General features: G+C 45.4%; 1 protein-coding gene across 1 annotated transcript; it reads left to right on the forward strand.

Moving 5' to 3' along the window:
* Positions 1-7,202: 7,202 nt before the first annotated feature.
* On the forward strand, positions 7,203-73,053 carry kif26aa (kinesin family member 26Aa; the record flags this gene model as incomplete). The annotated part of the gene is made up of 15 exons (XM_080527412.1): positions 7,203-7,304; positions 8,592-8,740; positions 42,993-43,179; positions 53,018-53,227; positions 54,956-55,049; positions 56,211-56,473; positions 59,595-59,778; positions 61,212-61,371; positions 62,394-62,556; positions 63,015-63,469; positions 63,785-66,225; positions 66,888-67,084; positions 69,838-69,858; positions 70,518-70,668; positions 72,869-73,053. 15 exons carry the CDS (start codon positions 7,203-7,205, stop codon positions 73,051-73,053), a joined length of 4,962 nt encoding a protein of 1,653 aa, XP_080383538.1.
* Between the last annotated feature and the right edge of the window lie 71,126 nt (positions 73,054-144,179).

Raw genomic sequence — 144,179 nt, forward strand, 5'->3', positions numbered from 1 at the left:
GGGAGTAGAGTTTCGGTGATCGCCTGGGTTGGCTTTCATAATGTCTCTCCTCTTGTACTTGGCTGAAGTTTCTTTCGTATTGGTCTCTAGTAGATTCCAGGTGGCCCTTGCTCATGTGACTGTAGTCTTTGGAGACAACTGTTGGACCTTGGCTTTTGTGCTCAACCTTCCCTGATTTGTTGGCTTGGAACTCTTTCAGAAGATGACACAGCTTGTCCTTCAGGAAGTTGGCCTCTTCCACATTCTCAATTTGTATGTTGTTCAACACATCCAAAACATTGCCTGTGTCTGGAGTCTGTGTCCGTGTCATCTCAGCTCTGGAGCTTGTCCCCTGGTAGACACCCTGTGGCTTGGCAAAGGTTTCCTGCCGTGGTCTATTAGAGTCATCAACACGTATTATTTTAACCACATCCATCTCCTGGTCTGTGGCATCAGAGAACCGGCTCTTCCCTTGTAAGTTCCTTCGCCTTTTCTTGCCGTGTTTGAACGGACTTTTACGGATGCGTGGTTTCGTGTCTTCGGCTACGGGGTCGTCCAACAACACCACAACTCCGCTGCTCTCCGTTGGCTCCGCCTCTAGCTCCGGCTCTGGCTCCTCCTCCTTCACCTTCAGTTGGGTGTAGGCCATGGCCACAGGTGCAGGCAGAGCTAGCTCCAACTCAGCGGTCAGCGGAGTATCGTCCGGCTCTGGCACCGCCGGCGTCTTCCTCCTTTGAGCTGACCTCTTCCTCACCGACAAGCTAGTAGATCTTTTCCTCCTCGGTTTAGACAAAGGGCTGGTAGATCTTCTCCTGCTGGGTTTCGAGACAGGGCTGGTAGATCTTCTCCTGTTAGGTTTGGAGACAGGGCTGGTAGATGTTCTCTTCACGCCCTGGACTTCGATACGCACTGTCTTTGCTTTAAGGAGGTCTATGGCGTAGACGTCCTCCTTTGACCGTACGTAGAGCTTCTCATTCTTGTAGGGCGCAACGTCTAGCGTCCACTGCTTCTGGACGTTGTCTAGTAGCGCCGCATTCATGGAGTCCACACTGGTGGGAAGGCAGTTGATGGTCTGCACTTCTTCGGTTCGGACATGGAGGGATGACGTAGCTCTCCCGTCTCTATCTCTCCACTCGGTAGCGCCTTGGAGGGCCCACCCAAGCGCAGTCTTAACAGCCATCGGGCAGCCTCGTGGTCCTCTCAGCGGAGGACGGAGCGACACGATCAGTGCAGCGTTGTCCGAGCCGATGAGAAGGGTTGGCTCCGCTCCTTCTATCGGATGTAGGTCTACTCGCCGTAGGTGGGAATATCTTGCGCGTAATCTCTCCAGGGGGTAGTCGTAGCGGGAGAGCGCTAGCTGGTCTGCGGTGAAGACATTCTGAAGCCGATATCTGTCCGACGGCCGCCCCGCCGGGGAGATAGAGAAGTTGATTCTCGCCCCGGTGACCTCTTTAAGGTCGCGACGTATCGTGCGCAGAGTCAGCTTCTCCTCAGTCCCTTGGAGCCCCAACTGGCGCACTGCCTCCTGGAGAAGGATGGTCCGTTCCGACCCGTCGTCTAGAACGGCGTACGTGTCGTACACAGCGTTGTTGTGGTGAAGTCGGACCTTCACCACCTTCAGTAGGACCTTGGAGCCGCTGCTCTGGGTTGGGTCTAGATAGTAGACAGGTGTTTCCTCTTCCAGTGCGCTACCGGACCTAGGGCTTCTGGTGCCCTCCGTGGACCTGGCGAGGGAGACCTCGTGTAGGATGTTGAGGTGGACCTCCTCACAGCGGTTGCACTTTCTCCTCAAGGTGCAGTTCTTAGCCAGATGGTCGCGCCCACAGTTCCAGCACCTCTTGTTCTCCTCGAGCCACCTCTGCTTGGCCTCGGTACTCAGGTTGTCGAAGTCACTGCACTCATTGAACCAGTGCTCGCTGGTGCAGTACGGACATGGCGGTGGACCTCTCCGTCCCTTTTGAGGGGGTTGAGAGGAATCCTTTCCCTCAGGTCGGGCTTTCCTCTCTCTCCGAGGCTCCTCCTCCGTGTGCAGCACTCCTACTGGGCGTCCTCTGTTCGAGCTCGGCCTGTCCCAGCGGTCTCCCTTCTCCCTCTCCTTCTTCGGCTCAGCGTAACCCATGGCGTCTACGTTGGTGTCATGCACTTCCTCCAGTAGGAACTCCGCGAAGGCAGCCATGCTCAGACCCAACTTCCCGGGGTTACGAACGCGCTGCTGTCGCCGGAACCTCTCCTGCCGGAAGCGTGGGATCTTGCGGAGCAGCCGCTCTACGTTGGAGGTGCTGTTGATCTCGCTGGCGCCAGCTGGGCCCTGCGTCTTCAGCATTCCAACCAAGGTGTGCACGCGGAGCGCGAAGTCATCCAGCGCCCGTTCATCCTTGATGGGGGCCTGCTGTTCGAGGGCTTGCAGTTCAGCAAGGGCGTGGTTCCAGGGACGACCGTAGCGGGCATCCAAGTCGGCGAGCGCTCTGGTGTAAGGTGTCGGTGCGGAGGCATGGGCCAGAACCATGTTGTGGGCTCTGGGGTTCCTCACATGCTGAAGGAGAATCGCATATTTGTAGGACTCTGAGCAGGAGTCGTCCAAGAGCGTGTCTAGGCAGATGCGTAGTTCCACATACTGGCTCCTGTCCTCGTCCTTGAAGAAGGGGAACTTGGGTCCCTCCACCTGGGGAAACATCCTATAGTGGGTGATCGGGGCTGGAGTGACTGTCTGGGTGTCCGGCCTGCATGCCCTTTGGTTCACTGGAGGACCTAGGGGTGTGCTACGCTCTTGGGGAATGGCTCCCCTCCCGGGCAGCGACGCTGGCTCCCTCTGGGCCGCGTAGCGGTCGGGTCCCTGGTCCTCTTCCTTCAAGGTGGTCAGCTGGGCCTGTAGTTGGACAGTCATGGCGGGGGTCATGGAGCCATCGGCGGGGGGTTCAGGAGATGGCACTCGAGAGGGCCGTGCGGATGATGCTCTGGAGCTACGGGCCGACGGAGCTCTGCTGATGCACACGTCGCGCATGGTCTGCATCACTTCCTCCATCTTCTCCGCGTGCAGTTGCTCTCTCTCCATCTGGAGGCGGTCGCGTTCTAGCGCCTCCTGGCGCTGCCTCTCCGCCGCGCGTTCCGCCCCCTCCATCTGGAGGCGTTCACGTTCTAGCGCCTCCTGGCGCTGCCTCCCCGCCGCGCGTTCCGCCCCCTCCATCTGGAGGCGTTCACGTTCTAGCGCCTCCTGGCGCTGCCTCTCCGCCGCGCGTTCCGCCCCCTCCATCTGGAGGCGCTCGCGCTCGAACTGGATGCGTTCCCTCTCTAACGCCTCCTGGCGCTGTCTCTCCGCCGCACGTTCCGCTCCTTCCATCTGGAGGCGTTCACGCTCGAACTGGAGGCGTTCCCGCTCTAACGCCATCTCGGCCTGTTGGCGCATACATTCTGACAGCGCGGCACTACTCCCTCTGGAGTGCATGCTATCCGCCCCAGAGGCAGAACTGCCCACGGAAACCCTGGACCGGGAGGAAGCCACTGAACGGCAGGAGCTAGGTCTCGAGCGCGCCGTACTGGGAGGCAGATCGTTAAGGCTGAGGCCCTCCCTCTTCCGCCCGCAGGCGCTGTCAGACCGGGCCTCTCCTTCCTGCTCTTCCGTTTCTACGGCAAAACCCTGCTGTTCTGCCATCTCATCCTCAGGCTGGTGCTCTTTGATGGCTGTCTCGGTGCTAGCCACCCGCGCGCCGGCGGACACATCGGCCTCTCCGACCACCGTATCCCGTGGAGTGCGCTCCTCACTACCACTCAGTGAGCTTTCGAGCTCAAGCTCATACTCTTGTAACCTCTGAGGCAACCGCGGGACTCTCTGTGGTCGTGGCTCTGGCTCAGGGGGCGGAGAAGGGGGGGTAACTGTCTTGTCTGGTTGGCTGCGCTCAGCCATGCTATCACTACACAACCTATCCGGCTCGAAGGACCAATTGTAACCAGGGAGTAGCTAAAGGACTGTAGAATTTAGGAAGGGCTGGTTATCTAACTAACTCGGAGCTAAATCGGCAGTGTAGGAGGATACAGGCAGGGGGCGCCAGCAACCCTTCAGACTAGCATTACTAGCATTAGCATTCGCATTAGCATTAGCATTAGCATTAGAATTAGCATTAGCATTAGCATTAGCTAACAGACAACTAAACACACAGTAATGTAGCAAAGATGAACAAACACATTTATTTAGACAAATGATATATACATCCCCGTATGTACTCCCTCCCAGCCGGCCACACACACACTCAATCACTCACTCACACGCAGGGCCTGGCCTGAAAAGGCTTAGAGTCCCGGACTGAAAGGAGCGCGTTGAGGCCTGGTTGGAGCTCGCATGTGCTTCGAGGAAGGCAGCAGACAAAGGGGGGGGGGTGACGTAGCAACTCGAAGGGAAAGGGGCTTCTTCGTAGTCCACGACGAGGTGTGAATGGCTCAGGTCAGGTGGTCCACGGTCGGTCGCAATCCACCTCGTGAAGGCGACGGCTCTGTCCAGCTTGGGTCTCGCTTGGTCCAACGTTAGCAGCCGGCGGCTGGCAAGGCTGGCTAACGGGGACACAGCTAAACTGGGCTAGCGCTGCCAACTCAACGAACTCCGAACTCCCGCGGTGCTGCGGGTAGCCCGTGATTCACTACTAACAGTCAATGCCAAAGGCAGGTCTCCTCCGACACTCAGAGTCTCCCGTCCTCCTTGTGGACTGTTGAGAGATGTTGAATTGCTGCTGTAAGGTTTGCCCTCGGTCACAGTGGTAAACTCAATAATCACTCTTCAGGTCTTCAGCTTCAGCACGGTGTGCGTTTTACTGACTCCGCCATCTTAGATCGACTTCTCGTTTCTCCTTCTCATGTCACTCTCGTTACTCTCATCACTCTGACGCACAGACCACTTCCGTCGCTATATATATACCAACCGAACATACATCCGGTCACGTACGCCAATCATACATCCGGTCACGTACGCCACTCAAAACCACGCCCACTAAACTGGCGCTTACACAATACTAAACAAATCTAAGACAGAACTTATACAATTACAATAACAATACATACACCTTCATGAAAACGTACATGAACAGTATGGAAAATAATAAAGGAAATAACAGGGGCAAAATAGGGCTGATTCGGGGAAACTAACTGGCTCTAAATTGTGGGCCTTCATAACAGTTGGGGTGTCTTGGCTGTCAGTAGGGCAGCTTTGTGTTTACTTCCTTCCTCTCTCTGTGTGGCGGAGAGGCAGTGGTGGGGCGGACGGAACACGTCTGTGTAATCTTGTTAGCTGGCACGTGCTGCCGCTGTCAAAGAGCCGAATAATGGACTCCCTGCCACCGCAGGCATGCTTTGCTCCTGCCACAGTCGATGCCACTGTAATCCACCGTGACGAGTGGTTGCCAGGGCGAAAAGGCCCGTTATTGTGACAAACTGGAGGAATAAATGGAGGGACAGGAAAAATGAAAATTAACAGAAAAAAGGAAGAGAAAGAGAAAAATGTCACATTACATTTACTTTTTTTTTTTTTTTACATTTTTGGCATTTAGCAGACGCCTTATTCCAAAGCGACTTACAATCAGTACATTTGACTAAGCAAGTGAGTCATCAATCCACCAGTCGTAGCAGGAAGAGCAATCCAGCTCAGGCCCGGGGCCATTGATAGAAGGAAAAACCTTCTTCTATCACCTTCTTCTAAACCTAGGTTGTTGTGTTTTCTTTTTTATTATTATTATTGTTTATATATATACTGGAGAAACAGTACATGGGGGTCAATAGAAGTTTTTAGGGGACACAGTAGAGGGGAAAAGTAGGTGTCTTCAGGAGACGCAGTGCTGGGGGGCAGTAGATGTCTCTGGAGGAGCAGTTACGGTGTAACCAAAACAGGCTCTGACAGAACCCTGATGGCACATCAAAGATGGTTATTGTTTGTACAAAAGAACAAGGCCGCATAGAGACTGATGAGAGAAGAACCTTCATTTCAGACACACTATCAGATAATTGGCACATACTGTATGTGAAATCAAAGGAAATCAAACCATTTCTCTGATGTTTGTCCAAAAGTCAGTCAGTCAATCTGATATTGCGCTGAATTCATTTTAAAAACTCAATTGATTGTTATTGTTGACTCATTGTTCACAGATGATTGGTATGAGTTGTAGATCAGAATCAATCTATTTTTTTCTTTTCGCCATATTGTGGCACTCAGGCATAATGGGGACTGTCGGTCTCAGTAATCAAGCCGAAGCTAATGGCCAAAGCTAATTGGCTAATAGCCTCGTCATCCAGCTGAGACCAGAGCACCAACCATCTTTCTGCTGTGGTAAATGGAGCGACAAGCAGTTCCCATGTTTCACCGGTATTTTCCTGCTGTGTAATGGCCTGCACAGTTTGTTTTCCCCTGGGCTTTTGGACGATGCCAAGGACTTTCTCTTGGCGACTGGTACAGCAGCTGTGCCCACACACCTGAGGCTCCAACAGGCTCTGTTTGTGGTGTGTGTGTGTGTGTGTGTGTGTGTGTGTGTGTGTGTGTGTGTCAGTGGAGGCTGGTTCATTGAGGAAGATGAGGTTGGTTCTCCCTTGAATTTTGTTGAAATAAAATCTAATTATGATATTTTTATCAATTCATATTTTCATGATCAACTTCTGAGGATGGTTCTCAAACCAAATATGGCAACCTCGCATCCTGACCATACAATCAAAACATAGGCTAGCTAGTTCACTGAGTCATTGTGCATGTAGGTCTTTCTGGCACAATATTCTGGAGAGAAAGAGAGATATATTGAGAGAGAGTTAATTTCTTCAAAAATTAAGGAGAAAGCGAGCGAGCGAGAGAGCTAGCTATTTTTGTCATATTATTTTGTTGTATTTTTTTGCCAGATAATTTAGCCTGCCTCACAGAGGATGGTTTTGATGTGCTTGTTCAACTGCTTGCGGTTTCCGTGATTGTGATTGATGTGTGTAGCAGATTCAGGCACAGAGGGAGGTCGATACAGAGGTTTGGGGTTTGGGCACTGCCCGTTTATTCACCAGTCCCCGACACGGGACAAATAATAATGGTGACAATAATAATAATAATGATGATAATGGTGCAGTGCTCCGGGGATCACTGATCCCACACTGCTCTGCGTTTGGGGTGTCTCTGCTTGTCGCTTTTCAGCCGACCGTCTGCCCGCCTCTCACTCGCCAGTCACTGCCCCTAGGGAACAAACACACACAGGTTAAAAAGACCATCAGGGATGATGAGTCTGATTGAGGACACCTGCGTCAATCAGCTCCACCATCCCCACTCCACCACAGTCTGGCTCCACCTGCAGGCCAGAATGCGCCATGCTCCCCACAATGTGATTTTTATTGGTCTTATGTAATATTAAAATATTTTGAGATACTGGATTTTTTATTTTCATGAGCTGTAAGCCATAATCATCAACATTAAAACAAAAAAGGCTTGAAATATTTCACTTTATGTGTAATGAATCTAGAATATATAAAAGTTTCACTTTTTGAATTAAATTATGGAAAATAATGAACTTTTCCACAATATTCTTTTTTTTTTTAGATGCACCTGTATGTAAAGCACTTTGAATTGCCCCTGTTGTATGAAATGTGCTATACAAATAAACTTGCCTTGGAAATGGTTTAAATCAGGTTATTTTAACGAGGAACAAGCAATGGAACCAACGATGGCTAAGCAATGGAATCTCCGCTCATAGCGTTATCAGGTATTCTCTCACAGCGCAGAGAAGTGGGGACATTCTCTCTTAGCACAATCTGACATGAATAAGCGTGAGTCAGCAGATAATGCAACTTATTGATTACATGCGACATAGGAGTGTAAGGATTTTGGGTTTCAGTGGGATTGAGACTAGAAAAGTAACCTACAGTTATTAGGGAGATAGGAAGTACATTTCGCAAGGGGATGCTGCCTAAAATGTTCGCGAAGGATGGCTGCCTAAAATGCTGTGCCCCCCCCTTGTACCCAGAGAAAATCAACTGGTAAACAAGCAATTTTGGTGACTTGGTGACAAACCTGCTCTACAATCTAGCCTTTGTAGAGATGGAGCAATGTGAACTGTGTGTGTGGATGATCAGATCAGCTGCTAGATCAAAGCAAGAGTGTACAAGGTGGTTGAATGTGTCACTGTCACCTTAATGACTCCAATCTATCTCACCTCCTGTGCACCTGCGGTATAAACATTTTTCCTATTAATGTGTAGGCTAGGTTGTAGCAACCTCATGATAGGTATAGGATGGGCAAATTCTAGTATGAATGAATGTAGCCATCAAAAGTGCTGTAATAGCAGGCCATACTCATTAAAAAGAAAAAATGGTCTTCCCTAATCTTGAACAGGTGTGTGTGAGAATTTCTGTGTGTGTGTGTGTGTGTGTGTGTGTGTGTGTGTGTGTGTGTGTGTGTGTGTGAGTGTGTGTGTGAGTGTGTGTGTGTGTGTGTGTATATGCGTGCGACAGAGACAGCATCTGCTGAAACTATATCCAGAGTTAAATCAAACGCACTTGGCGTTAATCTTATCTAGATTTTTTTGTGATTGTGATTTTTTGCAATTACTAGTGCAGTATGTGTTGCATAAAACAATGATAGAGAATAACTGATTCTCTCTCTCTCAATACAGACTCAGGTCCTGGCTGCTGAGGCAGAGAGGGACTACATCGCCATGGGTGGCCCCAACTATGATTACCTCCCCAGCCCTACGCCCACATCCCACACCATTTCCACCCAAACAAGCCACACCCCCTCTGCTGCAGCCTCCTTCTTCATAAAGTAAGTCCAGCTACAATGACACATGCCTTTTATCATTTATCACCAATATCATACACTCAACTAAACGCTTGCAAATTAAACCATAGAAAAAGATGAAAGAAAATGAGGAATATCAGCCACAAATTGCTTTTTGGTTTTATATGGTAAATGGTAAATGGACTGCACTTATATAGCGCCTTTTTTGCTGCTCCAAAGCGCTTTACATGGCCTCTCATTCACCCATTCACACACACATTCACACACCAATGGCGGCAAGCTGCCATGCAAGGCGCTGGCCCGCTCACTGGGAGAATTTTTTTTGGGGTTCCGTGTCTTGCCCAAGGACACTTCGACATGTGGCCAGCCAGGGCTCGAACCGCTGATCTTCCAACCTTGTGATCATTAGACGGCGACTCTACCACGGCCACAGCCACCCCTACATTGCACAACAGGTTACATTATGACCCACCCGTGACAGTAGTTTGGAGCAGACCTGGGTTTCAAATGCTTATCTGTGCTTGATAGTGTTTTCCTGGAGACATTGATCCAATGGAATAGTCCCAACAGTGCTAATCCCTCCCATGTGGCACTCCAGGCAGGCTTAAGCAAAGTATTTCAAATACTATTTGACCTAGGTCTGGCTTGGAGTCCTCCTCTGGGATATTTCTCATCTTTCCGTGTTTTTTCTCTGGATGTGAGTTTAGATTTCCTCTCAAATTCCAGGGCCTGACTGATGCAAATTAGTTGGCCATGTTCCTATTCAGTCCTTCATGATACTGTTGTGTCAAAGTCATTGAGCCTCTCCCGGGCCTCTAGAACACTTGATTGCCCTTGGCACTCCTGTGACCACAGCATGGCTCTCCCTCTCTACTGCTGTGTTGCAGAGAGGTGAGAGGATGCTAGGATGCTAGCTAGCTCACAGTGATGGCTTCAGGTTCATATAGAAGATATAGCCTAGTTGCCAGTTAGAATGTCTGTCGTTTTCAAATGAACAATACATTGAAGCACAATAAAACACAACTAAGAGAATTTTGCTGTCAAAGATTAGATAGAAAAATAAGTGGTTATTTCTTTCTTTAGGCTGTCTAATTACCTTCTCTCTGACAGGTTACCTTTCCTAATTTGAGTGTTTTTTAGGGGTTGTTTATAGTGCATCCTTGAAGAGATTATGAAAAGGAGGGTAGAGAAAGTGAAGACATTAGTGTTCCCGCAGGGGAACCAAGGAAGAGTGATATCCATATATCCTACCTCTAATTCTACTTACATTTTCTCCCAGCGCCATGAAAGAATATAATATAAATATAATAATAATCGGGAATCTAGTATGAGAACATGCCTCAAATGCCAGTTTTCATATTCAGCCATATAAAATGGTGAGCTACTATTTTTATCAGACATATTGACACACGTGTCATAGTAGACAGTCTTTGTTTATGAGATTATGGAGATTATGTTCTCTAGTTTGTGTCTGACAATGCCCCCATTGTCTCTCCAGGCTCAAAATTCCATATGTGTGTATGCTTGAAGTAATATTCACTTTCCTGACAACAAATAATGGTTTGAGTTAGACAATAAATTTCACTCCATGTCTGGCAATGAGTATACAATGCCAGGGCCAAAAACCAAATGTGACACAGTCTGATCAGGACTGTCGGGATCCCATGCAATGATCTGACTTTTCTTTCGAATTTAATAAAATGACACATCGCTACTCAACTAACACAGCTTGTTTTGTGAGCCTGCTAACAATGTAAAGTAGTGTTATAGTTAACTCGGTCGCAGTGGGGATTACTCACCAAATCCATTTTGTTGCAGTATTTTGGCCTGACTAGCGAGTTTGTGTTGTGATTCGTATTTCCGTATATTTTCGTAATTCCGTGTATCAAAAGAAAAGTCTGAACATTTTGCTTGGACCAAATGATCAGACTGTGTTAGAAAAACATGAATGAGGTTATTGATCCATATCTCTTGAAAGCCGAAGCTCGTTCAAAGTACCACAGGGTACCAACTTCGCCTGTTGGAGAAGATAAAGCAGACGATGCATCGCCCAGGCAAAGACCAAATCAATCTACATCTACACCGTTACAGCAGGTGGCTGGGTTATGTCTGGTAGGATCCATTTCAGCAAACAGGCGAGGCATTCTCCACCGAAAGGTCAACAACAAACATGGAATAAAAGGGGAAAGAGGATAAGGCCAGAGCTCATCTGACAGATGTTATAATAACACCGGACCTAGAACCACCTGGAGAACAACCACAGAACATGAGATGAAGGCAGAAGGGCTGTCATGGCAACAACTGGATCGAAGAGCACAAGACCGGAGAGGATGGAGGGGTTTCATTGATGGCCTATGTGTCCCTAGTGAATTTAAAGGCCTAAGTGAAAAGTCCCCACAATGAACAGGGTTATATGGGAGATGGAAATCCATAAATCCAGCAGGATATACTAAAATGGACAATGGGTAGGATAATACTGAGATATGAGGATTATTCATAGAGATGTATATTCATAGACATGAGAAATATTCTGAACAATGTCATGATCCTGCATACTGTAAATGGTCCAAATGATACAGGGAGGAAAGCACTTCCCACAGACACCGCTCTCTAAGTGCGTCGTACTTAAAACATCACAACCTCAAACTACAGTGGAAAATTGAGCAGATAAGAGGCTTGACATAAATCATGTCAGCGTCTGAAAAAGCATAAAACAAGTGACAGAAACAACAGTGTCATAATGCAACAAAGCTGCCTTCACAGAACATTTCTAGAGAGTGCTTTCCATCACACCAGTGCTCTTGAATTCATTTTCGAAAAACAGGAAATGCCACGGAAAAGCCCTTCTAAAATCAGCAGGCACGGGAGAGCCTTTAGTATAAGACCTGCACTCACATCAAAGTCATCCCAGCCAGCTCTATCTAAAGGAAGAGAAAAGGAACCACTCTCCTTTTATCTGTAAATATTTGAAGGCTAGATTACCATTACTCCATCATAAAAATAAAAAAAAAGATAGCTCCCAGCAGATTGTCTTTTTGCACAGCCAAGCAGTTTGTGCCTGAGCCACACCAGGGCAAAAGCCTTGGAATGAACCCCCCTTGCGAGAGATAGATCATAGTAGATCATACAGAACAGATAGATTATACACCTGTCTGACACACTGATTTATTGTGGATACAGTATTTGATATGGTGTGCGTAGATCAGGGTGTCAGAGATATAGAGCTGGCATACATTAGATGACAATTTATCACAGATCACAGTTTAGTAGAGCTGGGGAGTTCTATACGGATTATGTATAGGCCTAAATTACGACTGTCGAACAATGGAAGCCTGGAGACTGTACATTTAGAGGATTTTACGTTTATTGTGATTGCGACTGACTATACAGTTTCCCGGACATAGATTAAGCCTGTAGTTAACATTTTCAACAGAAAAATATATCCATTGAAGATGCATTGTAGTCTAGGATTAGTCTTAATCTGTGTCTGGAAAATTTCTCCTAATGTCCATTAGATCTGCACTAATCATGAAGTCATGTCGGCGTTGCTCATAAATGGACAAATGGTGGGTCAGAGACCCACTGACTAGCTGAAACCACCCAATGGCATTATCAGATATATTTAGCATTTATCCCAAGTAGAATAGCAGAAACCTACATGTGGGTGAGGTGGAGTTGGCATGGTGTCACACCAAAAATCTTTGGAGCAGAAGTCAGCATTACATGCTGTTACCTCATACCCAGAGAGCTAACATGACCCTATAGGTGCCCTTCACAGTGCCAGTCGACAGGGACAGCATGAGGCCCCCCTCCCCCCCTGTCATGATAGTTTGCTACACTGCCAGATCCAAGCAGGCGTGAGGGAGGACAACTGTCACAACAGAGGCCGGGTCCTCTGTCGTTCAACTGAAGCATCTCCCAGGGAAACAGAAGGGGTGAAGAGTGAAGTGATTTGTCGTATGCCACTTGAGCAAAGGGCTGCTGGAGTCCCAAACGATGACAGCTTTAGACAGGCTTCAATGGTTTCAGTGGACTGTAAGAGACAAATAACACAGTGGCAAGTTACAGTGATATAGATCACCATGCCTCAGTAGCTCATGCTACTCATTTCATAGCCTAGCCTTAACACTAGAACCGCTGTGCGTTTTTACCTACTAAAAGAGCCGCCTCTTTAGAATGGGAATCTGCTAATTACAAACAATGACCACTAGTTGGCCGCTTGTAAATTACCCTGCTTCCTACACAGAAAAACTGCAAAATAGCTTTATATTAGCTTATCCTGATGTGATTTTGAAAATGTAAGGATACTGGGTGGTAGAACACACATATCTAGGAAAAGTCATGAAAGGAGGGTCCTGAAATTTGATCGAGTGCAAAGATATAACTTTTTCTTTTACTCACAGGGGTCAAATGACCCCTCATGGCCACCATACATTCTTACTAGAGTTGGTATCATTAGTCTTCCTCTTTGTTCACTAAAACTGAAGAAATCGCCATCTACCACATTGCCATTGATTTAGCACATCGACGTCGATTTAGCGCAAGTTACCACCCGTCAAACAAAAACTCTGCTTGCAACCCCCCCTCACGCCCGTCGACAAAACGTGGGCTGGGCTAAGCCCCGGATGTTTCAAGATCCTAACAACGCCTCTGATTTCCATTAATCGCATAATGTCCTTGGAGAATCCCAAATGTCCTTTCCTCTCTCCTTTCTGTCTAACTTTTGTTTCCCAAAATACAACCCTGCTGCCATGGCAACTTGCTTGGGAGGTTCATTCCTATGTGTTTTGGTCAGCTGGACTCCAAGGCCACGGGGGTGACTTTGAAACAAGCAATGTTGGCTTTGTCCATATTATTATAGTTTACAATGCAGTAGATGGCTAGAGGTAGACGATCTGTGTGTCTGCCTCTCTCATTTGCATAATGGCAATGCTTTGTTTTTAGATAATTACGGAATTACTGTGTACTCCACAGTATCCCATTTAGTTAATTTTTTTTCAGCAAGAGGAAATGTTTAAAATGAGCTCTCAAGCTGTTTTCGCGCCACTGGAGGTCAATTATTCTTGATGTTCAACACCTGCACTAAAGTGGAGGATGTGTAAGCTCATTGGACATGTCTGAACTAAGACCTGATTGGTTTACACACTCTATTAACTGTAGGAAGTTTTTCAGAGGTTACTTTTTGAATACCTTATTTAACTTACTAATGACAAAATAACCCAAAATAGCAACAATTGTATGTATGTATGTATGTGTGTGTGTGTGTGTGTGTGTGTATTTATATGGAGGACTGGTAACCACTGTATACACTACTATAAAACATATATTATAATAATCTCTGCATATAGGCTTGGTATGGACTGGAATCCTATAGCACTGTGCATCTTGACTAACGAGTCATAGTTGATTTTGTGCTGAAGCTGAAAAGGTCAATAATTAAATAGGAAATATCTTGATTGATACAAAAATCACCCAATTTGATTCCAATAGGTTTCTGCGAGTAAACAGCCCTTACTGGGGTACTGGGGGTAAGGCATCATTTATTTTCCCAGTGTCAATGTAGGCCTACAACTCTCACACCGAGTTCCTTCCCTCTGGTAATAGGTCATTGGGATGCAAGAGGGCCAGTGGTGTGTTAGTCATATGCAGTGGCTGGGCCTGACAGGGAGGTGAGCATCTGTTTGTTGACTGATTCTATTATGGAGAGCCCAGTGGTCAATGTACTTAATGTATGCAGAGACACAGTGCAATTAGGCCTGCCCAGTGCTACGGTGTTGCCCCAGCCCCTGCTGTGTTCCTATGGCAAAGACACACACACACACACACACACACACACACACACACACACACACACACACACACACACACACAAACACACACACACACAATACACATACACACACACTCACACACACACACACACACACACACACACACACACACACACACACACACACAGACAGACAGCTGGTGATCCATTTGCTCATCTCACACCTTATCTTATATGTCCAATATCCTAACAATCACCAATTACACTATACCTACCTACATGACGTGACACACTGCTGTTCTTCATCCCCTATGGAACTGCACGCGTGAACATAATGAGGGTGAGACCAGCGTTTCCTCCTTTCTGCTAGACACAACTTTAGGGTGTGTTCTCACTAGATGACTAGAGTCTAGTGACTAGAACATTTGCTTCACTTGGAATCGGAGTTTAGGATAAAATATAAAATTCGCTTTGCTCTGCGTCGCTTGGAGCTGTGAGAATGCGCATTCGAAGTCACTCCCGGAGCAAACAACCGACGGATGCTCTGCTTGAAAAGGGTGGTTTCGCTCTGGTTAGAAACGACGCATCGAGGCTGTCCATAGGAAAACAGCAGCGCATGCGTGTTGATCTGGATAAGAGCGGGACGAACTGGCAATTTTCAATTTTTCGGACCAATCAAGTACCACGTCTGTTACTTTGTTTACATAAAGGGCTGTGAGAATGCAAATCAGAGAAATAATTTATGCAACAATGTTGCAATCTCATCCACTTGCTCCGGCTCATGATTCAGACTTTCATGTGAGAACATGACCTTAGTCTCCTCCAGGACCTCTCCTTCGAAACACCTAGCCTGCGTATGGTAGTGATGGGGGAAACGAAGCTTTCGACGCAATTGACACGTTCGACACAATTGTGTCGGAAAAAGTGTCGATCTATCGATGCAGTCGATACAGCAGCTCCACAATGACATCTGCTGGTCAGGTCATGGTATTGCGGCTGTATCGACTGATTCACAAGTCAGGAATTTGAGGCAAAATACAATAAGCCTTGTTCAATAAAGGTGCTGTGATAAACTGTGTCAATGTGTGTGGCCATATATGCGATCTTAAATGTTGATGTGTCTAGTAGACTATAATAAATACATATATGAAAGAATAAATAAATAAATGCAAATGTGTCCATTTCTGATATGTAAAGATAAAAATCTGAACGACATTTAGGCATGTGTGGGACATGGCTGTTTGATAATTGGGGCAGATATAGATGGTCAACATGGCATAACAGGGGCCACAGTGTTGGGACGTGCTCGTGGAACAGGGAAAGAGTGCAAAACAAGGCTACATTGTGGAAACTGGACAGACTTGTGCTTATGTAATCAATCAAATATTTATTGCTTGTGTACATGAACAGGCAACGTTTTTTTATGTGTATCTATCTGGCTAGCCTATGTGTTGCAATTATGAATCTATGCCTATCTCTGTATGTTCTATATCTATCTATCAATATCTACCAATCTCATGTCTATTTCTATCTCTATCTCTGTCTCTGTCAATAAATGTATTCTGTCTAGCGTCCGTATGTCTCCACTCTGACTACAACCCTCGAATATGAGTGAATATGAGTGAATATGAGAGTTCAACGTCATTTTATGCAGTACCAAACTTGGAACACTGCCCCGTTTGCGGAACGATTGACACACGCGTCAGATGTGCGCGTGTGACGTACGAATCTTTCTTCGAGTAGTCACGTGGTTTTTGCAATTTGACGCAAGCCTCGATACGTTTGTATCGACGCACATTGCGTCGGAAGATAGACACCGTGCCGTGACTACTGCGTCGAGCGGTAACATCCCTAGCGTATGGAAATACAACTCATCCTCCACTCTCTCTCTCTCTCTCTCTCTCTCTCTCTCTCTCTCTCTCTCTCTCTCTCTCTCTCTCTCTCTCTCTCTCTCTCTCTCTCTCTCTCTCTCTCTCTTCTCCTCTCCCCCATCTCCCCCCTGTGCACTCACTGATTAATCAGTCTTTATTTTATTTTTTTAAGCAGCCCCCAGGCTGTTAGTGTTGATAGCCCTGGCGCTGAGATGGCAGTAAATAACCACACGCCGTCATCCCTCTCGCTCCTAAAGGAAAGATTAATGAGAGATGTGAAGATCATTCTCTCTATCTTCCTTCCTTTCTCTCTCTCTCTCTCTCTCTCTCGGTCTCCCCTTGCTGTCTAACCTCTACTCTCTATGCTTTCTCTGTGTCTTCAGTCCTCCCTTTCTCACTCGCTCTCCCTCCTACTTTCTCCACCCCATCTTCCTCTCTGTGCCTCAAATCCCAGGTCCCAGCCCGAGGCTTGTATGAGAGAGCTGTGTCTGTAGTTTACTTTGGAATACGTGATGGACATAATGATGATGTGACTAACCTGGGTCTCCTGTGGGGAAGACATGCTCTGGGAGCGTCAGGTCTCAGGCCTCTTCACGGTCACCCATACACCTCCTCTACAATTACAATTGAATGTGACTGTCATTAGGACAGCAGCTGTCCTAACGTTTGTTTCAGCTCAGGTGTCCCTTCTCCTCTGTGAAACTGCCCTTGGACAGACTGCCTCTCCCTATCTCTTTCTCTCTGACTCTCTCTCTCTCTGACTCTCTCTCTCTCTCTCTCTCTTTCACACACCCCCACTCACACCTACGCTGCCCTCTGTCTCACTGGCAGAGCTCACTTTGATTCATGGCACTCGTTGGCTGCTGCAGGGGAGCAGTGATCACCTGTCAGTAACAGCTTCATAATCCACCAACATATGAGGAGGCACGGGTGCCCAGCCCAAACACACAGGATTTATGTCTGTGTGTGTGTGTGTGTGTGTGTCTGTGTATGTTTGTTTTTTGATCTAGGATAATATGCAGGCTATGCTGTGTGTATACTGTGTGTGCGTGTGTGTGTGTGTATGCCTGTGTCTGTCTGTCTGTCTGTCTGTCTGTCTGTCTGTCTGTCTGTCTGTCATACTTAATGTGTGTTTGTGTGTGTGCATGGGAAAGAGGTTTGTGTGTGCTTGAGAATAAGAACGGCTGTGTGTGTACAGTATGTGTGTGTTTGCAGCGTGTGTGTGTGTGTGTGTGTGTATGCATGGGCGATGAGCATGGGGCAGGAACCATAATTACACCGCCGACTCTAGGCCTGAAGAAGGTTCAATACTGTGCTGTAGCACCTGAGATGTCACAGCGGTGAAAGTGAGAGAAAAAACATTCTTGAAATAACAAACCTGTAGTCAACAAAGGCAGTTTGTCTTAGTCAGCAGTGCCCAGGGAGATACAGACAGAGAGCACCAGCTCTAGATGGAGGAAAACAATGTCTTCATCATCAACTGTCAAGTACAGTAGTACCCAAAATAGAACACAATGCTGCATGATGAGATGATTATCTCATTATTTTGGACTGTTTTGTTCAAAGCCACTCTATAGTACTTTTCTATCCCTTCTCAATCCCACTGGAACCCCAAATTCGTATTCCTGTCTCACATGTAAATACCTAACTTTGTTCTGTAATCCATAGGTTGCATTATCAAAGCCCAGTCACTCTTATTCATGTCAAATGACACTAAAACCTTTCCTCTGCTTCTCCTCGCTGCCACATGTTGGTTGCTGCCTGCGTATAGGGCCGATGAGAGAATATGTGATGACGGTATGAGTAGATAAGGAAGAACACACATTGGTACCATTGCTTGGTATCAGCACGGTCAGTAACAGAAGGATGAATCTTCTCAAACATCCCTTCACAGCAACTTGTGGTGGCTTTCTGCACACTTCATGCATTGAGGTCGATGGAGGATTCGTTCCGATGTTTGAAATTTGAAAATCTCTAATTCAATTTAAGGCTCTGGCTTGTTACAAATATACTTTTAAACAGGCCAGACATTATAAGGCCCCATTGTACTACATTGAAAAACCTGCATGTTTCTTACTTTCCCATTAGATTATGTCTCATCCCATGTATTAGAAATATGACAGATGTCTTTGGCAACATTGCTCACTTCTTGGGGCTGTTTTGCTCAAGTAAAATGGGGCCCATGCTTGCTTACTGCCCAGAAGAAGCCCTCACAAATCTCTATGAACAGACCTCAGACTTAACCCTGCATTCTGTCTGGTCTGTGTCACATTCACAGACTTAACTTGTGTGTGTAGATCTGTCAGGGTTTTTCCAGGTACCTGTATATCAAGCAGCTTTGGCCACAGAAAGCTTTCTGTTCTGGGCGGGAGAGATTAATGCCAGGCTGATTTTAGATTAGTATTAGACTGCGCATGTTATGCCTGAACCAAGTGGTCAAATGTGTCAGAACCCCAGAACAGACGGACACAGAGACAAGGGTACAATAATAAAGGATTTATTAATAAAGACAGACAAAATAATAAAACCTACACTAACTGGGCCTACGTGGGGGGAGTGTGTGGGTGCCTGAGACGAAATGTAAGTGAGGTGTGTATTGGACTGCTACTGTATGTGTCTGGGCGCGAGTGTCTAGCGTGCAAAAACTAATGTGGTGTAGATATGTAAATGTGGAGGCTGTTGTTCAATGTGCGTGCGTGTACTGACCAGTCCAGAACGGTGAGAGGGTTATCCAGGGAGAGGGGTCCAGGAGGATTAGCAAGGGGGTGAAGTCCGTCCGTGATGATAGGGGGAGAATCCAGAGGGTGGTACGTTGGGTGAGAACGGAGGGAGGTTGGGAAGGCTGTCCGGGGATGATGGGATGGAATGGTGGAGGAGCGGGGAGTGACACTGGGATGCAGGGGAGGAAGGTTCCTTGAATGGTGAGAGAGAGAAAACAAACAACGGTAAAAAGAATAAAACGGCTGAGAACATAAACAAGTATAAATACGGATATAGAATTCACTAGGGATAACACGAGGGAGCGAGACGACTAACAACATGGGATCAGAATGATCAAGCATCAGACGGCAGGTTGTGGGGCTTTTTATGGTGCTGGTTTCTCCGTCTGAAATTGTATGCACCTGCTGGAGCCGGCGCAGCTGTCCCAGATTGGGCTTGATTAGGCTCAACGAGCGGTGCCGAGGAGGGAACGAGCGGAGCCGAAGAGGGATCCACAACAGTACCCCCCCCCCTGACGGGAGGCACCGGACGACCGCCCTGGAGCATCCGGGTGGACCCGGTAGAAGTCGTCCAGCAGAGTGGGATCTGCGAGATAGGACGGGGGCACCCAACTCCGGTTTTCGGGGCCGTATCCCACCCAGTCCACCAGATACTGGAACCCCCGTCCCCTACGGCGGACGGCGAGCAGACGGTCCACCGACCACACAGGGTCGTCATCATCCAGGACCTGGGGGGGCGGGGGAGCTGGAGCAGGGGGTGACAGGGGGCTAGTGGAGAAGGGTTTGAGGAGGGACACGTGGAACACAGGGTGGACCTTGAGAGCGGCCGGGAGGTTTAAACGCACAGCAGAATTATTAATGATACGGTCGATGGTATAGGGGCCGACGTAGCGTGGGTTGAGCTTACGTGAGAAGGTCTGGGAGGTCTGGAGGGGCAGGTCCCGGGCCAACAGCCAGACCTTCTGGCCGGGTCGATAGGCCGGGGCCGGCACCCTCCGCCGGTTGGCACATCGACGGGACCGCTCAGTGGCTCGCAGCAGAGCGGCCCGGGCTGTTCTCCAGATGCGCCGACACCGGCGGAGGTGGACCCTGGTGGATGGGACCGCCACCTCCAGCTCCTGTTGGGGAAATAGAGGAGGTTGATAGTCGAGGGAACACTCAAAAGGGGACATACCCGTGGCGGAACTCTCCATGGTGTTTAGGGAATACTCCACCCAAGGCAGGTACTTGGCCCAGGAGACGGGGTTGCTGGTGGTGATGCACCGCAGAGCCGCCTCCATGGCCTGGTTGGCTCGCTCAGCCTGCCCGTTAGATTGGGGGTGGTAACCGGAGGTGAGGCTGACCGTGGCCCCAATCCCCTTGCAGAAGGCCTGCCACACCTTGGAGATGAACTTGGGCCCCCGGTCGGACACGATGTTATGAGGGATCCCATGGAGCGTGAGGAGCTGGCCGCGGAAGGGAGCGCGACGAAATGGACAGCCTTGGAGAACCGGTCGACGATGGTCAGGATGGTGTCCTTACCCCTGGACATGGGGAGGCCCGTCACAAAGTCCAGGGCTATGTGAGACCAAGGCCGACCGGGGATAGGAAGGGGGCACAGGAGACCCGCAGGCGGGCGATGGGAGGCCTTGCTCCGAGAGCAGACAGTGCAAGCGCCCACGAACTCCCTAACGTCCCCCAGGAGAGTGGGCCACCAGAACCGCTGGCTGATGAACTCCGCCGTCCGGTGGACGCCGGGGTGACAGGCGAAATGGCTGGAGTGACCCCACTCTAGCACTTGTGGCCGGACAGCGGGGGGCACGAACAGCCGGTGCCGAGGTCCGTTGCCAGGGTCGGGCTGGGCACGCTGGGCCTGTCTTACCACCGACTCGATGGCCCAGGTGACGACACCCACCACCCGGGCTGGGGGAAGGATGGTGTCCAGGGTCCCCGGAACCTCAGGGGGCTCCCCCGGGAACAGCCGGGAGAGGGCGTCAGCCCTGACGTTCTTGGACCCCGGGCGGTAGGTGAGAGTATAGTCGAACCGGCTGAAGAAGAGGGCCCGCCGTGCCTGCCTGGAGTTCAGCCTCTTCGCCGTCCTCATGTAGGTCAGATTTTTGTGGTCTGACCACACGAGGAACGGCAGCGTCGCTCCCTCCAACCAGTGTCTCCACTCCCCGAGGGCGGCGTTGATTGCCAGTAGTTCCTTATTGCCCACATCATAATTTCTCTCGGCTGGGTCGTAGCGCCGGGAGAAGTAGGCGCAAGGGTGGATCTTCTGGTCCTCCTCCGACCGCTGGGAGAGGACGGCCCCGACACCCGTGTCGGACGCATCCACCTCCACAATGAACTGCCTAGCCGGATCAGGGTGGGCCAACACCGGCGCAGTGGTGAAGAGGCCCTTAAGGGCAGAGAAGGCCGCCTCTGCCTCCGGGCTCCAGGAGAACGGGCGAGCCGTGGAGGTGCATGCGGTGAGGGGGGCCGCCACCTGGCTAAACCCCTTGATGAACCGCAGGGTAAACCCGGCGAACCCGAGGAAGCGCCGGTGTTGGGTTCGGTCGGTGGGCCGCGGCCACTCTACCACCGCCTTGATTTTGGCCCGGGTCAGCACGCATCCGCCCCTTTTCCACGACGTATCCCAGGTACGTCACGGAGGTGGAGTGGAAGACGCACTTCTCAGCCTTAACGTAGAGGCGGTTCTCCAGGAGCCGCTGCAGGACCAGACGTACGTGCTGGTGGTGTTCCTCCATGGTCCGGGAGAAGACCAAGATGTCTTTTATCATGTCCCTCAGCACGTCATTGACCAACTCCTGGAACACACCGGGTGCGTTGGATAGGCCGAAGGGCATCACTAAATACTCAAAGTGCCCCAGGTGGGTATTGAAACCGGTCTTCCACTCGTCCCCCTTCTTGACCCTAACCAGGTGATAGGCGTTGCGAAGGTCAAGCTTGGTGAACACCCGGGCGTGAGTGAGTGGCTCGAAAGTGGAACTCATAAGGGGGAGTGGGTACTTATTCTTAATAGTGATGTCATTTAATTTATGGAAATCAATACAGGGCCTCAGGCCACCATCCTTCTTCGCCACAAAGAAGAAGCCCGCCGCTAGGGGGGAAGACGATGGTCTAATTACACCTGAGGCTAGGGACTCGGCAATATAATTACGCATCGCCTCCTTCTCCGGGACTGAGAGGTTGTAGAGACGACCCGTGGGGAGGGCTGCCCCGGGAAGGAGGTCGATGGGACAATCATATGGCCGGTGAGGGGGAAGTGAAAGGGCTCGGTCCTTACTAAACACCGGGGCTACGTCGTGATAAACGGAGGGGACACCGGTGAGATCCGGGGGAGAGACTACGGGCCTGGGACCGCTGGACGGAGAGAGGGCGGAGCGCAGACAATTGGCATGACAAGCAATGCTCCAACCCAAAATCCGCCCAGTGGTCCAGGAGATGTGAGGATCGTGTCTCTCCAACCACGGCCTACCTAACACTAGGGGTGCAGTGGGTGCGTGTAAAACCAGGAAGCGTGCTGTCTCCACGTGATTACCAGACAGACCTAGGGAACGACCGTCTATGGCCTGGGGAGACAAGGCGCTGTCAAGGGGAACGAGTGGAATACTGGCCTGACGAGCGAGTGTGATGTCCATTAAACATTCATCAGCCCCAGAATCAATAAGTACGCTGACGGACAGGGATTCCTTACCCCAGGAGAGGGTGGCTGGGAACAGACGGTTGAGGTCTCCGTTGGGCTGGGGGAACGAGGCACGGCTCACTAACAATCCCCCAATTAGTGAGCCGGGTCTTTTGGGCGAGCCGGGTCTTTTGGGCAAGCCGGGCACGTCCGGAGAACATGTCCGGACCTCCCACAGTACAGACACAGTCGGTCCCGCATCCTCTGCTCTCTCTCCTCCTGAGACAGACGAGACCGGCCGATCTGCATCGGCTCCTCCCCCGACCCGGAAGTCGAAGGATCTGAGGGCAGCATGGGGAATCAAGGGGGCAGGGCCGAGCGGGTTATCGCAGAGCTGGGGGAAGTGGGCGTACGGCTGGGACCTGGGTGAAGGGGGACTATGGCGCGTTGGTTGCGCTCCTGGTGGCGCTCCCGCAGTCGCTCATCCATAAGCAGGGCCAGGGTGACTAGCTCGTGGAGCGAGTGCGGACGGTCCCGGACGATAAGGTCCTTTATCGTCTCGCTCAGCCCACACCGGTAGGCGCAACGGAGCGCCACGTCCCCCCATCCGCTGTTCGCGGCGAGGACCCGGAACTCGAGGGTGTACTCGGCAACGGACCTGGGACCCTGCAGGAGTCCTAGCAGCCTACTGGCCGCGTCCTCGCCGTCCGTGGGGTGGTCGAAAACAAAACAAAATTCCCGGCGGAAAGCCTCATAGTCATGAGCAAGTTGAGGGTCTCGGCCAACGACAGCTATGGCCCAACTGAGTGCCTTGTCGAAAAGTAGGGACATTACATAGGCAACCTTAGCCTCCCCCAAGGGAAATATGCCCCTCAGTTTCTTATCAATTGACCTGGATAAGCATGACTTTAAATCTGCTCAGAGATCAGATTATGTGTCCTTGTATCTAGACCTCCCGGACAGGCTGGCATGAAATTATTGTTGTTCAACTAGAGCCTAATGTGAGAATTGAGAAACAGATGAAACAAGTCTTAGACTGTCGTAGACTAAAGACCCATCTCTTCAGGTTACACCTTAACTGCTCCTCCCGAGACATCTTCTGCCCCTCAGCACTGCGTCTCCTAAAGACACCCGCTTTCCCCTTTACTGTGTCCCTAAAAACTTCTATTGCCCCCCTTGTACTGTTTCTCTGTTTCCGTGTAAAAAACAAACAAAAAAAACCTAGGTTTAGAAGAAGGTTTTTCCTTCTATCAATGGCCCCGGGCCTGAGCTGGATTACTCTTCCTGCTACGACTGGTGGATTGATGACTCACTTGCTTAGTATTCAAATGTATTGATTGTAAAGCCCAATGCACACAGCGTGCGATTTTGTCTCTCGACAACATTCGATTCGGGGCCGTGTGCCAAAATCGGGGCCGTGTGCATTGGCCTTAAGTCGCTTTGGAATAAGGTGTCTGCTAAATGCCAACAATTTTAATAATCCCCCTTCCCTTGTGGCCATATTGTAATAACAGTTTCAGTGTTATTTTTCATATTGTTATTCAAATTAAAACATACCCGTTTAGACTTCAACTGTTTAATTTTTTCTAGGCTTGGAAAATATGTTTCACCCTGGGAATTTGGAACGTTGAGCACTGAGTCCAGAGTGGTTTCAGCCATCACCACTTAAATTCACAAATAGGCTCTCGCCAGAAATAGTCTCTCCCTGCCCCTCAAATTTTTTCCTCCTTGTGTATAATCTCTCTCTGTCCCCCTCCATCTTTTTCTTTTCCCTTTCCCTCACTCACATCACCCTCCAATCCTTACCCTTTCTCCATCTCTCTCTCTCTTGCTTTCTTCTTCCCGCTTCTCCATCTCAATCCTACCACCCTCCCTCCTCTCTCACACTCCCTCCTCTGTCTCTCTCTCTCTGTCTTTCACACATGCGCACACACACACATGTACACATGCACACACGCACACAAGCATGCACACCCACACCCACACACTCGCCCCCAGTTTCTCCTCCAAGTCCCTCCAGAGGTACCCCACTAATCCGTGCCTTTTTCTCATTTCACACTCCACGCTGTCATAGATGAATGCTAATAAGATCACTAGAGATTACCTGCTTTTCATTTTTTTAAAAGCCTCACATTTTAACCTCTATTCAAGGGGGTGAGTAGCATGAAAAAACATAGGTACTGTCATACTGAGCCTCATCCCTGTGTCTTAAATAGACAATGAACTGAAGAATGAACTATGAATGAACAATGAATGTGAATCATCAGGAATGCACGCAGGCTCTCAAGACACAGAGCCCCCGTGCATTTGAGGACAACCGGACCAGAAACATCGAACAACAGACATTGATAAGGGGCTAACATATAATGGCATGGTCTTTACCATATAATTACATGCTCTATACCTCCCCTGTTGGTAAGGGGTAAACGGAGAGTAGTGTGTGTGTGTGTGTGTGTGTGTGTGTGTGTGTGTGTGTGTGTGTGTGTGTGTGGTGTACAGCTAATCAAAACTGGGTTGTTATCCATCATCTTACATTGCATATAGATCTCATTCATATCATTGTGGTCATCTGATCATTTTATTGCGTCTGCACTAGCAGTGGTAACGTTAGCTTGTTGATCTCCATAACAGCCTCACCTCACTGCTCTACAGCTTCCCTGGCATCACAACAACCACGCAGACGGGGTGGCCTTGTGACATTTGATTGATATGAGATTAATGTTGAATTAACAACCACGACGATCACATTCTTCTAAAACAACTGACCGCCTTCGTTTCAATCACAGCTATGGGAGCTTGGAGAATACTCCAACTGTTGACACGTCTTTAGGAGAACCATGCTATGTGGCCCACCACCCGCCCCCATGAACGGCCCCCGGCAAGCCCAGGCACGGTATCATGCTGTGGGGGGCGATTGTGTCGGATCAACATCGGAAACCCCAGGCTTGGGGAGCCCTCACATTAAGCTTCATTTAAAATGCTGTATTGTGGCGGCCCGATAACACATAACATGAAAGCAGCTGTCAGGCCCCATCAGGACAAAGGCCTGAGCAACGGCAAGCAAGTGGCCCCATACTGGGTTGCGGCAGGTGCGGACACCCCCGACACGGGACGCCTAAGTGATATCATGGTGTTTTCGGTAAGGCTCCTCTCGCAAATTATCAGTGACATGCCCCGTGGCGGCAAAGTCACAAGTCAAAGAGCCCCCCCTTTACTCTCTCCCCTCGCTGGCATCTGATATCGTATGCATTAGATGCCGCATGCTGTTCATGGTAGAGAGAACACAGAGGACGAACAAGGGATTGGAGTGCCTTTGAAAAGAGGGGAAGGAAGGACCGCCATTTTTCTTCATGTGAAAGAAGGCCTTATTTCATATTAATCAATTAATTAACCCAGAGATAAAGGAAATGGAGGAGTAGCTCCAACACATGTAATCCCAGATAATAGAAATAAAACATTTCGATTGGTTGGTTTTTAGATGAAATGGGAGCTGCCGGGAAGTGGCTCATACCATATTCGGTTTCAGCTGGGATCAAAACCGCTACATAATTGAATCTACATAATTCAAAGGAACTACTGTATCCGTCTCTCATTGCAGACTTCTCGTTCTCTCTATGACTGTCTTAAATCAGCTGGGGGGGGTATATGGAATCTCTCATTCACTCCACACGACACTAGCCGTACAGCTGCTAGTGTAAATGTTTAGGCCAAGTGTCTGGACATTTTTGATGGTGATTTTTGATGAAGGAAAAGCTGACGATCCAAGGGGTGAAACATTTTAAGGAATGATGGGATGGATAGAGGGGTCATGAGTGCTGGTGTTGCTGCTGCTGCACATAAAATGTCTGCTCTTGATTTGTGACCTGCTTCCTCTGCTCTCTCTGGATGATGGAGTTTGTGTGGAGAGATGCGGCCACTCCGTTCACACAGAGCTGCAGACCTCAACTTTATTTCACGGCCAGACACTTAAACCGGTTTTGTGTTTCAATACCCCATCCTAACCTTAAGGTAGACGTTTTTCCCAGTTTAATATGTCATCGTCTTACACCTAAAACCCACATCCGACCTTACCTCAGTGACACGTGTGCGTGGCCGAACTTTTGCTGGACTTTCTACAGCGTTGTCCTCACTGGACGCGTGTTTTTCTTACGGCTTTTGCGTGTTTACAGTGGAGCTGTTACAGTCAGCCCTATCTTTGTACATTGAGTTTGCCTTTGATAATGGACATCAATAATATCATGTTTCATTTCACTTCATTATGAAATGTTCTGGGTTCAGTCTCCGCTGCCATCCATCCTTAATGAGCGATTAGAAAAGTGAGTACAATGAGAACTCTGTGAGGAATTTAATGAGAGAGAGAGAGAGAGAGAGGGAGAAATCACTGAAAAAATACGGCCCTTCACCTGATGTTCTTTTAACTTATTAACATAATATAATTCTATGTGTGGTTGCTGCTTTGAAAAAGATAGCGGAAAAAATATATACATATTTACAGATGTAGACATTGAAACTGTAGTCTATGTTGCTGGTAGATGATTTTCAGGTGGGTGGCACGCGGCGAAAATAGGCGACACTCTGACTCTCTAGCGAGCGAGCAAGCAGTAGGCCTCAGCGTGAGGCGCTTGTGAGATGTTAACATGGGCGCTTAGGTGGCGTAGCGGGTTAAGCTTTGACCATGTAACCGCAGGGTCCCCGGTTCGATTCCGTCCGGGGACATGTCCTGCATGTCATCCCTCCTCTCTCTCACCCATCCTTCCTGTCTAAATGTCTACTGTATCTGTCAATAAAAATAAAAAATATGAGTGGGACTGCCCCACTCAGAAAAAAAAGGGCACCTAAATGAGACTCACACGCGCCGCTGAGGTAAGGTAAGGTTGACGCAGCATGTGGGTTTCAGCCCTTAGACAGAGCCAATCATTGACAGAGAATAACCATTTATAAACGATTTCTGCCTAACATCATAATGTAGATGTGTTGACCAAACAGTGCAGGACTTTACTTAGCCCCACATTGTAGCCATGATCATTTCCTATTTCTAGCCTAGCTTCAGTACAGACATTAGCCTCATAACCATGACGTGACGCAACAGTTTGCACTCGACTGCTGGAATGGGGGAAAAGATTAACAACGGCAACGGGAGATCCCGTCGACTTAATTGGAAAAGGAACAGACACTCAAATTTAAGAGAACACCATGGTGGTACAACCACCTCCATACGCCTCCATACGCCTCCCACAGCCCCTATGCCGGCCTCCATCAGATAAACTGTGAGGACGGCTATGCCATGTCTGCCAGAAACTTAAGACACAACAGAGCTCTCGTGTTCAGGGTGGCGTCCGGGTTATTTCAAGTTCTCCCGTCTGGTAAGGTCCCCCAGCTAGCTGTTACACATCTATCACAGTCCGGGTAATGCATGCGTGTCACACAACATACATCAGCCTGTCACTCTGTTGGGAGGTTCTCTAGAAGGCTGGGGACGACATGGCTTCATCACAGGAGACATTATGGTAGACAGAAAAGATGAGGTTTTTTTACATAATCTGATCCATTAGGTGTTTATTAATGCCTGTGTGGTGTTATTTTTAAAATGTTGACATTTTGGAGTTAGTAATTCATAAAATACAAAGGTTCCATCTCACAAAACATAATGGAATGTAAAAACTTTGACGCTCAATATCTCTGAACGACCCTAAACGGAGATAGAACCTTATAATTCTAAGCTTACGAGTTTATTGGTCTATAGGTCAACAACATATGTGTTTCGTATTTCTGGCACTACAGTAAATACATCTTATATATCCAAGGAAAAATAATTATTCAATTCAGGGAATTTCGAGCCTAATTTCTAATATTTCATTACAGTATACTACGTTTTTACCTCATTAGTCACTTCTAATGCAATTCCTACAAGACAAATCCTTTAGATCAGAAGTGTGTCTACTGAATTTTTAGGTCTCCTTTTGTTTCAATGATCTGACCTATAATGTAAACTGTTGTATAACGTATTGACGTGAAATCATGAAGACTTACCAGACTTTGTGTAATGGCCTGAAATACCACAGTCTTTCACATGAGTACTTAGGCCCCCAAAACTCCTGCAAGCTAATCATCCACTACCTCTGTTTAGTCTTGGGGGGTTTAGATGGAGTCTGTATTGTCTAGGAACTCTATACAGACTGTGGCTTAGAGCCAGAAAACCACTTTAGGGCAAAACCTACCTTTCTCACTGGAGAACCATATTTGACATTAAGTTAAATGTCAATGGTGAGACAGAACACAGTTAGTCATCAGTCTTGGTTGAGCATTTACTAATCTCGTGGTGAGTTTCCTGAAAGCTTTGTAGCTGTTGCAGTTATTTTTTTTCCACCTCGGTCCAGATCATTCGTCTAGCAGAGAAGCGCTTCATTCGGCATGTCATGAGCTTAGAATTATAAGGTTCTATCTCCGTTTAGGGTAGTTCATAGATATTGAGCGTCAAAGTTTTTACATTCCATTATGTTTTGTGAGATGGAACCTTTGTATTTTATTAATTACTAACTAAGAAATGTCAACATTTTAAAAATAACACCACACAGGCATTAATAAACACCTAATGAATCAGATTATGTAAAAAACTATTTTTTCCAAAAATGGAGATAGAACCTTATAATTCTAACGTCACGAAATGTTCTTCATTCACAGATAAGAGAATTTTGACCAAACCTAAATGTTATAATTGTAACTATCTGATAGGCTGATATTAGATATCATAGAATATAGTGCATTATCCCGCTTTTTGCAAGGCAAGGCAAAGTACATCTAACGTCAACAACATGTCTCTTTGTTTCACCAGACTATTTACAACATCATACACTCCATGTGCTCCAGTTCAGTCATTTGTGACAGCAGCTGGTGAAAGTGGGAACAAGTCGGAAACCGAGCAAATGTTCAGACTTTTGTTCTGAAAAATCGAAATAAATGTCAACATTGTTGAAAATCAATGACACACTCGCTAGCCAAGCCAAAATATTGGAATGCAATGGATTCAGGCTTTTGCTAACAATGTAAAGTAGTGTTATAGTTAATTCGGTAGTAGTGGGGATTACTCACCGAATCCATTGCATTGCAATATCTTATATGTCATTGATTTTCAACAATGTTGAAATGTATTTACATTTTTCTGAATACAAGTCTGAACATTTTGATTGGTTGCTGACTTGTTCCTGCTACTGTCACATTTTCACCAGCTGCTGTCACATTTTGTCTCACACTGACATGTCTCCACCATACTTCAGCAATGAAAGAAGTTACTGTATATCGTGACATTTCTGACATAATATTGTGAGTGAGAGAATGTGTCTATGGCCCAACCCTACCATTGCATTGTTGTGGGGCTGGGGGGTTGAGAGCCATAAAGTGACATGTTAGCTATGAACCGTTCAGGAAACCCTTGACTGGTCAGCATATTGAGGTGACAACAGGAGTGAAGGGTAGAGAGAGACCAAGAGTGTATACTGTAGCCTGGAACTGGAACTGGAAGTATAGACGTGCCACTGGTGGTTAACGGGCAAATCTGGCAAGGTAATTAGCTGAAACCCAAAGCCTGACGGCGGCAATTGTGAAAGCTGGTGACACGCTCTGCGAAAACAACCTAATGGCTGTCTCTGCTAATGACCATCAGGGTGGGCCTATCACTCTGACTCATTTGACAGTCAGAGTCTAAAAGTTCCATTGACATCCGGAGAAATGTTTAGTAACTAACCTCCAGTTCATACAATATGATGCCTTCACTACTCCCTCCTCACAACCTTGGTCTGAATTCACTCGTCGTTTCTGTGCTTGACAAAGGAAATGAAGGATGTGTGCACTGATAAGTATGTATCTGTCTTGGCAATTCTTATCAAATTCACCCGCACGCACACGCACGCATGCACACACACACGCACACACACACACACACACACACACACACACACACACACACACACACACACACACACACGCTTGGCAAAGCCCCAAAGGTGAGATCCCTGTTTCTGCACTGTCATGCTGACCAATTGCGTCATTAGCACTGACTGCAAAGTGCAGTGTTAGCTACCTCTGTAGCTATGATGGTAGCTATGCGCATAGACAAAGGCAGAACAGGCCTCCTCCTATTGAAGACTGTGAAATAGATGCACAATCTTATTGCTTCAATGTTATTAAATTCAAATGGATTTCAATGTACTTTTTGCAATGACATTTGGACATCCGTCGCTGGCCCAGGCTGCTGCAGAGTGTCATATCGTTTCTGATTGGCTGCAGGCATTTTCTGCCAGTCATGCCTCCAGCTACTGCCTGCTACAGTAGGCTTAAGGAGTATTAGGAAAGCGGACTATCTTAATGGACTCTCATGAGGTTACAATGAGAACTCTGTGAGGAATTTAATTGAATGAATGATTAATCTGAATCTGGATTTTGCATTTGAACATCCACAATGTGTTAAGCCCTCTAACTATATTCCAAATATTGTATGAATGCAGGTAATGATATGTGTAATTTTGGTGAACATGCTCTATTACATACACAGTGCTTACCCCTGTAGATATCGATCCAAGCCTGGTCTTCCATTTCAATTGAGGGATTGGATTATCTATGGCTCCTGAGCCGCTGCCTGGTCGATCGCTGCATGCTGATATTAGAGTCCCAAAACACCCTTAACCTCTCTCCCTCTCTGCCTAGAGCTAGGGTTGTTTGCACTTTCTAGTAGCATTGATGTATTCTTTTAAGCTGTCATCCATCCCCCCCAATACCATCAATCCATTCATCCAACCATCCGAATCCATCCATCCATCCATCCATCCATGCCCCATCTCTATTTAAACACTATTAACTGTTTCTGACCTCTATCCACCTCTGGGTTCATTTTGTAATGTATTTTTTTTGTAATCTCTTGTTTTATGTGTGATCTGTCCTTACTGATGTCTGGCAAAGGTGTTACTATGAAAGACACTCACACACACACACACACACACACACACACACACAATCATTGGCCCAAATACGTTCATGAGGGCATGCACATACCCATACACATGTGAGTGTGCAAACACACATGCAAACACACATGCACACACACATACGTACACTAACCAAATCTCTTTGATGTCCGGCAGAATGGGAAAAGGGGCTTCTCTCATCTCATGAAGTATTCATACAGTGTGTGAAGTGTGTGTGTGTGTGTGTGTGTGTGTGTGTGTGTGTGAGAGAGAGAGAGAGAGAGAGAGAGAGAGAGAGAGAGAGAGAGAGAGAGAGAGAGAGAGAGAGAGAGAGAGAGAGAGAGAGAGAGAGAGAGAGGAGCGTAAAGCCATTCACAGCAGCTGTGTACTGACACCGTGGGGAGGGGTGGAAAGGGGCTGGGCTGGTGAGAGAGAGAGAGAGAGAGAGAGAGAGGAGGGGGGAGGTGGCGAGCGAGAGAGAGAGAGAGGGAGTGAGAGAGAGGGGGAAGAAGGTGAGAGGAACACAGACAGAGGGAGAGAAAGACGGGAGAGAGGAGAGGAAGGACGGTTGGACTACTGCCAGTGTTTCCCAGCAACAGCGGGAGCAGGAATTTACTCTTTCCCCACCTCCCAGTGGATTTTCTCTGCTTTTTTTCCCTCTCTTCCCTTCATGCCTCTCCCTGAGTTGTGCCGTCTTCCAGTGCCTGACTGTAGGAAGAGAGGAGAGGAAAGGAATGGAGAGGTGAAGAGAAACTGAAGGGTTACCAGAGAGATTGATAGAGAGAGAGAGAGAGAGACAGAGAGAGACAGAGAGAGAGAGAGAGAGAGAGAGAGAGAGAGAGAGAGAGAGAGAGAGAGAGAGAGAATAGCAGGAGGAGAGACAAGGAGGGGGGTAGAGGAGGAGTCGGGAGTTGAGAGTGAGAAGGCAGGAACAAGTGTTTAGAGGGAGAGCGTGAAAGGGAGGTGGTAGAAACAGCAGTAGACGAGAGCTACTGGAAGGTGAGTCTGGAGTTTACATGTGGGGAAAAAAGACTGAAGGAGGGAAAAGACGAGGAAAGCTGTGGGCACAAGAAGAGAAGAGAAGAGATCGGGAGAGGGAGGAGAGGGGATAAAAAAAGGGAACCACGAGATGGTTGTGATGACACACCTGCAAAGGGCGATCGTCTACTCTGCGTCTCTGGACTGGATTTCTAACCCAAAGGGGATTGAGCACCCTGTCCTCTCACTGTACCAAGGGGTTTTCGTTTTTCTCTTTTAAAGAAGATGCTCTTTGGCGACTTTGCTCTCTGCTCTCTTTCTCTACCCAAAACTTTGGTGCACCACCTCTTCCCCCTCGCCCCATGCCAGGACCTTACCCGGCACGTGTGCTGCCGTCGCTGATGAAGCACCCGTTGTCATGCGCCCATCCTCTTTCTTCCAACTTCACCAGTTGCCACGACTCCTCACCGTCCGGCGCGTAATCGAGCGGAACCCTCCAGCGATAGGGAGTGGGGCGAAGCGGACAACCCCTGCCTTCCTCAGAGAGGGCTTGTGAATACAACCCCCCCCCCCCCCCCCCCCCCCATCAAAACACTCCCACCCCTCCTTCACTGTGCTGGCACATGTTGGAACTATGGAATATACCGGCACGGGACTAAAATGATTATGGAAAAGCAACGATTTCGGCATGTTTACGATTTTTTCTTTCTAGGAACTCGGAATAGATAATGGATTGGAAAGAACTGTAAGTAGCATGGATCTCTGTGTTATCTGTCAATTCATTCCATCTCCTCTTAGGGGATTCATGAGGGTTAAACACTTGAATGAAAGGATGGATAGTCACCTTTTTTGAAAGTCGCCAGTGTTGTACCTCGAAAAACTTTATTTCCTTTCAGTGAAAGAGATTGCTTTTCATCCACCCCTTCTATTTATCTTTGTGAGGTCATTTTCTAAAGCCTGACTCTTACACTCTGTGGGGGGGGCGGGGAGGGGGGGGGCATGTTCTTAATTCTTCATCTTAATCCTTAAACTCTGATTCTCTCTCTCAGTCTGTCTGTCTCTCTCTCTCTCTCTCTCTCTCTCTCTCTCTCTCTCTCTCTCTCTCTCTCTCTCTCTCTCTCTCTCTCTAACTGACTATGCTCACTAGTAGGTCTCAATGTAGGGTAGGATGGAGAGTCACCTTTTTTAAAAGTCGAGCAGTGTTGTGCCTCGAAAAGCTTTATAACTTTTTATCCACCCCTTCCATTTATATTTGTGAGGTAATTTTCTAACGCTGACCCTTACACTCTCTCTTTGGGGGGGGGTGGGTCATGTTCTTAATTCTTAATCTTAATCCTTAAACTCTGATGAACTCTCTTTCTTTCTTTCTTTCTTCTTTCTCTCTCTCTCTCTCTAACTGATTATGTTCACCACTCAATGTTGGGTGGTTGGAACAGACATGTGTAGTCTCCATGTACCCACTCAAATGGTGCTTCCTCCCCCATACTGGGCTCTGCCGTATAACCAAATGACATGGAGAGGTGCTTTAACGTGTGATGGATATCTCAATCAACCAATGGGATGCCACTGTCATGTGGCTACACAGGGGTGAGGACAGGTGGCATTGAGAGAGGCTGAGTCATTGTCCTGAGAGGCTTGTTTGGGCTGCTGTCACACCCAACCGTCTGGCTCCTGCTGCGTACCCTCTCCAGGGACTGACGTATAATTAAAGGTGGACTCAGCGATATGACGTAGTCACAGAAACAGCGTGATGACTATGGGCAGGTGTAGTTTGCGTAAAACAAGACACTCAGCAGCCTTTTTAGCTCGTTGCACCACCAGGCTCCGATGGAAAGGCTAGCAACTGAAACCTCTTGTTTGGGTGAATCTGACACTCAATCTCTCTTACGTCTTATGACGACCTTTAACTTGTTTTTTTATCGGTTCAGTTCACTGAGAACATTTTAGTTTGCAGCAACAACCTGGGAAATGAATGAATGAATGAATGAATGAATGGTCTTTATTGTCATTGATATAGTACAGGTACCAAACAACGACATTTGGGAGGGGGGGGCTCTGTCAGGCCAAAACCTTCCGCTTGCCAAAAGCTACAGGGGGTGCGGCCTAACGCGTCACGACCAGCTGGCCCGCGCACGCGTCACGACCAGCTGGCGAGTGTTTTTGAAACCTCCGTTTTGGCCGCCATTAGCGAAAAGCTTTAATTTGCCTCTACAAGTGTTAATATGTCATTTTATGAAGTTTTAATATGTTTTCAGGCGAGAAAGTAACCATATATATCCACAAAATGTATCCGGTTTATCAAAATAACCCGTTTATATATGAAAACACATATAATGCTATCGCGTCTCCACAGGCTAAAGTACAACTACACTCATATCCTCAACTTATGTCCTAATCACACTACTGTCATACAAGTCGTACCTTATCCTTGACATGGACATACACACCTGCTACCTTCTTTGAAAGAAATCGCGATTTATTCAGTGAAAACTAGTACACCATTCAACATAGCATAACAATAGCATAGCATTCGCGGACACAGTCAGGCAATAATACCTAGCACAACAATAGCATAGCATTCGCGGACACAGTAACATAGACAGATAGACAGCTAGACAGATAGACCGCTAGACAGATAGACAGCTAGACAACTAGACAACTAGACAGCTAGACAACTAGACAGCTAGACAGCTAAACAGCTAGACAGCTAGACAGATAGACAGCTAGACAACTAGACAGATAGACAGCTAGACAACTAGACAGCTAAACAGCTAAACACCAAGACAGCTAGACAACTAGACAACTAGACAGCTAGACAACTAGACAACTAGACAACTAGACAGCTAGACAGCTAAACAGCTAGACAGCTAGACAGATAGACAGCTAGACAACTAGACAGCTAGACAGATAGACAGCTAGACAACTAGACCGCTAAACAGCTAAACACCAAGACAGCTAGACAGCTAGACAACTAGACAACTAGACAGCTAGACAACTAGACAACTAGACAGCTAGACAGCTAGACAACTAGACAACTAGACGACTAGACAGCTAGACAACTAGACAACTAGACAGCTAGACAGATAGACAGATAGACAGATAGACAGCTAAACAGCTAAACACCAAGACAGCTAGACAGCTAAACAGCTAAACAACTAGACAGCTAAACAGCTAAACACCAAGACAGCTAGACAGCTAGACAGCTAAACAGCTAGACAGCTAGACAGCTAGACAGCTAAACAGCTAGACAGCTAGACAGCTAAACAGCTAGACAGCTAAACAGCTAGACAGCTAGACAGCTAAACAGCTAGACAGCTAAACAGCTAAACACCAAGACAGCTAGACAGCTAGACAACTAGACAACTAGACAGCTAGACAACTACACAACTAGACAGCTAGACAACTAGACAACTAGACAGCTAGACAACTAGACAACTAGACAGCTAGACAGCTAGACAGATAGACAGCTAGACAGCTAAACAGCTAAACACCAAGACAGCTAGACAGCTAAACAGCTAAACAGCTAAACAACTAGACAACTAGACAGCTAGACAGCTAAACAGCTAAACACCAAGAGCTAGCTGTCTAGTTGTCTAGCTGTCTAGCTGTCTAGCTGTTTAGCTGTCTAGCTGTTTAGCTGTCTAGTTGTCTAGTTGTCTAGCTGTCTTGGTGTTTAGCTGTCTAGCTGTCTAGTTGTCTAGCTGTCTTGGTGTTTAGCTGTTTAGCTGTCTAGCTGTCTATCTGTCTAGCTGTCTAGTTGTCTAGCTGTCTAGTTGTCTAGTTGTCTAGCTGTCTAGTTGTCTAGCTGTCTAGTTGTCTAGCTGTCTAGTTGTCTAGCTGTCTATCTGTCTAGCTGTCTAGTTGTCTAGCTGTCTATCTGTCTAGCTGTCTAGCTGTTTAGCTGTCTAGCTGTCTAGTTGTCTAGCTGTCTAGTTGTCTAGTTGTCTAGCTGTCTATCTGTCTAGCGGTCTAGCTGTCTATCTGTCTATGTTACTGTGTCCGCGAATGCTATGCTATTGTTGTGCTAGGTGCATTGCCTGACTGTGTCCGCGAATGCTATGCTATTGTTATGCTATGTTGAATGGTGTACTAGTTTTCACTGAATAAATCGCGATTTCTTTCAAAGAAGGTAGCAGGTGTGTATGTCCATGTCAAGGAGAAGGTACGACTTGTATGACAGTAGTGTGATTAGGACATAAGTTGAGGATATGAGTGTAGTTGTACTTTAGCCTGTGGAGACGCGATAGCATTATATGTTTTCATATATAAACGGGTTATTTTGATAAACCGGATACATTTTGTGAATATATATGGTTACTTTCTCGCCTGAAAACATATTAAAACTTCATAAAATGACATATTAACACTTGTAGAGGCAAATTAAAGCTTTTCGCTAATGGCGGCCAAAACGGAGGTTTCAAAAACACTCGCCAGCTGGTCGTGACGCGTGCGCGTGCCAGCTGGTCGTGACGCGTTAGGCCGCACCCCCGGTAGCTTTTGGCAAGCGGAAGGTTTTGGCCTGACAGCTCCCCTGGTGCTAGGAAAAAAAACAACTAAAAAACAAGAAGGGAAAGGAGCTGGTTTACATAAATAAAGGCTATGTACACTATCCACTATACTATACTATACAATAAAACACTGTGCTGTACTCTATGCTATGCTATACCTATTCTAACATTTCCTATTCTCTGAACCTTATGTACCCTAGGGTTGTCATATTGCACATAGTGTTATTGCACATTCATTTAAAGTGTAAATAGTTACAGGGGAGTTACAGGAATAATCATTTATCATGTGGAAATAATTGTGTCAGCTTCATACATTAAATTGCATGTCTATCTGCGATGTTCTGAACTTTTCTCCCTACTGAATACACACCCCTAGAAATCAGTGTTGGTCTCATTTTGATGTGGCAAGGTTGAGGGGAGCTTTGTCTGCGTGGGCTCCAGGGAATTGAGGGTAGAAGGTTTTTTTGGGGGGGGGGTGGTTATAGGGAAGGGGGGCAGCGGCTTTCAGGCAGTCAAGGTGATTGAGGTAGGGCTTTGTCTTCAAAGGTGGTTTTCCCATGTATATCACCCCCACTCCCTCCCCCTCCCCCCCTATCCCACCTCTCTCACTCTCCTAAACAAACACTGCCAAAGAATAATATATAATTAAATGTTCATGTAAATGTCAGCATCTTGCTTCCTCTTACAAAAACACTGTTACATTCACCACCTTTTTCAGAGAAAAAAATAACATAGCCCTTTACAACAAAAATCGACAATTACTAGATTTTTTACTTGATCAACGTTGATTCGCTTTGGGTCTAACATAATTTATTCACAACAAATGTATTTCAGAAATACATAGAGATACGTTGTTCTTTTGCTAGACAGTGTGTCACCTGCAGCATTGTCCCTCAGGAGGTGTTGGGCGCCTATCAGTGATTTTACCAGCAGCATACTGTCTCCATCCCCCCTAGTGGGACGTGATCTTTTCACAACCACACACACACACACACACACACACACACACACACACACACAAACGCACACACGCACACATTCAAACTCTGTCTCTCACTCTCTCTCACTCCCTTTTTTCTTCCATTTCTATTTTTCACATGTTAGCCAAATATACACCCCCCCCCCCCCCCCCCCCCACACACACACACACACACACACACACACACACACACACACACACACACACATACACATGCTTACACCTGCAAATGTAGCACACTGACACCAGTAGGGGCAGTTCCCAGGGGTTTCTCCTCCTGTGTCCTTCATGGAGGCTGTAATTACACAGTGTGTTCTCAGATTGTGCTCTTGTTGAAGTGGCTGAAGGAGACGAGAAGGGAAGAGAGGAGGGAAATCAGGGAGAAAGACTGCAGGGTGCTCGGGGAGCTGGGTTGCCTAATGAGCTCAGGCCTGTTTCTCAAGCACATCCACCTCCTGCTGGGACAGACACAGACACGGTCTGCCTACCCCCCCCCCCCCCCACACTCTTTCTTTCTCTCCCTCTCTTTCCTGCTCTCTCTCCTCTCCTCCCTCATATCACTCCCGACCCCCCCATACCCCACTCACTTTTTTTCCTTCTGATTTACACCACCAAGTGATACTCATAGTTCTTCTACTTATCGGCTGTGGCACAGGAGGTAGAGTTGCCGTCTAATGATCACAAGGTTGGCAGATCAGCGGTTCGAGCCCCGGCTGGCCACATGTCGAAGTGTCCTTGGACAAGACACTGAACCCCTAAATTGCTCCCAGTGAGCGGGCCAGCGTCTTGCATGGCAGCTTGCCGCCATTGGTGTGTGAATGTGTGTGTGAATGGGTGAATGAGAGGCCGTTGTAAAGCGCTTTGGAGCAGCTTTGGAGCAGCAAAAAAGGTGCTATATAAGTGCAGTCCATTTACCATTTTACCATTTATCAGACATACAGTGCCCCTGCTGGTGAACAGCTTGAACAGCAACCTCCACCCTAAAAGCTCTGTCTCAGTGTGTGCGACCTGAACAATAAAAGTGCAATTCAAGTTGATGAATGTGTTTTTGTCCTGAACATAGAATTTCTATCCTTCATACCAAGTTAACTGTCAACAGTGGACACTGGCGATATGTCTTCATAGAGCTAAAGACACGCCACTTTTTCCCCACCTCTCTCTCTCTTATCGTAACCCAACACAGTGGTAACCAGCCCTGGTCTTGGAGAGCTAGGGAGGGATGCAGACTTTTGTTCTAGCACAGCTCTAACACAAACAGATTCAAGTCAGCCACTAATCAGCAAATATACTTTGATTCATTAATCAGGCATGTCAGTGCTGGGGTGCACGCATAATATTTGCATTCTTTGAATGAATAGTTCTATTTACATTATATACACATTATTGTCATTTTGCCTACGCTCTTTTCCCGGACACTGTTATCTAGAGCAAAGAAGTACTATAGAACCAGTCACCTACTGTATTAAGTGAAACTATACAGCACTAGCATTGCAAGTAATATATAAGAATATCTGCTAGTAGCAGCCACTATGCCAGAAAAAGGGAAGCAAGCAGTTTTGCTATTTGTTTATTTGTTGTTAAAGGTACAATCTGTAATTCAAACATGGTCAAAGCAGACTCCCTGCCACTTCTTGTGTCAGCAGCTGAGGGATGGGGCTGGAGAAATGGAACCACTCCCAATTTCATAGACAGAGCAATGGTTGCAAGGACTCACCACATAATAATAGTTTTAACCATGTTTTGAAGCTATAGTCCTTGTTTCCATAGAGCATTGTTTATCAACAGTGGAGTAAATCAAGTATACGTTTTTGGTCACAATTGATTAATTGAGTGTGTGGCATTCCGATTCTCTATCCTCTCCATGTGTAAACCAATAGTGCATTTGGAACCCCCCTCCCCTCACCGCCACAGATTTGATAATCTGTCTGGAGATGATCCGACTGTGCCTCTGTTTTACATTTACATTACGTTTTAATAGCAGAGAAATAATCTGAGAGCTCTTTCCACTAAACCATTCCTCATCTACTCTGAATCTGGAGTCGGGTGACTTTTTATCACTATGGCATTGTCTTGGCAAGTGTCTTTCCCCTGACTCGGTACAGTACAGTACAGCAGGAAAGGAAATCTTTAGCCGCAGTGGCTTGCTAATCCTCCCACTCTACTGTATGTGTTTAAGGCCCGTTAGCATCTTCACCAAGGGAGTTAACTCTGTAGCTGGTTTGTAAATGGAAGGTCATGAGTTTGATACCTGCCTAGGGCAAGGTACTCTACCCTGCCGTTCGGTCCAGTGTTCTTAACTCATATGGACACAGCATGCTCAGAAAGCAAAAAGTGCAGTTTGTGTCAATGATTTTCCACTATGGCACTGTGAGTTCACGTTGAACCTATTTGACATGATTGAAATGAGAGCTTTCATGAATCATTCAAATGTTTACATCCAACAAGTTGGTAGTTGCCTACTTTCTTTATTTGACTTTTCTTTTTCACCCCTTTCCATCCTATGGACCTATCGCTAAGCCACGCCCCCTTTGAAAACTCGGACAAGCAAACAACGCTTCACTGACAGTGACTGACTGACTGACCGACCGTGACTGAATGACATTCAATGACTTACAATGGCGGGAGTTGGCAAATTTCTGATTTACCACAGCAAGTAATGTTTTTTTAAAGATGACAAGAATATTTAATCTAGAAGCTTTTCACCATCAGATATTAGCGAGTTGTTTGTCCGAGTTTTCTGCATGTCGTGACTTTTGCTGTGATATGATTGGACAATTTCTATTTCGGGGCGTGGCTTAGCGATAGGTCCATTATGTATCATAGTTGGCTACAAATGAAGTACTTTCAAATAGGTGTCATATGATTGCTGTAGCCTTGGACAGTTTGAATGGGTTTGCCATTCATGAGTGAGCTACCATTAACAGACAAAAGCATGACAATTTACCACTAGAAAGATACAATGAGGATCATCGACTAATGAGCACAATCCAATCCCACTCCATAGAGTGTAAAGTTAAAACAGTAAAGTTTTTCATTGAACAAATTCCGTTAGTTCATAGAAGGTATGACATGCAAACATTGATTTGACTGTTTGTTGACCCTTACTTTTGAGAACTGCTTCAGTGACCTCTGATGACCATGATCTCAGGTTGACCCTCTGATCCTGCATGCTCCTGTAACACAGGGTTGGGCGGTATCCAATTTCTGACACTGTGTGTGTGTGTGTGTGTGTGTGTGTGTGTGTGTGTGTGTGTGTGCGTGTGCGTGTGCGTATATGTGTGTAAGTATGTGTGGCTTCATTTATGTGCACTGAGTGCACCAGTTGCACTTAATTGCTGTCATGATAACTGCATAATAACCTTGGATCCAGACAGTGGGTCGATTTTCATACAAGTGCCTCAATAGCCTCATAGATATCCTAATCTTGTTCCCAGACACTTCCGCCCCAAATGCTCGGAAAGTCTGGTGGACGTCCTAACTGCCGGTTTACCTCGCATCAATCATCTCCCACAGCACCTCCCCCTAGGTCTGGTGCGCCACACTTCTCTCATTCTGAGCCACGCCTCATGTCCTCTGTGTGATTCACTGTCATCAAATAATGACAACATTTTACTCAGTCATTTCACTCCCGATAAGGCCAGGTTTGAGCTCCCTCCCTGCCACAACAAACTATCAGAAAAGTGATAAAAACATATACAGTATGGATGAAATTAATTCTGTCTAGACCCGTGGAATTCAGGAATAACAACAACCTAGCAACTGAACAATGCAACATACTGTAGCAAATGGCTAGATGGGAAAACGGTAGGAAGTGCCTTCAAACTATTTAAAAAAACTGCAGAAACTGACACGGACAGACCCTTGTCATCTCCGTTGTCTGTCAATGGATGACTCCCACAGAGAAACTATTGGCTCAATCCCTAATTAAGGGATAGCATAGTTTGCAGTGGTCGGGGCCTGAGTCGTTGTTATTCCAGGCTTATATGCACTGTGTGTAATAGCCTAGTTTCCTTCCTGAAACAGTGAGATGTGTGTTTTGTGTCGAAATGCATCTCGTCATCATTCCCAGGAAGTCAATAAGCTTGTCATTTGGATATCCTCGTGGCTTGATAGGCAAAATAATTATATTTGTCATTAATTCATTTATGTCATTAATTAATTAATTAAAGTCTAGCCAAATCCATGTTTAGAGGTACCTAGCTAACATTACATTGATCATACTCACTTTTCAAAAAATGCCAGTCGAGAGAGGACGCTGCCGTAATTAGACCCCATAACTTTCTTTTATTTATTTATCAATCTTTTCAGTTTGTAAAGCGTCTTTGAGTGTCTAGAAAAGAGCTATATAAGTCTAATGTATTACTATTATTATTATTATTATTATATTTTGGGACCATACTAAAACATTATCTGGGGTATCAGGAGTTTGCTTCCTGATGTGTACTATCTGTATCAGCCTTTGGAGCTTTTTGTGGACATGTGTGTGCAGTCGAAGGTTTTAGAACACCTACATTTTCCCAGTTTGTATTGAAATGTAGCTAAAATGCTAAAATGTCATCAACAAACCACTCAATAAGTTGAATTGAGTCCATCTTAATGCAAGGATAGTAGTTTATGTAATACACCACGTAAGTAACATATTCTTAGAGGCAACAACGATTTGGCGAAGACTAACGCTGTTGTAGACTGTTGTAAAGCGCTTTGAGTTGCATTTCATGTACGAAAGGCGCTACATAAATAAAGCTTTACTTACTTACTTACTTACTAACGCTGGAGAGGAGGGGGAATGAATGAGTCAGTTGGAAGCTGGTGCATACGTACACTCTTCATCACGCCCTCCTTCTCTTCCCTCCTCCTCATCCCTGGTCTGGTCTTCTCCACCACAGGGCCGCTCAGAAGCTTAGCCTGTCCTCCAAGCGGAAGTCCCCGCTGCCCCAGCTCCAGACTGAGCCTGCCGAGCCCCTGGTGTACACCGGCGGCTTCAGCGGCGCCCTGCAGCTGTCCCCCCCCGCCGTGCCGCCATGCCTCCTCCGGGCCGGGGCCAAGATGAAAGACACCCCGGGAATGGGAAAGGTAAGAGCAGTTTCTTCTCTCTCTGTCTCTCTCTCTCTGTCTCTCTCTCTGTCTCTCTGTCTCTCTCTGTCTCTCTCTCTCTGTCTCTCTCTGTCTCTCTCTCTCTCTCTCTCTCTCTCTCTCTCTCTGTCTCTCTCTGTCTCTCTCTCTCTCTCTCTCTCTGTCTCTCTCTCTGTCTGTCTCTCTCTCTCTCTCTCTCTCTCTCGCTCTCTCTGTCTCTCTCTCTGTCTCTCTCTCTCTCTCTGTCTCTCTGTCTCTCTCTCAAAACTAAGAAGAGACGAATACTCTCTTCTTTTATGTGATTCTTTTTCATATATGTATATTAATTCGACCAAGATCAGATACTGTACATCACATCACTTCAATACCTCAAATAAATCATAGTTGTTGATGATTTAGCTTTGAGTCTGCACATTATAGTAAGTAGACTATTCCACACTGGTTCAATTTGACCAAGTAAACTTAATCGAGTGCAGCTCAAGTATGCTGAAGTGTTTGTCCCAGCAGGTCTGCTTAATGATAGATTTGACTATTTGGGTTATTGCAGGATTATCAGATTGGACCATTTCCAAGGGATGCCAGGGCACAGATGAAAGATGACAGCAGCTTATATGAGAAAGGTCATGTTAATGCTGTGTTTGCTGTGCTAATTGAACTATTTGAGCTAGATTTCAGTACAGTCAGGTGAGCCCTTTAGTATGCTATGGCATAGTTGTACTGTTGCATAGGCTGGATGCATAACATATATATATATATATAACTCTATGATTAGCATGAACATGTTATGTTATATATTATATATATAATATATAACATAACATATTCATGTTCATGCTAATCATAGGGTTACATTGGTCAGTATTATACTGGTTATGCTGATGCTGAGGTCCCTGCTTGCTGTGGGCTCGTGTGTGAGACTGGGCTTGCTGATTCCCAGGCCTTTGGTATTCCATGAATCTGTTCCATATGCCAGGGCGGCATTCCTCCTTCCAAATGTGAGTGACAGACTGTGGGAGTGTGAAGGAGTGTGAGTGTGAGGGGCCAACGGGAGGGGTGTGGGCACAGGACGTGGGCCTGTTTAAGTGCCCTTAAGAACTCTTTAAAAACGTAAGAACTCTTTGAAAGGGTTAGGGTTTGTGTTCATGTGTTGAGGACTCGGTTATTTCTGAAGTGAAAATTGGAGAAAAAATCATAATAATTATACTGACCAATGGTCAGTGCTTCACAGACCATGACCAGAGCTGAAGGTGACAAGATTAATTAATAGTAATTTCATTTTATGTTTTCATATGTTTTTATGCGTTTTCTGATAGTTTGGTGTGGCCGGGAGCTCAAACCTAGCCTTATAGGGAGTGAAATGACTGAGTAAAAATGTTGTCATTATTTGATTACAGTGAAAAGTCAGTCTGTTGCTCGAATAAGCATACACTAGCACACATACACTCAAACACCCACAAGAAAGTGCATTAATGCATATTATACAACAGTTAGTTCCGACCAAGTAATTTGATTGGACAAGAGGCATTCCATGAGTGCTGATATACAGTATAACAGCACTGGGACATTTAACTATATGTATCACTCCGCCGCACAGATGTTCTACTAAATGACCGTTAATTAGACTACATGTTTGTGTTCAGGTTACTAGGCAACAGTCCATTTGAAGTTCAGTTGCGGAACTATTTTTTGTTTATTTTTATGATTAAATAAACAAACAAAGCATAATCTGTTGTCGCTTATTACTGTTAACTAATAAATCGCGCTGTAGAACTGTTGTATAAAAGCAATATCACACTCGAGGTCGTGCTGTCATACTGAATATCAACACGGCTGTGATCGTCTTCGGTACTCGGCCTGCGGCCTCGTACCTACGACCAAATCACAGCCGTGCTGATATTCAGTATAACACACTCCCTCGTGTGATATTGCTTAAATGGCATTAGCACTCAGCTAAGTCAACAACCAAACTAAGACATAGTTTATTTTTTCCCCAATTTCTTTCTTTCTGGAATAGAAAACACCTGAGTGTCCACATCTCTATCTGACGAGCCTAATGACATATTCATTGGATGCCATCACTTCTCATCCTCGTAGACAGGGCAAGCTGCTGTTTTCCACATCTGTTCTGATCTGTTCATCACATTTGTCTCATCTCCACTTTAAGCCTTTGATATATTTTTACAATGTCAGATACGAGATGAAGAGCCATGATTTTTTCCGAGCTTACAAGAGACTTTTATCTTATAGCGATAAATCATAAATCACCTTTGAACAACTGTTACTTTGCCGCTACCCTGTTAGCAATCAAGGTATTTACAAGGGTAGCCAGATATTATAATGTGTTTAGGGACAGCGGTTGCCCTCCCCCTCCCCCTCCCCCTTCACAGTGCTGCTCATTGCAGATTACACAGCGTGAACACAGCGTGAACACAGCGTGAACACAGCGTGAAGCTATTATCCTCAAGTGGATTAGACCTGTGTCCTGGTATAGCCCCTCCCTCCCTCCCTCCTCCTTGTCTCACAGATCAGCCAGTTGACGGACAGGTGATGAGAACCGTTGACATCCTCACCCCCCAAAAATGACTCTGCGGCAGTGATACAGGATTCCCGAAATACTGTCATTCAGACAAAGGTGCTGAATTCATTCATGTTAACTGTTCGGGGCTGGTGAAAGATCCCATGGTGAATGTTGAATGAATGGTGGCCAGGCGGTGGTGGGGTGTCAACCGCGGGTGTCTGATTGTGAGCCAACCTGGCGCCTTTTCAATCGCCCACTGATGCCCAGTAGGCTGCCCAGGACTCCTGGAGGCAAAGCGATACCTCGCTCCCTGGGAGCCCATGGATGTGGTGCCAAAGAGCTGCTTGACGCTTTAGCATGGCCAAAGAATGACCCCCTTCATGCCAACCCTCTTTAGCTTTGATTGGGTCACGCTCGTTGGCCATTTGAAGTTGTGAATTACTGGTGGTCTTTGATTGTGATTTAAACATGTCATGCAGGGTTCCCAAAACAGCAGTTTTGCCCATAATTCACCCATCCATCCCCCACATAATAAGATGTGTATGATTGTCTAGACAGTCAGAGATTACACAGCTAACGAAAATGTCACAGTGCGTCATCGTGGACGAGATGATCTCATACAGGAGGAATCGTATCTCCTCATTTACAGCTCATTATCAGTCGGAACGAACGCCTAGAAGAAAAACAGGATGTAGACTACCTCTATGATCGTATCTTCTCCTATCCTCCCACATTATGGAGTTCCTTTTGGCGTCTCTCATCTTCAAGACTGCTGCTGTAAGGAGTTCTGCTTTAACTTTTTGAAGTTGCTAATCGTACATCTGGGGCACGCAGCTGCAAAACCTCTAATGAGCTTGGCATCAAGGAAGCACAGGAAATAAAACAGACCCTTAATGAGGCCCAACAAGCTCCAAAGCATTGAAGCTGGCTGTACTCTGGAATACAGATTTGTTGCTGTTTTGCAGTTTTCTGCCCAGGGCCAGCGAGCATGGCTTCCTTCCTGGGTGTTCCGCAGTCATTATTGTTTGTGTGTACAGTTTGTAGACACAGGATAAAGGTAAGGTTGTAGAATTAAGGTGGGAAGGAAGAGACCGGTAGGGTTGCACTGGTGGAGGGGAGGTCGGGGGGCAGTTTAGGATGCAGAATGAAAACGAAATGTGTATGAAAGAAAATCCAAAGTTAAGCTAAGTTACCCCTTCCCCCGTACACACACACACACACACACACACACACACACACACACACACACACACACACACACAGTGGGCCTTATTATGCACTTCTTAACTTGCCGTCTTAAGTCTTAATTAAGACGCACCGCCAGGTTAAGACCTACCGCCACCCTTATTATGCGCTTCATACGTGCTACTGCTATTATGCCGGTGTCGATAGGCGCCCACACATAAGACGTAATACTCCCGTGCATATATTACTCATTGTGGGAGTGTTCATATGTTAATGAAGTGCACTAGGCGCCCCTGCTATTATGCGATCTGACTTTGCTCCTAGCGCTAAGAAGTGGTTTGAAAAGTTCTTAAGTTTAGACTTCATGCACGTTTTGAAACACGAGCGCGCCTCCGCGGTTTGCGCATGCATGTGGGCACACATGAACACGCACGTGGCTCCACGGCAAGTCGTCAATTACGGTCACAGTATAAATGCTTTATTTCAGAAGGGAGAGGCCAGCGCTGTACAGTATGTTGCCTCCGCATACTGTGCACATACAGTACCAGCATGCCGTGCGTAATATAATGACATCAACATCTGTCATTCCTGCAGTCTTCCAGCGACCCCTCTGTAATACTTCTCAACTCACAAGCGGAGGTATTGCCGTGTTTATTCAGAAAATAATCATGCACGAGCTTGTTACTTTCTTCTGCAGAGAAGCACGCTGACCTCCTTCTTAGGACTTCCATAATAGCATAGCGCTAATGACTCAACGCAGCCGGTTCTTAAAGGGAATGGCACCTGGCACGCTGATTGGGTTGATTGAGAAGACGCCCAAAACACACCCATGACTAATGTCTTTGCTTAGCGCCGGGTTTTAGGCGCCCACTACCGCACGCATAATAGCAAAGTGGCCTTGACCACGCCTCCACGTCTTAAGTTTAGATCTACCGCCTCGTCTTATTGCTTAAGACTTATGAAGTGCATAATAGGGCCCAGTATCTCTGGTGAGAGCAGTCTTAAATGTCAAAGTTAATGCAATTTGTCTGACATATGTACTGGAACCTCATGGTGGCACCACTGGGCCAACTAAATGATGAAGGGAATGACGAAATAACAGAATTTCTTGCAGTTGAGGCAGAATCACCACAGCATCGTTGCCCAGAGCGCAAACCGGATTCATTGCCTTGCACACTCACGTAAATCTTCAGCACAATACCTCCCTTTGATGAGACGCCAATGTCATTGGAAATAGAAAGCCACACTTTTTGATTTTGCTGCCAGCAGGAATCACCACAAATGGAGATGTAGTTATCTCCCCAGTTCGATAATGCATTACGTGTGAGAGCAGGCATTGTAATTCAGCCCCCCCCCGTTCATTGTCTGGGATTGAATTCTTTATCTGTGTGCAGAGGTTGTAAATGCTCAAGCTGTTTGTAGTTACACAGCAGGAAGAGGACTCTAGTGGTTAGACTATAAAAATGAATCGGTTTACACTGAATGATAGAGTGGCGTCAAGAGATGTGGGGAAATGCATGTTCCTTCTCGTTCCCAAGGATGTGGCTTGTGTGCTTGATCTAGCCTTTTGTCCCTTCTTGCTTAGACAGGGCAGTGATTAGTGCATGCCATGTGTACTATGACGCTGGTGTGAAATTGTGACACCCGGCCTACAGTACAGTGCTGTTATTATATTGACTTGTTATAAGACTTGGACCCAATCTCGTTCCCTTTCCTTCCACTATGTCTTGTTTTGGAGTGCCAAGCCCTCCGAACAGAGGGGTACTACCCACAAGGGGTAGTGGTTGAAAATCTTCACCTATGAAATGGGACAACCCTTCAAGACCCTGATACGTCATCAGAAAATAATTGACGCTCGTGATTCATTCACAATTTAAGTTTCATCCTATCAGTCGATCAAACAAGTCGTCCAATAAAAAAGAATAATGCTTCATTATCAGGCCACTTCATGACAGAACAACAGTGCTCTGTAGGCTATCAACCCCTGCTACTTCCCTGCCAGTCTACACTGATATTAGAGGAGCGGTAACAAGTGCAACAACTTCGTGGCTGAAATGCAACATGAAAATATGTCAAAATGTCGGACTATCATGCACAAATCAGGCTTAAAACATGTAACGTTAGATAGATAACATTAGACTCACAGCTTGACACAGAGCACATTATTTCCATGCGTCCATTCACCTGTTTGCCACATTTGATTGGAACGGCCCACTGTGTCTATACCACCCTTGCTAGATTCTCCTGTTCCTGGGGAACACGGGGATGTGTGATGGTTGATGTTATTCAACCGGGAAGTGAGGCAAATGTATGGATGAATGAGATGTCCGCTGTCGCATTCGCTAGAGAAATAGAGGGACCAGTCTGGAAATCGAGCCGTGCCAACCGCATCACGTTTGCAGCAGCAACCACACCAGACAACTCTGAATTTACATGAAATATGATTACCATCATCCGCTGTCTAACGCCACAGGTAGGAATTTATTTCTAAATAAACAGGGTTGTACATCTTGTTCTGGAGTGGAAATGTGAACCGCTCTCCGATGGCATTGTGTATTTCTATGGTTGAGACCTTCAAGTCAGCTTAGGTACACAGCACATCGGCATTATAGTGATTTTTTTGTTATGCTAGTTATAGAGAAAAGAAACAGAATAGATTAAAATTATATTAAACTCAGATAATACGATGGTTATCATCGTATGATGGTTATCCATATTAACGAAGAAAAAGTATTACATTTGTGGTTGTCTTCAGTGATCTCCAGATTTCTGCCGATGATTCGCAAGGCATTCTGGGATTTGAATGAATGAATAAATGAATGAATGAATGAATGAATGAATGAATGAATGAATGAATGGTCTTTATTGTCATTGATATAGTACAGGTACCATACAACGAAATTTAGGAGGGGGGGCTCCCCTGGTGCTTGGAAAAAAGACTAAAAACAAGAAGGGAAAAGAGCTGGTTTACATAAATAAAGGCTATGTACACTATCCACTATACTATACTACTATACAATAAAACACTGTGCTGTACTCTATGCTATGCTATAAATATCCTAACATTTCCTATATCTGAACCTTATGTACACAAGGGTTGTCATATTGCACATAGTATTGTTGCACATTCATTTCATAAGACGGAGGGCTGTGGCTATCTTTGGAGTCTGGTCGTCAAAAATCTCTCTTTCGAGGGCTATGTAGCCTTACCTCTTGGCCCTATCCCTACATGAAAACAAGAATTGGGACACCCCTACTCTACATGTGAACCCGCAAAACGGAGCCGTAGGACTGAAAATGGAGCCGTAGGGGTGAAATGAGATTGGGCCTTGGTGTGCTCTTTCTGTCTATCTCCCTCACTCCCTCAAATTCACACTCCCTCTATGAGCTATGAACCACTAGTGTGTGTCCATGCTAGTTTCCGTTAAAATCACATTCAACTCATCAACTTTTCCCTCTGCACACCCAGTGTCTGGAGTTTTAGGTCTAGCACTCTTCCACTGTTCTTGGTTGTTTTTGAGGGGTACAATTGCTGGTGGGGAATGTAAATGAGTAAGGGACGTTAGAGTATATGTGTGTGCTTCTAGTTGAAAAGCAATTAGCAGAATTAAATAAACCAGGCATGCCACAAATGGCTTTGACAAGTTAATTTCGATTCAGTGTGAAGAGTGTACACAAATTGTATACTGTATGGTAATTAAAACTTTCTGTGGTGCATTCTGATCATACTCCACACAATACTGTCTATATGTTACGGTACATGTGGGAATACGGTACATGTGGGAAAACTAGGGTTAACCCTAACATTAACCCTACCCCTAATCCTAACCCTAACCGTAGCACCCTAGCACCTAACCCTAACCCTAGTTTTCCCACATGTACCATATTCCCACATGTACCGTAACATATAAATATGACTTCAGTTTGGGAAGCTGTTTACAGAATAACACCAATATAATCCATTCACTCCTCGTAGCCCTTTGAACCCAAGAAGTTTCACACAGATGAGCGCCACTACACCTGTGGAGATATCCTCCATTCCATGGGCCCATTATACTCCTAGGACTACACAACCCACGAGGACTCCCTCCTGAGACTACATAGCCCACAAGAACTCCCTTGCCATTCATAAAGGCAGTTCAATGTCTACAAACCCAAAACATCGGGTGTCCCGCCATCATCAGCAGCAGCTGAACATCTGCCGATGGCAACATCATTTTATTTTTTTCCACTTAATTGGCGTAGAATCACAGCCACAGGTGATTTGTCTTGTTTATCTGTTACTCAGAGGCTAACCTAACAGCTACCTCCGGCTGATAAACAAGCCTACTTTAGACAATTGACTATCATCCCCAAGCACAGCCCATGTATATGGACTACCTAAATCTTAAGCTCACATCACTTTACTACTTGAACTACCTATTTTATTACAAGTTGTACTGCTAATCGCATCCTGTTTTATTTGTCACTTATGTCCTGGACTATTATGCCTGTTGCCTTATTGTCTTGTGCTTCAATGTTACTCTCTTACACGCAATGTGACGTAACAATAAAACGTGAAACTCTGCTGTCTATCATGCATCAACAGAAAGTGTATGCTGTATAGAGAGTGTAGTGATATTGAATGTAGACCTGATTCTCTTAATCATGCGCATGACATGTCGGTAGTTATGTGGAATCTTGTAACCTCTCTGTTTATGTCTGCAGTACACTCATGGAACATGTACTAACCACAACTAAACAAAATATACTATTATATACTATATTATATAATGTATATATTATTATTATTATATACCATAATAAAACAAGCTTTGGTCTCTGTCGGTAAAGGCTAGGTGAGTTAGGATTGATGACACTGTCATCTTGGTCGGGGTTGCATATCATTTAAAAACTGCTGCTGCCCAAGATTATTAATGGCTTTGAACATAACCCTTCTTCACGACAAACGACAGATTCAGCTGCTGTTTGATGGGCACTTAATTTTTTTAAATATATATATATTATAATAATAATAATAATAGTGTAGTGTGTTTGGACAGCTGCTATTGCTGGGCTAAATGCAAGTGTGATGTCTGAGCCAAATTCATGATGAACCTGGAGGAAAAAAAAAAGTCATTATCCTTATGAAGAGGTGTTGTTGTTTTTGATACCCCAGGCAATGGTGCGCTGAATTCAGGGATTGCCTCTCAGGAGTGTGAGGAGTGTGTGTGTGTGTGTGTGTGTGTATGTGTTTGTTTGTTTTTGTGTGGAGCGGGGGAAGTATAGCCCCTTTGCTGCCAAGTTGTATCATATCCAAGCCTCAGCCCACATGAAGGGTAATCCTTGGCAAAGCAGCTGAAGGACGTTAGCCTAGCGAACATGCCACCCTCTGCTCTGTCATCTCCATTCATGCCTCATAATGACAAGCTGACATAAATGTATTCACAGAGGGAATGCTGTCATAAAGGTAATGCTAAATATCATGGACAATTAGTTAGCATGACCATGACGCAGGTGTCTCTTGCCATGTATGGGAATATATCTCAACCCCATTTTTGTAACAGGGACTACTGAATTATTATATATTCTCCTTCAGCAGTTTCGAGTTAAACCAACACTTAGATAGATCGATTTTGTGTCATATAGCCATGATGAAACCAGTTTGCAACAGACCCATGGTGAGAAACACTGAAGTACGTTCTTCCATGTGGCTAAGGTCATGTTCTCACATGAACATCCCAATCATGACCAGGAGCAAGTGGATGAGATTATGAGAAGCGTTCTCAAAGCCCTTTATGTAAACGAAGTAACACACGCAATCGAAGCAACAGACGTGGTAGTTGATTGGTCCGGAAAAAAATTAATTGCCCGTTCGTCACGCTTTTATCCAGATCAACACGTACACGCTGTTGTTTTCCTATGGACATCCTCGATGCGTCGTTTCTAATCAGAGCGAAACCATCCTTTTCAAGTGGAACATGCGTCGGTTGTTTGCTCCGGGAGCGGCTCCGAATGCGCATCCTCACAGCTCCAAACGACGCAGAGCAAAGCGAATATTATCCTAAACTCTGATTCCAAGTGAAACAAATGTTCTAGTGAGAACACACCCTTAGTTTCAGATATGCTGAACCGTTTGCTGTTTGTGTTCCGCAGGTCAAAGTGATGGTACGGATCTGTTCCGCCCAGGGTTCCCACGACACCTCAGAGTCCATGTCCTTCCTCAAGGTGGACGCCCGCAAGAAGCAGCTCACTCTCTGCGAGACGTCCGCTAAGAACCACTCCGGTGCGGCCCAGAGGCGTGCTGCGGCGGCCGCCCCCAAGATGTTCGCGTTTGACGCCATCTTCACCCAGGATGCCTCACAGGTAAGCCCGTTTCTCCCCATCCCCAACCCACTGCCCTGCCTCCCCCATCCCCAACCCCGCTGCCCTGCCTCCCCCATCCCCAACCCGCTGCCCTGCCTCCCCCATCCCCAATCCGCTGCCCTGCCTCCCCCATCCCAAACCCACTGCCTTGCCTCCCCCATCCCCAACCCGCTGCTCGGCCTCCCCCATCCCCAACCCGCTGCTCGGCTTCCCCCACCCCTACCCCGCTAACACACACGTTGCACTACACTATCTCCTGACACCACTGACAGCTGATGTGTCGGCACAAGGCTGTGGGTGTCTTGAAAAACGTGCTATTAATCCAACCATTGTTATTAAGTGTGCTCAGCTAATCGAGGGCTTCATAATTCGTTGGCAAGATGACGTGACGTTAGAATTATAAGGTTCTATCTAAATGTTTGTCAACATTTAGTTTTTTACATAATCTGATCCATTAGGTGTTTATTAATGCCTGTGTGGTGTTATTTTTTAAATGTTGTAATTTTTTTGTTAGTAATTCATAAAATACAAAGGTTCCATCTCACAAAACATAATGGAATGTAAAAACTTTGACGCTCAATATCTCTGAACTACCCTAAACGGAGATAGAACCGTATAATCCTAAACTCACGATGAGTCAGATGTGTTGGGGTTGGGCTAGACTAAAAGTCTGTGGCTCCTCTGGACCAGGGTTGAAGAACACTGATGTTAGCGGCTCTTGACATGGTACATTGGTACAATGTCATGGGGTAGGAGGCTGGAAAAGTGCTCAGGCCCACAGTGTATATCTTTGGACATGGGGGTTATGGTTGGTGGGGTGAAAACTGTGGAGCAGTTGTTCCTTTTAAGATGAAATGCTTTGGATTCCAGTAAAGGCCTATACCCGAGCTTCCTAGCAATATGTATCTAATTGCACTAAAAAGATCAGCATGGGGGAGATATCCAAGCTGAGATCAAAGTGGTAGTTGTGTGTGTGCGTGTGTGTGTGTGTGTGTGTGTGTGTGTGTGGGAGGGCAGTCAGATGAGGGTGAGGATAGCCCTGATCCTCAGCAGGAGCCTTCACCCCAGGGCGCAGGAGGAAAAAAACTGCCGTTCTCCCTGATCAGTTTTAGCTCCGACAGCTCGCTAGGCTACATAAGGTTAGAGGGTTCCCTCGCCCTGACAAACCACAGAAGGGCCTGGTGATCAGTGGCCCTAGCTGGCACCGTTCAAAAGGAACGGAGGCTTTGAAGAGCTACTGTAGAGCTCCTCTGCCAACAGTGTTGGTCAACTGACTCCTTGTTTTCTAGATTCACCCTCGCGCGTGTGTACATACACAAATGCATATAAATTCACACACACACACACACACACACACACACACACACACACACACACACATTTTCTCTCTGCCTTTCACCCTCCTCAACCCTCCTCCTTGTCCATGTCTGCGGATTACTTTGTCACCTCCTCAAACATGACCTTAGTGGGAGTGAATTTACTGAATAAAGTATTTGTTATTATTTGACTTCTGATCATTTCACGACTGCGAGGTGTAGCTTTGAATCAGAAATGTGTGCTGTGCAAGTGCTGTGGGAGACGATTGGTTGAAGTGTTGGTTGAAGTGTGCTTGTCTCTTATTCCATTGGCCGAGTGGCCTGTGCTCAACCCACTTTGGTTGACGTGTACTCTGAGGTGTGATGTTCTTTGTTTTCATTAGCTAACATTAACTATGCTCTGTTTTCATAGGCTGAGGTGTGCTCTGGAGCAGTGGCAGAGGTCATCCAATCAGTGGTGAATGGTGCGGATGGCTGCATCTTCTGCTTTGGCCATGCCAACCTTGGTAAGACCACACCTTCCACACGTACACATGTACGAACTCACGCACACATGCACACACATTCTTGAATTAATTGATGAACCCCTGCTTGGTCAAAAGATTAAAAATGTCCGCCTTTCACACCTCTCGAAACAAACTAGATTCCTGACTGAACAGAGGTGCCCTTTTTTAATTGATTCAACCATTGTGTGTCCCTCACCTCCCATCCCCCTCCACACATCATTTCCTTCTGGGAGCTCCAATGATTGTGTACAATTGAGATAAGATAATCCCAATTTGTTTTGTTTGCCTCATTTGAAGCACCTCTTTGAGTTTCTGCAAAGTGCTTTAAATGAAAGAGTGGAGGGAGAAGGGGAAGAGAAAGATGGAAGCCGGCAGCCACTTGAGTATGTGGGGGCCTGCGTGTGTGTATGTTTGTGTGGATGTGTGAAAGAGAGAGAGAGAGAAAGAAAGAGAGTTAGTGCCCTGGTTTCCCACTTAGCTGTTCGGTGCTCCTCTGTCTACTTGTTTTACCTCAAGCTGTATTGGCCCGTCTGCCCCCTGCTGTGCCTCTCTTTCATGCTTTGTTTGTTTTCCACTCCTACGATTACTATTAACAGAACTACTACTTGTCTTACTCTCTGTTAATATGGCTACAATTACAGTACTATGTGTATTAGACCATTAGCCTGTGTTTTACAAAGAATGCATAATGTGTGTGTGTTTTTGTGTGTTTGTGTCTGTCTACTGATATTTCACAAGAGAGCACAATAAGGTTTTGCCCTACAAAACACAAACACAGAAGACCACAGAAACACAAACACAGAAGACCACAGAAAGAGCATAAAAATGGACGGTGCATAGTCATTGGCTTTACTTCACATCAACACTGTTGCACTGTGTATGATTGATGTGAAGTAAAGCCAATGACTATGCACCGTCCATTTTTTATGCTCTTTCTGTGGTCTTCTGTGTGTCGTTTGTTCGTGGATTTGAGGGGAAGTGTCTGGGAACAATACGAGTGCTTTGCTGCCATTGGTTGAAGTGCGCTTGTCTCTTATTCCATTGGCTGAGTGGCCCGTGCTCAACCCACTTTGGTTGGGATGTACGCTGAAATGTGATATCATTTCTGTGTTTTCATTCACAAAATTTTACTAAGTTGAACTGTGGCGATCCCGTCCGCAGGTAAGACGTACACCATGATCGGCAGGGACTGCTCCACCCAGAGTTTGGGCGTGGCTCCCACCGCCGTCTCCTGGCTCTTCAAGCTCATCGACGAGCGCAAGGAGAAAGCCGGGGCGCGCTTCTCTGTCCGCGTGTCCGCCGTGGAGATCTCTGGCAGGGACGAGGCGCTGACGGACCTCCTGTCTGAGGTGTCCACTGACAGCCTGCAGGACGGACAGGCCCCAGGGGTGTACCTGCGCGAGGACCCCGTCTGTGGGTCACAGGTATGCGGCACTGGGAAGGTTGTGTGTGTGTGAGTGTGTGTGTGTGTGTGTGTGTGTGTGTGTGTGCGCGTGCGCGTGCGTGTGTGTGCATGTGTGCGTGTGGTGCATGTGGTGCGGTTTTGAAAGGGATCCCAATTGCAAAGGGAGGGACCATAGTAAATGCTTTGAACAAAATACTTTATAGGTAAATACTTGCCTTTGTCCTCAGGTACTGCAAAACGTGTCTCTCTTACGGCCAAAACATACAGTACATCCTGCATCAACCTCGCATGAACCTCAGCGGCGCGTGTGAGTTTCATTTCTGCGCCCATGTTAGCCGGGCGGGTAAGAGCAGCCATACGCTGGCTTGCTCGCAAGAGAGTCGGAAGCTCGCCTATTTTTTCCACGGGAAAATGATCATAGCAGCAACATACACTACAGCAGTGTGCGAATTAAATCACGGTGTGCGGGGGAGCCCAGGGATTAAAGCAAACAAACAACAACAACAAAATCTCCTGACGGAAAAAAAAATTCAGGCCAGATCGGGGCCGGTGGCTTTCCGTGCGCAAAGCGCGCGTGCGATTTTCCGTTCTACGTTCTAATGCTTTGACTTTTCTTTCGAAAAATGTGAATACATTTCCGCGTTGTCGAAAATCAATGACACATCGCTAGTCAACTAACACGGCTTGTTTTATGAGCCTGCTAACAATGTAAAGTAGTGTTGTAGTTAACTAGGTAGCAGTCCAATCCATTACGTTGCAGTATTTTGGCTTGACTAGCAAGTTTGTGTTGTGATTCTCAACAACGTTGAAACGTAGTTTCACCCTTTTCCATATTTTTGAATAATAAATGTGTGGACTGACGATGTAGCGCAGCCTAACTTATTCTAATAATTATTTAACATAGTTTTATTGTGATCATTATTCCCCCCTCCTCCCAGACTTACAAGGTCACATTATTATTGGATTGGTTGTTTGCGTGCCGGGTGAAGTTAGCTAAACATTTAACCTGCTAGCAAGAGAAACATCATGTCACTCTCCAAAGGTCTAAAGAGGAAAGTTGACGGTGGAAACAGGGCATTTAGGAATGGACAGTGAACTATGCGTTCATCCTACCTGGTTTCATCAATGCAAAGCCGTTGTGAGACTCACATTTTCCGTGCTCACAATGAATGTTCCCTTCCACCTATACATGCGAGTCGTCCTTTTCATCAATGAATGTGATAAAGACGCACTGACTAGAGGAATCGATTGGTGCATAAAAACCTTGAGAACTGCCGGATTAAAGTGACGTCCATAATAATAATAAATAATAATAATACATTAGACTTATAGCGCTTTTCTAGACACTCAAAGACGTCCATATCACCAGATAGCCAACAAATAGTGACCGATGGGAGATGCCAGTTTTTTTTTTTTTTTTGCGACGATTTAGTTGTCAATGTTTTTCATAAAATTAAACTGCATTTGCTTTGTTACTGTTCACATGTGTGGTGCAGTCACATTCACATAGCCTATAAGTAAACATTAAGTTAGAATTATTTACTGAGCTGGCGTTACTTTTTTTAAACCACACACCGCATGTCGGCTATTTCAGCAGCACGCACCATGTCCACCTACTTATCACTATGAGGGGTTCAGCGTCAGTGCACCCCGCTCTGTTACCTTCGCATAGTTGTAGCCAATAAAGGCCTATATGTAGGCTATTATATATCATTTATATACCTAATACCAACATCAAAATAGATTGTATGCCTCTACAAATCATATTACACCAGGTAAAATCCGTCACAACTTGGAATAAATCCATCGCAATTTGGAATATTTTAGAGCTCCCCAAAATTTCACAAACCATGTTTCCAGCTATAGCTCCCCGAGCTCCCCCTTATTTCGCACCCTGCACTACAGATGTCTACATCTGTAAATATGTCTATTTTTATTTTAAATAAAACACTTCCGCTATCTGTTTCAAAGCAGAAACTCTACGTAGGCTATAATTATATGATGTTAAAAGAACATCAGGTTAAGGGCAGTATTTTTACGGTGATCTTTCTCTCTCTCTGTTCAGTAGCTTGGTATTCTCTTGCCACGGCAACAATGTGACGGACACATTTCCATCCAAAGTCGTGTGAAATGACATGCCGTTGACACGATTGCGAAATATTAAAACGAATAACATTCCTGTGGAAAAGCTCATGCTCTTAATGATTTGTCTAGTGTAATACTATTCTTTCTCTCGTTCTCTCTCTCTCTCTCACTCACATACACACATACACACACACATAAAAACCTTGGTTTCTCCTCAAGATTCTGAGCAACAGATAAAACGCTGTCTGTCCTTCTGTCTACAACTCAAAAACAACAAGAATAATACAATAAATGAATTAACCGGGTTACTATTATTTAGGAAATGCGAATAGACAAGTAGGCTAATCTAACCGTAAAGTTAAGTTACCTTACATGAAAAATAAATAGATAATACGTTGTCCTAGACAGTCTTTTTAAACCGCTTATTAAGGATGGATGACAACAGAGACTGAACCCAGAACAGATTTATAATGAAGTGAAATGAAACATTATATTATTGACGGGCATTCTCGAAGGAAAACTCAATGTACAAAGATAGGGCTGGCTGTAGCAGCTCGGCAGTCAAGCCGTAACAGAAACGCTTCCAGTAGGGAAGACCAGAAAGGCCAGCAGAAGTTCCGCTACGCACACGCACCGCTGAGGTAAAGCTTTGTATGTGTTTTTAGCGTTAATGAACCTCCTCCACCTGACCTCCTCCCGTGACCTCTGGGTGTCTGGGCCCTCCGTCTCTCACCTCTCCTCACCTTCCTCCCTCTGTGCTCATATCTGACCTACTTATCACCCAGGAGACCTCATCTGCTGGGCCAGAAATGTGAGCTATTGGTCCAATTTGCCAGCCCTTTCTAATTCAGTCTCTTTTTCCATCTCACCCCTCCCCCCCTTTCTCTCCCCTTCTCTCTTTTGTCACTTTGTCTGGCTCTCAATTTCCTTTCCTTACCTCACTCTATCTATATCTATCTATTTCTCTCTCTCTCCCTCCCTCTCTCTTTCCCTCCCTCTCTCTTTACCTCCCTCCCTCTCTCCCTCCCTTCACTCACTCCCTCCCATCACTCTAGCTCCAGAACCAGAGTGAATTGCGAGCGGCCACGGCAGAGAGAGCCGCCTACTTCCTGGATGCGGCCCTTGCTGCCAGGAGCACCAACAAGCTCCACTGTAAGGAGGCAGAGAGGAGGAACTCCCATGTGCTCTTCACCCTCCATGTCTACCAGTACCGCATGGAGAAGAGCGCCAAAGGAGGAAGTGAGGGCCCCTGTGTGTGTGTGTGTGTGTGTGTGTGTGGGTGTGTGTGTGTGTGTGTGTGTGTATGTGTGTGTGTGTGTGTGTGTGTGTGTGGTGTGTGTGTGTGTGTGTGTGTGTGTGTGTGTGTGTGTCTGTCTGTCTGTCTGTGCATTTATGTGAGTGTGTACAGGTATGAGAAAGATATAAAAAATATATCTTTCATTTACTGAAAATGCTTAGCCATATTGAGTATGAAGTGCATTAGATATTTTCACCAAGCTTTCATAGTAAGTTTTTCAGGTGGAATGTCATAGGCCTATACATATGTCATTAGTCCCATGTCACTCTAATGACACTGATAAACCTCTACAAAGATCTCAGCATCTTTAACTTGCTCCCAGCTCAAAGGAACCACTCTGATCAGCACAATGACAAAAAACTCTGCCCTTCTATCTGGAGAACATATTTCACATGCATCATTAGTATATTGAGAAGGCAGTCTGAGAGGCTCTACAGACACCATCCAGCACATCTATTATCTCCCCCCTCCCTCCCTCCCTCTCTCTCTCATTCTAACCCAACATGTATTAATTAGCTTCATTTGGATTCGCTGATAACGAATCTTAACAAGAATACTAACAAGGAAGGCCAGCACATTTTCATTAGCCGACATAGCCCTTACCTGTCATCTTCAGTATCTTTACGGCAGCCCCCAGTCATTAGTATTTCACTCCCGTAGATGCGATGCGGGGGTAGGCACAGCGCTGTCCACTGCCTGGAATACATTTTAATAGGTAATGAGGCTTGATGCCCCTTTCTGTGCATGTTTAAAGAGCAGCACATAAAACAGGAGACTTTGCATTTGCCTGTGCTGAGGAGAGTTGCCTGCCATTCTCTGTACCGGGTTTCGGAATCTTGCTGACGCGAGATAATCTCACAACCCTGCCGCTGCATTAAATCAGGGCATCATCATTCCCTCCTCCCCCTTAATGATATGAGTCTGAGTTTTCTTACCAGCGAGGACCCTAGATGAGCTCAAAGCGGACGGATTCGTCCACTCAACCCTCAAACCTCTCAAGTGGTTAGTCAGAAAGTAGTGCGACGATCCTATTTGATTGTAAGTGACAACAGTCCAGAACTCGACTTGATTTATTGGGTCATTTAAGTCTGTCGGTATCCTCTGTCGTCTCTCTGATTGTGTGTCTCTGTAATTTCCCACTGGGATGGTGAACTCAGTGCTCCCTAAAAAGAGTTCCCCAATAGCTGTCACTCACTCTATGGCCATTTAGCACAGACCTCACTACAGTAGATGAGATGGGGATCTGTAATGAAGTTTCTACTCATGTGTACGATTTGAACTGTTTTTCATTCCTCTCTCTCTCTCTCTCTCTCTCTCTCTCTCTCTCTCTCTCTCTCTCTCTCTCTCTCTCTCTCTCTCTCTCTCTCTCTTCCAGTGTCTGGCGGTCGTAGCCGTCTGCACCTCCTGGACCTGGGCAGCTGTGAGACCGACATAAGTCGGACACGAGAAGGAGGTGGAGGACAGTGTCTGTCGCTTTCCGCCCTGGGAAATGTAGTTCTTGCCCTGGCCAATGGGGCCAAGCACGTCCCTTACAGGTATGTCCAAAAAACAATAGGAAAGAATAGTTGGCTTGGCCCACTTGGCTCTCTGTCTTTGTAATATATTTTTATTGCCACATTTTTATTGGAATTTGTTTTTCTACATTCAATAATGTGAACAGTAATGAGACAAGAGCTTGTGCTTGACTGTTAATCTCTCTGTGTTAAGGGCTCTGCACACAGCGTGCGATTTCTGTTGCGCGTCAACATTCCATTTTGAAGTTTGAATGGAAGTCTATGAGAACATCGCATCTCAACACACACGGCCCCGATTTTATTCGCACGGCGAAAATTCGATTCCATTCATTTTGAATGGGACAAAGCACACGGCGTGCGAGTTTTGTCGCACTGTCAAATTTTGCAAATGTTAGCTTCAAAATGAATGGAATCGAATTTTCGCCGTGCGATTAAAATCGGGGCCGTGTGTGTTGAGATGCGATGTTCTCATAGACTTCCATTCAAACTTCCAAATGGAATGTTGACGCGCAACAGAAATCGCACGCTGTGTGCATTGGCCTTTACTACCATCTCTGATAAATCATTGAAGACAATTATCTTAATAGGATAAGAAAGAAGGCAAGTTGAGGAAGGAAGTAAGCCGAAACGTCAGCTTTATTTATACAGTAGGGAAAGCCTAGTATTTGTACTATATATATATATATATATATATATATATATATATATATATATATATATATATATATGTATGTAGGGTATACAGTAGGGAGAGCTTAATATTTTATATTTTATATTATATATATATTTCTATTATTATTTTATTTTTATTTCTATTATATATTTGAAGCCGTTTCACACATTGGCCTACTGGCCTACTTACAGACAGTACATGAGAAGGTAGTTGAAAGAGGGGTTCCATTAATGACATTTCGACTGCCTTTTGCCTGATCCTTGGGTACACTAAGGAATGGTTATTATGATCCTGAGGGTTTAGGGGAGGGGTGTTATGGTGAAGCTCTGGTCTTTTTGGGCTAACAAGGGATCTTTTATGTATTATTCAGGGATAGCAAGCTCACCATGTTGCTGAGGGAATCGCTGGGCAACATCAACTGCCGAACCACCATGATCGCCCACATCTCAGACACGCCGACCAATTATATGGAGACGCTCTCCACTGTGCAGCTGGCCTCCCGTATCCATCGCATGAGGAAAAAGAAATCCAAGGTAGTTTTCTCAGAGTCAGACTGTTCCTCAAGCATGCTTTGCTTTGGTATTGCCCAATTAGAGTGTTTTTAATTGTTTGAACGATTTCCCATGGGTAATAATGACCCTAGCATAGAACGATCTATAAAGTGAATCTGTATTTTTTTGAAGGACGGACTGTTACAGCGATAATTTAGAGAGAGTTTTTCCTCAGTGCCTTATGCCTTGCAATCAATACCTTTGCTCCTTTGGGAAAATGCAGTGCTTCCACTGAGATTGGAGTAGCATATTTCCAACATAATTAGGCAGACAGCATGTATTTATATTTTATAGATCAGAGAAGTAATATGAATACATCGTTTACAAGCCTATACATTGTATTGACATTAATTTTATTGTGGCCTTTGGCTTGCACTTTTAACCTGTATTGACATGTGATTTTCAAGAAATTCTCAGTGTGATCTCTCCTATGCTTGCAGTATGCATCCAGCTCCTCTGGTGGTGAGAGTTCTTGTGAAGAGGGCCGAAGCCACCGGCCGCCCCAGCTGAGACCATTTCATCCACGGACGGTTGCTCTTGACCCAGACACGCCCTCATTGCTGTCCAGCGACCCTGACTACTCGTCGAGCAGTGAACACTCCTGTGACACAGTCATCTACATTGGACCTGGTGGGGCCGCTATTTCGGACAGAGAACTCAGTGACAACGAGGGACCACCAGCCTTCGTTCCCATCATTCCCTCTCTGAACAGAAAATGTGACAAAGATACCCAACGGTCAGATGGGGAATACTTTAAGTGTAACACTTTTGCAGAGCTACAAGAGAGACTGGAGTGCATTGATGGTAGCGAGGGTCCAGCTGCCTTTACTGTGGAATGCAAGGGGGAACAAACACCTCCAAAGACTCAAAGTGGGCCTACCAAAACCACGGAGGGGCCTATTTCACCCAGTACTGTTAAAACCCTATCTCAAAATCTCTCTATAAGCACAGCAACTACAGAGACAGGTCAGAGTAAATCTGAACAGGAGCATGTTCAATTGTTGACAGATCGGGGTATCCCAGAGACTCACAAACGGACTAGTGCAGATGGGGAAAAGGTTTTGGTTGCTGGAAATCAGCCGTGTATGGTGAAGCCCAGCAGGCCTTTGCCGCCACAGGACTCTGAGCCAGTTGTGCGAGAGAAGGTATACCTCAATAAAGGACCTGTACCTAAGCCCTCTGTGTCTCCCTCTTTGCCACGGTCCTCCAGGTCTCCCTCTCAGGGTACTGAGGCTATTGGCAGGGCACAACCAGTGGGCATGAGTCAGCAGGCCCTAAGGCAGGCACAATCTGGGGGCTCCCCTATCGTGGAAAGGGCTCATCACATGAGCAGGAGTCCCATTGAAGTGAACCATCTACGGGCAGCCTTGATGGGAATGTGCCTGAAAAGGAATGTCCTTAGGACCACAGTCACACTGCAGCAGCCTGTTGAGCTGAATGGGGAAGATGAATTGGTGTTCACAATGGTGGAGGAACTCCCCATTAGTCTTGTCCCAGACAATGGGCGGCCCTCTCGTACTATCAGCTTCAACAGTGACTGCTCTCTTCAGGCCCTGGCCTCAGGCTCTTGTCCTGTAAGCATTATTAGCAGTATCAATGATGAATTCGATGCTTACACATCCCAAGAGGGCGCCTCTGGAACAACCGCTGAAGTAACCGCAACTTCACAGGAGGAGCTCGTTGCCCATGATGGCAATAGACAATCCTCTATTGGTTCCTGGCCTAGCGAAGTGAGTGTGTGCTCACTTGAGAGTGAAGGCACCCAGTCAACAAGTAGACTCTTACAAAAGCTTAAGGGCAATGCACCAGAAGGCACCTCCATTTTGTCATCCCCCTGTATATTTCGTAGGGAGCCATTTTTGCAGCACGGTGCCAAGAGCTCCCTAAATGATAGCGGTGTCTGCTTTTCAGAGCTCGACAGTGACCCTGCCACCCCAAGCAAGATCTCCTTAATCAAGTGCCCACCTTCTCCTGACTCAACCAAAGCATCCCTCAGAGGTTCTAAAGTAAGAGCCAATACTCTGAACACCTCAGGATCTTCCCAGATCCCCCATCATGCTGTTCACTCGAGTCTTCCCAGGAAAACCAAGCCTACCTCATCCATTGTCCCAAGTTGCAGCAGACAGGAAGGCAGGCAAGATGACCTTTGGCTACGAGGGAGTGGCCACTCAGAACCTAGAGTGATAGAGTCTACTTCCACTGCCAAGCCACCCAGAAATGGCATGAGTGTCATCCCTTCCAGGAAGCCAGGAGGAAACAGCAACAGTGTACCAAGACCGCCAAAGGCACCAGTCTATTCTTCATCTCAGAGGGTGGTTGATGGCTGTGAGAAGTCCAGCAGCAAGAAAGGAGAGACACTTATCAGAATGCCTCAACTCAGACGAGGGGCAACCACTCTTGGCACAGTTTCTGTCCCCCACAGTTCCGCTGAATCAAAATGGGGCCGTGATAGCACTTCAGTAAGTGGGAGTCTGAGGTTCCTATCTTTGGGAAAGAAGGCAAATGGACAGAAAAGTAGTATGCTCCCAAGGTCCGGTAGCATCTCTCCTCCAGCTCCACCTGTTCGGAATTCAAGCCTAGATCAAAAGACAAGGATAGTGTTCTCACCAAGTGCCTTAAAGTCATGTAGCGACGCTGCAAAGTCATCGTTACCTAAAACATCAGCCTCAGAGGAAGAATTAGATGTTCGGCGCAGAGCGGAATCATTTAGCTACAAAACATCCAGCTTGAAGGCTGACCATGGCTCTGCCAAGACAGCATCGAGCCTCAAGGCACGAGGAGCCAAAGGTGATTCTGGAAAGTACTATGGTAGTCTAATGTCCTTAGAGAGATGTGACAGTCTAACCTCAGTCGGGTCCAAACCTGCGCTGTCGAGAGAAAATAGTGCCGCTAGTTTGGGAAGCAATGGCAAATCCAATCGATCAGTAGCAAGACTTGGGGTCCCTATTTCCACCTCCACACCCACCACTACCTTCCAGTCATTATCTGGCAATTTGGGGCAACTCAAAGCTAGCACCAACCCCCGAGCTGTGGTTGCCAATGGATCAAAGACTCGAACATTGGCTGTCAGCAGTTCCAAGGCCTTGAGCTCTTCCACCAAATCTCTCGATGCTTCAGCCACACATAATGCCAGCCTACCTCCAACAGGTAAATCCCCATCTCGGTCTGTGGCCACAGGTGCCAATGGGAAGCCTGGAAGAGGCACTATCATGGGCACCAAACAGGCCATTCGGGCCGCCAACAGCAGAGTTAGTGAGCTTGTAGCGGGGAGCCCAAGGAAACACCTAAGCAGGGGCCCAGGAGCCTCTGGGAATGATGCTAGTGACGATAGTGGGGCTAACATCAGTGGGTCCACTGTCAGCACACCGCTACCTTCACCCTACAGCAAGATCACAGCCCCACGGAGGCCCCAGCGCTATAGCAGCGGGCACGGCAGTGACAACAGCAGTGTCCTCAGTGGGGAACTGCCGCCCGCCATGGGCCGCACCGCCCTCTTCTACCACAGCGGTGGCAGCAGTGGTTACGAGAGCATGATCCGCGACAGTGAGACCACAGGCAGTGCCTCGTCAGCCCATGACTCCATGAGTGAAAGCGGGGTGTCCTCATCCAATAGGAGTAGAGTGTCTAAGTCCCCCAAGAAGAGGGGTAATGGTGAGTTCCATAACAATATCAATCAATCAACTGCACGATTACACAAATTCATTAGAGTGTAATTTAAGCATAAAACCCATGCAATCTCAAATTATATGTATGACCTTTCCTTGAAGTATTTAGAGAAACTGTGAGGTAGCTACATGTTCCTTTGGATTTAGAGACCAATAACATTTGATATATTCTTGTTGTTATTGTATTCTCATGCATGCTAAACAGATCAATGGTGCATGTATTTTCAGGCCTTACTTGTGGATATTATAAATATTACACATATTTTCTTATACTGTATATTTTGATGCCTGAATGCATCCTCCACCTAACATCTATTCAAGTGTAGTATCTGAAGTGTACAGTGTATTCCACTGCAGTGTACATGTGTAACCCACATTCAGCCCATTCAAATTCATGTGCCAATCCTCTGTAATTCATAACATAAACAGAAAGGCTCTAGTGCCTAATGCATATGTAATCAGTGCCTGCGCTGAAGGTTATGTGATCCTGCTATATGGAAGTCTGCTATCAGTCTGTGTATCTTGGCACATATTTGGCTCATGCATATTTCAAGGCAGAGATGCACATGCCAGGATATTCCTGGTGTGCATCTCCAACTCCCAACTAACAGCCGTAACACCGCTGACTCTGTATGCCTCTTACTCCAGGGCTTCAGCGTCGGCGGCTCATCCCGGCCCCCCTTCCCGACACCTCCTCTTTGGGCAGGAAGGCTGGAGCCCCAGGCCAGTGGGTGGACTTGCCTCCCTTGGGTGGCACCCTGAAGGAGCCCTTTGAGATCAAGGTGTATGAGATTGATGACGTGGAACGGCTGCAGAGGAGACGTGAGGGTGTCGCAGGGACAGAGGTGAGAGACTCTCCTCAGTCCTTGGCATGCTAATCAACATTTCAGCACATTTGTACTGTTATGATTTTCTGATATATCAAATATAGTGTAATGAAGAACTATGGAGGGGGGGGGGGGGTGGAAGGGATGTTATCGCCATGGGGGGGGGGGGGGGGGGGGGTTACTCGTGTGTTTATAGTGGGGGGGTAAGATAAAAAAAAATCAGGACAGACACTTATTTTGTTTGGTGTGATAATTGTGAATTTTGCATGTGTACTGTTTTGAAATAAATAATTGATTACAAAAAACGTTTCAGCACATTCTGAGGAATGTTGTGGGAGGTTAGTCAGACAGGGTCGACCAGAGTGGGTGTTGTTTATTGTTATTGTTATGTTTTTTGTTTCTTACTTGGCTAGATGGAGTATGTTGTGTCTATGTTGTGTGTTTGTTATGTCCCCAGAGGTACCACCTCTGTTCACCGTTTCATCTCATCAAAAGGCAGTTTTCAAATTTCCATAAATTCCACTTTCCTAAGGTATAAAACCTTAAAACACCGGTATTGTCTCACAGACTAAAGCAGGGGTCGGCAATAGGCGGCCCGTGGGCAATTGCTGGCCCATCACCAATAATATTTGGCCCAGCAGATTATTTAGAGAATCCACTTTTTTTTCTTTTTTTCTTTTTTTACAATATCGGACCGACAGTCCCACATATAGCGCCTATAATGTCCGAATAGAGAATCGACCTCCACCTGAATAATGCTTATTGTACTTTTATCCATGTTGAGAGTGAATGACACAGGGACAGACAATCAGGCAGCGAAGCGCACTGACGCTGAACCCCTCATGGTGAATCATAAGTAGGTGGACAACGCGTGATGCTGAAATAGCCGACATGCGGTGTGTGGTTTGAAAAAAATAACAGGAGCTCAGTAAACCATTCAAACGTAATGTTTACGTATATGTGACTGCAACACACATATGAACAGTAACAAAGCAAATTCTGTTTAATTTTCTGAAAAACATTGACAACAAAATCGGCGCAAACAAAAAGCATCTCCCATCGGTCACTATTTGCTTGATATCTGGTGATATAGACGTCACTTTAATCCGCAGGCAGTTCTCAAGGTTTTCAATCGATTCCTCTCGTGCGTCTTTATCGCATTCATTGACGAAAAGGATGACTCGCATGTATAGAAAGGGAACATTGTGAGCACGTAAAATGTGAGTCTCACAATGGCTTTGCATTGATGAAACCAGGTAGGATGAACGTATAGTTCGCTGTCCATTCCTCTTTAAATTAAAAATGTTTTCACCGTCAACTTTCCTCTTGAGACCTTTGGAGAGTGACATTATGTTTCTCTTGCTAGCTAGCAGGTTAAATGTTTAGCTAACTTCACCCGACACGCAAACAACCAATCCAATTATAATGTGACCTTGTCTGGGAGGAGGGGGGAATAATTATCAGAACAAAAGTATGTTAAATAATTATTAGAATAAGTTAGGCTGCGCTACATCGTCAGTCCATACATTTATTATTCAAAAATATGGAAAAGGGTGAAACTACGTTTCAACGTTGTTAAGAATCACAACACAAACTCGCTAGTCAAGCCAACATACTGCAACGTAATGGATTGGACTGCTACCTAGTAAACTAGAACACTACTTTACATTGTTAGCAGGCTCACAAAACAAGCTGTGTTAGTTGACTAGCGATGTGTACATTTTTCGAAAGAAAAGTCAAAGCATTAGAACGTGTCACATTTTTAAACAATCAATTACTTAAATTAGCCTTTGATTATGTTCGGGCCCGCCATCTAGTGGCTCAAAAAATGTTTGGCCCGAGGCCAAACTTAATTGCCGACCCCTGGACTAAAGCATCCCACCACTACCACTACATTCTCCTCCCTCCATCCTGGAACCTTGGCATCATCTGCCACTGGGGGGGGTTCTCTGCTTCAGCAAGCCCAACCAAAAGTTGAATTCATACCAAAGAATATTACATGCATACAATCACACCACTATACCTATGATTAAGTGGAACAGAAGTAGTGAAATCCCTCCACAGTCATTTTCCCCTTTAAACTCAAAGTTATAATGGTTGAAGGAGCTGTTGTTGAGCTCAAATGCACTGGCCTGCTGACATTGAAGGAACAGTCCGGTTCTTCATCCTCAACTGAGCATATCCCAAATTAACCCTCATCCCTTGTTAACAAGGGTGTGTTTGACTGCCTGCAAGGGAACAGTTGCTCAGACTTCATCACATTGAGCTTGTCAGTAACCGAGGCTATCACAGAAACAATTACTGTCGCTGCTTAATTGGTTTGGATATGACTGATAGCCAGCGCTGGGTAGCCCTGGTAGGGGGAAGCCCCGGAGGGAGGTTGATTTGGGGTGGAGGAGCCAATGATGAATGAAGGTTGGCCCCGCTATCTGGGACCCGCCTGATTGCCCTTTATGGGCCTCTCCACTCTCCATGTCCACAGGTCATTAACCATTCCCACGAGTGGGAGCCAGTCACCCGGCGAATAGTGTGGGGAAGACAAGGGGGAAAGATTTATTTAGGGTTAGGAAAAGATGATCTTCAATTCGTCTTTGAGAGCCTGTCATCCCAAGCACCAAAAAATTAAGTGTTTTGAGAGCAGCTGTGTTTGTGTGTGTGTGTGTGTGTGTTCATGAATACTTGCAAGTGAAACTTTCTTAATTTAGATTGTGTATTATCTCTGCAATTTTGATAATGTGTTTTTTTCTGCTCTCTCGATCATCTCTCAGCAGCCGTTCCAGGATGTTGAAAAGGTACGTTGATTAATTTGTGGCTTGATTATTAGATTCTAAAATGGAATTGCATGAATGCCTTGAATTACAGTAATTCGTTTTGCAAGGCTTCATGGGGTAGATACATTATATTGTGGAACCAATTGTGAAAATAAAACCAGAAACAAATGTTGTGCAAATAGAGCAAGCGCAATGTTTGTGACAGCAGCAAAAAAACGAAATACCAAAAAACTGCTCAGAAGTAAGAATAATCTGTCCCATTATTCTGCCTTTCAATAACTTGTTCCTAGTGGACATGTCTATACTTAATCCCTGTGCCAAACGTTTGTCCTGGAGATTAAAGCAAAATGGGGATTATGGTGGAGGCTAATTTTATATCCAGCTCACTCGTAATTAATCCTGCCAATGGACACAGCAGGTTAGCGGCTTTTTATTCAATTTGGAATAGTCTCCTGCGGTATAGACCTTGCCCTCCGGTGTGAGCCTCCTCACAGAGCACACAACTCCCTAAATAGATTGTCATCAAAGCACGGACTGAGACTTTGTTGTCTGTTTCCCTCTCACTATGTTTATCCCCCGCCCCCCCCATCCGAGCCAGGGCTTCTCCGAGGGACCACAGCTCGTTTCTTCTCCTCTCTTTTCTCTCTCCGCTCACTCAATCCTATCATTTGTTCACCCAGGGCCTGCTGTACTTCAACGCCAGGCTGAGGATGCTGGAGAGGAGGCAGCTACAGATCAGAGAGCTGAGGGTCAAGCACGAGAGGCTGAAAGAAGAACTGGAGGGCGCCAAGAGCAGGCTGATGTTGGACCCCGGGAAGTGGAGCGGAGAGTGTGAGTACACAGATGTTATTTTAAGTTTGTTTTAAGTAAGTAAGTAAGTAAAGCTTTATTTATATAGCACTTTTCATACAAGAAATGCAGCTCAAAGTGCTTTACAACAGGAATAATAACATAAAGTGAATATAAAAACATATATAAAAACATATACAAGCATAGAATGAATATAAAAGCAGGGGGAAACAGTCAAAAGAAAAGGTAAAGATAAAATAGAATAAAAAAATATTTTAAAAAAGGGAAACAATGTACAACCTCTGCCTTAACGCGATCCGACAGCGTCAGATCACAGTATTCTAACCAGCTGGATTTGTAGCCTAACTGTCGTCTTAAGTGTGTTATGTTGTCTTAAAACTATGTTTCATTTATTAAGGATGGATATATGACAGATATTATAGATTAAACTATAAGTTGTTGATTGACTTCAATCAGTCTTTGTAATGATAAGCCAACCGCGACACTACGATACAATATGTTTTGAAATGCTGCAACGTGTCAACAACCTGTCAGGTGTTGTCTCCTTAGCGGTTTTGTTTGCACAAACAAATTACATGGAGCGTGACTCTTTTGTGCTATTGTATAAACCGTTGACTGACTCTATTAGGAAGATATTTATCTTTCGCTCATTTACTGTCACCAGTCCTATGTTCACTACACTGAGCTAGTGAGAGATGATAATGTTGTGTAGCACAGTGCTCCTTGGCTATGATAGCCTCTACCAGCAATAACCACTCTCATTGTTTAGTAAACAGACCTCTACACTGTGAACAGCTGATTTCCCAAAGTATTTTATGGCAGTTGCCCTACTTACATGTAACCCCTATGGCAGTGCCATTACATTTTATGGAATATGGACAAATGTATTGTGCAAATGTGTATGGTTGACCTCAAATGACCCAGTCATTTATTCTGTGTGGGGTCCTGCTCACCAAGCCAACAGCTGAAACATATTTCACATCTTCACACTAGCATTGACAAAGAAACCGACACACAGCACAGTAGGCCTGTAGCTTTGTAATTCTGATAGGGTATAATTCTCTCTGGGTCCTTTCTGGAATGTTCCTGTGACAGTAACAATAGCTTGGTTCAGTGCTGCAGTGGAATAATGCTATTAAACTGCATAGAAGTTGCCCTTCTCTCACTCTCACACAAAAGGCAAGCAAGTGTACCCGGTCTTCCAACCACAAATAGACGTCTGAACATCTGAACAACAAGGGCTATTTCCAGTTGAGCTGCGCAGGTTGCCTGGAGGTTTGCTCAAGAAGATCCCTGCCTCTGTTGCCGAGCTCTGTCCATTATAATATATTTCTGGAACCTTCTTAACAAACAGTATGCCTTCAGGTCTTCTTCAGCAACTGAAAGAAAACAAATAATTCAGCGAAGATAATGATGAATAATATAGTTATGGTTGAGCCGGAGAAAATTGCTAAATAAAACAGCTGCAGGGATCAGCAACCACATTATTATTATTGTTATTATTGTTATTATTATTGTTATTTTATGTTTTAACATTTAAAAAGTCACATATTCATTTGAACGGAAGGGAAACACAGAGGAGACCATTAAGGTGACTTTTGCGCCATTGAAATCCTTGCCGAAACCAATATATGGGAGGACATACATGTGCCGTGGACAGCTTGAAAGCTGGTATTTGTATACATCTTGAAATCAATAAGGCATTATTTTCCCTCTGCCACAGCTCTCATCCCCATTTCCCAGAGCTGTTTCCCATTAGCTTTGGGGACTGCTGTTTGGGCCAAGCCCATGATGGGAGCAGTCAGGTTTCATAAATCACCATTTCATCCCCATGTTGTGTATATGAGGGCTGTGTGTCTTGTGTCTTCAACCTCCATCAGACATCAAAGCATGTCCACCCCATCAGAAGCTATAACGCCACAATCAATCACACTGTCTGCACAGTAGTTGTTTAATGCTTTAAAGCCAGTAAAGGGTATGACATTGGAGAAGCAGTCTGAATAGAGTCACAGTTAAATAGATGTGGACACATTTAGAAAGGTTGACAGTGAATTCAGCGGTCTTTGCTCATGTTAATTAGAAGTGAACCTTGTGTACAAAATTATATTTTTCTCCATAATCCAGTAAATGGACATTCCATAAAGCCGAACGGAATATGTGCAACTAACCTGTTATTAACTGATTATTAGCTGATTTCTTCCTCTTCTCTTTCACCCCATAGTTGAGGTGGACCAGGATCTGGACAATGAGTCTCAGGAGTACCTAGAGGCACTGGAGCAGGCCACAGGCGAGCTGGAGTACTGTGTCAACCTATGCAAGTCACACGTCATGATGGAGACCTGCTTTGACATTGTGGTGCTGTCAGCCACTGTTCTGCCAGGAGGGCACCAGGAGGTGGAAGTGTGAGAAAGCGAGAGAGTGCAAGTGAGAGATGGAGACATTTTGAAAGTCAACATGAGAAGGCGCAAAGAAGTTGAAACAATCGATTATCCAAACCAGACCCCAAGTTATCTGAATTGTCTGAGAGACTGGGGGAGAAAGAGACGTAGGCGGAGAGACGGCCAATGGAAGAGTGGGCTATGCTGATATCAATGCCGGTGTAGGATAAATATGGCTCCATTGAGGATAGAGGCATCCACAATAACGAGAGCTAGGCTTAGATACAAACTCTCTCCGCTTCCTATGGGGCTGCTAAGTCTGACGTCAAACGTGACGTTTAGCAATTTCCGGGTCCAAACCAAAAATTCTCCGTACCAGTGTACTAAAGCGGTAGAATGACAGTTCTATCGTTTTTTAGACTCGGATCTATTCATACAACAAGGGACACAGCACTTTCCTGTTTTTCCCATATTGTCAGCGTCTTTGAGCCTCGGAAAAGCGCTATATAAATATAATGAATTATTATTATTACTGAGGCATTTCGAAGAGAGTGCCTCAGCCAACTTTGGACCCGGAAACACGTCATGACTTAACAGCTCCATTGGAGGACGAATATTTGGAACTGTGGATGACTGAAGACCTACATTACCGTCACCAGGAAGTGCCTTGATCTGTTTTCAAGGGAATATACCAGCTTAACTGAGCAAACTCTAAACGTATTCCTTATGAGAAAAAACATACTTTCTATCGTACTGTATTGTATAGTGTATTTATATGATTACAAAGTATGTAAAAAAAGTATCTTTTTAGTTATGAAAAAAAAAGAATGTGAATAAAATGAGAAAAAAGCAATAAGTTTATCATTATTGCATACCCAAATCTTTGCCTCTCTATGTGTTAAACATGTTTTATAGCCTTCCATGCCAAAAGGGAACATTTCTGCCTATACATATTTTCCTTTCAGCTTACAACCACATTGTTAAACCAACATTGTGTCCTGTTCTGAACATCAGCTGTACAAAAGGGCTGTCAGGTTTGATTTTGACTCAGGACTGACTTACTGTTTAAAGCTCAGTTGCAGTCAATCGAGCAGAAACATTTACGATTCATACGAAATGGCACTCTGTCTCTTATAGTTACTGTGATCCTGCAAGATTCCAGATCTGCAAACAGAGAGTGAGCAATTCCCCATAGGTCTTTGCGGAGGTCCTTGACCTTGTGCTTTTGAGTGACGTGACCAATGGCAGCTCGTTAATCAGAACTCGTGCTAGTTGCCACTCAGGACCTGAGACATGACTCCATGCCCAGTTCTGTATGTAAAAAAATCTGTGTCTGTTTGACACAATATTACCCGTTTCTATCTGCCTGCAAGGTTGGGGTCCTTTGCACCCAGTTAATACAGAAATTGTGAACCTATTTTAAAAATAACCCATTTTATATTATCAATATACATTCCTTATCCAATAGAAATACTGGGGCTGGAAATGGTGATGAAATTGACCCCAAATCGTTACGTAGGGGACACACACATACTGTATGAGGGTAGAAGTGTAAAACTAAACGTCAATGGCTATACGTAGGAAGCACACATTTGATTTGAGTTATGTGTGTGTCCATTTAACATCAAAGGGTTGAAGAAAAGAACCTGAAAAGATAACAGTTGATCAGCCACTGATGGAAGGGAACTGGCTTTGATTCAATGCCTTCCAACCCTAAAGTTGCTGCATGAGACATTGTTCAACATCCTTTTTTGTAATATGCCTTGGTAATCTTTTATAAGATGGTCTGTGGTTTTGACTTACATTTTTTAAATGTGTAATGTAAGATGTTTAATATATAAACCTTTTTTCTATTGTCTTTGTTTTTACACTGTACAGTTTTCTAATCATTTGTATAAAAATAAAATAAAGGAAATGTACAGTATTGCAGTTTGCAGTGACTCATACATGTTATTAAAGGATATGAATCCTCTTGGTATATATTACATTGTGGAAATTAACGTTATTTTATTTCACTACTTCTTAATGGAATGGAATGGAATGGAATGGACTTTATTTGTCATTGCTACAGTACAGGTACCAAACAACGACATTTAGGAGGGGTGGCTCCCCTGGTGTTAGGAAAGGAAAAAAAAAAAAACATTTTAGAAAAAGCATAAAAGCATAAAATCACAAGAAGGTAAGGAGCTGGTTTACATCAATAAAGGCTATGTACACAATCCACTGTACTATACTGCACAGATAGTCAACTAGGGTTGTCATATTGCACAAAAGTATTTTTTCACGTTATTTTAAAGTGTCACAGTTTGCAGGCTTGAAAATGTACGTGTTTGTGCCTCAGCACTAGCTGCCATACAATCCGTCCGGACTGTCCTGGGCCCAGAACTTAGGCCTTTGCTGTGTTCAGGGCCTTGACGGCCCTGTGGTAGAAGCAGTCCTTCAGTCTGTTTGTCTTAGCGGCCGGGGTCCTGTACCTCCTGTTCGAGGGCAGCCCGACAAAGTGTACGTGCCCAGGGTGGGTCGGGTCCCTGGAGATCTTGGAGGCCCTCCTGAGACAGCGTGTGTTGTACAGCTCCTCCAGAGAGGGGAGGGGGGCGCCGGTGATCTTCTGTGCTGTTCTCACGACTCTCTGTAGCGCGTTTCTCTCCGCTGTTGTGCAGCTGTGGAACCAGTTGCAGATGCCGTAGGTGAGGATGCTCTCCACTGCGCCGTGGTAGAAGGCCACCAGTATCTCCTGCTTGTTGTGTTCTTTCCTGAGGCATCTCAGGGTGTATAGCCGCTGTTGTGCCCTCTTGATGGTGCCTTTTGTGTTGTCCTTCCAGGCCAGGTCATGTGATGTGATGTGATTCATGTGATGTCCCAGGAATCGGAGGGTTGAGACTCTCTCCACGCTCTCTCCGTCGATGAGCAGGGGCTGGATCTCGGACTTTTTCCTCCTGAAGTAATATATTTATATTAATATAGTGAGAATAACCATCGGGATACTTTCAAGCAACAACTTGACCTAACAAACCTTTTAATCAAATCCATGATCTAAGTGTAGTGTACACACTAGGGTGCATCAAAATGCAATGCAAAACATTTTATGTCAAAATATCAACTTGTCCATTGTTGCATTTTGTTCTAATGCACATACAAATTACTTTTGCAAAGTTCTGGGAAAAATCATTGAGATTTCGAGGTGGAACGCAGCATGTGAAATTTAGAAATTTAGAAATTTTGAAATGTTTGTGTTCTTTCAGAACTCCAATTTCTTGACAACATGACAAGTCAATTTCTAAAAATACAACAGTACTACTGTCATTAACAACCTGACATGGTACTACTGTCATTAACAACCTGACATGGTACTACTGTAACAACAGTATGGCCCTAGGGTAGAAGCTGGGCTTCAGTCTATTTGTCCTGAATGGCCCTAGGGTAGAAGCTGAGCTTCAGTCTATTTGTCCTTGCGGACATGGTCCTGAACCGCCTGCCTGAGGGCAGCCGAACAAAGTGTTCGTTCCCAGGGTGGGATGGGTCTCTGGAGATCTTGGAGGCCTTCCTGAGGCAGCGCGTGTTGTACAGCTCTTCCAGAGAGGGGAGGGGGGCGCCGATGATCTTCTGGGCCGATCTCACGACTCTCTGTAGTGCTTTCCTCTCTGCGGCTGTGCAGCTGGAGAACCACACGCAGATGCAGTAGGTGAGGATGCTCTCCACTGTGCAGCGGTAGAAGGTCACAAGCAGCTCCTGTCTGAGGTGGTATTTCCTGAGGACTCTCAGGAAGTAGAGCCGCTGTTGTGCCTTCTTGATGATGGCTGCTGTGTTGGTCTTCCAGGACAGGTCATCCTGTATGTGCACCCCCAGGAATCGGAGAGTTGAGACTCTCTCCACGCTCCCTCCATCAACGAGCAGGGGCTGGACCTCAGATTTTTTCCTCCTGAAGTCCACGATGATTTCCTGGGTCTTTGACTGGTTCAGCAGCAGGTTGTTAACCTTGCACAGCTTGCCCAGCTGCTCCACCTCATCCCTGTACGCCGCCTCGTCCCCCCCCCGAGATGCAGCCCACCACGGTGGTGTCGTCTGCAAACTTTATGATGGAGTTGCTGGGGTGGACGGGGGTGAAGTCGTAGGTGTAGAGGTTGTAGAGGATGGGGCTTAGCACGCAGCCCTGGGGGGACCCAGTGCTGAGTCTGAGGGCTGTGGAGGTGTGGGAGCCCACCCGCACCCTCTGGGGGCGGTCAGACAGGAAGTCCTTGATCCATGCACAGATAGAGTGTGATAGTCCCAGGTCTAGTAGTTTGGTCACTAGCCTGTCTGGAAGGATAGTGTTGAAGGCAGAGCTGAAGTCCACAAAGAGCAGTCTCGCGTAGCTGTTCCCCCTCTCCAGGTGGGATAGGGTGGAGTTGAGAGTCGTCGCGATGGCGTCCTCTGTGGACCTGTGGGCTCTGTAGGCGAACTGGTATGGATCCAGGTTGGGCGGGAGGCGTGTGACTATGTGGGCCCGGACCAGTTTCTCGAAGCACTTCATGATGATTGATGTGAGTGCCACCGGGCGGTAGTCGTTTAGGCAGCTCACCGTGCTTTTCTTCGGGACTGGGATGATTGTTGAGGTTTTCAGGCAGGGTGGGATGGTGGCCTGGGACAGGGACTGGTTGAAGATGTTGGTGAAAACCCTGGTCGGCGCAGTCCCTCAGCACCCGTCCCAGGACGCCATCCGGCCCTGAGGCTTTTCTGGGGTCCACCGCCTTCAGCACGCGTCTCACTTCATGCTCTGTGAGGGTGAGGCTGCTGAGAGCTGGAGAGAGTGGTGTTTGTGTTGTGGTTACCTCCGTTCACCCCTCGTCGAACCGGGCGTAGAAGGAGTTCAGCTCTTCCGCCAGCAGGGGGTCGCCCTCAGCGGCTGTGAGCCTGTTGGTTCTGAAGTTTGTCATGTGCGGAACCCCCTGCCACACCCGCCTGGAGTCGTTGCTCAGGAAGCATTCCTCAATCTTCTCTCTGTGGTCTGCCTTGGCCTCCCGGATGCCACGGTTTAGGTTAGCCCTGGTGGTGTTGTACAGCAGTTTGTCCTTCGCTGAGAAGGCGTTGTTCCTCTCCTTGAGCAGTTGTCGGACCTTCTCAGTCATCCATGGCTTCGTGTTGGGGTAGACCCGGACACGTTTGTCCACGGTGGCTGAGTTGGTGCAGTTCACTATGTGGTTCAGAACCGACGACGTGAACTGTTCCAGGTCCTCGTGCTCATATTCCTGCCATGAGGTGTCATTCAGGCAGATCTGCAGTGGAGCGGACCCTGCTGGCCAGGTTCTGACAGTCTTAGTGGTGATGGGGGCACTTTTCCTCATGGGAGTGTAGGCTGGGATCAGGAGGATGGACACGTGGTCAGACATGCCTAGATGAGCTAGCGGTCTAGCCTTGTAGGCAAGCATGATGTTGGTGTATACTTTGTCCAGTGTGTTATCTCCTCTTGTTGCACATTTAACATGCTGATAAAACTTGGGTAGTACTACCTTCAGGTCAGCATGATTGAAGTCCCCCGCGATTATATGTACTGCTTGAGGATCTGTGCTCTGTCCACCACTGATGACGTCATGTAGCCGGGCTAATGCTAAGCTAGCATCCGCGGTTGGTGCTATGTAAACAGCTGTTATGTACACAGCGTTGAATTCCCTCGGGAGGTATGTGGGTCGGCATTTAACAGTCAAGTATTCCAGGTCTGGGGAGCTGTGGCTACTTACAGTTTTTGTGTTTAAGCACCAGCTGTCCTTCGTAGATATGATCAGGCCGCCTCCGCGCGTCTTCTCGCTAAGCAATGTCCTGTCCGCTCGGTGTAAAGTGCGGCCTTGCAACGCCACGGCAGAGTCAATAATGGAAGCGCTGAGCCAGGTTTCTGTGAGAATAATCACACAGCTATCCCCCACGGTGTTGTTGGAAGCTACCTGCAGTCTCAGTTTGTCCATCTTGTTAGCTAGGGATCTTACGTTAGAGAGGAATATACTCGGCAAAGCTGGCTTGTCCGGGCACTTCTTTAGTCTAGCTAGCAGGCCTCCCCTGCAGCCCCGTCGTTGCTTGCGGTCCCTACGCCGACGTTTGCGCCTCAGGGTTGGGATTGTGTACCATTGTTCTCCCGGTGAACGGGCGATGTCTTGAGGAATCCTTTGTTGTTTCAGGAACTCCGCTGTTACAGTCCTCTCGTTTTTCGCACCAACTTCTAGTAAGTCGTGCCTGCTGTAGGTACTATTTACACAACAGTTCCCTATAAGTACTGAAATAAAAAAGTACATACAAATGTACTTAAAAACCCTAATAAGCACCAACGTAAGGAGCTCCTCCAGCCTCGCGTGTGAACGCGCCGCCATCTTGGTTGTGGAGACATGGTACTACTGTCATTAACAACCTGACATGGTACTACTGTCATTAACAACCTGACATGGTACTACTGTCATTAACAACCTGACATGGTACTACTGTCATTAACAACCTGACATGGTACTACTGTCATTAACAAGGACTGACATGGTACTACTGTCATTAACAAGGACTGACATGGTACTACTGTCATTAACAACCTGACATGGTACTACTGTCATTAACAAGGACTGACATGGTACTACTGTCATTAACAACCTGACATGGTACTACTGTCATTAACAACCTGACATGGTACTACTGTCATTAACAAGGACTGACATGGTACTACTGTCATTAACAACCTGACATGGTACTACTGTCATTAACAACCTGACATGGTACTACTGTCATTAACAAGGACTGACATGGTACTACTGTCATTTTTGATTGATTGAAAACTTTATTAGAAGATTTGCAGAAGTAGGTACATGAAAGTACATATTACATACATGGTCAACTAACAGGATAAAAACCCAAGAAAGCCACTGGCTTATTTCAATTGGGGTCCTTGATTCTCAATTCATCGTTACATGTAAGACAGACAAAAAAGCTAGTACTATCTACAAGATAATACAGACAAATAACTATTACTATCTACAAGATAAACACACATCCATCATGGGAAGAACAATACAACAAAACATAAGGTATGTACAGCGGGTAGGACAGGTGGGGACATACACCACAGGTGGGGGCGGGGGACAAAACACAAAGTATGTACAGTGGGTAGTTCGGGTCTTTTAATCTGATTTTTGATTTAGAGGGTCCAGTTACGGATTGCAGCCTCCTGTAAATGTTTTTTGAGAGTGGTTTTGAAGGTGGGCAGTGTTTTGCACTCCTTTAAGATTATAGGAAGGGCGTTCCACATTTTTACTGCATAGTTTGCAAACGAGTTTAACCCCTTGTTTGTGGTGCAACGCGGTTGAACGTGGTTCGTGGAGCTTCCTCTGGTGTTGTATGTGTGGACGTTGTTCACTTTTTGGAAGTATGTTGACAGGTACTTGGGTGTCTTTGTGGTGTAGCGTATCTTGAAGACCAGGCCCAGTGCAAGCTGCTGCACTCTGTCAACTACTCGTAGCCAATCAAGGCTCAAAAAATGAGCAGCGGTTAGATGTGTCCTAGGGTTGAGGCCTAGTAGAAGCCTAACCAGTTTATTTTGGGCTGTCTGGAGTCTTGTTTTATGGGCCTTTGTGGTTCTATAGTACCATGATGTTACGGCATAGTCGAAGTGACATTGAATGAGAGCTCCTGATAGGGTCCTCAGTGTGTTTTTACTGACAAGTTAACAACCTGACATGGTACTACTGTCAATAACAAGGACTGACATGGTACTACTGTCATTAACAAGGACTGACACACCCAACACAAAGAATAAAGAGATTACCTCAGTTTTCTTGAGATCAAGAGTGCAGCCTTTTTGCCTCACAGCATTGATACCATGGTTACCATGGTTACCACCTCAGGTTACAAAATAAACATGTTGAATGTAGAAATGGAAGTTGTACAGTGCATTATACACAGTGTGATGGTGATGACAGTGATATTAAGGGACAGATAGAAATTAAACAAAATAAAGGTTAAAATGCATCATCAATGACGGCTCCCTTCAGTGGGCTCTGGTTACCCCCTTTAGCCATAAAAGCTGATGTGCCGTGCCACCTATAGATCATCACGTATTGCAAAAATATTTTGCATGTCTTATAACAACTTGACATGGAACACTTTTAGCACCTGGACAGATCAGTATGGTAGAATTGTATATTTTGATGCACCCTAGTACACACGTATCTTTTTCTGTTTAAATGCAATTCTTGATTTGCATCTTGCATCCCACTGAAGACCTCCCCCGTTTGAAATGACACAACATGGTCTGGTAGAAGTGAATGTTTGTGAGGATCCTCAAAATTGTCTTTTGTTTTTTCTTTTTGTTATTTTTTCTGAGTGGGGCAGTCCCACTCATATTTTCATTTTTATTGTGATAGAGATAGTAGAGATTTGACAGGAAGGATGGGTGAGAGAGAGAGAGAGAGAGAAGGGATGACATGCAGGATATGTCTGCGGCCAGAATCGAACCAGGGACCCTGCGGTTACATGGTCGACGCTTAGCCCACTACGCCACCTAAGCGCCACCAAAATTGTCTCTTTAAGCTTTTACATGTCAGACACTTTCAACTATCCCACTGAGTAATTTGTCCAACCACCTGGAAGCCTTCGTCTGTGGGACCAGATACAACATGCAGATGCTGCTTATGCCAGGACACTGTTGTGTGTTTAATTAGTCAAGGAGGACCCAGCTCCAGCCTGCTGTGTGATATGGTTGGTATACGCACACTTCTGTGTGATATGGTTGGTATACGCACACTTCTGTGTGATATGGTTGGTATATGCACACTTCTGTGTGATATGGTTGGTATATGCACACTTCGGGGCTTCACAGAACAACCAGTGAACCCTGTAGCACCCTATAATGTAATCATTACCTGATAATGTAATAACGCCTGATAATGTAATAAAATGTCCACTGTTGGTTGATACTCCATCGAAAATGTAATAAAACCCAATAATGTAATAATTGACCAATAATGTAATAAAATAACCTGACTGATATTGTAATAACATTTTTACTGATAATGTAATACCTTATTACATTATTGGGAATTTATTACACTTTCAGGTGGGTCTTTTTTTTTTTTTACTGATAATGTAATACTTGACAGATAATGTAATACTGTGTTCATTTTCAATCCAGAGTTCTACATTTAGTTTTTTAAGAATCTAAGACTGTTGTATACACTGGATTTAAGAATCTAAGAATCTTATTTACACTGGATTTGAAATAACAGAATGACTACTGGTTAAATGACAGACTTGCATATGTGCAGATTACTCAGGGACATGAACAAAACCTTTGGTAACTCTTCATTTGAGGAGGGTATACAGTGGGTGCGGAAAGTATTCAGTCCCCTTCAGTTTTGTGTGTGGATTGATGGCAAATTATTTTAATTTAATCCATTTTAAATTGAGTCTATAATACAACAAAATGTGGAAAAACTGAAGGGGTCGGGTCTGAATACTTTCCGCACCCACTGTACATATGCATTCATTCATTCAACACCTACATACACACTTACATGACACAAACATAGGCCTACATATCCACTCATAAATTGTTATTATATCACTTTCATCATCTTCCTCTATGTCAAGTGGTCAGTTGACATACTGTCATACTGATTGTATATTATGTGAAGTTGAATCAGCAGGTGATTGGACAGGAGAAACAGATCTAGAAATAGTCACAAAGTAACGCCACCAGATTTCTTAAGCGCTGTGTTCACGGCCCCATAGAATAAAATTGGAAGCCCAGGGGCCTCATTTATAGAACGTGCTTAGATCAAATTTTGATCTTACCCGTGTCGTACGTAGAAAACCACGTCAACGTAGTGATGTATACAATTTCAACGTGGAAACGATCGTAGCTCTACGTCGAGTATTCATTTGCTTACGCACATTACCTACTGGTTATGCGGAGTTATTACAGGCATGTGAGCCGCACTGGAAAAACGTTGCCTATTGTAATTCATGCGAAGTTTAAGTGGCTCGTAATAAAATGAACGATGTTGTTATCTGCCGAGAAAATGAGTTTAATTCAAGATTTAAAGGGAACTTATGTTTATGATTGTATTTCAGTCTTCCTTTATATCCCTCCGGAGCTGCCTATCTCCCCTTCAACATGCCTAGTGCCTTCCACAACGGACCTTGCCCGGCCATGCACTAAATTATACTGGAGTTTCTCCGGTGTCTGGGAGTTCGCAAAGGGAGTTCGCAATCATGTTTTCAATGTCACCTGATAAGAATAAGACCATTATATTATTACAGTATAAGCAGCACTCGAGTTGAGGCGGGATGAAAACAGTCAAAATCGTCCCCCTTCTAAAACTTTCCTCCCCTCTTTCCATACGTTATGTCATTTATCAATGAACGTGGTATTACTGCTATTTCAAGGTGCGAGGGGGCACGCACACATGCAATGACATTTTTACTGACACTGAAGTCACTGACGCTGAGGGGATGCTAAAATTGTCCTCATATGATAAAATAGACCATCCCCCCTGATTTTCTTTTACAACTTGAGTAGCCTACTGACTGAGTATAAGCATTTGCCTGGTTAGTTGTCATGATCAAACGTTACAAACGCAACTTACCGAGAAGCCACTCTTCTCTGCCCTCTCCCGCTTCCAGACGAACGCCTACCCCATTATAGCACTTGTCTTAATTCAGCCGCTATAATTGAGCCTCTATCACAGGGCGTTAATACAAACCTCATTCACCTGCGTTCAATTCCAAGTATATTTGGTATTTATAGAAGGAAGCACGTACGCAACTTTAAACCATCTCAGCCCGTTTTATAAATAATGCTTACGTCCGTTTAGAAAAATGTGCTTACGTGAAAGTCAAAGATGACGTTCAAGTACTTTTTTATAAATGAGGCCCCAGATCTTTTTGGAGGCGATCTCCATTTGAAACATCGACAACTTCTCAAAATCTCGCAGAAGAGATTAGCTGAAAATTCGTTGAGCGTCATTGAAGCTTCTCTTTCTCCCTTTATTATGATCACTTGGTAAGTGCGTATGCAATGTGTCAGCATCAATACCTTTCTGTCCCTGAGTAATCTGCACATATGCAAATCTGTAATTTAACCAGTAGTCATTCTGTTATTTCAAATCCAGTGTAAATAAGATTCTTAGATTCTTAAATCCAGTGTAAATAAGATTCTTAGATTCATAAATCCAGTGTAAATAAGATTCTTAGATTCTTAAATCCAGTGTCTACAACAGTCTTAGATTCTTAAAAAACAAAATGTAGAACTCTGGATTGAAAATGAACATAGTATTACATGATCTGTCAAGTATTACATTATCAGTAAAAAAAAAAAAAAAAAGACCCACCTGAAAGTGTAATAAATTCCCAATAATGAAATATGGTATTACATTATCAGTAAAAATGTTATTCCAATATCAGTCAGGTTATTTTATTACATTATTAGTCAATTATTACATTATTGGGTTTTATTACATTTTCTATGGAGTTAAGTGGACATTTTATTACATTATCAGAAGTTATTACATTATCAGGAAATTATTACATTATAGGGTGCTACAAAGCCCCTACAGCAGCGGTTCCCAACCTTTTTGGACTCAAGGCCCACTTAAAAATCTAAAAAGTATTCGCGGCCCACACAGGCATTTTACGCAAGTGTACAGTTTTTTTGGGTGTCTCATCATTATTCTCTTATTCTTGGATTGGATATTTCATATGCATCATCATACATAGAGTGCAGTAGGCCTAGTAGTATCACACTGATGATGCAAAAAAGTGTTGCTAATCTTAACCCTCTGTACCCCTGGCCCATAGGTTGGGAATCGCTGCCCTACAGCATCAAAAAGTTAACGCTACAAAGATTTGTAGATTTCTACTTGCTCTGAAGATCTGAGAACAGTGAGGCATCCAGACTCACAGTCTTGGAAGTGGACACTTAAACAGAATAATAGCCTCCTTTACCTCACAGACTAGATAGTTTAAGGTAAAGGTACATTTCTGTGCATAAAGTATATGCATATGAGTATGACCCAACGTTGCATCATTCATAGCTTTCCTGAGTAAATTCTATCAAGGCGATCCTTGAGAAGAAGTTTCATTTAGGACGAAAATCCTTACCTCTCAATGACTTACTGTATCACTTAGAGACGACACATTTTCAACTCAAAGTTAATTCTAGATATTTATACAAAAATAACATTTTGTGAACAAATCTCAAGTTTGCATTTGGTCTGTTGTTGAACATCACAATCCATTTTAAGAGGGAATGTTCTAACATTTACACATTTGCTATGCTAGCACGTTTCTAGGTCCTAGTCATTGTCCTGACAGCATATTTGTGCCCATCTGATCAGTTTGCCTTAAAGAGGGGCCTCGAGCCTGCCCCGATTCCCCTTCTGATTGCATCGCCCAATTGACTTTAACACTAGAGGCTATGGGGTAGTGGTGGTCTAGTGGATAGTGAGTTGGACTTGTGATCGGAAGGTTGTGAGTTCAAATCCCGCCTGAAACCACACCACTACTAGTGTGCCCTTGAGTAAGGCACTTAGCCCTCAGTTACTCCAGGGGGAATGTCCCTGTAATTCGTAATTGTAAATCGCTTCGGATTAAAAGCGTCTGCTAAATGGCAAAATTTAAATTATGAATTACTAGACCAGCTGTGCCTATTTTACCTACTATAAGAGCTACCTCGGGGGTAAAGTCTTTATAATGGGAAACTGCTACTTACACACAAAGACCACTAGTTAGTGCGCCTCATAAATTAGCCCGCCTCCTACACAGAAAAACTGCAAAATAGCTTTATACTAGCTTATCCTGATGTGATTTTGAAAATGTAAGGATACTGGGTGGTAGAACGCACATATCTAGGAAAAGTCATGAAAGGAGGGTCCTGAAATATGATCGAGTGCAAAGATATACACTTGTTTTTACTCACATGGTCAAATGACCCCACCCATGGCTGTTCTAGTTTAAGCTTAACTTGGAATCTTGGGTCTAATTGATTGTCTATTCTTCATGTGTAAGTAGTTTGGGCAGTGAGTACTTAATAGGAGGTTATTGATGTCAATATACAGAATATGGCTGGCTTTTCCTTGGGGTTCACTTGTACATATGAAGAGAGGCAAGCTTTTGAAACGTGTTTTTGGGGACAAATTCATAAACCTGAGAAGAATTACTAGTCATCATGAAAGGCTTTCTCTCCAGCAAGACATTTTGTCTTAGGTCAAACCTCTAACCCCTAGGTACTTTCACTGTGCAATTACATTTTATGGGTCAAAAGATATCTAAACACTTGTAACAATGTATTCAGCTTTTGAAGGCAAGGAGTTGCCATGAAAGGAAACAAAGCTCTAAGTCAATTGTTATCATGAACTCCTGTATCATTATTCAATTCATTCTGATTTTCTTACACTTAGATTTTTTAAATAAATTGACAGTTGAAAAGAATGGAGCAAAAACTCACTTTCAAAGCTTCAGGTCTGCAGTATAAGATTGATGACATTGTTACCTATTATCTCTTTGAGCTATAGATTTAGCAATTCTTTAAAGTCTCCACATAATAGCCCAGTACTCCCCTGTTGACTTTTAAAGCTTTGTAACAAAGCACTCAGTGTCGCCAGTCAGTCCAGTAGACTTTAGGTCAGGACAGTGGAGGATTCTATTATAGAAGATCTATGTAACAACAGATCTATGTAACAACAGGTGAAAGCTACTAGATCTGTCCTGTTGTGTCCACATATGGTTATTCAAATGCAGCTGGGAAGTGAATGTGAGTTTTAGATTTTGATCAGCAGATAATCTCTCAGAGCAGCTTCAATCAACACCTATCCTGTTGGCCTATCTGTCAAGAGATAGGCGGGACTTGCAAGCTGCTCAGAAATGTCATCATAACAGTATGAAGACCTGCAGAGGTGATGACAGGTTTAAAACAAGATATAACATGGTCTTGGAGCAGTTGAAAGCTAGATTTGTCTCATTTGAGTTATGTGGGGACAGCAACTGCAGGAAGGATTTATGATGATACATATCAAATTGGTGATGTGCTATTAGTCATATTTTGAACAAAAACACAAATACCAATTGTAATTCACTGAACTACCCAATGTGGATAATAATGACCCCCCCCCCCCCCCCCCCCCCCCTACGCAGCTAGTTAATACTGTGTCTGTCTGCTTTTGGCAATCACAAAACATTGTGTAACAGTAACTCCCATCTTTTTTAGGAGAAAAATGGGTAAACACTAACCCTAATGAGTATTAATCACATCTTTTTCAAAATGTGCATTTATATAGCCACATGCTGAGTCATGATGAATAAACACAGTGTATAGCATAAGCTTGGCCTAAGGACTTAATTCTCACATTAGAACAGGGGCAATGGATAATATCCACAGAAGATTAGCTCATAATTAGGCGCTGCAGGCTTTTTCAGAGCAGATTTTAACATTATGAATTCACATTTGAGAATTAATAAGACTGGAGTAAAATGGTGGGGAAAGAAACGTGTTTGAATGTTTATACAATGCATGCAGTTTTATATATTCAGAAGTCATATATAATAATGTATAATATACAGTACCTGTGGTAACACAGTCACAGTCAGAGAAGAACAAATGTGTGGCCATATGATTCCTGACAGTGTTGAGAACCAGACTAAAAGCTGAAAACATTCATTCATATTCATTATGAATGACTGCACTGCACCACCAACACAATAACATGTTGACTATAAATTCGTCATTCAGAATAAGAGCGAGAGTTGTATTATTTTAAGATTCCCTCCACAGCTGAAAATATAAACAGAGGGTTAGGGTTAGAAGAGAGAGAGGTAAATAGAGTCAGAGAGAGAGCAAAATAGTGCAAAAACCTGTTCTGCTCACCATTTCGATTAACACTAGAAGAGCCGTGAGGGGGTGCGGTGACCCCTGCGAGTAAAAAAAAAGAATCTTTCCATTCGATCAAATTTCAGGACCCTCCTTTCATGACTTTTCCTAGATAAAAAAATCAAAATCAGGATAAGATAGAAAGGTGTTTTATATAGCAGATTTACATTCTAAAAAGGGGGTCTATTTGACCCCCAAGGCGGCTCTACTAGTAGGTAAAATAGGCACGGCTGTTTTTAAGCCATTTTCTTTTATCATCTGCTTGACTGCCGTGACCATATTTCACCAGTACTGGCTTCCCTTCATTGGCTCCCTGTCCATGTTAGAGCGGACTTCAAGTTGTTGTTACTAGCATACAAAGCTGTAAATGGCACTGCGCCTTCCTATCTAAAGGACCTTCTGGACCCATATTATGTCCCCTCAAGGTCTCTGCGTTCACAAGGCTCTGCCCCGTTGTTCCCAGAGTCAGGAAGAAGACAATCGGTGAGCGGTCGTTTTCTTTCCGTGCACCAACTCTTTGGAACCTTCTTCCATTGGACATCAGACAGGCATGCTCAGTGGAAGTGTTCAAAACCAAGTTGAAGACCCACCTGTTTTCTGTTGTCTATATGTCATAGCTTGTGTAATTATGTGTGTTTTAACTGGAATAGTTGTTTTAATTGTTGCTTACCTACTGTAAAGCACTTTGACGTAAAGCGCTATACAAATAAAGTTATTATTATTATTATTGAGTGACAGGTACTATCAGAAGGCAACGTGCTGTACTGTGCCTGGAACCATTGGAGGTGATACTAGAGAAAGCTGCACAGATATCAGCTCAAGACTCCATGTTTAATCCAGCACACTGACTGGCATTTCATCTGAACTTTTCTCTACTTTTATCACCTTTATTTATCACGCATTAACGCGTGTTGTTCATCTGGATGCTCATGGATATGATTCCGATGATTCTATCAGCTAAGCTTCGTTCAAACTCTACTTGTCGGAGCTAATAGATGTTCCTTTGCCGATGTGAGCCAGTTTGTCTCAGATAACATTTTATGTCTTTGTCTCTGAGCAGTAGCCGAGAAAATACAGATGCCAATTTGTATTCCCTGCTCAGTCTAGCATTTCAGTCACTATCTTTGTGGGTTAGTAGCCTATTTATTGTTCCTTGTGATCAAGAGTTGATTTTTGATGGGTTGGAATGTAATTTGGGCCTTGCATGCTGTTCATAAAATGAGAGGCATACACAACTCCTAATTTTTATGATGTCATCTGGTCTATGCAAAAGACATGCAAGGTCATATAATTGTGCGGTAGCCTTCAAATGACAATAATCACCCACATGAGCTGTTGCTGGATTACGGTACACCGTAGAGTGATCAGAATGTGCTTCCACACAGATGGCATTAGCACACAACAAAATGCAGGAATCAATTACATTATAGGTTGATCCGCCTCACATTTCATTAATTGGCCTCTTGAGCATTGTGACTGTAAAAAAATAAATATCATCAGCTGTGTCATGTTGAGGAGTCCAAATCGTTTTATAGGCCTGGGGATGGTCCTGTTTTATGAGATTGGTTGACTGCTGGATGGATCCACCTGGTATTCTTCTCCACAGACAGATGGCTTGACCAAATGAAGAGAGCGGTTTTAATTAGACCGTCCGAAGGTGTTCATTTGCATTGGAAGCCTTTCCCCCGAAAACCTTGCTTCTACTACGGAGGTCCAGTTGGCCACGCGCAGGCTCCATCTGCCTTCAGAGGCCGGGAGCAGTGGCGTGGCGTCGTTTCCATAAGGTGGGGCTGATGTCAATCATAGTATAGAGTGTTTAAAAATGTGTCATAGCCTATTCCATCTAACGGTAGGTTAAACACATTTTTTGCATTGTGCTTCATAGCCTACTTTGACAATCCACTTTAAATAATTTTACTGCAGAAGTATACATGTGTATTTTAGCACAGAAATAAACAAGACAGTGTATAGTATTTACTAATTTATTTAATCAGTTTCAGTTGGGGTGCAGGTGGTTTCCCATAGCAGAAAATCTGTTGCTTATCTGTTGATCGTTCTGATGAACTGGAGCTTTTCAGGGTCCCTTAGGAGCAATATACGGAGCCCCCCTGGGGTCACATGGTAGAAAAGAAATATTTGATGTGTGAATCCGTTCCCTCGGTTTTGTAATTTGTTCCCTCGGTTTAGTAATCCGTTCCCTCAGTTTAGTAATTCGTTAGGGTTAGGGTTAGGCCCTACGAGCCAGAACGATCGCAAGCCTAACCCTAACCCTAACCCTAATCCTTGCGATCGTTCAGGGAACGGATTACTAAACCGAGGGAACGAATTACAAAACCGAGGGAACGGATTCACACATCAAATACTTTTTTTCTACCATGTGACCCCAGGGGGGCTCCGTAGCAATAAATAAGATACAACAACAAGAACGAGACATGAATTAGTAGACTTTGAAGTTGAATTGAGATGATCATTTTAGCTATTTAAAGAAGGATATCTATTGGAGATATCATCATTGTATACAATTGTATTCATTCATGTCTTGGTCATTTCAAAAGTAAGTAGTAAGTAAGGAGAAGAACGTGATATGAGTCTAAGACTTTCATGAGACAAATCTGAGAAGTATGATCTCTAGAAGCGATCTCATCCTTATCTCTTTTATTTCTCTTAAATGTCTTGCTGAAGCTATATATGAGAAGGAACATGAGCTTTGAGCCATATTTGAGAAATACAAAAATCGAGAATTGAATTAGTTAATATTATTTAGCTGTAGTAAATAGAAAGCAAATCCTCTCAGTTCACCTGGGGTGTGCACCTGTGAAGTGTGGGGCGGTACACCAAAGGAAACAACTGGCTTTATGCATGTGGGGAGCATGGCGCGTTTTGGCCTGCAGAGGGAGCCAGACTGTCGGTGGGGGATGGGTGGCGACCTGATTGCGGACAGGTGTCAGTAGAGGTGTTGGGGACCACAGGCCTGTGGTCATCCACAAACAATCCATCTCTCAGGTCGCCTCTTACAAGTATCTCGGGGTTTTCATTGACAACTCACTCACCTGGAGCACTCATGTAGACAGCCTTTGTAGCAGATTACAACAACGACTACACTTCCTACGCCGCCTTAGAGTTGTGTAGTGTTGTGTAGTGTTGACCAAAAATGTATGCTACTCTTCTACCAGTCTGTCTTAGAGAGTCTCATCAGATACGGCATTACATCTTGGTTTGGTAACCTATCTGTAAAACTAAGGTCCAAACTGGTCCGACTGATACAGACTGCATGGAAGATCATAGGGGTGAAAGACCACTCATCCCTGCAGTCTATTTTTGAACAGGCTACTCTCAGACAGGCTAATAGAATTCTCATGAATCCCTCCCATGTCCTACATGCAGAGTATGAACTGCTGCCCTCTGGGAGGAGGTTCAGAGTCCCCCGCGCTAGATTAAATAGATTTTATTCCCGTTTCTGTTCAACTTTTAAACTGCACCAGATGAATGTGAACATATCTTGCTTATCGTTTTATTTCCACTCTTGTTTTAATCAGGGCCGCCTTCTGTTTGTGTGCTAATATTCTGTATTGTCTGTTGCTCTTTGTTGGCTGCTGTGGGGTGCAAGCCCAATACAAATTTCCCAGTGATGGGACAATAAAGTGACTTTTGACTTTTGACTTTAATTAGGCTTGTTACCCAACCGGTCTTTTTGACCTGTGTGTGTTTGTTCCCCCGGCAGTGAGGAGGGCAGTGGAAACTGCGAGAGAGAGCGAGAGAGAGAGAGAGCCGGAGAGAGAGAAAGAGAGAGAGAGAGAGAGCGAGACTCTCTCAGTGAAACAGCCGACGAGCGTTCCCCGAAAAAGGGAACTGACGCCGCGGCAATCTCTAATCTTTAATCTTTGTTTTGTTTATTTGGAATATTAAGCCGGCGACACGTCCGTGACGTGCGCGGCGATATTGTAAGCTCGGAATAAAAACGCTCCGATTACACCGTTCCTGTGTCGACCTCCCTCTGTGCCTAGAGACTCTTACATCTGGCGCCCAACGTGGGGCACAGTAGGGGGGTCGGCACAACCCACACAGGGGGATGGATTCCCCGATGGGCCAGGTGGTGGCACACCTGGTTCAGATGAACCAGCAGCAGCAGCGCCTGTTCACGGAATTGGCCCGGGGGCAGACGGAGGACCGGGGCCACGTTCCGCGAGTTCCTCCAGGGGCAGGCGGCTGAGGCTGCGCCAGTCGCCCGGCTAAGCATCCGGCCCCAGAAGATGGGGGAGGGAGACGACCCCGAGGCCTTCCTTGCGACGTTCGAGGGGCTGGCAAGAGCAGCTGGGTGGCCGGAGGAGATCTGGGCTCCCCAGCTACTACCACTCCTCACGGGGGAAGCCCAGCTGGCAGCCCACAGCCTCCCGGCGGCCGCCCAAGCGGATTATACGACCGTGGCCAGGGCAGTACAGTACGGGACGAGCTGGGACTGAGACCAGAGGAGCACCGACGCCGGTTCTGGGCCCTGGCCTTCCAGGAGGGCGACCGGGCCTTCAGCTACGGACACCAGGTGCGGGACCAGGCCAAGCGGTGGTTGGACCCGGAGGCGAAGACAGGCACGGAGGTAATGGAGCTGCTGGTCCTCGAGCGCTTCATCGAGGGACTGCCAGCGAGAACCTCCACCTGGGTCCGCTACCACCAGCCCGCCGACCTCACCTCCGCCATCACCCTCGCCGAGAACCACCTCCCGCGAGTCCCGTTACCGGGTCCGGCTCCGGTCCACGTCCGGTCCACGTCCCCCACGAGGACGGGGTGGGCCACCGGGGGGTGGGACACACACGGGGGGCCAACCTCCACCCCACAGACGGCCCCACGGACGGCAGAGGAGGGTTGCTGGCGATGCGGACAGCCGGGCCACCTCAGACGGGACTGTCCCCTGATGGAGGAGGGCCAGGTAGTCCGTGTCGCCGGCGGTCCGACCCCTCCCCCGTGTCCAGGCGAGGCGTGGCGTATCCCGGTAAGGGTACAACGCGAAACGCACCAGGCGCTGTTGGATTCTGGTTGCTTCCAGACCATGATCCACCAGCGCCTGGTTCGACCCGGGGCATTGTTAGAGGCATCGCGGGTTTTGGTGAGGTGTGTGCATGGGGATATTCACGAGTATCCGGTAGTCACCATCGAAATTCGATAAGGGGGGAAAAAACAGTGTTCAGGCGCGGTTAGCTCGCGCCTCACGCACCCTCTAATTTTGGGTTTAGATTGGGCTGGGTTTCCGCAAGTATTAGGGGAAACTACGAGGGTGCGTGCACGACCGACAGGGAAATGTGAGGCGTGCGCAGTGCTCTGCGCTGATGCGAGGGCGTCCGACGCTGCCGAGGAGCCGGAGGAGGCGGTGGGTCCAGCACCCGCGGATCCGCCGCCTGCGTTCCCTCCAGTAGCCGACTTCCCCCTCGAGCAGTCTCGCGATGTCACTCTACGCTCCGCCTACGACCAGGTGAACAGTATTGATGGTGTGCTGGTACGGCCAGACGCTGCGCGCGCCCACCCGTATTTTGTATTGATTAGGGACAGACTGTATAGAGTGAGTCGTGACACTCGCAGGGACGAGGAAGTGACCCAGTTGTTGGTACCTAGGAGCCGTCGGAAGCTATATTCCAGGCGGCGCATTACAATCCTATGGCAGGCCACTTAGGATACGACAAAACACTCAACCGGATAATGGCTCAATTTTATTGGCCGGGGATTCGGGCAGAGGTGCGGCGGTGGTGCGCATCCTGCCGCGAGTGCCAATTAGTCAATCCCCCGGGCGCCGTTGCGCCCCCTCCCCCTGGTGGAGGCACCATTCGATCGTATTGGGATGGATATAATCGGGCCATTTGAACGTTGCTCACAGGGCTATCGGTTCGTGTTAGTCCTCATAGACTACGCGACTCGATACCCCGAGGCAATACCGCTTCCTACTATCTCTGCAAAGAGTGTAGCACAGGCGTTATTCCAGGTCATCTCCCGGGTGGGGATCCCGAAAGAGATCCTCACCGACCAAGGCACTAATTTTATGTCACGAACACTTAGGGAACTTTACGGGTTGTTAGACATTAAGGCGGTCCGAACGAGCGTGTATCACCCGGCCACCGACGGGCTGTGTGAGCGGCTCAATCGGACGCTTAAGTCAATGATCCGTAAGTTCATACACGAAGATAGTCGTGGTTAGACCCTCTGTTGTTCGCAGTGCGGGAAGTACCCCAGGCTTCCACGGGGTTTTCCCCCTTTGAGCTCCTGTACGGGCGCAAGCCACGGGGCGTCCTAGACCTGATTAAAGAAAGCTGGGAGGAAGGGTCTAGTGACAGTAAAAATGAAATTCAATACGTCTGTTGTGTCCTGTTTATACCGCCAGTGGGCGCTAGTATGCAAGTGATGTATGCAGTGACGGAAGTGATGTATGCACTTCCGGAGGTGAAGAACGGGAGTTGAATAAATGGCGAATTGAACAGCAGCAGCGTGTCTCCCGGTCTCATTCTTTTACGAACTACTTTCTTACTACAGAATACCACATTTTTGGCGACGAGGATGGCTATGTCCGTACCCTTACCTACACCGTTCATGCCTGTGCCAGGCGAACCTGCTATTTCTTTTCCTACTTGGTTGAGAATGTTTGAAAATTACATGCTCGTAATTGATGCTACCGGAGAAAAATGGCCGGAGGAAAGAAAGCGCGCGGTTCTTCTCCATGCACTGGGGACCGAAGGACAAAGACTGTTCTACACTCTAAAGGATACGGGTGTTACCTACACTTCTGCCGTGGATGGACTGAAAAAGTACTTTGTTCCTAAGGTGAATGTGATTGCTGAACGTCACAAATTTCGACAGAGAGCTCAGGGTCCTGACGAGACGGTTAATCAGTTCCTTGCTTCATTACGCGAGCTAGCTGCAGCTTGTGAATTTGGCGCCATGGAGGAACAAATGATTCGTGATCAACTGATTGAGCGTGTTGCTAATACACGCATACGAGACAGACTTTTGCTTGAATCGGACTTGTCTCTGGACAAAGCTACTTCAATGGCCTTACAAATCGAGGCTGGACTACGGAACTCCAACGTTCTCTCTGGAGCTACAGCTTCGGTGAGAGCCATCGAGAAACAGCCGACGAGGAGGAGGTTCGACAAGGGCAAGAAGAAAGATCCGACGACGACTGCACATGCCACGGTCTACAGCCAGCCAGCTACAACTGGGAATCAGCGCGCCTGCTTCCGATGCGGATCCACAGGACACTTAGCTAACAAGCCTACATGCCCAGCGGTTAAGGTGACTTGCAATACTTGCGGAAAAGTTGGACATTTTTCCAAGGTGTGTAGATCGGCTCAAAAAGAGGTGCGTGAGGTAATGGTGAATGACGTTACTGTGCTTTACATGCAGGGGGCCGTCGTGAATGATAAAATTATGTGTACTGTACGAGTTGATGCAAATTATCATTCCCATGATGTTGAGCTGATAGTGGATACAGGCTCATCTGTTTCCAATATTCCAGAGAGTACTTACCAGACACTTTTCCATACATGTGTCCTTGCTGAGCCTACAGTGAATCTGATTACTTACTCCAGAGAGAAAATTCCTGTTAAAGGTTGCATGCATGCTACAGTTGTTCATAATGGACATTCAGTTACAGGTTCATTGATAGTGGTTGAATCAGGAAATGCATTGCTGGGACTAGATTTATTTGTAGCATTGCAGATGTGCATTGAGGGTAACAAAATTATTACTGTTAGCTCTGCTAGCTCTCCTACTGTGCTCCGAGCACCTACTGTACAGAGTACCACTCCACAGACCGAACCAGAGGTTCTAGTACAGGAGTTAGGGTGTGCAAAAGGTTTTATGCACAAAATACAGGTTAAACCAGATGCTGTGCCAGTACAGCAGAAACTGAGGAGGCTTCCGTTCTCAGTGAGGCAGGCTGTGACCGATGAGCTCGCAGATCTACAGGAAAAAGGCGTTATAGAACGTATAGACGCATCTCCATGGGTTTCCCCTATAGTTGTGACCCAGAGAAAGGGGGGAGGAAAGCCTCGCCTGTGTGTTGACCTCAGAGAACCTAATAAGGCAATCATCAGTGACTGTCATCCCTTACCGCACATGGATGAACTGTTCGCTGAGCTCCGTGGAGCCACAGTCTTTTCTACTATAGACTTAGCCTCTGCTTATCACCAGTTGCCATTGCATCCAGATAGCCGTGATTTAACTGCGTTTATCACGCATGAGGGTCTCTTTCGTTTCTGCCGAGTGCCATTTGGCCTCGCTTCTGCTCCTTCAGCTTTTCAGAAAATGATGTCGACTGTACTGACAGGCCTGCCAGGCGTACAGGCCTACCTGGATGATGTGATTTGCTACGGCATCACACAGCAGGATCACGATGTCAGCCTACGGAGAGTGCTACATGCTCTAAATGAAGTGGGACTTAAACTGAACATGCACAAGTGTAAGTTCAACCAGAAAGCTCTGCGCTTCCTGGGCCACACTGTGTCCAAAGATGGTCTTCATCCTGACCAAGACGGGGTCAGTGCTGTGGCGAACGCGCCTGCCCCGCACGACACATCCTCCCTGCGGTCCTTCCTAGGACTTGCATCGTGGTATAGTAAATTCATACCTGACTTCTCTACTGTGGTGGAACCGCTACGTGCTACACTCAGGGAATCTACTGACACTAAGTTTGAATGGACAGCGGATGCAGAGTCCAGTTTTACTGAGGTTAAGAGACTGATTACTGAGAGTCCTACCTTAGCATTATATGATCCTGAGTTACCTACTTATGTCACTACCGATGCTTCTAACTATGGATTGGGGGCTGTAATGAGCCAGATTCACCCAGACAATACAGAAAGAACCATAGCTTTTGCGTCCAGGACACTTTCTCCTGCAGAGAGAAAGTACTCTACCGTCGAGCGTGAGGCGCTGGCATGCGTTTGGGCGGTGGAAAGGTGGAGAACCTACCTGTGGGGACATCGTTTTGTCCTACGCACAGACCACCAAGCGTTGACAACCCTACTCACTTCCAGGGGTACGGGTCGCGCAGGTCTGAGAATAGCGAGATGGTCTGCACGTCTACTATGCTTTACTTATGATGTCACTTACCATCCAGGGAAACGTAATGTGACTGCTGACTGCTTGTCAAGACTCCCTCTGCCTTCGACAGGAGAGGTGGAGGAGGAGCCAGACATGGTGGCTACTGTGTTCACAGGTTCCTCACATGCCATATCTGTGACCGAGTTCACTGCTGCCTGTGAGGCCTGCCCTGAACTGACTCAACTGAGACAGCAGATACAGAAAGGTTGGCCAAAATGCAGTAAGAATGTGACAAAGGAACTTGCTCCATATTTTAGAGTGAGAGATGAACTGGCTGTGGCTGAACTACTTGTCATGAGAGGCCCCGACCGTGTGGTTGTTCCTACTACACTACGGTCTAAAGTTGTAAATTTAGCTCATGAAGCGCATCAGGGAATAGTGCGTACTAAACAGAGACTACGAGAGCTATATTGGTGGCCGCAAATGGACAGATGTGTCCAGACATTAGTAGGCTCATGTGTACCCTGTCAATACAATGACAAAACAGCCAAAACTGCGCCTGCACCACTTACCCCAGTGGAACTGCCAGGTGGACCATGGGAGAAGGTGGCCATTGACATTGTTGGTCCCTTTGACTGTGCGGCATGGGACTGCCGTTATGCTATTACACTCACAGACTATTACAGTAAGTGGCCAGAGGTGGCGTTTGTCTCTACTGTAACTACAGAGGCGGTTATTAGCTTCGTGACTACAGTGTTTAGTCGTGAAGGTAACCCTTCCTTCCTGGTCTCTGACAACGGATGTCAGTTTACTTCCCATGCTTTTGCAAGCTTTCTGGGAGAGAGAGAGATAAAGCACCTGCGTTCCAGTGTTTATTATCCAAGAGCCAACGGGGCTATTGAGAGATTTAATCGAGTTCTCAAAGAGTGTATTCAGACGGCTGAGAGAATGCACAAGCCATGGAAACATGCAGTAACAGAGTTCTTACTGAACTATCGCGCTACGCCGCATGCTACTACAGGAGCTACTCCCTTTGAGTTGCTGAGGAACAGAAAGATGCGTACAAAACTAAATGTCCTCCCTGTCTCACAACAAATTAAGTCACATGAGAAAGTGCAGGAGACAGTGAGACGCAAGCAACAGGAGAGTAAGGAGTACACAGACAGAATGAGGGGAGCGAAAGTGCCCATGTTCCAAGTGAATGACACCGTACGTGTCCGCAGACCGGAGCATGTAAAAAAGGGATCATCAAGATTCACAGAACCGCTGACAGTAGTTAGTAAAGCAGGACAGAATACATACCTGCTCAGTGATGGTCGAAAATGGAATGCATCCAAGCTTACACGCTTCCCCAAGGATGCTCTGTCTGGCACCAGTGGTGAAAAGGAGATTGAGCTAGAGGAGTTCATGGTGCCCGAGACAGAGAATGTGTTTAATGAACCAGGTCCAAGAAGGAACCTTAGAGTCAGAAACCCACCTAGGTGGCTGGTAGACTTTGTGCCGTAGAGAACGTACTAAAAGGGTAGGATAGAACATGGTTCTAACTTAGTACAAAAAGGTCCTACAATGCAAGGATAAAAGTGAATGTTCATTTCATGTTTCACTGTCATAAACTGTTTATTGTTGTTATTCATTATGCTGATTCATTCATTTTCATTTCCTTCGTTTTCATTTTATTTCAATTGTACTGACACCAGTCTACAGAATATTGCATTCGTTGAGGACTGTAATCCCTTTAAGAAAGGGGGAAATGTTGTGTCCTGTTTATACCGCCAGTGGGCGCTAGTATGCAAGTGATGTATGCAGTGACGGAAGTGATGTATGCACTTCCGGAGGTGAAGAACGGGAGTTGAATAAATGGCGAATTGAACAGCAGCAGCGTGTCTCCCGGTCTCATTCTTTTACGAACTACTTTCTTACTACAGAATACCACAACGTCCTGGACCTATAAAGCTCCACTCACTGGGGGTTATGTCACGGGAGCATTTGCTCGAGGCCCAGGACCGTCAAAAACAGCTGTACGACAGAGGGACTAGCCTACGCAACTTCGCACCGGGAGACAAAGTCCTCGTATTACTGCCCACGTCTAGCTCTAAATTACTCGCCAAGTGGCAAGGGCCGTTCGCGGTCACACGGCGAATTGGGGATGTAGACTACGAGGTAGTGCGCTCGGATAGAGGGGATAGCACACAAATATACCATATTAATCTCCTTAAAAAATGGAACGACGTGGTCCCTGTTTCCCTGGTGTCGCTGCTCCTCGAGAGAGATGAGTTCGGGCCGGAGGTCCCAAAAACTAGTATTAGCGCCCCGACCTGCTTTTGCAGATCTCTCTGCAAGCCAGCGGGCGGACGTTGATAAATTGCAACATAGCTTAGCGGATGTGTTCTCCCCTATACCCGGTCGTACTCGCCTCATAGAGCATCATATAGTTACGCAACCGGGTGTTACGGTACGTACGCGGCCATACAGGCTGCCGGCTCACAAACGAGATGTGGTGAGCCGGGAATTAGACTCTATGCTAAAACTGGGCGTGGTCGAAGAGTCGTACAGCGACTGGTGCAGCCCCATCGTGCTGGTGGCAAAGCGCGATGGGTCTGTACGGTTCTGTGTGGACTATAGACGGGTGAATTCTGTGTCAAAGTTCGATGCCTACCCTATACCCCGGATCGACGAGCTCCTGGACCGGCTTGGCACGGCTACATATTACACGACATTGGATTGCACGAAGGGATACTGGCAGATACTATTATCGCCGGTATCGCGGGAAAAAACAGCATTCTCTACCCCGCGGGGTTTATTCCAGTTCACCGCGCTTCCGTTCGGGTTGTTTGGGGCGCCGGCCACGTTTCAGCGGCTAATGGATCGTATTCTGCGGCCGCACTCTGCGTATGCTGCGCCGTACTTAGATGACATTGTCATCTATGCGGACACCTGGCCGCAGCATATGCAGAGGGTGGCTGCGGTACTACAGTCGCTGAGGCAGGCGGGGCTGACGGCTAACCCGGCGAAGTGCGTGATCGGGCGGGGGGAGATCCGGTATCTGGGGTACATCCTGGGCGGTGGGGAGGTGCGACCGCAGGTGGATAAAAACGCTGCGATCGCCGCTGCCCCGCGGCCCAGGACCCGGAAGGACGTGAGGCGGTTCCTGGGACTGGCCAGCTACTACCGGCAGTTTGTGCCGGAGTTTTCGGAGCTGGCCAGCCCCCTTACCGACCTCACCCGGAAGGGGGCCCCAGATCCGGTCCAATGCAGTGAGCTGTGCCAAGTGGCGTTCGATGGGATTAAGAACGCCCTCTGTGGAGAGACAGTCTTGTATGCTCCTAATTGTAATATCCCTTTTTCTCTGCAGACAGACGCGTCGGATAGAGGGCTGGGGGCGGTGCTGACCCAGCAGGTGGAGGGGGCCGACCGTTCGGTGCTGTACCTGAGCCGAAAGCTGTCGGAGCGGGAGGGCAGGTACAGCACGGTGGAGAAGGAGTGCCTGGCCATTCGGTGGGCGGTCGGCGCCCTCCGGTACTACCTGCTGGGGCGCTCGTTCACCCTCTACTCCGACCATGCTCCCCTACAGTGGCTCCACCGCATGAAGGACACCAACGCGAGGATCACCCGAAGGTACCTCGCGTTGCAGCCCTTTAACTTCACAGTGGTTCATAGGCCGGGGTCGTGGCCGACTTCCTCTCCCGTGCGGGGGGGGGGGGGGGGGGGGTGAGTAGGCTATCGGCCGTTGGTGTCCCCGGCCTCGAACTGGCGGTGGGGGTGTGTGGGGAGCATGGCGCTCAGTAATCAGGCTCGTTACCCAACCGGTCTTTTTAACCTGTGTGTGTTTGTTCCCCCGGCAGTGAGGAGGGCAGTGGAGAGAGAGAGAGAGAGAGAGAGAGAGAGAGAGAGAGAGAGAGAGAGAGAGGAGAGAGAGGAGAGAGAGGAGAGAGAGAGAGAAAGAGAGAGAGAGAGAGAGAGAGAGAGAGAGAGAGAGAGAAAGAGAGAGAGAGAGAGAGAGAAAGAGAGAGAGAGAGAGAAAGAGAGAGAGAGAGAGAGAGAGAGAGAGAGAGAGAGAGACTCTCTCAGTGAAACAGCTGACGAGCGTTCCCCGAAAAGGGGAACTGACGCCGCGGCAATCCCTAATCTTTATTTATTTTTTGTTTATTTGGAATATTAAGCCGGCGACACGTCCGTGACGTGCGCGGCAATATTGTAAGCTCTGAATAAAAACGCTCCGATTACACCGTTCCTCTGTGTCGACCTCCCTCTGTGCCTAGATACTCTTACAATGCATTACTCAAAACATCAGTTAAAACTGTCTGAGAGTGAGAGAAAGAGAGGAAAGAAAACAACCGTATGTGTGATTGTGTGTGCGATTGTGTGTCTGTGTGTGTGATTGTGTCTGTGTGTGCGATTGTGTGTCTGTGTGTGTGATTGTGTCTGTGTGTGCGATTGTGTGTCTGTGTTTGTGATTGTATATCTGTGTATCGGTGTGTGTGATTGTGTATCTATGTGTGACTGTGTATCTGTGTGAGCGATTACTGAAGAAATTCCCTCCAGTGCGCCCGTGTCCTGACGTTTTAACGTCGGTCTCTACATCTGACTGGATACGCGACCAGCTATGTTTCATGCGCGACACCGTTCTGCCCTCGCTGCAGAGAGAGAGAGGACCGCGAGCCGGAGTCGCGGTGGGAACCGCGGGGTGAGCAGGAATAAACTGGCCTATCTTTGGTCGCACAGGAGATCAAAGGCGATCCAAGTCATTTTAAACAACAGTATGTATCCCGATCCCGCTCCCTGCCCGAGTGACATTACAGCCATACAGAATTACTACGATACAAAGTGTCAAAACAACCGGTCAGGTGACGACCTCCCACCACCGCCTTGGCATGGGGAGGTGACGTCACCCAATCCACCTTTCCTCCCTGACACCTCACACTTCACCGTCCAGGAGGTGGAGTGTGTTTTGCACAGCCTTCCCAACAACAAGGCCAGTGGCTCAGATGGGGTGACATACGAGGCACTGAAATCCACACAGTCTTGTCAGACATTAACAACTGTTTTTAATGTCTGTTTGGAGAATAAGCGAGTTCCAGATTCATGGAAAGGAGCATTGATACATCGCATCCCAAAGAAAGGCAATATCCCTGAAGATCCAACAACATGGAGGGACATCTCTCTTCTCCCTACCATCTATAAGGTGTTCATGAAATGCATACTGGCCCGAGTCCTGCCCTGGTTGGTGGATGCTAACATCTTGTCCACCAAACAGAAGGCTTACATCAGCAGGATGGGTATGGATGAGCATGTGTTCTGCCTTAAGACAGGGATAGATGACTTTAAACATCAGTCATGTAAACTCTTTACAGTCTTTCTTGATTTTAGAGATGCTTTTGGAACATTAGCTCACAATATAATGATTAGATCACTGGAAGAGATACAGCTACCCCAGCTATTCATTGACATTGTGAGAGATATGTACCGAAGCTCCACCATCCAAGTAATCTGTGGGAAGCAGCTCACTCGCCCAACACCACTTCAGACAGGCATTAAAACTGGCTGTCCATGGAGCGCGGTTAATTTCATAATTGCCATCAACCAGTGGATTAAGTGGCTGTGTCAGTGTGCCCCTGAGGGTGTCATCTCCCCCAACCCAGTGCAGGGCTACGCAGATGATGTTGTCCTGGCCTCCAGGGAAGAGAGCGTCATCAAGAACATGCTCTGCAGGACGGATCGTTTTCTGGAATGGTCTGGCCTGGAGGTCAAAGCCAGCAAATGCGCTGTCCTGTATGAGAGGCGGAGTGGGGGGAACAGGTGGTACCACTCAAAAACAGACACACCCCCTGTGTTCTCTTTAGCAACACAGCCCATTCGTGTAAATTCTCTTCATGAGACATACACATATCTTGGACATAAAATTAACATCGCAGGAGAGTGGAAGGAGCAAGTCAATAACATCCTGACTGAGTTCACTTCCAGGCTGGACTTGATAGACAGTTGTCCTCTGCCACTAACTATGAAGTTAGAAGCCATCAGGCAGGTGGCCCTGTCCAAAGTTCAGCACCTCTTCTCCAATGTCCACATCCCCCAGAAAGTGCTGTGTGAAATGAACAACAAGACTGTGAGTGTAGTGCGCAGGTGGCTTGGACTCAATTCACACAGCACCCGTGACATCATCTTTCATCCCCAGTGGGAGGGAGAGCTAGGGGTCCCCAATGTAGAATGGATCTACACCAGCATGAGAATTTCCCATCTTCTCAGGATGCTTAACAACGACGACAAGGACGTCAGGGAGCTGGCCCGCTCCTCCATGTTCCTGGACCTGAGGAGAAGGAAGGTCCCAGTTGCCAGGGGGGCGGAGCCCCACTTCCTTGGGTTCAAGAGGAAACCCAGCGGAAAATTGGACACTCATTCCGCTGGTTTTGGAGTTTGGTCTGATTGGCCAGACCTGAATGACCTCTGTGTCCGAGCCGGGGTGTCCCTGGAGTGGGTGCGGTCTGACTCTGAGACTGTTCGGGTCTCAGAGAACTGTATATCTGACCCTCTCACACAGGTCAGAGCAACAGCCTCCTTTGCTGGACAGAGCCACCAGCTAACATCTAGAGGGGCCAGACGGACTCTCATGGACCTTCATCAACATCAACAACAACAACACTGGACTGGTCTGAAACTCCAGGGAAAACTGGCATGTCTTCCCACAGCTGATCACTCTGTTTCTCATTCTTTTCTAAAAAACACTGCACTCGATGAGGACATTGTCATATTCACAACCAAGGCCAGATTACAAGTCCTTCCTACCAGACTCAACCTCTCTATTTGGTTTCCTTCCACTCAGGTTCCTCATTGCTTGCACCACACCACAGAACAGGTTACAGAAACACTATCACACATCTTGAATGGCTGTTATGTTTACAAAGGAATGTATATAGCACGTCATGACAGAATTGTGAGCCTTATAGTAAAGGACATATCACTCCACTTCCCAGTTACAGTGAAAATGTATACACATGCTTGTGTCAATGCATCTATGTTCAATTTCTGTAATGACCAATGTCACTTTTCACAGTTGTCTGCTAACACACCAGATGTTGTTGTTGTTAATGAAGAGTCCAGAGAGGTGTCTGTATTAGAGGTAGCATGCACCTTTGATATAAGCCTAGAGGAAGCCTTCATGACTAAGGTCATGAAATACCAGCAGCTTGTAGATACCATCTCAGAGCTAGGCTATAGGTGTACGCTATTAGTCTTTATATTTGGCAGTCTTGGACATGTGCACAGATTGGTTGTCAGAGGACTACGTCTACTGGGAATGTCCAAGGGAGAAGCAAAAAGGCTCAGCAAGTATTGCTCTGTCTCTGTGATTATTGGCAGCCGCCAAATATGGCGGAGACGGTGTTACTTGTACCCGTGAGTCTTGTCCTGTTGTATGTGAAAGACATTGTCCATGTCTGTTTGTGAATGCATCCCATCTGTGCCTTCAGTATTTGTGTCCCTGTATACTTGTTTCTATGTGGACATAAATAAATGATTAAAATGTGATTGTGTGTGTGATTGTGTGTGCGATATGACATGGAGGAGAGTCACTGTGCCACTGCAGGCATGAAATTGGTAAGAAACAACACCATGGGCGTATTATCGAATGGTTCTCTAATGCTGAAACACTAGGCTAATCACAAAGACTTCTGGGATGCATACTGTAACTCTCAATGACACACCGTCAGGCACCCTTTGGCTCAAGGAGATGGTCTAACAGAGATAGGCATAAGTTGAACACACTCCTGAATTCCCCTTTGCTGCAGCTAAGATCAACAGAGGGATGGGCATGAAAGGGGGCAACAGCATCTGCTCCTTTGCCCTGCCACTCACAAAGTGCCCTCCTAGTTGCTATATACAAAATGGTAGTCAGAGCATATGAGTGGAGTACAAGCTGAGCGAGGAGTGGAACAGGGGTGTTTTGTATGAAGTAAGTAACGTTTATTTATATAGCACAACATTTACAACGACAAGAGCCGCCCAAAGTGCTTAACAGATAAAATATAAAGAGAAAAACAAGATAAAAGAGATAACATACAGATTAAAGAAAACTGATCAAATAGAAAAATACACTAAAAGCAAGGTGCAGTATAAATAAAAGTGCAAAGAGTGCAGTGTCGGGAAGGCAGGCTCACCTCAGGTCAAAGGCCAGGGAGAAAAGATGTGTGTTTGACTAGTTTTTTAAAAACCTCAATGCTCTCGGCGGCTCTGATGTGGAGGGGGAGACTATTCCAGAGCCTAGGGGCGGCCTTAGAAGGCTCTGTCCCCTCTAGTTTTTAATTTATTCCTGGGGACCTCCAAAAGCAGTTGCTCAGCTGACCTAAGGGCTCTGGATGGAGTGTGGTGGCGCAATAGGTCAGCCAAGTACGGGGGTGCCAGCCCGTTCAGTGCTTTAAAAACAATTAAAAGTAATGAAGCATGGAGCGCAGTTGGACCATGGGCTTTTTCCTTGCACTCCATTTTCTCTCCGGTGTCGCTCATCTGACGAGCTCAGGGCAGTGATTTCAGGGCATATTATCCCTTCGCTAGTTAAATATAAGATGCATGTTCACAATATGGTCACACAAGATGGTGGTTCTCATAAAACATGTAAAATTACGTTGTCATGAGTGGAGCCCCCCCCCCCTCCCTTTTAGGAAAGAACATGTGCCCATTCTTTCCATTCCTAAATTAGCACCTTCTTCTTATGCTGTTTTGAACTTATCACAAAGCAGGACATTGAATTAAAAGGCCTACATTAGTGACACAGAAATGTCCTGTAAAGAAACACAAGCAGAGTATCATACTGTCAGGACAATATTTTTGTTATTTTTTTATTTGTCAGAGTATATATATATACATTTGTCCATACAGTATGATACATTTCATATTATGTAGCAAGAATGCTCTGCTTGTGTTATCGTAATGGAGAGATAAAATACCTTGCTGTAGAGACAAAATCATTCTTTCGAGTCTTCACTGCTCTGCATTCAAAGAGCCTGCATTAGTTGCATACTGTATCTGTCTGCGCAGACTAAAACATCCCTTTGTAAAGCACCAATCTTTATTTCAACATGCTTTCTGACACTTCTTTAGCTTCTATGCTCACTCACTCACTCACTCACGTTACAGATAATTCTACAAAGATCAAGTGCTCTAGGGTGTGTCACTGAACCTAAATGATAAGGTGGTGGCGGGGGGCGGTGGAGGGAGTTGTCTAGCTGTCTGTCACCTTTAGAATTACTCTCTTATTTCAAGAACAGAGGACATTTCTCTCATTTATCATCATAGAGAAAATGGGGGGAGTGCAGTTCAAAAGGAGTACCCAAAACCCCCCAGGGTGCCAATGTAAGCGGGAGTTCTCCTATACGACTCATACTACTGTGGAAGCATTGGAGGGGGGGCTGTAAGGTGCTAATTCAAACCAGCGGCAAAACATGGTCTTGACATTTATGCTGACATGGAAGGAAGAGGCTTCGCTCAACAAGAATCGTGGGTAATGCCAGAAAATAGGCAGATTATTAATTATATTTTTATTTTATTTTATTATTTTTTTGCCTATATCAGCACCTGTACACTACTTTCAATTATTTAAAAAATAATAATAAAATGCCTTATCTACAGTGCATAAGTATTGGAAAGCATTCTTCTTTTAGCTCTATACTCCATCAGTTTGGATTTTAAATCGAATTTATCGCAAGGTTAGAGATTCTCAACATTAAGTCAATGTTTTTTTTTGTGCTATTTAGAAATGGCAGGCCTTTTTATACATAGTCCTCCTATTTCAGGAAACCAGTAGAATTGGAAAATTGGCTTGACAGGTGTTTCTAGTTAGTCAGGTGGATTCACATAATTTGTGCAGGCTTATAAGAGCTATCAATGTCTTGATTCTAGATTACGTTTCCCTTTGGAGTCTGCTACTGCTAAGACCAATGAGTTGTCACTGAAAATCAAGGAAGCCATTATTGGGCTGAGAAACAAGAAAGTATCATACTATCATAAACATATCCTAAACCTTAGACTTGCCGACAACAGTTTGGAATACCATGGCGTAGCGGGTTAAGCGTTGACCATGTAACCGCAGGGTCCCCGGTTCGATTCCGGCCTGGGACATATCCTGCATGTCATCCCTCCTCTCTCTCTCACCCATCCTTCCTGTCTAAATCTCTACTGTATGTCAATAAAATGAAAAATATGAGTGGGACTGCCCCACTCAGAAAAAATAACTAAATAAAGTAACACACTGGAGCAAACAGCCTGGTAGGCCGAATAATAATTCACCATAATTAAGAAAAACCCCAACATGACTGTCCCACTGATCATGAGCACTCTCCAGGCAATATGCACAAATGTGTCAGAATGTGCCATTCGCAGAAGACTTCACCAGCAGAACTACCGGGGCTGTACTGCCACAAGGTGTAAACCACTAGTTAGCAACAGAAACTGGAAGGCCAGATTACAGTTTGCTAATAAGTACCTAACAGAGCCTGTAGAGTTCTGGAAAAAGATCTTGTGGACAGATCAGACAAAGCTGAACATGTACCATTGAGTGTTGGCAAGTGTAAACTGTGGAGAAGAAAAGTAACTGGCCAAAATCCCCAGCATCCCACCGTATCTGTGAAACATGGTGGAGGGGGTGTTATGGCTTGGGCATGTAAGGCTGCCATGGGAACTGGCTCACTTTCCTATTTCTTTCCTTTTTTTTTATTGTTCATTTGCTCATTGTTTGTTTCTTTGTTGGTCTTGGTAGGTTTCATTGTTAATTTTTGTAATATATAAAAAATGTTGTGCAAATTCTGGTTGTGCGCCGACCATCAAGTGTAATTTTTGTTGATGATGAATAGGGGGTAGGTAATTATAAGATGTTTCTTCTTCCTGCTCCTTTTTTGCCCATGGGGAAATTAATTAATTGTATAGGACACATAAAAATGTATGACATGTATGATAATCTCATGAAAATAAATGAAAGAAAGAAAGAAAGAAAGGAATAAATAACTTGCTTTCACTGTTGATGTAACAGCTGACGGCAGCAGCAGAATGAATTCTGAATTGTACAGAAATATATTTTCTCCTGAAGTACAATTAAATGCTTCTAATCTCATTGGACGGCGCTTCATCATACAGCAAGACAATGACCCCAAACATACTGCCATAGCAACTAGGTTTTTCAGAGCCAAAAATGTACATTTCTTGAGTGCCAAATCAAGTCAATCAAATCTCCAGGTTTAATTTCAATTGAGCATGCATTTAATTTGTTGAAGAGGGAACTTACAGTCGGCCGGTGTTTAACACAAGCACCACCACAAGGTGTAAAGACAGAAGCACCACCACAAGGTGTAAAGACAGAAGCACCACCACATGGTGTAAAGACAGAAGCACCACCACATGGTGTAAAGACAGAAGCACCACCACATGGTGTAAAGACAGAAGCACCACCACATGGTGTAAAGACAGACGCACCACCACAAGGTGTGAGGTGCTGCTGAAAGCCACAATGAAGGGGCAGGACTAGATATGTTTTCACTTCCTCCTGTCCCCTCCCGAGCGCTAGTGTAAATTGCACAAGGTGAATTTGTGTTGGATAAAACTTTTTAAAAAACGTTTTATATGTTTATTGTGTTTGGGACAAATCAAAATCAAATAAAAACCAAACCAGAGGGAATACAGACTTTATTTTACCTAAATTCCAAACAGCAATGGGTACTAATACATTTTTATTTACAGCAGCTTCAGAATGGAACAAGCTTCCAGTGGCCCTAAAAAGCTTAGAGGGAGAGGTAAGCTTTAAACGTGCAACAAAGAACTGTCTAGGCAGTGAAATGACAGAGTAGAAACACGTCATAGGTAGGGAGTGCAGGGAATTTGTGTAACTATCTATGTTTGTTTTTTATGGTTTTTATCATGTTCTGTAAATTAGTTTTTATGGTAACTGTCTGTCCTGTCCTCAATCAGGGACCATGATGGAAATAAGCGTATGCGCTTTATCATGTGTTTTTATCCCTTGGAAACTGTCTTTTTAATTCCACAATAAATCAAATCAAATCAAATGAGGTCCTTGTGAAGGATGTTTGAAAAGAGAATGGTTTGCCTTGGTTTCAGATAGATTGGCAAAATCAAGTTTATTCTAGTAACTCGTGAATTGCAGAGATGATGAACAGTGGAAATTGTTTAAATGTCAGGTTATTTTAACGAGGATCAAGCAAATCGAACAGGAAGGAAGGTTGTATGACATAACACGGCAAGTTGGTGTGAAGGACCGCTGACAAGTTGCTGCCTGCCTCCTTCGTTAATTTTGTAATTTTGATCTGTTGAGTTCTCTTGTGCAATTGGACTCTAAACCTGCCTGTTAGATTCTGCTTGTCCGATCTAACACTGTGACGATGAATTTAGCAGTTTAACAGTCTGTACATGCGCTAGTGCTACTGTGCTGTCACTCGGTCGCTTGGAGCTATAGGGCTCACCTGTATTGGGCTACTGGGGTTCCTATGTGCTCTCTCTGACTGGATAACCCGTTCTGGTGCGCCCTGCAAAGCACGCCTGTTCGGATCTGTCATCATGTGGATTTTTAAACTGCTCCTATGTGTCTCACGGTTACGAGCGTGACTCTGCCGCTGCGTTATTCTATAACAGAGCTGCTACGTCTCCAGTCTCACTCTAGGACCCCTCCAGCTCTCCTTGCCCCCCATTGTAGTAAGATATACTCACCGTGGATCTGGACGAAACTTTGAGTACACAAAACACAACCGTAGTGAAATAAATCGCTCTTTCTGGTCCACTGAGCCAAGTCCCCCTCGCACTGCCCGTGCTGTCAATCGCAGTGTGTTATCCCCCCTGCTTAAAAAGCAGGGGGGATAACTCTTTAACATAAGATCACTCACTAATAAGGCCCTGCTGGTCTCTGATTTCATTACGGACTGAAAGCTAGATTTTTTATTTATTTGTGCAGTCTGATGACTTCTACCAGCTTAATGCAGCTGTCCCCCCTGGTTATCCTTTTATTAGTAAACCCCTGTGTCACTGGGAGGGGGGGATGGCTTGCTGTGTTGTACCGTGAGAACATTAAAGTCTTTGCTGTCACTGTCCCCCATCACTCCTCATTTGAATGCTTAGCTGTAAAACTCACTGGCCCCAAACCCATCATCATTATTACCATCTGCAGACCACCAAAGCACTCTGCTGTTTTTTCTCGCAGAACATTTTTAACATCTGTGTGTGCAATGTCCCCCCTACTGTTATCCTCTTGGGCGACTTTAACATCCACATTGACGACCCATCCAATGTTTTTGGCAAATTATTTCATCTCACTCCTGGACTGCCTCGGTATCACACAACATGTCAACCTCCCAACACATAACAAAGGTCACCTATTGGACTTACTTTGCTGCACTGGTATCATTCCCATCAACCTTGCTGTCACGAGTTCCCCATTTCTGACCATAAAGCTGTGCTCTTTGATATTCATGCCCCCCTTTCTAAAGCCAAACAACAACGGTCCATCTCCTTCAGAAACATTTAACGCATTAGCCCCACAGATCTCACCACCCTGATTAATTCCTCCCCCACCCCCCCTCCCCTGCTGACCTGGTAAATCACTACAACTCTCGAATGAATGAATGGTCTTTATTGTCATTGATAAAGTACAGGTACCATACAATGAAATGTGGGAGGGGGGGGAAGCATTCCTCAATCTTCTCTCTGTGGTCTGCCTTGGCCTCCCGGATGCCACGGTTTAGGTTAGCCCTGGTGGTGCTGTACAGCAGTGTGTCCTTCACTGAGTAGGCGTTGTCCCTCTCCTTGAGCAGTTTTCGGACCTTCTCAGTCATCCATGGCTTCGTGTTGGGGTAGACCCGGACACGTTTGTCCACGGTGGCTGAGTTGGTGCAGTTCACTATGTGGTTCAGAACCGACGACGTGAACTGTTCCAGGTCCTCATGCTCATATTCCTGCCATGAGGTGTCATTCAGGCAGATCTGCAGTGGAGCGGACCCTGCTGGCCAGGTTCTGACAGTCTTAGTGGTGATGGGAGCACTCGTCTCTCCTCTTCCCTCCCTGCCTTGGAAAACTTCATTCGCACACTCCGCCCCCTGGTTCACCTCTGACCTCCGCCAGCTCCAAACCACAGGCCGTTGACTGGAGCGGCTGTGCACAAAAAAACTGACTCAGTTCACACCCAAATGTATTCTGATCACCATCATCACAACAAGGACGCATTTTTTAATGCCAAAATCCTCCTATTATTCCAACCTCATCAGCACTGGTAAAAATAACAGCAGAGTTCTCTTCTCCACAGTCAGTGACCAACTTCAGTAGAGAGGTTTACCAAAAATACATGGAACGAGGGAGCATTACTCGCTTGCTCTTATTTTATGTGTTTTATATGGAATGTGCTTGAAAAAGCAGCTTCAATTTCCCCCTCTTTCACCCCTGCGTCCCTCCATAGTCAATACATTTTATGAGTACAATGAAGGATGACCATTTTACAGTGTTGTCATAATTAAAGCTGTTTATCAATTTTAATGACCAACCCGTGAAATTAAGGCGTAAACCATACGCCTGTAGCCCCCCCATACACTTGGTCTCATCACTCAGATTTACTCGTCATATACACTCACAGCTTAAACCACTATTGTTTTGCAGATCTAACGAGGTGTTTCACAAGGATTGATACTTTTATGGCTTGCTTAGGCAGAGTTATAGCATGATGGAGAGTGGGGTTTCGTTGACCTATTGTGCTTCAATCACTTGGAGATTAATTGTAACAGACATTTAAACCAGGGGTGCCCACACTTTTGCACCGCACTGTAACTGGAGAGTCTGTGGGCCAATTCTTTTACTTAATTTTGGACTACTTGGAGTTTATGTAAATGAAATGGGCGTGCAATACGTGTAGCCTTCATAGGCTGGGCTGGGATCAGCCATGCAGGTTACTGTGATTTGCACGCACCGGTGACAGGTCCCGGACACTTCCCTGATGCTTCTCTATTCATTAATTCGCTCAAGTGGGGAAGGGAGCAAGAGTAAGGGTTAATTGCTCTACGTCAAGGGCGAAAAAAAAACTGTCTTGCCTCCTGAGTTAATCTCGTCAGAGGCGGCGCGTGCCGTTCAAATATGGCAAGGAACCGGCGGCGATGAGGCCTCTTGCCGTAGCAACCGTTTCCGAGGTGGTTGCCCAGGATCGGGCACGTTACCCACGCCCCTTTGCTGTTTCTGGCTTGTTTTTAATTCACTCAAGAGGGTGTGTGTGTGTGTGTTGTATTTTGTCATCTTTATTCATTAGCGGTCGGATACCATAGGATGAATGGAGGCTCTTTGTGGGTTAGAAACATTCTGTATGGTGTCCAGGCCAAACTCCAACTATACCTCACAGACGGTTGCCAGATTGGGAGAGAGTGTCTAGTTCTAATTGGAGAGGAAGATTGCAATTAACCCTGAAAAGCTTTATCTTTAGTGATTGAAAAATTATGTTTACCACTGTATTCCTGCAACCTTTCCTTGATCCACATTTGCCTTGTGAAAACATATGCTACCTCCATGCTGTACGATTGACTATTGCTTTCTGTATGCAGCATCAATACAAAGTCATTCAAACTGTGACCTGCAATTGTATAGATGTAGGCTCCATCTCAACAACTTTGAAGTAGACACTGTACATTCAGCGAGTGCCATCTGTACAGTAGGCCACTGTTTGCTGGTGCTGAGATGTTTTTCCGCATGCAACCAAAGATGAAAGGAGATGACAAAATGGGTCACTCCCATTTAAAACCTTCCGGAAAGTGATAAATGTGATAAATACAGACACAGATAAATATTACAAAATGAGTACAGAGAAGCTAGGGAAATATTTTGACGCAATCTGACATGAATGTGTGTTGGCTTTGATAGTGTTGGCTTTAATAATGCAACCTATTGATTACTGAATAAAGTTAGGATTTTCATCTGAGACAGGAGTAATGATTTTGGGCTTCGGTGAGATAGACTGGATAGAAACGTAGCCTACATCTTGTTATCATTAAAAACGTCATAATATGGTGCCCACATTATAATTGTCAGCGACCTTCAGATATTCAAACACTTTTTATGCATAGTATACATACATACGCAGCCTTGTTGCCATGGTAATCTTGCAATGCCAGGCATCAACCCACCTTTTGTGTTCACTTACGTGCCGATCAGCACTTCTGGTTGTTCAGAGTGCTTTTTATTTATATTTATATATTATTTATATGAAGTTATAAAGAATTGTTTGAAGAATGTATATCTTAACCCAGAATGTAGAGTAGAAGGAAATAACACCTGCATCCCCATGTCAGTTAGCTGGGGTCCTTTCCTAGACACTGGGTTAATTAGTAATTCTATGATATTTTATGATACAGCTTTTTATGACATAGCATGTTCTTGGATTTATGCTTACCTTGACACTCATTGTGGTGGAAGCTCTTACCGGGACATTTACACAAGAAAAAATCAGTTAACCATTTGTGTTGGATATATTCAATATAACTGGCTGTAAATTATTAGTAGTTGCTAACGTTGACTGAACAAAAGAGGACTCAATTTCACCATATCAAAATACATTAATCATGCATCTTACATGCTCAGTTTTTGTGCAAAATAATGTCCTATATAATTGGTTTTATAATTAGTCTGGTCATTATCAACCCACCTTGGTAAAAACCACTGATCTTGTGTCATGTATCAGAAAGATCTGATCCCATTTTTAAACAAATTGCAACTTATAAAAGCTGAATAGAACCTTTATTAATACATTATTTGGCCTTTAGTTGCTTCACATATCATACAATATTATATAAAGGGTGTTGTTACAGGTTCATTTATTTGGTGATTTGTCAAATAAAACCTTTTTCTGCTTTTATGTACAGTAAGTCTTAGAAAGGGTTAATAAAGGCTACATGAAACCTTTAAAGTCGTCATCTATTCAAAGGGTCCCAAAATACCAAAATGACAATATGGTACTGCCACCTGCCATTATCCACAATCATTTATCAACTTCCAATAAATTCTAGTCTTCTGTTTCAGTTTTAACTACAATGTGTAATTATTATACAAGAGCACTTGATATTTTATTTTATTTTATATTAAGAATTTACATAGAATCATTCAAGCATCATGACACTAAGTAATGTCCAGAGGATAGCACTTAAAAGCATTATTTAAAACACTTATTTCCAAAGTGGTCCTCGATGGAAACATAAAGTGAAATAAAACAAAACATCACACAGCATGGAAACATAAAGTGAAACAAAACAACTCGGAATCACCCTCCCATTCTTAAGGCTGAGCCATATGGAAATACAGTACATGACTGTATTCTGACTGAACTACATAATTACATAACTACAAAGCTAATACTATTGTCACATGCATTAATTTGTGCATTCCATTTTGGCCCTAGCATTTACGACATAAAAATCCCTTCTCGTTGGTACTTCAGTCCACCTTCACATGTTCATTATCACATGTGAAACCTACAGAGCACTGTTGTCAGTACAGATCTGTAAAGCATTGAATCAAGTCCTCTATCTGTCAGCTTGTGAAAACCTTCTTTGTTTTCTCCCCTTTATCACCCAGGAGAAGATACTGTTTTCTTGACTTCCCTTTAATTTCCTCTTCTAAGAAGATCTTCAAAAGGTAAAAAAATTATAATCTCTGTCCATAATTTGTTTAGGGTTTGCTGTGCCATGGCAACGGCGATTAAATGTTTTTTTATTCACAAATTTGCGAGTAAATTAGCCTGCATTCGAGAGGTGGCAAGCAATCTATTTTCCCCTCTTCCTCCTACCAAGACAGGCCATTAACAGATCTCTTCATTGTCTTAATTACCGTTTGTCACCTGACCCACACCAACAAAAACTGTTGCCGTCAATTAAGCGTGAGCTGTTTTGGTGGCACACCTCATCGATTTGTGCCCGAGGTCTGACAGAATGTGAAATTTTGCTGCCACTCTTCAATAAATCTGCTTATTTATTATTCAATGGTTTCTAGGACTTGGTAATGTATGACCGGAGGGCCAGCCCACTCATGGTGACTCGATGGTGATGACTGCACAATTTGTAGTCATTAAGGTGACACTGCCCAACAAGTGATATTAACTGATGCAAGCTACTGTACAAAAATGTAATGTAGAATAAAGAACTAAGAAATGAATAGAAAGTGAAAAACCTACATGTTTTATTTGGTCTCAGAAACCTTTATTCATTGTAAGTAAGTAAGTAAGCAAGTAAGTAAAGCTTTATTTATATAGCGCCTTTCGTACATGAAATGCAACTCAAAGCGCAATAGTCAACATATACTGTAATGGGGTGTTGGAGACCAGTGATGCATCCGGCTGCTTTTTAAATATTACAACACCAACTTGTGGTTCCACTTGCCTTCTTTAAGACATTTTATTGTTGGATTATTAGCACACACATCACCCAAATAGTCACACTTTTACAAGCAATTAGATCAAATTTAAATATGTGCCAGGGATGGTTGTTTAAGGATTTGGTTTTGAAACGATGCTCATCTATAGCTATTGTAGCCCAGGCTTACAAACAACACTCCTCTGCTATGTCAATATATTAATTCCTTTAAAAACACTCCTTTTATTATTTTGAGGCTGAGAAAACATACATTTAATGGTATAACTCATGTTAAAATAGTTATTAAAATGTGGCTATAATTAATTTTGCATCCCCCCCTTAAAAGCTATTTACATGGAGCAGAGTTCATAGTTCAAGTTCATAGCTTCAGTTCGATAGACTTGCAAGTGAGCCAATCGTTGCCTCTGATTTCCCAGCCAACAAATCAGATAACCATTGTCCGTTTTATTTCCGCCTTCCCGGATGTTGAATGTCTCTCGTTCTTTCTACTGTGGTCTGGTATGAGGAAGGTCGCATCTCTCATCAACTGCACTTCCATCACTGCTGTTCTCAAACTTAAGATATCGCATCCACTATCATCCGTTTGAGAAGTACGTGAGCCATAGATGCAAAGCACGAGATCCATCGCGATCGCCGAGTGCTGCCTGTGAAACATACTCAGTGGTCAGGTTTTTGGTGTATAGTTAAAAAAGAGTTGGAGCCGCGTCCAATGCCCAGAAGAGATGCCGAGGTCGCAGGTCCACTTCACCACTGAATGATCCAGACTCGAGTGAGATTACGATATCCCAGAACCAAAGGCTTCCCAGCGTGAGCTGGGTGGCGAGCCAGACTGAACTTTGTCACTGTGAGACGGATTTCCTTACCCATCTGGTGTGGTAGGACAAAACACTAACACAAACTAGAGCAGGCCCCAACGGAACTGAACTCAGGGTTTTCTTTTCTGTGCGCACTTTATTCTTTTGGTTTGTGGTTTGTTATCTTACTACCTCTACCAAACAATATATGTGACAACTGCCAATGAAAAGGGCTACCTGTAGGCAAAATCATTTTTCTGTTTTTTACATGTGCGTACGGAGGAAGGCGTTACCTGAGAGAGCGGCGCCTTTGGTCAATATCAACACCACAAGACCTCTTGAACTCCTCTGTATGGATTTCCTCTCTCTCGAACCTGACAAAAGTGGGACCAAAGACATACATGTGATCACAGAGATCACAAGATTGAATTGCACCTTACTTGACATGCTAGGCATTCTGTAAGATCAAGAGAAATTTCGTTTTTTTTATTATTTTTTTACAAAAAACGAAACCAAGAATTATGTGACAGGTTTCACGCCATACGAACTGATGTTCGGATGCCAGCCTCGCCTGCCCGGTTGATCTGGCGTTTGGATTGCCATTGCTAGGAGGTCGACACACATCGCACTCTGAGTATGTGCAAAGCCTCAAGTCACGCCTTGAAGAAAGCTACTAGATATCTATGGATAATTCTGCAAAAATAGCACACAAGAACAAAACAAGATATGACAGGCGTGTAACTGCTTCAGACTTGGAAGCTGGAGACCGAGTATTGGTCAGAAGTGTCTGTATTCGGGGCAAACACAAGATTTCAGACAAATGGGAGTCAACTGTCCATGTAGTGGTGAGAAGAGTAGGCGCACTTCCAGTTTACACAGTCAAACCTGAAAACAAGGATGGTCCTTTAAGAACACTACACAGGGACTTGTTACTTCCATGTAGATACCTACCTACAGAGCAAAGCAGTGAGTCTGTCCAGAAGCCCACTAGGCGCAGGCCTGGAACCCGTGCATATCCTGCTATGGATGAAGATCACTCATCTGAAGAAGATGATGAATTTGTTTCACTATACCCAAATGTTCAGTTTTCCATAGTCCCTGAGAGCCCAGTGCAGGGGGTAGCGTATGAGTGCTCCTTCTCCACTCAGTCGTCACCCACATACACAGCCTCTTATGAATATGGATGATGTGTCATTAACGTGACACAAGTTTGCAGTAAATCACATAACCCTAAAACCTGGCGCTTCGATAACCACTGGGCATGGTGCCAATTGATTAAAGGGCCTGGATCATCATTTAAAAAATACTAGATAGGTAAAAGGGAGCCGTGTTGTGGTCATAAAGAAATACGCTTGCATTTATTGCACCTTTGTGTGTGTTTTAGAGGGGAACTAGTGGGTAATTGTGTATCATTTGCTTTGCGAGCAGGTTCCTGATTGCCTGCCTGATCAGAGCGGTAGTTCCTATAGGATTGCATGGTAATACAGGTATGTATTGTGTTGTATTTGCTGGCTTGCATGATGCTCAGAAGTGATTTTTGCTTCTTTTATTAGATTTTGTTTAGATTTTATTAGATTTTATTGTCGGCCTTCTCTATCTGTGGTAGTTCAGTATTTTAATTAGGAGGTACAATGACACCTTGCTTGCCGCAGCACCTTGGGTTCTACGGGACACTATTTTGTAATTTAATTACCTGTAATGTAATTGGCAGTTTCCCCTATTAACAAAGTAGTATTTTATATTTTGGTTTGGTAACATAGTGCAACAAAGAATATGTTGGCTTCCTTTAGTCTGATCAAATTCAGGTGCTTGTGTGTGTGTACTGTATCTGTATGTGTGCCTGTGCATGCTGTTGTTCCTATGATCTCATGGAGTCACCAATGTTGATTCAAAAATAGTATATTGTCTTGTCCTAGATCTAGACTTCAGATTTACTGAGCACCTGCATCAGTGTTGAGCCTTCCAGAGGGAATTAAACATTAAAGGAAGTAAAAGGCAAAATAAGATGATAAGATTTTCAGGCGAATTATAGACAAAGAGAGATTTATGTTTTTTCATTCTTCCGATAAAAATCAGTGCTGCATTTTGTATGGGTGCAAATACTCAGTAAACGTGGCTCATTGTCTGTGACTCCAATCTCTGTGAGAAATAGGCCTTACGTATGGCTCATGCCTTATGTACGAGAGTCCAGACTATTTTAATTGCAGACAGTAAAGTACCTAGTAATACCAAGAACACTCTCTCTGAACATCGGTACATAGAGTACAGTTAATATGTTGCCTTCTCTGGTGTGATTGCACTGCAAACCTGTGGCCGATAGCAGGCACCACTTTTGTATTGCGGCCCATTGAGCAGGATAATGCCTTTGGTTTGCAATTGTTTTTAAAGAACCCTCTCTCTCCCAAAAATGGGAGCGTGCTGCTGGGGGTCTCCCAAATGGAAACATGCCTGACCTGGAATTGAGTGAGAATTCCCTGTTTGTCTCCATGGATACACGTGGAGTTGGGGAAATGGCTCTATCCTAATGTGGACAAGGTCAAACATTGTGGCTTTAATGGGTCCATTTTTGTTTTTCCATCCCCCACAATAATCAGCATTGTGCATCGGCCTACTTTTTATATCTCCTTGTTTTTATGCTCTATCCCCCATCTCCCCATCTCACTGTCCTGGTAAATGAGGCACAGTGGACAGGTGAGCGTACACCCACGTAACTGACCCCCATTTCCTACAGCCACAACCGAATCACCTTGAGATACACGACAGGCTGCGTCTATTTGCATGGAACAGAGTCAGGGATCAACAACAACAACAACAACAACGTTTTAAACAGGTGATGCATCAGCTGCCTTCGGGGTCAACGTTACTGGCGGGCGCCCCGACCAGACATCAAACAGGCCCCAGGATCTAAAAAGGTCTTTGAAGGGGAAGGGAGGATGCCTGCTGTAGTACCGTAGTGCAGTCTCTCTCTCTCTCCCCCAGAGTTCAAATGGGCTTCTCCCAGCAGGGGGTCCAGAGAGTGGGAGTCCTGAAGCAATGCAGACATTCCTGCTGAAAAAGAGGGGCCTTTGTCTGCTTTTTCAAAGCCCTGTGTATAGGCATGTAAAATGTATAAGGCAGGGAGAATTGGAGCAGGGTTTAAGAATGCGACCAACAGGACTAGAGGAGAATGTAAGAGGCTAGTGGTGGTGTGGGCACTCTCTCTGTCTCATGACGGTATTGGTCATTTCCACGGGGGGACGGATGTTAATGATTTTCTCTTGTCTTTCACATCCTCCTCTTTGGCTGTAGAGGCTCTTGTTCTGTATGTTCGATGGGAATCAATAGAATTGTGTGCGTGTGTGTGAGTGTGTGTGTGTTTTCATATTCTTATACACATCCATTCACACACTCATTGTGTGTAGTCACAAAAACGTACATTCACATCCTCAAGCATGTCCGCACACACACAAAAAATTATAAATGAGGAGGAGGGGGGTTTCAACGATCAACAATTTCTTCCAAGAGAGAAAACATTAACTATGGGAATAGAATTACTCCTAATGACAAACCCTTCAAGAACTAACTACAGGGGATTTGGTCTGCATGCTTAATTAACTGAGTTTATTATGCAGATCCATCAAAAAGTGATTTTCATGCTACGGAGGTAACTCACCCCTGCTCTGTTTCAGCACTGCTCACCCAGCCCTGACCCATAAGCCCTGATCCAAGGTCAGATGTACATGTTGCAACCTCACAGTTAGAAATGGAAACAGGGTCCAGGTTCACCTCTGGTTGGAGCTTGAAATATCCCTCCCTTCTTTACTGCTGTTTCAGTCTGCCCCAAGCTTCAGCCCGTTCACTCCACTCCTCCACCTCTGCTGGCCGACTGGCCCCACCACCTCTACGCCAACACGGCAGTAGTGCTGCCTGGTCACGTCTCTTCACAACACTGGCTCCCCACTGGTGGAATGAGCTGCCCATGGCTGTCAGAACTGTAGAGTCACTACCAATCTTCCATCGGAGACTGAAGACCCATCTCTTCAGCCTACACCTTAACTGCTCCTCCCGAGACACGTTCTGGCCTGCAGAGGGAGCCAGACTGTCGGTGGGGGAGGGGTGACGACCTGATTACGGACGGGTGTCAGTAATCAGGCTCGTTACCCAACCGGTCTTTTTAACCTGTGTGTGTTTGTTCCCCCGGCAGTGAGGAGGGCAGTGGAAAGCTGCGAGAGAGAGAGCGAGCCAGAGCAAGAGAGAGAGCCCCGACGAGCGCACCCGAAAAGGGGACTGACGCCGCGGCAAGCCGTCTGCTTTAAGTTTGTTTTTGTTTGTTTAATTAGTGAAGCCGGCGACACGTCAGTGACGTGCGCGGCACTTGGACAGCTCAATAAACCGCTCTGAATATTCCGTTCCTCTGTGTCGACCTCCCTCTGTGCTAGAGACTCTTACACACCTGCTTTCCCCCTATACTGTGTCTCCCTAGACTTCTACTGCCCCCCTTGTACTTTTTCTCCAAAGTAAAAAAAAAAAAGTTAACTTCTTCTTCAATCACGACGACTGCCAATGGCCTGAGCTAGATTACTCTTCCTGCTGAATTGATGATTCACTTGCTTAGTCAAATGTATCAATTGTAAGTTGCTTTGGAATAAGGCGTCTGCTAAACGCCATAAATGTAAAATGTAAATGTAACACAAACACAAGCTCAATATAGTAGCAGTTGACATTTCGTGAGCTTAGAATGATAAGGTTCTATCTCCGTTTAGGGTAGTTCAGAGATATTGTGCGTCAAAGTTTTTACATTCCATTATGTTTTGTGAGATGGAACCATTGTATTTTATTAATTACTAACAAAAAAAAATCAACATTTAAAAAATAACACCACACAGGCATTAATAAACACCTAATGGATCAATTTTGACAAAAAATGGAGATAGAACCTTATAATTCTAACGTCACGATTTCTCACCCTCACATTTTCTTCTAGACGATGGTGCCTCCTGATGGATGGGCTGGATGTGCTGCCTGCACTGGACCAGATGAGGTTGACAATAAGGAGTCTTCATTCTTCCACCTCCCTCATGCTTAAAGCACAAACAAATTGAGCTTCGTCTTCCACTGTAAAGTGAATCAGCGACAGGCTGACAGTGAATATAATTATGAATTTCCTATTCATTGCATTTTCTACATCTGGAGATGCTGAGGGAAAGAAGGTCAATCTATATATTGCGGTACATACTTACATGTAACAATGAGGAATTGAACTAACTAACTAACCATCCAATTAAACAATGCCCATCTATGGCAGTCAGGCACTATTCAACATTTCTACAGCTACAACCTGATAATAAAGGTGTTTTTTTCCTCATGGTTCCATCCTAGTTAGTTACTAAGGGTGGTCTAATGATAACTGACAGGTCTTCACAGCCATCTTAGGGAACAGTCGCGTCACTGAGGGTGCCTCCACGCTCCCCTTCATGGCTGAGTGGTCGTCCCTTCACCGTATCAATCTGGGGACCCCTCAGAAGACATAATTATCCACAGTGGACGGCTCAGCGGCACGGTGTATCTTCATAGGAGATCGCATATGTGTCTGTCTAAAGGAAAGTCAAAATGTTACACACTAGTTTTCATATAATGTAGGGGTCCTCTTTTGTTAGAGTGTCAAGGTTTAAAAAGTTTACACTTTCAAAGACAGCCACAAAAAAAGCGAGTGGTAGAGATAGTTAGCATAAAGCAAAACTGTTCACTCAGCAACCATTTTGTCATCCGGCTATCGTGTTGCACTGCCATGTTCGTGTGCCGATAGAATCTTGCTTTGTTGAATCTGAAACATCTCTAATGTCCAAGTTCCTGTGGCAATGTCAGAGTCTTTCTTTAACACTAGAACAGCCATGCCTTTTTACCTACTAAAAGAGCCCCTCTTTATAATGCTCAAGCTGCTATTTACACACAACAACAACTAGTTGGCCGCTTGTAAATTAGCCTGCTTCCTACACAGAAAAACAGAAAAATACTAGCTTATCCTGATGTGATTTTGAAAATGGAAGGATACTGGGTGGTAGAACGCACATATCTAGGAAAAGTCATGAAAGGAGGGTCCTGAAATGTGATCGAGTGCAAAGATAACATTTTTCTTTACTCACAGCGGTCAAATGACCCCTCATGGCTGTTAAGGCACAGGTTATTCCCTATGGTGGGCATAACACATTGGAATTGATTATGTTTGATTATTCGCTATCATTTCCATATTACTTTGGCAATCGATATAGGGTGACGGTGTATTATGTCTTGGGCCTAATCTACTTCACCCATTATCATGTTGTTGTGGATTAATCCACCCAGCTCAAGTTATATAGATGTACAGTGAATGTGCAAAGTCATCCTGGCTATATCCAACCTGAATGACTCTCCTCTAGGAGCAATGAGTGGAGTACTAATGCCCTCTGTGGTTTTGGTTCGTGTCTCTGCTGCTCCCACTGCTCTCGGCACGCGGCAAATTGAAGGGGTGACAAAATGGCCATTACGACACATTCCCCCGAGAACAGAGAGTTTTAGCATTCCACACACAGCCATCCATCCATCGCGTATCTGATGTCAAACTGAAATAGATTGCCCTCCACTCCTCTGGCACCTTAATTACCATGATGATGAAGATCTGGGCAGGGGTTAGGCTCGGAGGGAAAGGGAGAGAGAGGGAGAGTGAGAGAGAAGGAGATGGTGGGGGGGGGGGGGGGGTTATCTGCTTACTTCCTGCATGCATACCCTTACAGGTTTAGTTGTAGGTTTGATTCACTGTAAGATCTACGCTCCCTCACAACACATTTGAAATACATATTTTTAGACAGGTTTCCCCTCCATGTTATAGCAATGAGGGAGGGGTCACAGAGTACGATAAAGAACATAGCACAATAATAAAAGTATTATTATTATTATACAGACAATGTTGTATCGCAAAACACACATTGGCTCATATACAGTACATATCCACCCATAATAAAAAGGTCAATTAAATATTGAAGGTATAAACACAGGCAAGATGTTGGAAATAGCTCTTGAAATAACTGCTCTCAATGACATCACTGGATAATATAGAAAGACATCACTAGTACAGAGCCTTCTCTCTGCCCGAAGCTTCTACACTCTGACCTCTATGACCTCACACAGTCTCCCAGTCATGAGAATGCTTTGGTCACCACTACATAACACACACACACTACTGAGTGGTTCTGAGAGCACTGTGTGTATGGTGGCAGCAGACTCCCACTCAGTTGTCCTCCTTCATGCGTCGTCAGCTTTATGTCTGAAACAGAGGAAGTTGAGCGTTTGTTGAATAATGCATGGCACTGTATACGTGCACTGCAATGTGGATAAACATGGAACAATGTACTGTGTGTGTGTGTGTGTGTGTGTGTGTGTGTCGACAAGGGACATGAGAGATAGAGAGGGAAGAAAGAGGTAGTTGTGTCAGCAGAGACATTATAGAGCCCCTGTTTCAAATCAAACTGGGGCGACTGTGGCGCCACCTATAGGAGTCATTATGGTATGACTGAGTATTGTGCAGCAGTGAAAGGAGTAGAGCTACCATGCTAATCTTCAATAGACTGTTTGCATCCCTGCGAACAGCTGCAATTCCCAGCCTGAATCTGTCAGTCAATACATAACAGTTATGTCTGCTTGATCCACTGTAGCCACCACACACTCGCTCCTCGCTCTAGTCTTGTCTCATCCTCAATATCTCTCTGAATTCTCCATGCTTCCTCAATACGTCTCTAAAACAGGCGTGGTTCTCTAGTCTGAGGTGAGCGGGTCTGGTTCTCTAGTCTGAGGTGAACGTGTCTGGTTCTCTAGTCTGAGGTGAGCAGGCGTGGTTCTCTAGTCTGAGGTGAACGGGTCTGGTTCTCTAGTCTGAGGTGAACACACTGGTTCTCTAGTCTGAGGTGAACAGGTGTGGTTCTCTAGTCTGAGGTGAGCGGGTCTGGTTCTCTAGTCTGAGGTGAACGTGTCTGGTTCTCTAGTCTGAGGTGAACGTGTCTGGTTCTCTAGTCTGAGGTGAACGTGTCTGGTTCTCTAGTCTGAGGTGAACAGGCGTGGTTCTCTAGTCTGAGGTGAACGTGTCTGGTTCTCTAGTCTGAGGTGAACAGGCGTGGTTCTCTAGTCTGAGGTGAACAGGCGTGGTTCTCTAGTCTGAGGTGAACGTGTCTGGTTCTCTAGTCTGAGGTGAGCAGGCGTGGTTCTCTAGTCTGAAGTGAACGGGTCTGGTTCTCTAGTCTGAGGTGAGCAGGCGTGGTTCTCTAGTCTGAGGTGAACGGGTCTGGTTCTCTAGTCTGAGGTGAACGTGTCTGGTTCTCTAGTCTGAGGTGAACGTGTCTGGTTCTCTAGTCTGAGGTGAACGTGTCTGGTTCTCTAGTCTGAGGTGAACACACTGGTTCTCTAGTCTGAGGTGAACAGGCGTGGTTCTCTAGTCTGAGGTGAACGGGTCTGGTTCTCTAGTCTGAGGTGAACGGGTGTGGTTCTCTAGTCTGAGGTGAACGGGTCTGGTTCTCTAGTCTGAGGTGAACGTGTCTGGTTCTCTAGTCTGAGGTGAACGAGTCTGGTTCTCTAGTCTGAGGTGAACGGGTCTGGTTCTCTAGTCTGAGGTGAACAGGCGTGGTTCTCTAGTCTGAGGTGAACAGGCGTGGTTCTCTAGTCTGAGGTGAGCAGGCGTGGTTCTCTAGTCTGAGGTGAGCAGGCGTGGTTCTCTAGTCTGTTAGGCTACAGATCCAGTTGACAGACGACAGTACAAATCCAGTTGGTTAAAATACTGTGATCTGACGCTGCCGGATCGTTATGGCAGAGGTTGTACATTGTTTCCCTTATTTAAATAAATGTTATTGTATTTTATCTTTACCTTTTCTTTTGACTGTTTTCCCCTGCTTTTATATTCATTCTATGCTTATATATGTTTTTATATTCACTTCATGTTCTTATTCCTGTTGTAAAGCACTTTGAGCTGCATTTCTTTTATGAAAGGTGCTATATAAATAAAGCTTTACTTACTTACTTACTAAAAGAGACTCACACCATAACATTGACCATTTTAGTAAGCATTCCTTTACAATTCTAATCAAAACACCCAATTGTAATCAAGAGCTCTTCTCTGTGCAACAAGAAAGAACTTCTGCACTCAAGATTACAGCCTTGTGTGATTGAAAAGATGGAAAGCTTTACGTTGTTGTGTGTTTCAGCTGGATATGTTGTGCAAGTAAGCAATTTACCATGAGAGGAAGGGGGTTGTGGAGACATTTACCACTGGTACAGGGTTGTGGCACGAGGCGAAGTCTACAAAAGCTACCACATAATATAAAAAATACACAGTTGTAACATTAAATTCATTTATTTACAATCATTAATCGTTTCAGAATACATATCCTTCCTCCACAGAATATAGTCCCATAAACAAGATCAACGATTGCATTGTAGGTCAGCACAGGTGTTCTTAATCAGATTGATTGGGAGGCGCATTGATACTGGAAATGCGGTTGGAGCTGAACTGAAGGGAGTTAGGGTATTTACCACTGTTGCTAGCCAATCAGAATCCAGTATCCAAACATACTGTTGTAGAAGTGTATGTTTTTAATGTTTTGTATAATGCTTTAAAATGCGTTCCGTTGACACACACACACACACACACACACATTAATCCAGCCCGTTGGGGTTATGCAAAAGGACAATAGTCACCCATGGCTCTTATCAATACAGATCAAAGCATCCAGCCTTGTGCCTTATCAACATTGCATTGAGTTTACAGTCGATATCAACGATAAATGATAAACCAGTGAGGGAATTTAATAGCTGTGGTCAACCTTACTACTATAAATCATAGGGCTACCTGGCTACACAATCTTTGTCTCTAATAATCTACCAACACATCTCTGTTACTGAGTGTCCTCAAACTAACTCTGACATTGCACAAAATAATCATAACAATATAAACGAGAATAATACAGATAGCAATTTTATTGTATCCAACACATTTTTACACTATTCATTTTAAACATGCTTTAAGTCACACTCAAATATTATTTGGATTATATACCCATTGATTCTCAAGGAATTGTAAATGCCTAATGAGTTCAGTAAAATTGATTATATTTTAGTCTTTGCCCTCCAGAGTATGAATTTGAGAGAGGTCACGTCTCAACTTCTCTCTAAATTAATTATTATTATTATTATAATAAATAATTATTCATAAATGGCAGGCCAGCCATTTGACTAAAATCAAAGATTGCACCTATTAGTAATTGATGCCTTCTTATGGATGTCACACAATTATTGTTGTAGGCTAACAATTGTTAGTAATGATCTTCTTCAAGACAGTGTCAGTGCTGTGTGAAAACATTGTCCACAAAAACAAAACGTCTTCCAAACACAACATGCCGAGGGAAAATGTATCTTTAACAGACACGCTGCTTCTGTAATGAGCCCTACACCTTTCTCCACCTCCTACTTGGCTTGGCTATCCCATTGTTTGTATGCAGACCTGTCCACGACGCTCCATCTATCCACCTCGGGCTTACCCTGCAGGATCAATGAAAAGAAAGCCATCCCGAGCAAGCGTTAATTATTTAATACATAGGAGCTGATTTACATTAGAGGAGAGTGGGAGGACTGAGAGAAGAGGAGCTGCCCAGGGATGTCTAGCTTATATCACTGCGATTGGCAAGTGCTGGAAGAAAAAAAAAAAAAGCTTTAGGAGAGAGAGAGTCTTCTACAGGTCTATGGGCTGCCTGTTAGTTGGGCCCAGAACCTCAATTCCGTGACCATTCTCTGGCTAAGATGGTTTGATGATTGATTTCACTTCGATTAACCTTTTATTATTGGCCCAGAGGTCCCTCCCAAAAAATCCCAGATTTTTTTGCCAGATGGACAAATCCAAGTTGGCCACTGGCGCCATCTTGAAAAATGAACTTTTGAACCAGAGCACCTAGAATCAGGTGTGAAGTCACTTTATCATGCAAGTCGTCCATGAGGATTCCGATTCTGACATCATTTTGACCCAGAAATCCAAGATGGCCGCTGTGAAATCCAAGATGGCCCCCCTCCTAAATGTCGTTGTATGGTACCTGTTACACGGTCCAGATGCACATCGATTAGTTAGTTTGATTAAGCTCATTTTTAGTAATTAATAATTTATAAGAAATTACCTTGCCCCCGCCCAGCTAGGTTTCCCCCCCTTTTTTCTCTCTTTGATTTCGTTTATTGTTTTCTTGCCATTTGCCTAAAACACATGTGTCCAAGTAATGATGCCGTAGTTCAGTTGGCGGTTTTTGATGTGTATGTGTGTGCTAAAGCGAGTGTCGAGATACGTTGAGATGTGAGTGAACTGAGGAGAGAGTAGAGAGCAGCGGGTGGTGAGAGTAAGAAAGTTTAATGTTTGGAGACCAGAGCCGGGGTATTATTGAGTTGTGACATGTGTAAAGTGTGAGTAATAGTGAAAATAGTAACCAACGTTATTATACGTGGTTATTATAAGACATAGTTTGGACTGTCAGCTGCCTTGCGTGCAGCGAAGAGACGGGGAGGCGTTAGCTAGCTACTAACTGAGCTTCAACAGTAGCTAGCCGTAGCTTCACCAACGTATCGCGGACCTTGGGACGCCGATTGCCAGAGACAGTGGGCGAGATACACCCGCCTCCACCGTCCTGCGTTCCGGGTAGCTGTGTGCGTGCCCCCCCTGCATCTCCCGTCGATCATCCCAGGACAGTTCCCCCATCAACGTCGTGGTTATCCCCCATATCCCCTCCATCATTCCACATCCCTGGACTCTCCCCTCATCGTGTCACCATGCAAGAGCTCCAACCTGGTACCATAGTTAGGATATCCGACATATTTATATATTTATTTGTATTTATATATTTATTTGTATTTACATATTTATTTGTATTTATGCTTGTGTACTACGTATTCTAGGTCGTATTAAATGTACAGTTTGTTATCCCTTTATCCCTGTGTCCCTCCCCCAGTTATTTAGCCAAGTGTCCACCTAACTAAATTATAACACAGTGTATTACAGCCGCCCTCTGGTAGAGTGAAAACGTAACTTTTGAATGGGAAGGTAAGATGTGGTGTTTGGGGTTTGCCATTTTTACAGTATGTAAGGAAGGAAAATAACAATGGTAAACTATAGCTATTACCATTACGAATCCATGCCTACCAAACCTGTATGGTTTAGTAATGGCAATTTATGTTTTGGGGGTCATTTCATAATTATGTTCACTGAAAAGATGTTAATGTCAAAACCCATTTTGGGCCGGTTGCTCAGACAGGGCTTAAATAAAGACAGGACTAGGCCTAATCTTGACTAGTTAAACTAGGTCATTTAAGCCGCTTGCATGAAAGTATCTCAACTGTGGCTTAGTAAGTCGGAGACTATGGAGTCCTGGAGTAAGCTAAGTAAGCCTTATTGCAAACACCTGGATTAAGCCTCATTTGAGGGAGGCGGAGCCAGGCTAGTTCATACAATGGTCCCCATGAACACCCGGAATGGAACAGAAAACACAATTTTTAGTGAGAACATTGATAGAAAACAATACCAGGAGCTTTTATTGTGAAAGCAAATGGTTTTATCTTAATTGTCAGAAAAATATAAGAAACTGATGTGACTGATGTGGATCTTGAGATGGAACAATGGCAGTGGCAACCAGAATTCGTTCAAAGAACTACACTGAGTTGGAAAAGACGCTACTAAAACAAATTGCATCAAACCATCCAATCATTGAAAGTAAAAACCATACTGCTGCTACCGAGCAAAAGAAGAAGAGTAGTTGGATTGCAAATTAGCAGTGAATTTAATGCAAATGAAAAAGTAACAAAACAAACAGTACAGCAACTTCAGGTGAGATCTTCATTCATCTCTTCATGAGATTATCAGCATTTCACTTCTTATTTGCTGCTTTTTTTGGCCTCGGCTCACCTGTAAAAGAGATGCAAATCTCAGTGTGACTTCCCTGGATAAATAAAGGTTAAATAAAAAAATAAAAACATATTTGTGTAAGATAATTAATATTGAATGACATCTGCTTTTATAGACTCTCTGGAAGAACATCAAACTGACTTTAAAAAAACAGAGTGCAGAAGCCAGAAGAGAGCGATTCACTACTGGTGGCGGACCACCAAAAGATCACCAAACTGATGAATTCAGTGATGTGCTTTCTGGAATGATAGAGCACCAGCAACCCCTGGATGGTATTCCAGATGATGACCATTTGGACAGTGCAACTGAGAACTGAGCCTGAGCCCAAATGGTAACCTCCATATTCAACTGTCAATCTTCATTCTAAGGTTCATATACAGTGGGGCAAAGAAGTATTTAGTCAGCCACCAATTGTGCAGGTTCTCCCACTTAAAAAGATGAGAGAGGCCTGTAATTTTCATCATAGGTACACTTCAACTATGAGAGACAGAATGGGGGGAAAGAATCCAGGAAATCACATTGTCAGATTTTTTATGAATTAATTGGTAAATTCCTCTGTAAAATAAGTATTTGGTCACCTACAAACAAGCAAGATTTCTGGCTCTCACAGAACTTCTTCTTTAAGAGGCTCCTCTGTCCTCCACTTGTTACCTGTATTAATGGCACCTGTTTGAACTCGTTATCAGTATAAAAGACACCTGTCCACAACCTCAAACAGTCACACTCCAAACTCCACTATGGCCAGGGCTGGACTGGCCATCTGGCATACCGGGCATTTGCCCGGTGGGCCGCGGTAGTTTTGGGCCGAGCCGACCGGCAAAAAAAAAAAAAAAGCCGGCCCGGCCGAAAGCTACCATCGGACGGCCCATAAATCGAAAGCTACCATTGAACGGCCCATAAATCTGGGACAGCGGCCCATTGGCCAATTTTCTATACAGACACTGGGCTGGCCCAATCAACAGAGAGAAGGGGGGGGGGGGGGGTCAGGGGTCACGCACGCACGCAGCACCAGACCTCCGTCTCAGTTTCGCTGTAGTTTTGGGCCGAGCCGGCTGGCAAAATGCATTTAGTTAGCCTGGATAGTTACTAGATAGATACTGAGAGATATGGAGCGCAAAAGCACACTAAAACGGAAGGGAGGCTGGGAAAAAGTTAGGGAGAAAAACAAGAAGAAACTCGAGGCAGATGCTGCCAAATGTGTAAATATTAGGGACATGTTTGCTGCACCCTCAAGTTTACCACAGCAGCAACAGCAACAGGTTGAAGAGGAGGCTAGGAGCGGGAGCAGGGTACAGATACAGAGGTTTAGGGTTAGGGTTAGGGTTGAAGAGGAGGTTAGCAGGGAGGAGCGGGAGCAGGGTACAGATACAGAGGATAGAGAGGATACAGAAGAAGCGGGGCCGAGTCAGCCTGTAACCGTTGACCCGGTAAGGAAAATATAGGTAGCTGTGTAGGGGTGTAACGGATCGCCCCCCACGGTTCGGCACGCATGTGTACCGCGGATCAATTGCAAAATGTAACCAAGTAATAATATTACTTAATATTAGTTAATATCCCTTGTAAATCACAATGTAGAGTCGCCATGAATAGATAGACGCGACAGTTGCGTGCTTTGTTTTACTCTAAAGCGCAATGATAGGTTGATAATGAAAAAAAAAATCTAGAACAACAAGGCTGCGTTCGTAAATTCGCTCTGGAATCTGATCACTGAGTACACTGGTCTACTTGCACTGGTACCATTGCTTACTGTATGTCGTCGTCTTTGTAGTGGTTTGGGGGAATACTACAGTTTGTCATATGACTGTACAGCACAGTATATAAGACGAGTATATAAGGCAAGTATTTTTGTGCTGGTGGGTGTGGTCCGACCGATTGGGGTGGGCCTGTCTGGGCCAAAAATGCCAGGGCCTAATTTTTGTCCCAGTCCAGCCCTGACTATGGCCAAGACCAAAGAGCTGTCAAAGGACACCAGAAACAAAATTGTAGACCTGCACCAGGCTGGGAAGACTGAATCTGCAATAGGTAAGCAGCTTGGTGTGAAGAAATCAACTGTGGGAGCAATTATTAGAAAATGGAAGACATACAAGACCACTGATAATCTCCCTCGATCTGGGGCTCCACGCAGGATCTCACCCCGTGGGGTCAAAATGATCACAAGAACGGTGAGCAAAAATCCCAGAACCACACTGGGGGACCTAGTGAATGACCTGCAGAGAGCTGGGACCAAAGTAACAAAGGCTACCATCAGTAACACGCCGCCAGGGACTCAAATCCTGCAGTGCCAGACGTGTCCCCCTGCTTAAGCCAGTACATGTCCAGGCCCGTCTGAAGTTTGCTAGAGAGCATTTGGATGATCCAGAAGAGGATTGGGAGAATGTCATATGGTCAGATGAAACCAAAATAGAACTTTTTGGTAATAACTCAACTCGTAGTGTTTGGAGGAGAAAGAATGCTGAGTTGCATCCAAAGAACACCATACCTACTGTGAAGCATGGGGGTGGAAACATCATGCTTTGGGGCTGTTTTCTGCAAAGGGACCAGGACGACTGATCCGTGTAAAGGAAAGAATGAATGGGGCCATGTATCGTGATATTTTGAGTGAAAACCTCCTTCCATCAGCAAGGGCATTGAAGATGAAACGTGGCTGGGTCTTTCAGGATGACAATGATCCCAAACACACCGCCCGGGCAACGAAGGAGTGGCTTCGTAAGAAGCATTTCAAGGTCCTGGAGTGGCCTAGCCAGTCTCCAGATCTCAACTCCATAGAAAATCTTTGGAGGGAGTTGAAAGTCTGTGTTGCCCAGCGTCAGCCCCAAAACATCACTGCTCTAGAGGAGATCAGCATGGAGGAATGGTCCAAAATACCAGCAACAGTGTGTGAAAACCTTGTGAAGACTTACAGAAAACGTTTGACCTCTGTCATTGCCAACAAAGGGTATATAACAAAGTATTGAGATTAACTTTTGTTATTGACCAAATACTTATTTTCCACCATAATTTGCAAATAAATTCTTTAAAAATCAGACAATGTGATTTTCTGGATTTTTCTTTCTCATTTTGTCTCTCATAGTTGAAGTGTACCTATGATGAAAATTACAGGCCTCTCTCATCTTTTTAAGTGGGAGAACTTGCACAATTGGTGGCTGACTAAATACTTTTTTGCCCCACTGTAAGTAAATGTGTGCTTCTAACACTGTTCATTTTCCCAGAGGAAACAATTGTGACCCAAGTGACAGAGCCAGTGCACAATGAGTGTTTACCGTCCACATCTGCTGCCGCCATAACTGAAGTTGTCAGCACCTGCCAGCGAAGAAGAATAAAGATGACAATGCATGAAAAGTTAGCCAGAGAATTTCATGAAGAGAAAATGAAATATCTAAAGGAAGAACATGAATTTAAAATGAGTATACTCCAGGTTGAATTGGAAATGAAGTTGGAGGAGAAAGCTATGAATACAATGAAGTACAGTGCTGAGACAATTGTGCTTAACTCTTGTGATTCACAATAAAAGTGTCTTGTAATTTCCCAAGAGTATTTACACGAGTACTGACCATTTTTTTCCAGCCTTGTCACTCATTTAATTTTACTCTTAAATTATGTACAAAGCAAACAATAAATGCATCTCACCCAAGTTGAAGTGCTGCAATGTGAAGGCATTCCTGTGTGCAAGTCCTCGTTGGTCACCGACTGCCACAACCATGGGCACATCTGCATCATCTTCACCTTCCTGTGGAGGTTCAGGACAGTGCTGCCTCCTCAGGTAGTTGTGCAGCACAGCTGTAGCAATGATCACTATGCAGCATCTTGGGTTGAAGCGGAGTGTGTTGCGTAAACACTGGAATCGATTTTTCCATACCCCAAACATACGCTCAACCATACCTCGAGTGCGGATATGAGCCCTGTTGTACCTCTTCTGTGGCGCTGTTATGGGATTAATGTATGGTGTGAATAAAAATGTACTCTTGTAGCGGACAAATACTATGATGTATGATGTACATAATTCACCTGTGTGTTTGGTTATGGGGAATTGTGTGCGGGCACTTTAACGCCGGTCACTGGGGTGTGACGTATGGGCGTACAGGTAACATTTAAGGAAGTGTTTGTACGTTGCTATTGGCGCTATGTCATCAGTTAAATAAATGCCGACACGGTCGGCTTTATACTGGCACCAAGTCTCCGTTTCGTTTGTACGCTCCAACTCCTACAGTGGTGACCCCGACGTCGCTTTGGGACGCTTTCCAAGGATTATATAGTTTTTGTTTTTTCAACTATGGATAACGCACCGGCTACGATGAACGCTGTCGCTATGAAGTTGCCAGAGTTCTGGGAGAAACAGCCAAAAGTGTGGTTTGCTCAGACGGAGGCACAGTTCGTGCTTAAAGGAATTACCACAGATATTACGAAATACTACTATGTCGTCTCTGCTCTCGGGAGCTCTACAGCAACCAGGGTTGTGAGTATTCTCGAGCAGCCTCCTGAGCACAACAAATATGGAGCATTAAAGGCGTACTTAGTAGAGACTTTTAGTTTAACTGAATCTGAACGTGCCCGCCAGCTACTCTCTCTGCCCGGCCTCGGCGATGCTAAACCCTCAGAGTTGATGGATTATATGCTAGCTCTTCTAGGAGATCATAAGCCGTGTTTTCTTTTTAATGAACTATTCTTGCAACAGCTACCATTACAGGTTCGGGCTGCATTAGCTAATACAATTACTAAGGATAGCCGTGCTTTGGCTAGGGAGGCAGATAAGTTTTTTTCTGTTGGTGTGCAACGGTGCAGCATGACAATTCGAGGTTCAGCCAGTGTTAACCCATCGTGGCCTGGAGACACAGTGGAGGTTGCCGCTGTGGGCCGACGGCAGCAGGACACAGGCCTGTGTTACTACCATGCACAATATGGCTCCAAAGCTAGGAGGTGCCGCCCCCCATGCAACTTTGAGGCATCGGGAAACGCCAGGGCCGGCGCTCGATAGCTGCCATGAGTGTCGGCCGTTCAGGTAGCTTGTTGTTCATTACTGACACAGTTTCGGGACGGCGGTTCCTCTGTGACACAGGGGCTCAGCTGAGCGTCCTGCCTGCATCACGGATAGAGATCCAGAGTGATAAACATGGCCCCATTCTAGAAGCTGCCAATGGCAGCCCCATCCGCACTTTTGGGATGAGGAAAATACCACTGTGCTTCGGAGGACAGCGTTTTAATTACGAGTTTATTACGGCTACTGTGTCTACTCCCCTTCTCGGCGCCGACTTCCTCTGCGCTAACGGCCTTTTGGTGGACGTCAAGAACCGACGACTCATCAACGCAGAAACTTTTAGTTCCCTCGCATGTGCACTCAGTGGTGCGGGCACGACAAGACTGTCTAGTGCTCTCTCTGCTGCTGTTTTCCCGCCTCTTAGCTGAGTTCCTGAGTCTTACGGAGCCCACTTTCTCGTCAGCCTCCACTAAGCATGGGGTTGAGCATTACATCGCCACTACTGGACCACCGGTCTATGCTCGTGCCCGGCGCTTGGATCCAGCTAAGCTCGACGTTGCTAAGGCGGAGTTCAACACCATGGAGCGCCTTGGCATTATTCGCCGGTCAAACAGCCCCTGGGCTTCTCCACTACATATCGTCCCAAAACCTGGTGGTGGGTGGGGTCCATGTGGCGATTACCGCAGTCTTAATGACATTACGACCCCTGACCGTTACCCAATCCCACACATTCAGGATTTTTCTGCCCGGCTGGCGGGGAGGTTGGTGTTCTCTAAGGTGGACCTAGTTCGTGGCTATCACCAGGTTCCTGTCCATTCACAGGACGTCCCGAAAACAGCAGTGATCACCCCATTCGGCCTTTTTGAGTTCCTCCGTATGCCGTTTGGTCTTAAAAACGCGGCACAGGCTTTTTAGCTGCTGATGGACACCGTGCTTAGGGACCTGCCATTCCTGTTCGTTTATCTGGACGAAATTCTTATCGCCAGCGCTTCCATGGCAGAGCATGTGTCGCATTTAAGAACTCTCTTTGAAAGGCTTAACCAGCATGGCCTGATCATCAACAGCCAAATGCCAGTTCGGACTGACGTCAATCGATTTCCTTGGACACCGCATCACTAACGACGGGGCAGTGCCCCTGCCCTCAAAAGTGAACGCTATCGTGGATTTTCCACGTCCACTCACAATCAAGGCCCTGCAGGAGGCATGGTGAACTTTTACCACCGCTTTGTTCCCCGAGCAGCCTGGTTTATGCGGCCCTTGTATGAGGCTCTTAAAGGCAAGACCGCCAAGCACATCATCGGCTGGTCTGTGGAGATGGACGATGCTTTCACTGGGACTAAGAGAGCTTTGGCTAGGGCAACTATGCTGGCACATCCCTCGCCGAATGCACCGATTGCCGTAACCACGGATGCTTCTGACTATGCAGTCGGGGCGGTACATGAGCAGTGGGTGAAGGGAGCTTGGCAGCCACTCGCTTTTTTCAGCCGGCAGCTCCGCCCTAACGAACGTAAATACAGCACCTTCGATCGGGAGCTCCTGGGCCTCTACCTCGCCGTTCGGCACTTCCGTTTTCTGTTGGAGGCCAGGCCATTCACAGCTTTCGTGGACCACAAGCCGTTGACATTCGCGATGGCGAAGGTTTCAGAGCCATGGTCTGCTCGTCAGCAGCGCCAACTGTCCTTCATCTCTGAGTTTACCACCGACATCCAACATGTTGCAGGGAAGGACAACCGGGTTGCTGACTGCCTCTCACGGGCGGTCGCCGGTGCGGTGCACCTGGACATCGACTACGCCCGCATGGCAGGCGATCAGGCCTCTGACCAAGATGCTCAGGCCCTCAGGACTGCTGTCACAGGGCTTAAGTTGGAGGATGTGGTCTTCGACGACACCGGGACCACACTCCTATGTGACATGTCCACTGGGCAGCCACGGCCCGTCGTGCCCCTTGAGTGGAGACGGCAGGTTTTCGACGCTATTCATGGCCTGTCCCACCCAGGGAGGAAGGCTTCTCAAAAACTGGTGGCAGCTAAGTTTGTCTGGCACGGGCTTAGAAAGGACATTCAGAAGTGGGCAGATGCCTGTGTCATGTGCCAGCGTTCTAAGGTGCATCGACATACGAAGGCCCCTCTGGCACATTTTTCAGTGCCGGAAAGGAGGTTTGATCATGTCAATGTGGACCTGGTGGGGCCTTTGCCACCTTCTCATGGGTTCACCTACCTCCTCACAATGGTCGACAGAACCACACGGTGGCCGGAGGCCGTTCCACTATCATCTACCACGGCTGCTGAGGTGGCTCGGGCGTTCATTGGCACTTGGGTCGCCCGGTTCGGTGCTCCATCTGACGTCTCCTCTGACCGGGGGCCACAGTTCACCTCTGAGCTCTGGAGTGCAGTTGCCGGAGGCCTGGGGATGAAGCTTCACCGCACTACCGCATATCACCCACAGGCCAACGGGTTGTGCGAGCGGTTTCATCGTTCTATGAAAGCTGCACTTCGGGCTAGCCTCAAGGACAGTGGTTGGGTCGACAGGCTCCCGTGGGTCATGTTGGGCCTTAGGACCGCCCCTAAAGAAGACCTTCGGTCGTCATCCGCCGAGCTTGTCTACGGACAGCCGCTACGGGTTCCTGGGGATTTCGTCCCTAACGCCACGATCCCTTGGTCGGCGCTCAAACAGCGAGCCGAGTTTTTGGATAATGCCAAGGCTTTCGCACCTATACCCACCTCACAGCACGGGCTACCCCAGTCATATATGCCACCTTGCCTGCGAACGGCGGAGTACGTGTTCATCCGCCATGACGCCCACCGAGGGCCATTTCAACCGCCCTATGACGGACCGTTTCGGGTTCTGGAGGCTGGAGACAAGGCTTTTCTGGTGGACATCGGGGGTAAGCCAGATTACATTTCAGTGGACAGACTTAAACCAGCTCACGTGGATCTGGACCAGCCCGTGGGGTTGGCTCGGCCCCCGAGGCGGGGCCGCCCTCCAGCTATGCCCCCACGCCACCGCAAAGCCTCTAAAAAAACACCTGCTGTCCCTCATAAGCAGACTGTTGAACTTTCAGTCCCTGCTCCGGTTTTACGGAGCCGTTTTGGACAGGTGATCCGGGCCCCGCAATGGTGACTGTTCTCAGTTATGGTGAATTCTGGGGGGAGGTCTGTAGCGGACAAATACTATGATGTATGATGTACATAATTCACCTGTGTGTTTGGTTATGGAGAATTGTGTGCGGGCACTTTAACGCCGGTCACTGGGGTGTGACGTATGGGCGTAAAGGTAACATTTAAGGAAGTGTTTGTACGTTGCTATTGGCGCTATGTCATCAGTTAAATAAATGCCGACACGGTCGGCTTTATACTGGCACCAAGTCTCCGTTTCGTTTGTACGCTCCAACTCCTACACTCTGGCCGTATCCACTGTCACCAAGCATTAGTCCACTATGTTGTCGACTCAGAAACTCAGCACACGATGAAGAATTGAAAAAGATCCGTGAGTCGTGAGTTGAACCTTTCCAACGGGCAACAATATTTGAGAACTCCAAATTAGGAGTGCATACACCCTGAGCATTAATGGAGAACCAGTTCTTGCGGTTCCTGTACTCCTCAGCATCTGGAGTTGATGGGCACTTGATTGGAATATGACATCCATCGATACAGCCAATCACTCCTGGAAAGTGTCCAAACTCATAAAACTCTACTTTATAGTTGGCTTGGCTAGCAGCATCAGGAAAGTTGATTATGTACTCTTCAGTCCACAAATGGCCCTGCAAACTTTGTGCACTATTCTACATGCAGTAGATTCATGGACACCACACAGATCACCTGTTTCCCGGTGAAAGGTTCCAGATGCCAAGAACCTCAAGGTAATGAGGACTTGGAGTGGAATAGGTACAGGCCTTCCTCGTTGAGACAGCTGAATGGATAGTCCAGGCTCAAGCAAAGAAATTATTTCTGATGCATTTTCCTTGTGCATCCGAAAGCGGTCTCTAAAAGTTATTTCATCAAAGTAAGTCAGTGGATCACTCCTATCCACAAGTACCCGTCTGGCTAGCCTCTGTAAGGCATACTGGTCTTCATTGAGATAATCCAAGTACTTCATGCTTCCTCACAGACAATGTTAAACTGAAGTTAAACCTGCCTCCTTGGAGGATTAATTTAAGCTCCAACTTGGTTCATTTTAGTCCTAGAATAGCTCTAAACTTCCTTCTTGCAATAATCTTAATTTAAACCAGAATAGACTAAATCTGTCTTGTTTTAAGCTATGTCTCTGCAAGACGTTTTTAGTTAAACCAGTTTAAATGGCTTTTTAGTCTGGAACTAGGCTTAAGCCATGTCTGAGCAACCGGCCCTTTATCTTGGTACTGCTGTACTGCTGTACAAACTACCTCCATAAGGATCTCTTGCAGTACAATAATTGATGGACAAGATAACTAATTGTACTTCAAATACAGCTTAATAGCTGTAACTGGAATAGTTGAATAATGAAACCACTTAACCACATTATAGTCAGTCCGAATCAGAGCACTCTGCCTCACTAGATTCTGAATAATCAGATTTCGACCAATCCCCCCTGTAAAGGTCTCTAGGCACAGAGGGAGGTCGACACAGAGGAAGAAGTGTTCAATGACAGCGTTTTATTTCGCTTGCAGTTGCTCAGCGTACGTCACTGACGTGCTGGCAGGTTTCTTTTCAAAATAATAAACACGAGCAATAACAAATAATAATGCTGCGGCGTCGGCTCCCCTTCCGGGACTCGCTCGCTGGATCCCCCTTTCGGGTTCTGCTCGCTCGTGGTGTAGAATGTCACTCCTACTGTCGCAGGTTCTCCCTGCCTCCTTCTCTCTCCCGGGGGGAACAAACACACACAGGTTAAATAGCCCAGTTGGATAACGAGTCTGATTACTGACACCTGTCCATAATCAGCCCGTCATCCATCCCCCCACCACAGTCTGGCTCCCTCTGCAGGCCAGAACGCGCCATGCTCCCCACACCCCTCTATTTGCTCAATGTCTCATTCACTCAGGCTGTGTTCGGAATAGCGTACTAGCATACTACTCATACTAGATATGACGTAGATTTTGAGTATGTAGTACGTTCGAACTGTACAGTATGCGAGATTTGAGTATGCGAGAAATTTAGTAGGCGAGCAGTTATTTCCGGTAAAATTTAAGTCGGTTTTGATGGACACTAGCTCGGCTCCTATTTCCCAAAATGCATTTCGCGTCCAGAGTTGCAGAGTTGCGTCCAGGGTTGCCAGATGGGGCGGGTTACCGCCGAATGGGCTACTTGATTTTGAGGTTATAGAAAGTTTAGGCTGTAAATTGTCAATCCCATCTGGCAACCCTGTGCGCTTTCAGCCTCGTCAAACTGCGTCATACAAACTTGTCATACAGCTTTTGTTTACATTGTCCGATAGCCTGGGGACCGAAAGCTTGCACTAAACATCGTTTTTTGCACATATGAGTGTGCAGATGCTGCTTTTTTGCACTCTATTTGATACTCTTCAGCTGCAGCACCCCAGCTAAGTCTAATCACGGATGAGCGGTGGTATTTTCACTATACTGGGAATTAACATGTATTAACAATAATTAACATTAACATGGTGAAATGCATTCTTAGACATGACTACATCGTCATGATTACAAATATGCCACTTGAAATGCATGAAATCCAAGTGTATTTGTGTCTTACATACATGTTCACCAGTGGAGGCTCCTCCATAGAGGTGGAGGAGGCCTGGCCTCCCCAATAATGTTAGAGAAGAGAGAGATTTTAAAAAGCAACAATTATATTTATTTATTTTATTTATTTATTTAACAAAAAACATATTTTAATTTTTAATATATTAATATTATTTCCGTGTTGTTCATAAATCTGAATTTTTCCATGGCTAAAACCCAATATTGCAATTGTAAAGCACCTACAGGCCAGAATCCCTATCCGTTTGTATTGAGGGAGGCCAGGCCTCCCCAGGAAAGTGGTTTCTCATAGAAGTCAATGTAATGCAAATTTTTTCATGGCAATATGTGATTGGCCAAATCACTGAAAATGGGTGGGCAAGGGAGGCCTGGCCTCACCAAGCATTGAGTCCAGGGCTGAAAGATTGACATTTTGTTCGTCCAATCACATGAAGCCATTTTGAGAATTCACCAGTCACTTCAGTCAAAGAAACACAGTGGATCGATAGTGGCTACGAGTGTCCTATCAACTTGTCCTTTGCAGGACACGTCTAGAACACCCATGGCTATTATCCCTGAAAATAATAGCTCATTTGGCAAAATACTTTTGCTTAAAATTACCTCGGAAGTCGGCGAGATTCTGGCGCGATTTATACATCGAATAGGTAGACAACATTCAGGATTTATTGAACAGTTTTATTTTTAATGTAGTCGATTTCGTTTTTCCAAAAATTGGCCTCCTCAATTCTGGAAGTCACCAGCCTCCACTGATGTTCACCTAGTATTTGACTGTTTGTAGCCCAATCACGAATGATCCCAGTATTGTAGCTTCAGACGGACAAGTTGGTTGTAGTACTTGCCCACGATATGTTATTGCTCATATATATTTATTTTAATCATGTTATTTTACCAACTGTTAAGACAACAATATAGCAAGCTAGTAAGCTAGTAGCAGTATGCCGAGCAGTGTCGACATCGATGGGGGTCTCCAATCGACTCCATTCAAAGTGATTTACGATCCCGCCCCTCTCCCCTGTCCGGACACATTTGAATTTTCACCGTAAGCCCCGGTAAAGCGACGTTATTAACCCGCAAAGAGTGCGCCCCGGGCACCGTATTTGTCCGTGAATAACACCGGCTAGGAAGGTGGTAAAAACACAATACTACTTTGCTAACTCCACCATCGCTATACGGTCATTTTGAGCCATCAACCAACCCACTGGCACCCCGGGAAGTTATGTTTCGAACCCCGAGAGCATGCATAAATGTCTATCCGGAAGGAGTGCACTCTCCTCGGCCGCTGCACGCGCCTCTCCTCGGTAACGCGGAGGAACGAAAAGCTTACAGCACCAACCCTGCTTAGCTTCCGAGGTCGGACGAGATCGGGCGTATTCAGACTAGTATGGCCGTGAGCAAGAGGACCATGACCCTAATCATCCATATGCCTGTGCTTGGAGCACTCTTGTCCATGGAACATTATTATAAGCACTATATTTGTGGGTAGACTATGCACAAGGTGTCCTGGATGAAGGGAGAAGTTAAAATCGCTCTGAGAGCGCCTGAGCGCACACTGGGTGCAATGTCATAAAGGGACCAGGTAATTTGATTGGACAAGAGGCATTCCATGAGTGCTGATCATATTTCCAGGGCGAATTTACGAACACAGCTAGCGAACAGAAGACGCAAACAAATCGTCCGATCAGATATATAAACGGGTTATTTTGGTAAACTGGACACATTTTGGGAATATATGTGGTTACTTTCTCGCCTGAAAACATATTAAAACTTCATAAAATGACATGTTAACACTTGTAAAGCCAAAATTACATATTTTCGCTAATGGAGGTTTAAAATGGAGGTTTAAATTCGCCGCTCCCAGCGAAATGCATTCTGGGAGGCATTCTGGGAGGCAGTATGGAGTATGCATAATGGTCGGCTGGTTTTCGGATACTACTATACTATTATTGTGAATTTAGTAGGTAGTATGCAGTATATACTCATTCAGTATGCTAGTATGCAGTATGCTAGTACGCTATTCCGAACACAGCCTCAGGCTTCCCTGTTCTCCTGATCGATGTGACACTGGTCGTTCTGCTCAGCTGAGGTCAGTGGCGGACTGGCCACCGGGCATGCCTGGCAAATGCCAGGAGGGCCGCGAGACTCTGGGCCGCTCAGAATGTATTATCTATTTTTTTTAAATACTGTATATATATATATTATTTGTAATTTTGTCTCTGGTGATTTTCATTGAAAATAACTTATTTCAGCAGACCGCGGCCCAAAACACATTATATCGGCCCGGGCAGCGGATTTGCGGAGCCTAGGATGGTAGGGGATGGTAGAGCAATACCGCTACCTGATTGGTTGGCGAAGCACTCGTGAAGAGCCCCCTCATTGGCTGGCGAGTCTACCATCTAATTAGCCAGACTCCTTGCTATAAGCAAGCAATATTGGGCTAACGTAAACGTTATCCAATAATGCGTTGTCCATGTGTTGAATAGAAGTGATGATAGTTGAGTATGGTTGAAGGCTGCAGACTAGTTACTGCTCCTAAATAGTGTTACTTTATTAGATGACTCAGTGTTGCTTCTGAAGAGTCCGGAGGGAGCATGACTATGGGAAAGTGAAAGAGGGGAGCGGTGCACAGCAGAACATGAACACACTCCCCTGAAGTTGCGTCAACACAGTAATATGGTTTGTGGGTATACAATGTGACAAATTGAATGTTAACAAGCTGGTTAATATCAGAATAAAACGTGCAGACTGCAGAATGAGTGTTTCTGGTTTATTTTATGAAGCTGGTTCACATGACCAAGGTCAGGCTAGTACTGTATACACTGTGTTGCCCAGTCAATAAACATGTTTCCTTATGACTTCTAACCTTTCTTGGTGTAGGTAGGGGCCCGAACAATGACTCAAGCCCAGGGGCCCCCACTAGGTAGGGGCTATGCTTGGGAAATGGAGTTCAATATAAGATCTAAAGAATTAGCCTACTTGTTGTGAGTTTGATTTCAGAATTTAGCAGTTGGCATTGTTTCTCATGTTTTGGTCTGGCCTATTTGTCCTGAATGTGCCTTATAGCATACTACTGGTTATACTATGCTCTCAATAACGTTGTGTGGATTGTTGTCGGCACTCTGAATTCATCAGCGATTGTAGTGTGTCAGTTGCGTGTGCGTGTGTGTGTTACATTTGTGTTCCAAATGTCTACATTCGATTCTAGTCAGTCTGGTTATCTCAAGCTTTTTATGTTAACAATCCGTGTTGATGTTGGAAATAGGGCTGTTGTGTCGCAAATGCCAGGGCTGTTTTTTGATCCCAGTCCGCCCCTGGCTGAGGTTAATATGAGGTGACAATCTCGCTCTTTGTGACAGAGAAAAGGTTAATGGAAACTGATGGGTGATATTATGTTCCGGCATTTTCTTGCCCAACATTGTGGTAAATACTATTACCATTTTTAATTTTGACGAGTAAGCAGGTCCTATTTGCTGATGCGGCTGAATATTAATAGCTACTAATTCGGACAATGTCTGGTCCGGGCTGGTCTCTGTGAGGCAAATGACACGTGGGCAGGACATAGCTGATATCTACCCTATCTGCTATGGAGAAAGATATTAACACTAGAACAGCCACGAGTAAAGAAAAATATTATATGATATATCTTTGCACTCAATCAAATTTCAGGAACCTCCTTTCATGACTTTTCCTAGATATGTGCGTTCTACCACCCAGTATCCTTACATTTTCAAAATCACATCAGGATAAGCTAATATAAAGCTATTTTGCAGTTTTTCGGTGTAGGAAGCAGGCTAATTTACAGTGGTCGTTGTGTGTAAATAGTGGTCGTTGTGTGTAAATAGCAGCTTGAGCATTGTAAAGAGGGGGTCATGTCACGGCTCTTTTCGTAGGTAAAAAAGGTCAAAAAGGCACGACTGTTCTAGTGTTAAAGGACAAAGATAAATTATCCTGCAATGCCGTCGCCCTGTCTTAATTATTGTGTCATTAGTTTATTTTGACATTGTCAGCCATGCTGGTTCCTCAATGAACTATATGATACATTTGTATTACTTCCTTATTTTCTCTTATAAAAGCTGATATAAAAGATAAGACTTATGTTGTTGGTTAAATAAACACAGAATGCGAGTGAACATCTGGGAATTGATGCTTTACAATAGCTCATCTGGGACATGAAAGGGGAAGCTAAATTACATTCATCTTAATTAGAAAAAGCAAAACACACTATTGTGTTCTATAAATGATACCACTTCTGAGATCTAATACTTCATTGGTGGACTCCTCAGGGACAGAATGTGGAAGGGAAGTAATATTGCAGAGAGAAAATATTTGAAAATGATTTTGTTACAGATGGATATTGGGCCCAGGCTGCGCTAATGTAATGATTGTGCCTTCCAATAATGACAGGGAAGTAATTGAATTGCGGGATCAAATTAGAGTATTTTTCTATGAAACATGAGGGTCTTCATGGGAAACAATGACCCTTGGGTCACTTTGAAAT

This window comes from Nansenia antarctica (genome assembly GCF_963989245.1).
Source record: "Nansenia antarctica genome assembly, chromosome: 3".
Taxonomy (NCBI): Eukaryota; Metazoa; Chordata; class Actinopteri; order Argentiniformes; family Microstomatidae; genus Nansenia; species Nansenia antarctica.